Source organism: Macrotis lagotis, chromosome 4 (genome assembly GCF_037893015.1).
Source record: "Macrotis lagotis isolate mMagLag1 chromosome 4, bilby.v1.9.chrom.fasta, whole genome shotgun sequence".
NCBI lineage: Eukaryota > Metazoa > Chordata > Mammalia > Peramelemorphia > Peramelidae > Macrotis > Macrotis lagotis.
Window position 1 is genome coordinate 145,098,111 of NC_133661.1, and position 144,179 is coordinate 145,242,289.

The window sequence follows — 144,179 nt, forward strand, 5'->3', positions numbered from 1 at the left end:
AAATTTAATTTAAAAAAATTTTTAAATGCTACAAATATCTGATTTGATGGTATAGAAGAAAATAATAAAAGATTATTTTAAAAAGCAATTTTATCTCATATGGATTTATAAAATCCTCATAAACTATAGTACAGACATAAATTCCAAATCACACTATATGAAATATTTTATTTACAATTTATATCCCAAATTACTGGAAAACCAAAAAAAGAGAAATTCAACTCCTACTCACTGGCAGTATTTCAATAATTAGAAGCAAAAATGTTGGCTTTATACTAGGGGGCAGCATAGCTACCTCCTCATGTGACATTGATTTAAACAAATCCAGAAAGATCTCCCTTGTTCCAAGCATCTTCCCTAGTGGCCTGACAGTGCCAGAAATTTTGCCACTGAGGATTATTCCTTTGGATCTTGAAAACATAAAGATAAAATGAAATTATCCTAGGAGCTGAAATAGCTGAAGCCCTTATTAGCTAACACCTTTGCTAATTAGTTGTAGGCATTGGATTGTAGGCATAGGATAAATGTTTGAGGACAAATCTAGTGGAATTATGACCAAAAATATCCAGGACTTACATTATCATCTTCACTTTTTCCCAAGGACTATCCTGACTTCACTTTTTTGCTCACACATAACTGACTCCATCCAGTCCAGTGATCCTTATACATAAACCTTCATCTGAAGAAGGGGAATGGTGAAAAAAAAAAAAGGTTTTTGGTGGCTAAAGGGAGAGATTTATGATTTTTTTTAAAGAGTCCAAATTTTGTAGCTGTGAATCTACAATTACAAATGTGTAGGTATAATTAGAGGCTAATGGTAATCCTATTAGAACAGTCAGTAAGAATTGATTAAGGGCCAACTAAGTTTGGGGTTGGGGAAGGTTTGGGGTTACAAAAAAGGCTTGACAGTTTCTACCCTCAAGAAGCTCAAAATCTAAATGGGGAGACAACAAACAAGCAAAAATGTACAAACAAGCTTTATACAGGATTGTATGAAGAAAACAATACTTTATTATTAGATCTTTTATTTACATTAACAAAAATCCTGATTGTTATAAAATAAATCTTTTTTTGCTGGCATTTTATACAATTTTAAAATACTCTTAGTGGTTTCTCTATGGAACTTAAAACTTTCTCTAAATCGTGAATAGGCAACCTCAGTCACCAGTGCTTTGAATGGCACCTAGGGGCAAATTTTAGATGCTTTCTACACTCCCCATATTACAATAAAGTTTACTTTTACATAGAGCTTTACAATTCACAAAGCATTCTCCTCACAGCCCCAGGTGCTAGGTAGTGAAAGTTTTATTTCCCAGATTTAATTAATTTAATTAATAATTCCTGGAAACTAAGTGACTTTCTGTTAGAATAGGGACTCAAATCTATATCTTCTGACACTGGGTTTCCCAAGCTTTAAGCACCTATATTTTCCTCCTTCCATATCCTATCTCCTTTTCGGCTATGATTTACTTTGTTCTATAACTGTCTAAGGAGCATTATGGCAGCAATGTTCACATTTTTACTCTTTAGCGCTATTAGTAGCTCACAGAAATAAGAACTTTGTTCTCTCCTGCATGTTTATTAGCTAATTTTTCTTGATTTATTGCTGTAATCTCTAATATGCTTCCCAGCATTCACATTGTGTTTTTTTTTATTTTTAGCTTAATTTAGTTCTGTTCTCCCTGAACAACATTAAGTTCATTAAGATGCATCCTAAACTGAACTCTTTGTGTTTATAATGACCTAGCCTACTCTTAAAATATGTGACAACACATCTTTATCTCTTTGCTGGAGTGGAGGTAGTTAATTTAGAGTGAAGGAACACCCTGATCTGAATCACTGGATTCAGTTGATGCTAGTTGTATTGAATGCTTTTTCTTTTTTTTTTTTTATTATTTGTTAATATTGATGATTTTCTGGGTGAGTGAATATATTAGAGATTGAAGGTGATATAAAAACAAAGCATGTCGGTAAGTTTTATTGAAGTATTACACCCCTGATTCAATAGAATATTGCTTTTAAGCTTGGATTAGTATTTTATTTAAAAGTAAATGAAAAATTAGGGGGAAGCTAGGTAGCACAATGGATAGAGCACTGGCCCTGGAGTCAGGAGAACCTGAATTCATATCTGCTCTCAGATTCTTACTAATTACCTAGTTATATGAGCTTGGGCAAGTCACTTAACCCCCATTGCCTTACAAAAAGAAAAAAAAAATGAAAAATTAGCCCTAAAAATTATGAACAAGTTTTCTTCAGAAAGTTATACTACATCACTTAACTAATCAAAATAGCACCTGCCATCTTTTTTTTTTTAATGTTTTTAACACTCAGTTTCTGTGGAGGCCTTCTCTTCTTTAGCCTTCTGTGCTTCTACTGTACTTCTAAACCCAACTACTAGGTTAGTTACACTGCTAGCATGCCCAGGTCTGTCCAGTTTTTCCTGAATGGTCTTGACAGTCCGAGAATGAGTATGTAAACTTTTTGACCGTACAGAAGGAAATCCACAAATTCTGTCTGGTTTCACAGACAATAAGTTTTCTGTTGTAGTCAAAGTTCTGCCAATGACGGCCAAAGAAGTATGAGAGACTTTGGGAACTGCTTCTTTAACATAACTTTCATCTTCTGTGTCCGTTAAGTGTTCTTTTTGTTCTGCTTGCATTGCAGCTTCAGATACAGTTAAAGGGAAATCTGTACTACGAGATCGAGAAATTTTCTTTTCAACTTGATATTTCCATCCTGTAGTCCACTGTTCAGTTGTAATAGGGCACACTTGATCCATTATTGAATTATAGTCTGTACTCCAGTTATTAATTCCACCAAATAGCTTTCTTTCATGAGAAAACACAAAACTTCTAGACTTCATAGTTGCCTTTAAAGTTTCATCAGGATAGTAACGTGTTACTTTTGTTTTTTCTAATGGGTAAGAAATAGCTCCTTCTAACTTTGTCCTTTCTACTTTTAACTGAATATTCTGAATATCTGATCTGGCCTGTCCATCCATAGCACCTGTTTGATTTAAGTCTTGGGAGACAGTTTGATCATTTTTTGAATTTCCCTGCTTGTCATCTTCTTCTGTGGAAACACCAATATTTGGACCAGAGTTTGGCAAAACATCTTGTATGTTATCTAATGTGATTTTACAGCAATCTTGTGTTGCTGATGTATTGTTGGATATCATCCGAAGGCTTCCCTGACGTTCTGGCACCAGATGAATCCTTGATTCTTGACCATCCTTCTCTTCCTTTAGTCGAAATGAACAGGTTTTTTTACGCAATCCAGGCCCAGGTGACAGAGGAATGACACTATCTTCATATACTAACTCTTCTCCATTAAAATGGTATCGAAACATGCCATATCCATCAGAACTGTTGACACTACTTTGTCTCAGGAGAAAAGTTACATCACATTCTGAAGATGCCCTGGAGCGTGTTGGAACCAATTCAGACTTATCAATTCCTGCAAGTTTTTCAAGAGCATTCACCATTCTACTTGATAGTTCTTCCAGTTGAGAGAGTCGGAGGTCCACAGTTTGTAGTGAAGCTTTCATAAAATGTTCTCTTTCATTTACTTCTTCTAATCTCATTGACATATTTTCAACTCTGTTGAGTAGAAAATAATGGATTGAACATATTAAAAGTCTAAAGAAGAAGTAACAATGAAATTTTTAGACTTTAAAAAATCATGAAACATTATTTAGTCTCCAAAGAAAAAAGTGTATGTTGTATGTGTGTGTGTGTGTGTGTGTGTGTGTATTGCATAGATACATGTATAAAACTAGGCAGTAATTATTCTAAGGTACAAATGTCAAATTAAAAAACAAAAAAGCCTATTTACAAAGTAAATTATTAAGTACCTACTGTGCTAAGTAAGCATTGATATTCAGATATTGATATTCAGATATTCAGATATTGATATTCAGAAAATAAAAAGCCAAAAGAAAGCCCCTGCCTTCAAGGAGTTTATAATCTAACAGACTGTTTCAGCAGTTAGGATTTTGATAACAAAATAAAATATAATAAAATCTTAATACTTTGAAATTCAGAGGACTTGGGAAATGTACTTTGAATTAATCAAATTTAGAGGATTATATTTTCTAATAAAAAATGAAATATTTAGTTAGCTGGGAAATTAAATCATTCACTATTGTGAATATATCAATAGTGACTTAATGAAGTTATATTCTATAACAAAAAGGGATCATAGTGTTTTATTGTTGTTTTCCCTTTATAACCACTGGTGATCACCTATAGAATTCTAATATCCTATAGTACATAGTTTAAACACCCACAGATATAAATCATAATGAGATATATTTAACTTCTTAATGAGCAAAGAAAATGTGCAGTACAAATTGTTTCTGTTCTGTTCCTGTAAAATCCAGGGACCACCAAGGCTGGAATTGACTTTTTTCAGTGGTCCAGAGTTGAAACCTCCTGAACAGGTAGGAGAATGACATCAAGAAGGAAGCCAAAGTGAAGGTTTAGGAGGACTGGGAATCAGTTTGGAAAGCAGAACTGAATATTCAGGTTGAAGTAAGGAGTGGGGGGAAAAGACATTAATTAGGTAGACATATTCATTAATAGGTTAACATTTACACAACATTTATTGTCTTATTCTACTTAAGCATTTTTATGTCTAATTACCTGAAACTGGATTCACCTTCCATCTATCTTTTTATTAGTTGAATGTAAAGATTCTTTGTAGGTAGTTAGACATGCTGATTTATAAGAGAGACCAGGACTGCAAATATATTCATATAAATATATGTGTGTATATATATATATATATATATATACACACACACACACACACACACACACACACATATGTCAAGAAGAGGATAATATAGCAAAGGAGATATGGAAAGAATAGTTTTAAAGGAAAGAGGGGAACCAGGGTAGCATAATATCTGTGAAGCCAAGAAAACACAAATTATTCCATGAGGAGGAGGTGTTCAGCATTTTCAAGAGCAGCAGAAATGTCAAGAAGAATGAGTAATGGGAAAAGACCACAAGATTTGATGATTAAAAGGTCACTGGCAATCTCATAGAAAGTAGTTTATCTAGACTAGTTGAGGCAGAAGCCAGATTGTATAGAGTTGAGAAGAAAGTGGGTGAAGTAATGGAGGAATCATTTCTAGACATTTCATCCATGAGGGTGATGGAACACTACCTTTGGACCCTAAAATTACAGTTTAGCACATGCTCATAGAGGCAATAGAAATGCCACTAACAAGAACAAAGATAAGTGAAGCAGATGGATTGGATCAAGTAATATTGAGAGAGAGAGAGAACACGAGAACTGTGCTGGAGGTAATACAATTATGAAAACATGGAGGGACCTATTTACAAAGTATCTATAGGGAGAGAAGACAGCAAAGGCATGGGGAAAAAATTGAGGACTTTATTATTCTCAAAAGGAATCAGAAACCATAAAATAAATATCAACCTATATTCCACTTACTCATCTATATAAAATCTTTATAAAATGCTAACAACAGAAATAATGTTGTTGAATGACATTTTGATAAGAAATATCAAATATGGCATTAATCAGCATGATATATGTCAAAGGTATTTGCCTTGTAATGAAGGAGATTCAATGAGGGTTTATCAAGTCCTTCAGATACTCCGTTTTTGAATGACATGATGATTGTAACAAGTCCCATAACATTACACAACATCCTGGAAAAGATCTGCAGTCATTGAAAGGAGTTTGGGCAGTCTATCCACATGAGAAAGATTAAGTGGATAAAGAATGTCTGTTGCACAGATTTTAACTTACATTTGGATGAGGACCCTATGGAACTTGTCAAACCATATATCTATTTAGAATAGACAATATAGAGAGACTTGAGTTGGGCTCTGAGTGCTAAAGGAAAATGATATGAGTCTAGATTGCTACTAGGAAATTATAGAATTCTTCCCATGAAAGTAAAAGCCCATCTTTTGAATGCTAATATTATATATCTATATAATTGCAAGACATAGAATACTACTAACTCCAACAAACTAAAAATGAGCTATCATAGAAGAGGTGTGATAAGTGTGAGCAAGCTATAACACATGATGAACTAGTGTCATCAAAGAATTATGACAGGAAAAGAAAATGAACTGGTAATGTAACAAAAATTGAGAGCTAGATGGAGAGTCAGAGTTCTTCATTGGTATCCTTAGGTATTGGGAAAATGTAAGAAACAAACCATATTGTATTCAACATGCCCCCTTACCCCTGCCCACCAGTAACAAACTTTTTGTTTCTTTTAGGTTTTTGCAAGGCAAACAGGGTTAAGTGGCTTGCCCAAGGCCACATAGCTAGGTAATTATTAAGTGTCTGAGGTCAGATTTGAACCCAGGTACTCCTGACTCCAGGGCCAGTGCTTTATCCACTACACCACCTAGCCACCCCCCCACCAGTAACAAACTTTTGAGAGAAAATAGGTGAGTCTTTTGAGGTGAGTAAGGATACTTAATGACAAACTATACCTTTGGAAAAAATGTAGACTCAGGGCAGCTGGGTGGTGCAGTGAATAGAGCACCACCCCTGGAGTTAGGAGGATGTGAGTTCAAAGTTGACCTCAGATATGTAATAATTACCTACCTGTGTACCCTTGGGCAAGTCACATAACTCCATTGTCTTGCCAACCCCCCTTCTCCCCCCAAATGAGAACACAGGTTCAGTTGAAAAGGTATTGAGTTCTTATTAAAATTAACCTGGATGATTAATTTCTGACCTTATATTAATAAGGACAGAAGTTTGCTTTTGTAGTAGATTGTTCAACTGAAATAATCTTCTCTCAGCTCTTCAGTCACTTAGTTCCTTCTAAGAAATGTAAAACTTCATGTCTATTTCCTCAATAAGAAGGAAAATCACAGTCTCCCTTTTTTTTCCTTAGACAGAGATATTTGTTTGACTTAATATTCTCTCCTGTCACTCAAGTTATTTCTTTTACTGTCTTTTCCAGGTTACCCTGAAAATAGCTTTAGATTGTATTTCAACTCTACTTGCATCCTATTTCAGGGCTACCCCATGGAGATACTTTTCTGGTTCTTGTGCTTGAGGGGCACCATTTCTGGCATGATCCACAGATTGGGACAATAGCAAAGGACCTGTGATGAACTGGCTCTAGCCCTAACTCAGTTAAGAGAGACCTATCACAAGAATGATGACAAGTAGTTGGATACAGGTGCTCAGGATACCATCTACTATAAGGTTTGTGGTCCGATAAATGACCAGTGGGAGGAAATATCCCCAGTGTGCAACAATGAAGAGAGAACTAATTCAGTTTGGAGTGAGAAGCTCTGCTACTCTCTATCTGTGTGACCTTGAGCAAGTTACCCTCAGCTACAAATGAAGTTATCTTTTGATTGTAGCTGTTTACATAATAATTTAATGATTGTTTTGTGTTAATATCAATGAGTCAGTCAATAAGCATTAATTAGGCACTTACTATGAATTAGGAACTAAAACAGTAATACAAAGAAAGGCAAAACAGTTTCATAGTGTTTTTATCCTCCTTTAATTTGATTTTACCTTAATGAGTGCTGGCTTTGGCAGTACATAAACTAAAATTGGAACAATATAGAGATTAGCCCCAATCAAGGATGACCTGCAATTCATGAACATTTTATTGTAGTGAAATGAGCCTTTATCAAAGCCATAGCTATCCAATTCTTAAATATTTGAAGAGAGAGATACACCAATCATTGTGACTGTAAGTGGTCTTTCCTCTGAACTACTAAAGTGTTTTGAGTAGGATTTTCTATCCCTTGTACTTTCTTTCCCTTCCCTTATAGTTACATTGACTTCATACCCTAAACTTCCTTCATCTAAACTAAGAGTCTTTTTTGAGAAAAGTATTAGGGAAATGTTTTTTTCCTAACCACAAAACACATGATTTCCCATGTGGCAGTCCTTTAGAACAATTCCTGAGGTCTAGTCTTCCCTGTTCTTTTAGATCAAAGAAAACCAGAAACAAATTAAAATTATGCACTTAACAATGCACAATTTCTCTTTTGAATTTAACTTTAAACTGTACTTTTTATTTATAAGTCAGTTTCCACTCTCTACTCTTTGTGTAATCTTCTACTGAAATCCTTAGACAGAATACTTCATAGTTGAATTTTGCAGAATATGTTTAAGTATTATTTACACAATCTACTTCAAAGTAATAACCATTGCTTTTACTTTCTGACTTCCTAAAGTGATTCAATGATTAACAGGTTGAGCTTTGGATTTTTTTCCATTTGAAAAAGGATATACCAACCTTTCTGGTGACCAATTTGGAACTATTCCCAAAGGGCTATAAAAAACCATGTATTCTTTGACCCAGCAATACCAAAGGCATTCCCCCCCAAAATGGAAAAGGACATATTTATACAAAAATATTTATAGCAGCTCTTTTTTGTAGTGGCTAAGAATTGGAAATCAAAGAGATGCTCATCAATTGGAGAATAGTTAAACACACTATGGTGTATGATTGTAATGGAATATTATTATGCTATAAAAATTATAAGCAAGATGATTTCAGCAAAACATGGAAATACTTAGAGGAACTGATGCTGAGTGAAGTGATCAGAATCAGCTGTACACAGAATCAGCAATCTTGTTCTAGTAAGAATTGTGAATGACTTAGCTATTCTCATCAATACAATAATCTAAGACAATTCCAAAGGACCAATGAAACACAGTATCTACATCCAGAGAAAGAACTGATTTTGATTGAATTCAGAATGAGGCACACTATTTTCCACTTATTTTTTTTATTGGAGTTGTCTTGTACAAAATGATTAATATGGATTACACATGAATAACCTATATCTTATTATTTACTGTCCCAGGGAGGGAGGAGGGGAAGGAGGGAGCAAGGAATAGAATTTGAAACTCAAAACTTTAAAAATGTTAAGAAAAAAATTTAAAAGAATATAGTCTTATATCTTGAGTCTGATAATATATAGTCATCACTTAATTTGACTTTTCTTTCTTTTTAATTCAAGGAGCTGAGAGATATTGCCTGACCTTGCCAACTAAAACAAGCTATCATATCTTCAGAATCAATTTAACATTTTATATCTGATTTTTTCAAAAGAACCTAAAGAATAATTTTCTATATTGAATTCTATCCCCTTAAGCATTATATTTTTGATGACTCCCCATAGGTTAAGAACTAAGTAGAACTACCACCTCACTTTTATATAAATCATTTATGATCTATCACTGTTCAATAATTTTTTATAACAACCAAGTAAGATGTGAAATTATCTTTTACCTATAGCCTGATCCACTTTTCTTCTGGTACTGAGTTTAAAAGTTTTAACTTTTATAATGTCTTTAGTAGAGAATTTCAGTAAGCCCTTCCATTTGAGTTAAATTCAGGTATATTGGTATGTAAAATCATGACAACATTTTCAGTAATTTCCAAGACTATATATAAACTAATTCAGTATTTTGATTTATATTTGCACTGTATCAGATCCAAATTCTATTCTCATGGTAGTAATTACTGCATGGATTTTCTAAGAGTATGAAGCTAAGAACTCTAGAGTCCTAAAGTAAACCTATTATTAAAACTTGTTTCATGTACAATCACCTTTTCATGTATCTTAATTCACCTGTGAGGCATTCTATAAATTATATGGAAACATTTCCTTAATGACAGGGTCAAATGTCAATATAAAATACCATACTATATTAGTAGACCTAGATGATACCTGAAGAAATCCATGCTTTTAGATCTCATGGCACTGTCTACTTGAGGTCTAAGACTATTTCCACCCTGCAATTATGTACCAGATTTGTAGACAGTGATGTCTCATCCACTCTAAAATACACAACCTGACTATTTTTGTTTCTTTCCATTTCCGGTTGTAGGGAATTGTCTCTCCAATTCTGTAATTGTAGTTTTCATTTCTTCAAAACTAAAAGAAGACTAATAGTAATGAAAAAAAGAATATAAGGTGAAGTCTGACCCATTGTGTTCTATTCAAGCTTGAATAGGGATAGATCCTTTTAACTACATTGCCCAAGACTGGGGGTGAGCTTGAAGTCAATGATATAATTTAAGTCATATCTCTCAACCCCCATTAGAATAGTCCTACCTTTCAGTGAAACATTGATTCTTCTCATTATTAACCAATGAGAGTTGATTGCTACCCTTAGGACACTCACTCTTCAAAGAGTATATTGACTTTGAGCAGGTTCCATCCTCTTTCTGTGTAAAAGCCACTTTGCTAATTAGTAGTTAATGGACAGAAGGAACAGAAGACCACCTCCTACATTTAGCAGGCCACTACGGTGGGAACTAGAGCCAATTGCAAAGAGTCTAGATACCTTCGAACCTCTTTAAGGGAACTAGAGAATCCTGGTAGGATGAAAAGGTGAAATCTGATTTACCTAGCCTTCTAGGCAGTGGAGTTCAGGGTCATCCATGTTGTATACATTCTCCTGCTTTTCAGACCTTTTCTCTCTTTCCAGCCATTGGCTTGGCCTCTTTAAGGATACGAAACATGAATTCTCTCTCCTTTCTAAAAATCTGTCTCTTCACAACGTTTCATCTTATCCTTTTTCAGAGGAAGAGATATTTTCCCCAAGGTTAACTATGCCCTAATGCCATTATTTTCTCCAAGTCCTTGCTCCTTAAGTTATAGCTTTTCTCCAGTGACTTTAATTTTTCACTCTTCACTAGATCCAGTGGTGTATCATATACCTACATATTTTACATATATAAGCACTATATATAAACATATAAAAACTATATATATATAGATGATATACATTTATTTTCATATATAATTTTCTATATATGTATATATAAAAATATAAAGACCCATCATACATATATACTATATGACAAATCCCTCTAATGAGGTATAGGAGTGTTTTCATAGCATTACCCTTAAAAATTATGACTCAAGCGATCCCCAAAGAATTACAACTCACAAACTGTCTCCAAGCCAAGCAAAGGGCATTTGTTTGGGGGTTGAGAGGTGTCATCCTCCTTAGGAGACTGCTCCCTAGGAGAGGGCAAGCTGAAAACTGGGGTGGAAAATAGGGGCTTCTATAAGACAAGAAGTGCTGTGTTTCTAACAGGATATGTTAATTTTGCCTTATAAGAGAAGTTTGTTGTGATGAGGGGGCCATGTAGACCCCTCAGGGTTACCCAGAATGCATATAGAAAAGTCCACTTAGGGGAGTATTAATGTATGATAATGATACTACAATTAGCTTGACTTCAACATAAGTTCAGCCAAAGGTCAGCAAAGAAAAGCAGTGCCCATGTGTTGCTCTAGGGAAAGTCCTTTTTTGTGATTTGTGGTCCAGGATTCCACATCCACATGCTGTAGTACTATTTTCTTATTAATTAGCCTAAGTAGGAGTTAGTTCAAGTGTATTTGCTATTCTATTCTAATGTGTACTGTGAGGGGGTGTTAGGGGGATGGTATATTCTTTTTAGCTGATCTCTGTGATATGTCTATGTCTTACCAGGTTGGTGTGGTAGGTGGTGTAGTTAGGTCAAGGTATACTTTTCTATTCTAGTGAGACTATGAATTAGTCAGGAAATTAAGTCTGGAGTATCAGCTAGGGTCTCATTACTTCATGGGACTTTATTTCTCCCTCTAAATAACATCCTATATTTCTTTTCCGTGTCAGGGTTTAATCTGCCAGTTTCCTTCCCTTTGTTCTAAATCAGAGAGCTAGAATTTAGAGGAAAAACTCCAGTGAAAAAGAATACAAGATCCCTGAGCAATCAGTTCACACCAAGCTTCCCAGAGTCAAAAGCCTTGCCATCAGAAATAGGCATCAAGAATTTGGAATAGATACGGACACAGTCTTCTTGTGGATTGGAAACTGATGTTGACCTTTTTCAGGTCTAGAGGGACCTGCTTTGATGAAAAGATGTTGAGGAGGAAACTGGAGATCTATGGCTTCAGATCTTCCTTAGACAAGTGGACTATGAGTTTTCCCTATTGATGATAGTTCTGGAAAGAAAAATAGTCTTCCTTTGAAGTTCTACATAAATCTTATTTATACTGTTCATTTGATAATTAATCATGTACTTCTCATGTTAACAAAATGTTAAGATTTTTTGTTGTTAGTTTCTTACACACTTACATTTTATCTCCTCAGTAAGACTTTAAACATCTTTTGAGTGGGGACCAGAGTTTATACTTCTTTGTGTCATCTTAAGAATACAAGAAACACTCAAGTGTGTTTTGGTTTAATTGGATTCTTCTCCTCTTCTTTTCTCCATCTTTACTCTCTCTTTTGTCTTCTATTCCCTCCCCTCCTGCTCCTCCTAATATCCTGAATTGCTCTTTCTTTTTCTTCAAAGTCAAAATTGTTTTTAGGGCAGAAGAGGTAGTCTCATTTGGTACATGAAAACCACTTCTGTCCTTTTTTTTGTCTCCCTCATCTCAAGATGATGATTTAGGAGAACCATTGACTTTATCCTTTCTGTCTGATAAGAGAGTTATTTTAAGCTGCAACAAATGCCAAGTGATTGATTGTTAATTGCACATTTTAGGGATTTATCTTGTAACTATACTAACTAGGTTTTTAGGTGAAACTACACTGGATAAGTTTAAATCCAGAAGTATAAAACAGTGATGCTCATTTAAAATGATTTAGTTTTAGTTCTCCTGCTTGAAGAAAAATAAAGACAATTTGCCACTGAGATTCTTATGCCTAAAGTTCTTTTGAATTTAAAGCTTCCATTTAAATATGAAACAGAAATTATGATTAATATTAATTTATTCCATTTTTTGATGAACACTAAATTTGTGCCATTTATAGATTTAACACCAAAATGTCTAGAACAATGTTTTTTACATGGTAGATGCTCAGGAAATACTTTTTGATTATTGTACTCTGTTCTTTGGAAGTTCCAAAAGTCAGAATGGTTTATATTCAAGAAGAAAAAGCCTTGAAGAAGAATACTTAAAAGTTTCTAAAGGCACAATGCAGTTTTGTCTTTGCTTATTTGGTTCAAGATTTCTTTGTTAAATCTTATTGAACTTCAGTGGAATGATAACCTAAAATTAAATTGCATTTTAATCTGATTTTGAGATGCTATTTTTGTTCTTTCATTCTAAGATTTCCTTCCAGCAGGTAAAACTTTAATATGTAAATAATTAGAATTTATGTGCTAGCTACCAAAATATTATTGTTGTTCAGTTGTGACCATTTCTTTATCCTTCCTTTGACGTTTTCTTGGCAAGAGATACTGGAGTGGTTTGCCTTTCCTTCTTCAGCTCTTTCTAGAGATGATAAACCAAAGCAAATAGAGTAAGTGATTTTCCTAGGGTTGTATATTTTACTAAATGTCTGAGACTGAATCATCTTGATTCCAGGTTCAGCATTCTATCCACTATACTACCTACCTGCCCCATTGAAACCTGAGCTGAAAACCAGTAATTTTGTTGGGGCAGCTAGATGGCACAATAGATAGAATACTGGGCTTGGAATCAGGAAGACTTGATTTCATGAATTCAAATCCAGACTCTGACACTATTAGTATGACCCTGAGCAAGTCATTTATCTTTGCCTCAGTTCCTCATCTACAAAATGAGCTAGAGAAGGCAATGGCAAACCACTCCAGTTTCTTTGCCAAGAAACCCCTAAAAAGTATCATAAAGAGTCAAACATGATTAACAAATGACTGAATAAGAATTTGGTTCCCACATAGAAGCAATCAGAGAATCCAGAGTGGAAAAATTTAACAAATATGTAAACTTCCTATATGACTATATGGGTAAGAGTGAATCATATGAATCACTGGAACTGTTAAATAACTTTTATGGGTTTGATAAATTGTTGCAAACAATGAGGCGACAAAAGGAAGGAACTAATGTATCACAGAGCAAATTTCATAAATCCCACTCACAGCCCACACCCATCACAGTTTCAAAAGTGTTAATTAATTACCAGAAGAAAATAGATAGAAATGAAAGTCAGCAGAATGAGCAAGTGATAAGTGGTACCATTTATAGGATCCAAAGACCTAAATGTAAATTAGCAATATGGACTGAGGAAGGTAAGCTAACTCTTTAAATGTCAAAGAAGTGTCTCTGAAAATGGATAGAAATCCAGAGAAAGAATTGTGGAGTTTGAACAAAGACCAGACTTACCTTTAATTAAAAAAAATATTATTATGTAATTTTGCTATCTCTTATTTATTTTCCTTAAGGATTTGATTTCTCTCTCAACACATTCTACTTAGATCAATGTATAGCATGGAAACAATGTAAAGACTAACAGACTGTCTTCTGTGGTGGCTGGGGGGGGGAAGTGAGATTAGGGGAAAAAATTGTAAAATTCAAACAGAAATAAATAAACTTAACCCCCCCCCCAAAATTGATAGAAAAGTTATACATGCAAAAGTTAGATAAAAATGGCTAGTTTTAACTCCTTCCTTGGAAATGTTTGTTCTTTAATTTTAACTCCTTTTCCCTTATAGCCACCTTAACATGAAGTTGGTATAAAATCTAAGGAGGATGTCCTTTGCCTCCAAGCCCTCAGAACAGTCACTGTTTTTTTTTCTCTTTAACACTAGAATTCATTTTTGAAAAAAAGACAAGAAAAAGCAACAAATGCACTGGAATTGCTCTCATCTTTCTTAGAGATCTTAGTCAAGAAAAACTAGAAGAAAAATGCTTTCTTACAGACAAGTACACTCTCATTTACTCATTGAGGAGATAGAAGGACCTCCATAGCCAGGCCTGGGTACCCACCTCTTCCTCTCCCTGCTGGGAAGTTGTTCTGGGCCCTCCTGCAGGCAAGAATTGTGGTATATAAACATATGTCCCAGCTCTATGCTACTCAGACTTATTTTTAACACACAACCTTTCCACTCCCATTACTGTACCCCACCCCCACTTATATACTGGGAGTCATCTGCAAATACAAAAACCTCTTTTCTTGTACCTGGATTCACATTCTCAGCCCTAAACAGTCCAGATCTATCTTCCTTCATTTCTCTCCTCCATTGTCCTCCCATTCTACATTGTCTTATGGAAGCCCCATCCCATAGTTCACAACCTGTTTTTCATCCTAGATCTCTCTTTTTTCCCTCAAACACTTTACTATTCTGGTACCTATAGAAATCTGGCCTTCTCCTGAAGATGTCTCAATGATATAATGGAAAGTCCTGGATTTGGAGCCATAAGATCTTGGGTCAAATCCCAGCTCTGTTTCTAATTATCTTTGTGATTTTGGGGGAAGCTTCTGGGCCTCAGTTTTCTCATCAGTAAAATAAGGAAGTTGACCCAGATGGCTTTTAAGGTTCCTTCTAGTTATAAATCTATAGTCTTATGACTCTAGTATTCTTGCAATATTCTGCAGTGCTGGCTGCAGATATAGTGGATCAAGTTTAGTATTCAACCTGATATTTGCTCCCCAGGGTCTCTTTTGTACTACCCCTTCTTCTCCTTTAAGGTTAGTTACATCAATCTGTATCCCCATGACAACTCACTGCTATCACTCTCCTTCCTTTCTCAATCATTTCAATATCTGTCTCATAGCTTTTCTTTCAAGTCCATCCTCTACCTTCATCTTTGGTGACTTTAACATTCAAATATTCAGTACTGTAATATTCAGACACACTGGCTTCCCAATCATAAAACCTCAACTCTCTTGGCCTCCCTCCATTGTAAGCTCAGCTATTAACAAGAATATCAAGAAGCATTTATATGTAAAGCACTGTGAGGTGCTGAGAAGACCAAGAAAAATGAAAATAATGCTTGCCTTTAGGAAGCTATCACTTATCACTGTTTCACCTTCAAAATTCATTAATCTTTTTGAGCATAATCTCTTTTCTCCTCTTTGCTTTTCCTAAACCTATATTTGACTTCATCCTCTATATTCTTTCTATTCCCTTCTTGTTCTCCAAAGTCTGACTCCCCTTTTTGGCTTCATATTCCTTCCTTGTCTTGATCCTAGGTAATCAGTTCCACAAGGTACTATTTTTCTCCTTTTTTCTTGTCTCTTAATGCAATAAGCCATTCGTGCCTTACCATACCTTATCTCAGAGTTACCCCTCATTCCTCACCTTCTTCATCTCTATTCCTGAGCTGAACACTTTTGGAGAAAGTAATATAATAATGACTGAGCCTACTACAAATTGATATTATCTAACCTAAAGTGGGCCCTTCTTAATACATGCTAAATCTTTTATTCATCTCCAATTTACTTTCATGCATTGTTGTTATGCCAGATAGTCTCCTCTCTACCCAAGTCTCCCTCTCTATTTTATCTTACCTCCTTCTCACTTAACTGGTGAACTACCTTTGCTGAGAAAATCAGCTCATCTCTCCTATTGCATACTTAAAAACTTAGCTTCAATTTTCTTGTCCTCAGTTGCTCCATCTCAAGAAAAAAAGAAAAAAGCTCTTTTCCTTGTAAAGTTAACCCCCTATTCATGTTCTTTATCCTATAGTCACTCGTCTCCTGCCTCATCAGTCACTCATCTTCTATCTCCCTTGCTTATCTTCTATCATTTCCTCATCTAAAAACTATCTCTCCACTATATATAAATATGACCATGTATTCCCATATTCTTAAATAGGCAGACAGATAAATAGATGAATGAATGAACAAATGATTGAATGGACAAGAAGATGACTAAGTAAATAAATTAAACAAAAACATTTACATGATTCTACCATCTATCCCATAACTATGGCCTTATATTTCTTCTCCCTTCATTGCTAATCTTCCAGGAAGTATGATCTATTCTTTGTCCTACTTAGTATCGGTTCTCTCTTCAAACTACCAATCTATTGAACTTCCCACATCTGAATATCTCCTAGTAGATGCTCCACCACCACCTTAAACTCATCATACCTAAAAATGAACTCAATATCTCTTCCCTAACCTCAGCTCCTATCAAACTCATCCAATTTCCATGGTTCCATGATTTTTGGTACATTGGCACCATCAATTACCAAGATTCTATGCAATATTGTGTATTATCACTCACTATCCACTAAAATTTGATTCTTAATTTAGAGTTAAATGCATTTTAAATATACTTTGAATTCTTAAATGATAGATATTCACTATTTTCTTTGGGAAAAAGAATCAGGTCATGATGTTATTAATTCTGATTTGTTTTACAGACCAAGGTTCAATCTGAAGTTGTGTCCCATGAATTGAGAACTGCAAACAAATTATGCCCCCAAATTTGAATAAACATTATTTCAGAGTACTATTAAATAATGCTTTGTGATTCACTCATAAATATATTTAAGAAACAAATACAAAAGAAAGAAAAATGTAAATAGGAATCCTTTCATTCCATACCTTTCAGATGTAACTCGGATCCTCTCATCACTGGATGACTGCTGCTCATCTTCTTTTTCTTGAAAATATTCCTCCATACATTGTTCCTCAAATTCATGCAGCTTCTTAAGTTCTTCATCATTTAGAAATAATTCTATTTTTTGAAAATTTTTTAAAAATTTGATAATAGTGAATATAGATTGACCTTGATTTGTATGAAAGAATCAGAATCATTTTAGAGTCAATTCAGATTTGCTAAAGAGTATTACTATCTACTTTCTGAACCATTTTTATTTAATTCCTTTTCTTGCTTAGTTTGTTTTTGCATGGATGCTTCCAATTTCTTCCACTTTCCATTTCCATCTAATAAAAGACTTTATTACAGTAATCTGCACCCACAAACAAATAGGTCATTTGAAAGAACTCATAAAATTACATCAGTAAGGAAAATAAAATTCAAAGAAGAAAACAAATATGCATTTTACAGATGTTATCAATTGTGTAAGCATCTTCTACTATGTAAAACACAGATACTAAATTCTTAAAAAAAACCTTCTAGGGGAGTATTAGATTTATAGAGAGGACATTAGTTTTAAATTATCTCTCTTCAGTGACTTCCCCTCTTTATTTTCATTAGGTAGCTTGAGATATGTATTTTAATAGCCTAAACCTAGATATTCATAAAAGGAATAGTATTGTGAAAAAAATGGCATCAGGACTGGAAAGCCTAAAGACTGCTATTTCTTTATTTTTATGGCTTTAAATAATTTAACAACATTTCTTTGAGTATCTTGAATTCAAACATTCTTTGCCTATAGCCAAAGAGTATAAATTTGTTTCATGGGAAAAACTGCAACGAAATCTGGATTTGGATAGAATCTTTTACATACTCAATCCCCGATCCCGTTCATCTTGGTCCCCTTCTCTCTTTTTTCTACATCTACCACTGAAGCGCATGATAATTATGTAAAGGTGGCTCAAGATGATCATAGGTGGAGGTAAGACTGGTCTATCGTGAAATGTCATGATGAGCTGGTATCTCTGAAATTTCCAAACTTGATTGGATATTGACTTGACTTCAAAGAAGGTATTGCTAAGGAAAGAGAAAGAAATGAGAGACAAAAAGTATATTTATTGTTATTACATTCCTCTTTGTTATTGTTGGTCTCTATTACAAGAACAACATAAAAATCTTTTAAATAAAAGACTTCAGAAAGCAGTTGTACACTATTTTATGCAAAATAGAGAAATTACAGTATCTTTGAAGGATTTTTTTATATATGGTATATACACTTTATATGTGATATATATATATATATATATATATATATATATATATCACCAAAATCCTTAAGTTGATGCTTATTTAGCAGTACTGCAAACCTGAAGACAATTGTGAATTTTTTTACATAATTACATTTAATTGCATAATTAGCACATGAATGATTCTTGTTAGACCTTTGCATTACTATTGTTTATCTTTCTAGCTCAGTGGACTAAAATGACATCACAATGTTCAGGTCAATGTGTAGTGTGTCTGACTATGGCTAATCAGACCAATATGAGCTTGGAAGTCTCTATCACAAGTCAGATACATAGTCATTTCATAGTCATATCACAATCAGATACAGATACATTTGGGATGGAAGTATCTCCAAATTTGTGCATCTTATCTTTCTTTTGAGCTAATACAATTTTACTTTGCTCATAGAGCACACAGCCTCTTTGATGTGGATATGCCATGCTAGATGATCTATGCCAGCATCTCCCATGCCTCGTAACTAATACCAGAATTCTTCAGAGCAACCTTGAAATTGTTCTTGTATCACTTCTCCTGATCTCCATGTGAGTGTCTGTCTTCTTATATTCTCCATAAAATAATCTTTTAGGCAAATGTGCATTTGGCATTCAGACAATGTGACCAGCCTTCAGAGTTATGCTCTCTGCAGTAGCATTTGAATGCTTGACGGTTTAGTTTGAGAAAGGACTTGTTATCTGGTATCTTATTCTGCCAGAGGATCTTCAGAATCTTCCTAAGACAATTCAGATGAAAGAAATTCAATTTTCTGTTTTTCACAATTGTCCAGGTTTCACAAGTATTTAAAAATGAGGTCAGCCCAATGACTCTGTAGACCTTCAATTTTGGTGGGCAGCCAAACACCTTTTCTCTCTCCCTCACTTTCCTTGAGAGCCTCCCAACAATGAACTATCTGGTAATGCTTGTATCAACCTCATCATCTAGGCGTACCCCACCCCCCCGAGAGTGTACTGCCAAGATAAATGAGCTTATACACAGCATTCACAATTTCTCCACTAGTTCCATATATGGATGGTTCAGTCCTGGTTGGTGGAGAACCTCTGTTTTCTTTGTGTTAATTATGCCATTATTAGCACAAGTGGCAGAGAATTGCTCCATACTTGGTTGCAGACTCAGAAGCTTCATTGAGTGTATAATGATCTGGGAAGAAAAAGTCAAGCATCAACTTTCCCTTAACTTTAATCTTGACTTGTCACCTATTCAAGTTAAACAATTTACTACTGTTGAATTTGATATTGTTTTCATCCTCACTGAAGATATCTGACAATATCTCAGAAAACATGATAAAAAGCATGAGAGTAAGCACCTACGCTAATTCATTTCATTGGTGACTAGACATTCCACCTGAAAGTGACATACAATTGTAATGAATTTCCCTGGATGCCCAAATTTTCTCATGATTTTCCCACAGGTCCCAATGACTGACATCAAAGGTCTTGGTCAGATCAACAAATGTATTGTACAGACCTCAGTTCTACTCCTGGCATTTCTCCTGGAATTGTCAGGTAGTAAATAGCATGATGACCATTCCTTGACCCTTTCTGAAGCCACACTGACCCTTGGGTAGGTGAGTATCTTCTAGGGGGAAGATTAACCTACTAAGGAAGCTGTTGGCAAAAATCTTGCTGGTAATGTCTAAGAGGAGAAATCTCCCATCCTGTGGGGGTCTCAGGACAGTTTATTCCCCTTTCTTTTATAGAGATGGACAATGGAAGTATTGCTTTATTTCCTGGGAGAAATCTCCTCTTGCCATATAACCCAGAAGTTTTTTGTTATGAGAAATGTAAATCTCTGTTGGAATGGAATCAACCCCAGGCACTTTTCCACATGAGAGGAAACTAATGGCATCAAAACCTCTTCTTCAAGTGGAGGTTCAGCTAAAGAGGTTTAACCTGAGGTTTAACAGTCAATAGTTTCATCATTCATTGATGGTATTTGTTGAGAACATTATGGAAGAGTTTAACTCATCTATTTAGGATCATGTCATTTTTACTGATCAGTTTGGATCCATCAGTGTAGTTGAGATGCACCAAAGGTCTTTGACTTACTAAATAGCCTTTAGAGCAGGGGTGTCCAATCTTTTAGCTCTTCTGGGTCCTCAAAGCCCATATTTCTGAAAGCTGATCTTCTTTTCTGTTCCACTATTAACCATGCATTGACTCAGTTTTCCTTCCAGGTCAGCAACAAACTCTTCAATCTCTATACATCTTTTGGTTTTTTGATTATACTATTGTTGAGTCTTCTGGTAGTCATCTTTTCATGGGGACACTGCTTTTGTTAAATGTGGATGTTTAGTTTGGAGAGAATAAGTGTATGATGAATCCAGCACTCTGTTACACATCAGCTTTATCACTCGCATTCTATTTGTTTCTCCTTCCTACAATGATGCAGTCTAATTAAAAACCAATGTTTGCTGGGAGGATGCTGTGAGGATCCACAGTTTTGTTGCATTTATGTAAATGGAAGATAGTGTTGGTGATGAGGTCAAGAGAGGCATAAGTCTTTGGTGATAAGTGACCATTTCTTTTGCTGTTTACAACTCCATTCCTCCCAAGGACTCCCTGCCACATGTGATAGTCTATGTTTACTTTAGTGTTAAAGTCACCCAGAATTTTAAACTTATCTTTTTTTGGCACATTGATAAGGAGTGTCTCATATTCCATATACCAACAGTGAGTGGAATCATTTTTATCTTCACATAAGCATTGGTACATTATTTTTCTGTTGTGACCACAGGCAGGATCCCTGCTTCTATGAAAAGCAGGCCAGATGAGGTGAATCAGACAGTTTTTAGGGCACCTTTTCTAGTCCCTTCCTCATGGCAGGAGGTGAGTAATGGTAAAATGATGTGTGTTATATTTTGATTCATGAATAAATTGGATTTAAGTGAAGCAGAACTGATTGAAGTCATTGGTTTCACTCTTTCTTCCAGAGTCATCAATCAGAGTCCAGTATTGAGACAAAAATTAAGATGACTAGTAATGGCTCAGGATGCAGTAGTTGATAACCTTGGTGCCTTCAATATCTAACCAAGCCTAAGTGGTCTATAGTACCTGCTTCCACCATCTTTATGGAAATTGGGTCAAATTATTCACATTCACCTATTCTACTGGGAAAGTCTTCACATGTTTGGGATAGACAGTCCCTTAACTAACCAGTGGTTCTGAGGCCCAACAGTTACTCTCAATCTGGTTTATTTTGCCAAAACGGTTTTTACCAGGGTTTGTCCACTGGACTTGCTACAGTTTCTAAGAGTTACAGATGAGATGGGTGGCAGGTGGAGACTTAAGGTGGATTAGTAGTCCTCAAAGGGGCTCAGCAAACTCTCACACCTGAAGTACTAGTCTTTCTTGAATTACTGTTGTTATTAACAATAATATTCACTATGATTTTTATTAGCTTCATAAGTATATTAAATAATTAGGATAGTCATTTTATTTTCCTATTATTTGTGTGTATCTTGCATATCACTTCATAGACAATTTTACCATTTAAATCTTATCATTTCTACTTAAGAGAGACATTTCTTGATTTTTTCTTTCTTCTTTGTTCTTTGATGTCGATTCAGAACAATATATAAGAAAATGCTGAACTAGAAGTAGAGTAAAATGGAAGGAAAAAGTCAATTAGAAACAGATGCTGGGGCTCAGAACTATCAGTTGGAATTGTTTCAGCTGAGGAAAAGTCATGTAGGGATGGGAGAGACTCAACTGTTAGGTGTCTACTATGGGTAGGAAGTAAGTTCCAGAATACCACAAATATTCTTAAGTAGCTAAAGAGGGAGAAGGTCCCCTGGAATGACATGAGGCTGGTCAAATAACAAGTTCATACAATTTATATATATTTTTAAAACCTCAGTTGACTAATTTTAACAGAATAAACTGAATTAATCAGTTGTTTTTATGTTTGTATAGTCACCAACTTACCTCCATTTTACCTTGAGTTGGAAGGCAGCTTGCTGTAAAAGAAAATACTGGCCTGGACTCTATAGCTAGACCACTAGCTACAGTTTCTTACTTGGATACATAACCTTAACTTTCTAGCCCTCAGTTTTCTCGTCTGTAACATAAGGAGGTTGGAACAGATGCTCTTGAAGATTCCCAGCACTAAGATTTTGTGATAGGTTCTTGGCCCCTACTCCATGAGTTTTCATCCTCAAAATTTAGATAATTTTTCCTATACTTTATAACTTTTTATAATAACTATTCCAGGAATATTGTGAAGAAAGTGTTTTGTAAACCTCAAAGCTTTATGTTTGTTGTTATTGTTGCTGTTATTTCCTGTACATTTTATTAAGTATTTTTCTGCATAATATATTAATTCAACTTTGAAGTCTTTTAAATGACCCAGTTTTTTAAAATGACCATTTACAAAAATAATTTAAGCCCATCTCTTTTCTTGAATATTTATGTTGCATTTAACAGATAAAGGTGACACATATCCTAATGAAAGCTCACAGAAACATACGCTCATAAAATTAATATTGACTTCTACACATGAGAATAAAAAATACTTCTGTTAATTAATTTGAAAGCACAACTTAATCAAACTTTCTCTCGTTAAGAGGACTTCATCTCAGAAAGCATTTCGGATTAAAATGTGTATATGTCTCAAAACACTAACCAAAAATTAAATTTCAATTTATTTAAGTGCTCAGTCCTGATCTGTGAATTCATTAAGTTTGATTAATGCCAGAAATGCCATCCAGTTCCAAAATCACAATGTAATTATCATTCTGCTGCCGACATCATATAAGATCCCCAAGGTTACACTGAAGAATGCTTCCAAAAATAAATTATATATGAATGATCACACAGACACTTACTTGAAAACAGCTATCAACAGATTGACCAACAGAATATTAGCTACCAAGAGATAACAGGCCATGATAGCAGGGGTGAGCCAGGCCCCTGGAATGCAGGGAGGTAGTCTTTTGCCATCTTCATCGAACAGGTTTTCTCCACAAGGAGCTAAAGAATTCAGAAAAAAAGAATTCAGGGATGGGACTTGTATAAAATGTTCTACTCCATAAAAAAACTAAAACATTATTGTATATTTGCTGGGTCTGCTTTTCTAAGAATGGAGAAAGATTTGGAGAGAAGCATTTCTAAGGTCTATCACTTTGAGTGTAAGCAAATAAAATTTTTAGAGTTTGCATTCAATATGTGGACTATGTAACTATCTAAATGTGCAGAAAGGGTATGCTCCTCTTAGTCTTGTAGATCAAAATCTGATCAGGATCTTTGAGATTTAAAAAAAATAACTAATACAATTCAGTTGAACAATCTTTTATTAAGTACCTTTTGGAAGCAAGTCATTATGGGATAGGGACTGGACCAGTGATTTCACTGTTACAAGGAACTCCACAGATGAAGTTCCTCTACCAGTGTGGGTCAGTACTTTCTCTATGACTTACAATTTTAGAAATATCCTTAGAGTGCTGAGAAAGCAAGTGACTTGTCCAGGGACATAAAGTCAGTAGATATCACAGGCAGGATTTGAGCCCAAGTCTTTCTGATTTGAAAGCCAGCCTGCTATTATATCACTTCTAATGCACGGAAGTAGCATACTTCATAAACATGACTGCTATGTGGTTAGATGAAATCCATGAAAGAAATGAGTCCAGAAGGGTACACCTTATTTTAAACAATAAGAATGGTAAAGGTGGTTTGGGCTTGGCAGAGCAGTAACATGAATAATATAGATTCACAATGAATTTTTATTCTTTTGAAAAAATTCAGTAACAAGAGAAGGGAAGTTTGGTAGAGATCACTAGAGTAAAAAATCAATAGAGAAAGGATGATCAGTTTTGTTATTGAGGTATGATGCAGATCTTCTGAAAAGGAAGATTTAATAGAAGAGTTGAGGAAACATGTCACAGAACTTCTAGTAACTTCTTTATCCACCTTCATGTTAATTTCATTTCTTTTTTTTTTTAGGCTTTTTTTGCAAGGCAAATGGGGTTAAGTGGCTTGCCCAAGGCCACACAGCTAGGTAATTATTAAGTGTTTGAGATTGGATTTGAACCCAGGTACTCCTGACTCCAGGGCCGGTGCTCTATCCACTATGCCACCTAGCTGCCCCTTAATTACATTTCTCAAAAATGAGGGAGTCAATGAGGAGATTCTAATCTGATTCTGATTCTCCCCAACAAAGGAACTAGTTGTTGGAGAGGAAATGATGAGATCCTTGGGAAAAAGTGAATAACTCTTAAATTGGGAATAGAAAAGGAGAAGAAAGTCATTCATAATCTGATAGACACTCTTAATTTTTGGAAGACAAATTTCAAACAACTGGGAGAAAGGCAAGATGCCATGGACTAAGAGGATAAGGGAAGTCATCTCATGGGGAAGGGAATCTTTTAAAAGAATGAATTAAAGGAAGAATTGTTTAAAGTAATTAATGTGGATGCACAGGGAACTTACTAGTCACCTTAGATTTTATTTTTTTTAAATTTATAAACTTAATAAATAATAAAATGGATATTTACATACATATTATAGAATAGAAAAAAGAGGATCATACAAGAAACTAGATCCCTGTTATATACAGAAATATTCAAGAGGATTAGAGAAGAGCAAATGACACTTTTTTAAAAAAATCTGTCTGACCACAGACTTAAATTTCTGGAAAAATTCTACTAATTCTAATACTATTAAAGAGATGTTAGTGAACACTCAGAAAAGAAAGTAGTGATACCAAGATCAACATGATTTTGTCAAAAACAGGGAAAGCATGATCAATTTTATTTTCTATTGAAACTAGAGTATTAGATTTGGAGAATATAAGAGGGATAATTTCCCTAGATTTTGGCAAAACATTTAACATATGTTTTCATATGACAGGGAAAAACATCATGTAATAGACATGTCTTGTAATGTGTCCTTGGTGCTTGGCAAGGTCATATTTAAAGTATTGATTTTTTAAGACTGTTATCAGCGTACCCTAACCATTTAGTCCAGGGCAACAAGAAACAGCTTAGTGTGGTGGATAGAGTACTAGAATGAGATCAAGGTTCAAATTCTACCCCGTTCACTTAGCTTTGTAATGGACAAGCAACTTAAACTCAGTTTCCTCATCCGTAAAAGGAGAAGAGTTAGACTTGATAGCCTCCAAGATTTCTTCCATTTCTAATTTAAGAACTGACTCATTTATTATTATTTTTTTTGTGTAGAATAGTCTGGCATGGGGTGGTATCATGGTAAAGTAGAGGGTATATGGAGTCAGAAATTCAGAGGCCCAAGTTTTAGGACCAATTTTGCCCTTACTTTGCTCTGTTACAGTGGGCAATTCACTTCTTCATGTATAAAGTGAGGAGGTTATACTAGATGATCTTTAAGTTTCAAAAGTTCCATGCTACTATATAATTAAAGAAGACTTCTTTGTTAATGAAAAAATTAATGTGTTCAATGATATTATTTCACATTATTTCCTTTATTCCAGAATTCAAAAGGGAAATAAAAATGATATTTGATTTCTGTGTAAGGACTATAGTTTTAAAGTCAATGCTTAGCAAAGAAAAAAAAGGTTAATAGAGTTCAATTTATTAAATCCAAATCATCTCTTCCCTTCAAACTTACGATTAATTTCCATGGCATAGACTACACAGCGATCCGAAAGCAAAAATGTTTTTAAAGGAGGAAAGAAGAGAAAATAATGTATCAATTTAAAATAAATTAAAACAGAAGATTGACAATATAGAAACTATTTTGTTGCCAAGAAATGCATGAAGGATTTGCAATGTTAGTACTGTACATGGGTTCTTTGAAATAGTAATTTGAGAACTATTCTAAATAATTCAATGTAAAATGTTAAATTATCAATTACCCTTAAAGTATTTATCAATCTTTCCAATATTCATGTATTCTGAATATTAGAAATAAAAGCAATATTACAAGTAAAAGTATTTTGAAATGCACAGTACCTTTGGCAGATGATCACTTCAAAATGAAAGTAAACTTTTTCTACACAAACATAAATACATCAATTTTTAAAATAAAAATTTTGCCAATCTAAAACCAAAATCAATGCAATTTTTTGAAATTATGAGACACTAAATTGACCTGTTCCCTCCTTTTTTTTTTAAACAATTGTTATTGTATTTTTAAAAAAAAGAAAAGTACCATTCAATACACCTGTAATAAAGGAACTAATAGGTGTATCTCAACCTAAACTAGTATTTTCATGAAACATTTGATTTCCATTTCCTGGGCTTCTAAACATGTTCCTGAGATCACATTTTAAAAACTAAAAAGAATAAATTAGTTCAGCCACAGATAATGACAACTGGTGTGTGGTATTGCTTACATGAAATAGTTTTTAGGAAAATTCTAACTTCACAGATATGTGGAATAATTTCCTCCTATACCATAATAAGGTATTGATGCTAACAGAAGGAAGTGGGAATTAGCATTGGAAATAGGAAGGATAATGGAACTGTTTGCTTGTTTTCCCTGAGCACTCAGGGAGTGGAGAAACCACAACTGTAGAACTGAAAGCAAACTGAATAGGATGAGGAACATTAACAACTGGGGGTGAGTCAATTGGATTATTTTCCAAAACCAGGATCTAGGATTTAGGAAATCTTTCAGAATTATGAGAAACTTTTAGAGGAGAGGAAAAAGAATGGTGTTCAGAAATTGAAAGTCTTGAAAACAACTTTTCTCTCCTTAAAATAACTCAATTTCCTACAATACAGTGGGGAAAACATGATTTCCAAATTAACATGGATATTTTTGTTAATTTGGATATGATCATCTGCTCTGAAACAGAAAAGAGAATCTTACTATGAATTCTACTCTTACGGTCTATCTGGTCTGCAAACACCTCTCCATAGATCATCCAGTAGGGCATATAGAATATGTTACGGGCTAGTCTCCAAGAGGGTTCCTCATCTGGGTGTAAAATGGCTTGTCGGGCTACTCCAAAGCTCATCAGGACAACCAGCATGATGACCACAAAATAAAGCATGTCAATCATCTGCATAGATAAAATAGGTATTAATATTTTTTGCCTAGGACAAGGACCACATGTAATCTATTTTCACTCAGCCCCAGAGCAATTATAGGTTATTCAATAATAAAATTAAGGTAGTTGACTCTTCTTTCTAGGCACCTCATTCAGTGTACTGTTTATTTCCTTATTGTGTCCCCATTTTCTTGTCCTCAAACCCCTTAGGTTCCAGAAATTTACTTTATAACCTTATCCCTTACCATCAGTTCCTCTAGAATCAACAATAGGTACTCAAGGAAAAGGTTAAGGGATAAAATGGGAATATAGAAGGTAAAATCACGAATAGCATGAACAGACAATTGATATATAAGAAAAGGAAAGTAAGACTGTTGATTGGTATGTGATGATCATTCTCAAAGTATTTAGGCAAATCTATAGTGATATGGGAATTCTTGATTGTGGATAGCTCAAGAATGTTGATTCTATTCGAGTAAGTTGAGGGTACCCCCTCTAGTTCAGCATAGTTTATTTCATATAAAGTTGTAAATTTGATGTTTTGGTTTTCTTCTTTCAGGAGCCATGCTGATGGCTTTGGCTTTTTTTTTCTTTTTTCAGGATGGCCTTACAGTAGATTTGATTGGAATTGGACCAAAGTAGATTTCCTGAATTCACTATAGTTCAGGATCCAATAGGGAGGAAATCCTGCCTGTAATTCAGGTAAGAAGCAGGAAACCAGATACCTTTTGATTTGATCTTTACTTGATTTTTTTTAACCAAACCTGTGTTTTCTGTGTGCAAAACTCTTGAGGAACTTCCTCTTTTTTCATCTTAAAAGGGTTACCTGGAGGATCTGAGAGATTTATGTACAAGAGGATCTCATGCTCGTATCACAGACAAAAGACATGACCTAGATCTACCAGGCTTTCTATCACATGGTTTTGACTTGATTATGGCAACAATTTTCATTAAACTCTCTTAGCATATTTTTTTAGTTTTTTTTTTTTTTTTTTTTTTTTGCAGGGCAATGGGGTTAAGTGGCTTGCCCAAGGCCACACGGCTAGGTAATAAGTGTCTGAGGTCAGATTTGAACTCAGGTACTCCTGATTCCAGGGCTGGTGCTCTGTCCATTATACCACCTAGTCACCCCCTTCAGAATACTTTTTAAAAGACTAAAAAGGAATAGATTATCATGAAAGGGAGTGGCATATCAACAAATACTGAACCTGATAAGAATTAGAAAATGTACTCTCATTTAGAATGAAGTGGAAAAATATTTAAAAATTTCACATTACCTGTTAATTCTGGTTTTTAAGTCTAGAATACAGAAATCTCTCTGCTTCTACCATGAAAAGGTGAAATTGGAGCACATGCTGATCTTTATGAAAATGATATATTCCTCCCTTCAGGTATCAACCCCAAACAATTCACTCTATAGTCTAACAGGTATATATTAAGCTCCTACTATGTGCAAAAACATCAGGGATGTGGGATAAAGGGACAGCAGGTGAGGCAGAGCTGAACCTGCCAGGTGTAGGAGCTCAACCCTTTGCAACTCAGCTCTGCCTCACCCACCACTGCCTCACCATACTTTCTGCCAAAAGTAAATACTAGGCCAGGCTCTGAGGATAGGAAAAAATGAATAAAGCTCCTTCAAGGGACATACATTTTACTCAGGGGAGTGTAATATGTAAAGAGATAGGTGATCATTTTATGAGGGAGGGACTACTTACTATTAATGGAACCAAGGAAAGGCTTCCTATAGGATATGGCATATGAGCTAGATCTCTAAGGAAGTTAGGGATTCTAAGAGATAGAATGGAGTTGGGAGTATAATTTCAGGGTTGGGATATTGTCTGCAAAGATGTGGAGGTTAAAAAAATACATGACTAAGTTTGGGGAACAGTAATTAGGCTTATCTGGCTAGAAAGTAGCATGCATGGTTAAGAATATGTAATAAATTTGGAAAAGTAGATTAGCAACAGAATTTATAGGATTTTAAATAGCAAGCTCTAGAGTTTGTCTTTTATCCAAGAAGTAGTATGGAATGACTAGAAGTTCTTAAATAGTGGAATGGTATAGTTATACTTGAGTTTTAAGAATATTATTTTGGCAGCTGCATTGGGGCTGGAATGGAGAGGGGAGAAGAATGGAAGCTGGAACTTCAATTAGGAAACTGTTCCAAGCAAGAAGTAGTAAGGACTTGAATCAACATGGTGGTTATGTGAGTGGAGGAAAGATATTTTGTCAAGGTCCTCATTGGGACTTGACAACAACAAATCTGAGGTAAGAATAATGAAGTTGTGAAAAAGTGTTTATGTGAGTGGAGGAAAGATATTTTGTCAAGGTCCTCATTGGGACTTGACAACAACAAATTTGAGGTAAGAAAAATGAAATTGTGAAAAAATAATCAGTCACCTTGCAATTGCTATAATTCTGTATAAATAGTGTATGATTTTTAATTACCAAGAATTATCATGTGAATCATAAATACCATATAATCTATGCCCTCTAGTTTTAAACTGGATTATTATCATGCAATGGTGGCACCTACTGGTGAAGAGTGGCATTGCATCCCAGTTCTACTATAAATCAAAAACTATCCACAAAGAAAAGGAGAAAAATAAAGCTACAGAATACAGGAATCTCTAGGCATCGTGCATATCACATGGAAGTCAAAACATGTTTGGTTGGGAAGCTAATGACTGAGGGAAAATGCCAGAGTTGGAAAGTGTTGCAAAATGTTGAAAGTGTGTGGAAAGACAATAGAAACAAGACTTGAAGAAACCTCTGAGGTAATTTAGTCTGACCTTCACATTTCATAGTTGAGGAAACTCCCATTGTACCCATATTGCCACCCAGAAACAGTGAATGCCTTCTTGAAGCCTACAACAAAAGTGATATTACAATTGAAGTACAATAATACTAATTCGCTTTATTATAGTGCTTCAAGATTTTGAAAGCACTTTCCTTGTAATAATCCTATTACATAGGTAGTATTGGCCCCAAACTAAGTCTCGGAGAATTTAAGTTATCTCCCGATGGTACACAGCTAGCAAATGTTTTGTAAAGGATATGAATAAAAATCTCCTAAATCTATCATTTTCAATCTTTCCATCATACCACCTTATCTCTGTTAGTATGTAATGGGAATGGCTACAATCTCAATCTCCCTACCAGACATCTCTGTCTCTATTGGGAATTTTTCCCCCTATGGAAATGTATTTATAGTTTTAAAATGGAAGTAATGGGCAAAGAGGATTTACTTTACTTAAATAAATTCCTTTTACAATCAATTTTGCTGAAACATGTTTATTCATTAAAGTGAAGACTACTATTAGGGGTGGCTAGGTGGCGTAGTGGATAAAGCACCAGCCCTGGAATCAGGAGTAACTGGGTTCAAATCCAGTCTCAGACACTTAATAATCATCTAGCTGTGTGGCCTTGGGCAAGCCATTTAACCCCATTTGCCTTTCAAAAACCTTAAAAAAAAGAATACTGTCTATTGGTCATATATTGATTTTATGTCATCTATCACTATCTTGAACTATTATTTAAAAATCTTATTATTGTTTACCTTTTCATTATTTCCAAGCACATAGTAGGATTCTTGAGGCTAGGAGCTATGTCTTACAATTCTTTGTCTCCCCTATTTTAGATTTAGTAAAAATACTTCTTACATAATAGCTATTCAATGGCTATGTAGTTTGTATTTAATTGGATTTGGAGCATAGCTTATAGTATGAAAATAATATAAACCAAAGGCCAAAATCTATAAAAAACACCAGCTTCCTAATCTATTCACCAAATCATAATACACTGTCAAAATTGATTTGTCAGTCAAAGGCTACAGATACTAACCATCTTTCCAATCATCATAACATAGGGACCCAGGTACTTGTTCACACCAAAGATATCCAAGACTCTGATGTACCAGAAAATGATATCCACACAATAGATTACTCGGCCATAGCCCATGTATGGCTGATTCTGAAGGCGAAGAACTGCTCCAATCATGAACACTGAGATGGCCACGAGATCGGTGATATTCCAGTATTCCTGAAGCCAGACTTTCACTTTCTGACTGAGCTTGCCTGGTTCTGACATCAGTATCTGAAAGCAGAAAGCCAAAGGCATGACAATTTAATCCAAATCAATAGGAACAATAAAAATGATCCCAAAAGGACATCAGAGGGCCTCATTTATTTTTCTTTCATTTAATTCTAAGTCTGGAAGAACCTCCAGCAGTTCATGAGATAGATCTTCTCACTCACACAGTAATCAAGTATTTATTAAGTACCTACACTCAATGCTGAGGATACAAAGACAAAAGTGACAAAGAAATATAAAGATTGGTGATATTTTAGTGTTCTTTATTCAAGGAATCTAAATAATTTTTACTTGATGTTTGTTTCAGGAAAATTTCTGTTTGTGTGGTTGAATTTGGCCACTTTTTATTCTCAGAAAAGGAAAGCTATATGTCAGGCATGTCCCTTGAGCTGTCCAAGAAATAGACCAGTTGTAAAAAGGACTCTGTTTAGGTGCCTAATAGTATCTGTTTTCTCTCCAGAGGTGGCCTTTTTTGTACTATGTACCCTTTTGGCAATCAGAATAATATTTTAAAAACTCATAGTTGAAGGAAATACTCACTTTCAGGTAGAGATGAAAGACAGTAAAATGTCAGTATTTTTCCCTTCCAACAGATTCCCTGAAATTCAAGGGGTCTATGGACATCAATTTAACAACACTTGCTTTAGGTACACTCCCTTGTTTTATTTGTAAATATATTATTTTTCATTAACTTTTTAAATTTGTAAACTCAAATGTTCTTTAAAATAAGTTAATAAATGAAGATTATGGATTTTCTTTAGAAAATTATTTACTCTACAGGGAGATTTTGAACATAATGATGTGTGATGAATGTTTTTGTTCTTTGGAAAAAACAAATAAACAGAAACTTAGATATGAATTCAAGGATCCTTGCTAGTATGACTAGGGTAGCAGTTTAGTATAGTTACCTCTCTTATTTTCTCTAAAGCGAGGGTCACAATATAGGAAATAACAATCCATTCTTGGAGAGAAGGCCATCGTTCCATCCTCACCAAAATAATATAATTAAATAGCAATAGGTAGGCCAGATATGATATCTTTAAAAAATAGAAAAGAAAAACTTGTAAGACATATCTATGAACCCTTTCATTTTTAATGGAAAAGGAGATGGAGACCAAAAGAGGGTCATGAAGGTATATTAAGTGACTATAAAGTTCTTAGGACTGACTAAAATTTCCACCATTACACTAATGACTTCCATCCCCATAATTTGAAGAGTTCCATTTTCTGATTTTCCTTCTTTGCATTCTTGTATGGTTATGACTTGGCAGTAGAAAAATTGAGGTAGTCAATTGTTCTGGACACCAGTCATAACTAGGAATTTTTTGTTCTCATTGCAAATATCTCAAACCACACCTGAGGCAAATAATACAAAACACACCCTTAGTCGATGTGGATCAGCATTCCAAGTAGCAGAGGGGAGACAGGGATCCCAAGATGTCATCACAAGAACATTGCTAGAGAGACTACACTGCAGTGGTCACCCAGGTAGAAGCAAAGAGTGAGAGATTTAGCCCCCCAGGTTGCTATCTAGTAGCTTGGTTTGAGGATCCACTAAAACATACTAGTTCTTTTATTTCTATGCTATTGAAGAATTTAAAATGCTGCAGTTATCTTTAAATTTGGAACTCACAGCAAAAGATTAGACGTCCAATTTTAGGTGTAGCTCTACAGAACATCTAGAATCAAACACAACTGTTCTCATATGGGAAGCTTCCACTGAGTGGCATGCAGGGATATCATAAAGAACATCTGACAAGTTCTAAGGACTTGAAAAAGGCAAAACTGAGTGGATGAGAAAGGATGAATGAAAGGAGCCTTTATGCCCAATATCAATACTTTATATATGAAGACTGGATCAGAGTATTACACAAGTAAAACACCTGAATGAAGCTAAAGCTCTAGCCTCAATCTATTCCTACTGCATATGGGGTTATATTCTAGATTAAAAAATACTTCCTTGGGGCAATGAAGTTACCTGAGGACCTGAGTTCAAATCTTGTTTTAGATACTATGTGACCCTGGGCAAGTCACTTAACCCTAAGTGCCTCCATAAAAGGAATATTGTTCCTTTTTGAAAAGTTGTGCAGTTATGCCTGCTCAGTTACATCACTGGTGATATTATAAATAAAAACCTGAGTAGTCTTTTGTTCATGAGAGTGCCATAGAGTCATGTTCTTTTAATTTGTCTTTTTTTTAATGAAAAACTACATATGTTCCCACTCTCCTTCCCCAAATTTCATGAATATGTAGTAATAATAACTTTGAGGTATTCAACTGAAGTGAATAGGATCTGAAATCTGCCTTTCTAAAGATCTTCCAGTACTAGATATAATACTCTGAAAGTAACATTCTTCCTTAATTTTTTGTATTCCAGATATGATTTTTAATTCTAAAATAAATTAAAATTTTAAAATTAAAAATCTATTTCATCTTCTACCCATCTTCCTCCTCCCATTGAGAAAAAGAAAAAACATGACAAACATGATATGACTTTTAATACATATGCAACCCATGATCTAGATCTGAAGGCTTTGGGTTTAATCTGTATTGAGTTCAGTCTTGGGAACTTCTCATAAATCACTGACTCATGCTTCCATTCAGGAATATAAATATGTGTTCATGCATTTATATTTAGTACACAACCCACATTTCCTCTGGGAACCTTGGATTTTGGCTTGTGCCTTATCTTCTACAAAAGATTAAAGAACCCTCAGATCCTATGCAAGCCTTCTGGCTTACAAAAAACATTAAATAGAAGATAGACTTTATTGAATCTGACAAAATACCAAGTACTTTGTTGGGAATACTTAATTTTAGGATGGATCCTGGGTAGTTGAGATCCTTCATAAAGAAACTATGAATTGTCTTGCTCATGGTCTCAAATGTGAATATTATATACTTTGCTTTCTGGTGAAATAAAATCTTTGTATATTTATAAATTGTCTTCCAGGAAGGAGGTTTCTATGAGAGATAGGATCTAATTATTTTGAAGACCTAAATATGAACTAAATGCTTTATTCCCATGGAAACGCTTGGTGAAGACACAAGTCAAAAAGCATATGGTTATTGAGAAACCTCTCAAAGTTGAATGCAATAGAAACCCAGAGTTTTGATTCTAAACCAATAGTTACATGTCATAATTTTAATGTGGATAAATGAAATATTTGATGCAGTTATGCCAAGTTCTTGTAATAACAAAAAATCTGGATTCTAATTTAATCAAATATACTAAATGCTCAAATTTATAACTCAGTTTAATTGAATTTCTAATTATATCCTTCAATTTGACTCATTGTCTTAATGTCAATTTTCTTGATTCTAATACATATGACTAATCACTACTCAAAACCTTTGAGTTGACATAGGCACTTAATACATGTTGAATTGAATTAAATTGAAATAAGATTCCCTTACTGTATAAAACCAGAATTTGACAATGGGGGCATTATAGAATTCACAAATCTTGGTTCCAATGGGAATACTCCTTTGCTTTTTGTTTCCATTCTCCTCATCCCCTTTTCTTGAGCTAGCATCGGCATTTGCATCCTAAAAACAAAACAAAACAAAACAGGCAAAATATAATGGATATAATTATACTGTCAAGAGGGAATCCACCTATCAGTTCACAAAATTTGTTTTCATAAACAGCAACCATAATATTTTCCTTGTCAAGATAAATCAATACTCTGAAGTTTTGACACTATTTGAACATATTCTCTATAAAAGAATAAAAAGTACTTCTAGAATCACATATATTTGCAGGTTCACTGTAATAAGCACCAAGAAAAAAATAAAAATGAGAGTACAATGTTATAGTCTCCAAAACATGTATATTATATATATATGCATATATATGATAAAGAAAATGGATAGTTACTATACCATATGACTCACTAACCATATTCTCTTCTTCTTTTTCTTTGCCATCTTCATTTTCCTTGGATGTTTGATAGGAAAAGTCATCATAGGTGCGAAATTCCAAGAACAAAATTGTGGGGGGGAAAAGAATCCCCATTATAACCTATATAAGATGAAAAAGGCATATCTGTGTACATTCCCTGAATTTGTCCATTTGTTTGTTCTTAAAATGACAATTTTACACAGAATAATGACAATCTTTTAATACAACTTTCAAAAAATCACAACCTCTGAAACAGTGTAGCATATCGAGCTGACCTCCAGCTTCCTTTTGCCAGATTTAATTATTTAAAGTTAATAATTCTTGAAATAGAAATTTTATTTATTGATGAATGGCAAACAGTGCTACTTTCTTAGCACTGCTGCTAATCAAAGATTTTCAGTGAAATAAAAATATTGGTAAGTATCCCAAATGAAATTCTAAAAATTGATATTCCTTAGTAAGATTGTCAGGAATGTTATATAGAGTTGAATTACAGGTAAAATGTGAGCATATGAATAGAGATCCATTTACTCAACTTAAAATGACTTATTTAATGTTGTTCAATAAGGGAATGATCTTAATTAGCCACAAGGTAGAAGACATGGTCCTGAGAGCCAATCTCATTGACATAATAGTGAGGTTCCCTGCTTTCCCTTCCTCGAACACTCATTCAGGCAAGTTCCTTGAATTCAGTTTTGTTCCCAGTTTTGAAAACTGACTTTTTATTCCTATTCTCTAAACTAGAATTAACAGACAAGAAAAGCCCATTTTAAATTAGAATCAAACCTGTTGTACTGAAATTACCAGTTCTTATAGGAATCAAAGGGAAATTCAATACTTTTCTTTAATTTTTTTGTCTTTTGCATAATAGGAGAAACTACACTTATCTACATATGTCAACATACATGCTATATATATATATATGTACATATATATATATACATATAAGCATTCTGTGGAGCCTTGGAGTCATTACTTCTTCATTTTCAATTATTTATAAAATCAGTACTTTACAAGAAGAATTACATGGGATTGTAGGTTTATAGCTAGAAGAGACCTCAGAAGCCATCTAGTGTATTTCCTGTTTTACAGATGAGGAAATCAAGTAACTCTTCAAGATTACCCAGGTAGTAAGGTGACAGAGGTGAGATTTCTAACCCTGCCTTTGGACTCCAGAATCTGTGTACTTTTCAAGGTGACATGCTATTTCTATGCTGGTACATGCTCAGATCTCTTGAAAGTTCTCTTCTAGTAGTTACCCAATTAAAATCATATGATTTTAGAATTTGAGGAGATATTAGTGATGTCCTTTTTCTAGTTCCTGCCTTTCCCAGATAATGAAATTGTGGCAGAGAGAAAGGAAGTGACTTACTCGAGATCATGCAGCTAGTAAACTGTGGCAACAAGCCATGAAAGCAGGAACACTGAATGTGACTTAGAGCCCAGGGTGGGCTGGTAAATGTTTTAACAAACTGGAGAGGAGGGATATGTTCCCATGATCTACTTCTAAATTTAATCTGCATTATTGTTTTCTCTATTATTTTCTTAAGTCAGGACAATTAACAGAACAATAAATCAGACTCTTATTTTGTGGCAACTGCATATTTCCAAAGTGTAAGTGTTCACACTGAAAATTTAACAATTGACTTAGGAAAATCTGCAGGGGACTGCAGCAACCCCACTGCCTGGAGAAAAGCTGGTTGATGAGTACTGGAGGCAATCCTTCAGCATCTACATCAAGAGCATACCTTAAGACCTGGGTTTTTCCTCATCCGGAGCCGTCCCATCCACATATCTGTTAATAGCATTTGGCTGCAGGTGTGGGCAATGAAGTCTCTGTGTTTGGCTGCCACAGCCAATTTCAGACAGGTGGAATTGCTCCAGTTTTTTAGCTCATAGGTCAGGAGTTTCATGGCAATCTGTTCATCATGTTTATAGGACTGGTCCAACAGCTCAACAGCCAGCTGGCCAAAGTCTCTGAAGAAATAGAAATCAAGTTTTGCTTGAGGCTTTGATCTTTTAAAAATTATAACTTTTTAAGATGTCTGTGCTTATAGATAATGAAATTAGAGTAAAAGAATCTTGGTATGCCAAGGATACTTAGAGGTGATCTCTGCCAAGCTGCACTCAATTTATGGAGCTGCTTCTTGAGGATTCACAGATGATCCTTCATCTGCTTGAAGACCATCATTAATGTGGGACTCACAACCTTATGGGGCAGCTAAGATTATTGTTGGACAGTTACAGATGTTACAAAGTTCTTGATATAAAATGTGTTTATCTCTGACTTCATGTGTTGGTTTTAATTCTGTTTTGTAGAGAAATACTGGACAATCTACTCCTATATGTCTGCTCTATATACATTTAATTCTGTCTCAGATTTCCCATGTTCCTTTAACTTTTTATTGTATACATGGCTTCTAGACCCCTCACCATTCTGGTTATTTTCATGTGCCCCCTTTTCAGTTTAGTTTTCTTACTTGTATTTCAGGAGCCAGACTGATGCAAGCCTATAAAATGATTTGCACAGGCAGAGAAAAACCTTGTGCACAAAAGTAGAAAGATTCTGCATAGATTATATATTGTATATAACTCTGAGAATTCTTTAGAGTGATAGATACTATTTAGGTCTTCTCTATGTCATTTTCCCCATGATGTTCAAAATTCCCAAGTGTTCAAAAATAGTATTTTTAAAATTATCAGCAAACTAGTTAAACCAAATTTGAACTGTAAAAAAGGACTTCTCCCTCTTCACAGCCACAAACCACAAAGTATAAAACTGGAATGAATCTTTAAGATCATTCTGATTTTTTAAAACACAATTATCTTCAGAAAATTTTGTTGTTACTACTAGAAATTTTGCCCATTTCTTTTTATTCTTGTCACAATAAAGTCTGACTTCACTACTTCATTTTTCTTCATGCACATAGCTACTTTCCCCATGTTTTTGTGTTCTTTATTTTATTCCTCCTTTTCAACATTGCTTTCTTTTTTTTTTTTGTAAGGCAAATGGGGTTAAGTGGCTTGCCCAAGGCCACACAGCTAGGTAATTATTAAGTGTCTGAGACCGGATTTGAACCCAGGTACTCCTGACTCCAGGGCCGGTGCTTTATCCATTGGGCCACCTAGCCGCCCCTCAACATTGCTTTCTAATAGCTTTCTGTCAGCCCAGAACCCTTACCTGAAAAGATCTGTTTAAAAAATCAGTTAGAAAAATATTAGACCCTTGTCCTTAGAATTCAGTTGACATTTATTCAGCATCTTCAGTTGTGCATGGCACTGTTATTTATTTTTACAAATCTGTGATATTATTTGTATAAAGAACTCCAAGTGAGGAAGCTATCCCATTTGCAGAGACATCTAGTTTTCAACTGATAGTCATAGAAAAGGACTTGTGGAATGAGAGATGGGAAGTGACTTTTGTAGGGTTACATAATCAGTATGTTTCAGAGTCTATGTTTGACTTCAGGTCTTCCTGACATAGAGGTCAGAGTCCTATCCACTACTGCTCTCATGTAGTCATTGATCTATCAAAGAACATTTCTTAAAAGCCATGGAGATACAAAGAAAACAAATAAAACAGTCCCTTCCCTAAAGGAATTTACATACTATTGATATAACTCATATGTCATATTAAAACAAAGTTATTAAGCTTTAACCTTTCTGAGAAATATACTTTGTCCTAAATGAAAAAAAAATCGAAGGGATGAAAAACCAATTTAAATTGTCTTGAAAACATCACCAAAGCACAACCACAGTATAAGGTTAAGAAATTTAAACTGGGGGCAGCTAGGTGGCGCAGTGGATAAAGCACCGGCCCTGGAGTCAGGAGTACCTGGGTTCAAATCCGATCTCAGACACTTAATAATTGCCTAGCTGTGTGGCCTTGGGCAAGCCACTTAACCCCATTGCCTTGCAAAAACCTAAAAAAAAAAATTTTATACTGGATCTGAATCTCAGTTCTTATGTGATCCTGTGATTTATGAATTACGACTTCAGGGTTGATGACCTTGGTCAAATCACTTTGTCTTTGTAGTATTTAGAAAATGGGACTGGCTGAGATTTAGGACTCTTCCAGATCTTAATCTAATAATCTGTATAAATAGATTATATTAGAGGATGTTTATATAGTACATTTAACCACAAAGTGCTTTCTTTTTTAGAACATCTCATTTGGCCACTAACTTTGAATTGTTGTCCAAATCCTGGGAAATATCATCGACCAGCTCACTCTCTGATGATTCATGGGCCATGGATTTATAGAGTTTACATGCCACTAGGGCCTTGGCCATGGACTCTTCCCCTCGCTGCCACAAGAATATTGCCATCTTTTGCCGCTTCATCAATACAGCCCACACCATTAGCTCATGGAAGGGGTATTGGAAACGGCTGACTGCAGGATCATCCACATCAATGTCTATCTCCTCTTCCTTTTTCTTTTTTTTCTTCTTTTTACCTTTGGTAGGTGGTTCATCATCCTGAGAAAAGAAAAACATTTCTCATTGAGAATCAAATTTTCAGCATATTACTCTTATTTAGATATACTGGGATAGGATTGTGAACTACTAGGGGAAAAATGGAAACTTTCTACTGGAGGAATAAAAGAGCTCAGCAGTATTTGTAAATTTAAATTTTGCTTGTTTGAAGATTTTTTTGGTTTGAAAAATAAAGGATATGTATAATAATTGTTTATTATGACAACAAATTAAAGTTGCATCAGATATTAGAAAAAAGAGATGCTGTCTTATAATTTTATTTATTTACCATATTTGACAGGAGCTAAATTCTAATGTCCCTAGGAGAAACCCTTAGTAGGGACATGAGCTAGAGAGGGATTTTAGTGAGAAGCATTAAAAATTGAGGGCTTCAGTTCTTGGCCAAGGATTACATATATAATTTGAACAGGGCCCTTACTGCTAAACATCAGTCCTTTTTTCTTGCTCCTTAATTTTTTCCCTTTGATCTTCTTGTATTCCAAACCACTCACTAGCTATACCAGACCTTCTCTTAAACTCATAATGCCAAGGTGACTTCTATTATCTCCCTTATTTCACATCTTTATCTTGATTCATTTTTTCTTCCTTTGTTCTAGTTAGTTGTCAACATTATCATAATTATCATTTACTGTCTTCTTTGCTAACTTCACCGACCCCCTGTGGGTTTAATTATCCATCTTTATAACAGTGACATACATACACATACATATGCACATGTCAGATGTAAGACACAGAGGTGTAAAGTACAGGACATTCAGTTTGAAATATCTAATTGGCAATAGGGTATGGTCACCCATGTATATGACCAAGGTAAAATGGAATACTAGATCATGAAATTTGAGATTATTAATTGGGAGTTAGGGTATTTGAAGGGTCATCAATGTATATGTTGAAGTTCACTAAATCACTGAGCCAGATATTGAATTCTTTGAAAAAAGGAGGAAGAATGAATAACCAATTGACTTCTAGATAGTAACTGTTATTATCTGAATTGGTTAATAAATTTTTAAAACAGTATTTTAATTTTTCCCAATTATATGTCAAGATAAAATTTTTACAATATTTTGAGTTCCAAATTTTTCTTCCTCTATTCCTCCCATTCCTTCCTCCTTAAATGGTAGGCAGTTTGATATAGATTATATGTGTGCTAAGATGTAAAACATATTTCCATATTAGTCACAGTTGTGAAAGAAGAAATTCAAGAGGAAAAAAAAACATGAAAAGAATAAAATAAGTAAAAAAGGAAGCTTCTTTTTGCAGAGTCCATCAGTGCTTCATCTGGATGTGGATAGTATTTCCCTTTGTGAGTCCTTTGTACTTTTCTTGCAGCACTGCTTGTTGAGAAGAGCTGGGTTATTCATAGCTGATCATTACACAATGTTGCTGATACTGTGTACAATCGTTTCTAGTTTCTCCTCATTTCACAAGTCTTTCCAGGTCTTTCTGAAATCTTCTTGTTCATCATTTCTTATTGGATAGTAGTATTCCATTATAATCATATAGCGCAATTTGTTCAGTCACTCCCCAGTTGATTGGCATCCCCTCAATTTCCACTATTTTGCCATCACAGAAAGGAGTGCTATAAATATTTTTACCATATAGGTCCTTTCCCCTGTTTTATGATCTCTTTGGAATAAGATTTAGTAGTGGTATTATTGGATCAAAGGGTAAGAAGAGTTTGCTTGTTCTTTAGGCATGTCCCAAAATACTCTCCAGAATGGTTAGATCAGTTCTCAACACCATCAACAATGCGTTTAGTGTTCCAATTTCTCCATATCCTCTCCAACATTTATCATTTTCCTTTTTTTGACATATTAGCCAATCTGATATATATGAGATAGTCCCTTAAAGTTTTTTAAATTTGCATATCTTTAATCAAACGTTATTTAGAACACTTTTCCATGTCTATAGATAACTTTTATTTTTTTTTCATCTGAAAACTACCTGTTCATATCCTTTGACATTTATCAATAGGGAAATGGCTCATAGTCTCATAAATTTGACCCAGTTCTCTATATATCTGAAAAATGATACCTTTATCAGAGATACTTGCTATAAAAATTGATTGCCAGTTTTCTGCTTTCCTTCTAATCATGGTTACACCTATTTTATTTGTGCAAAAACCTTTTGATTTAATATAATCAAAGTTATCTTTTTTATATATTTTGTAATGCTCTTTATCTCTTGTTTATTCATGAATTCTTCCCTTCTCCATGGATCTAACAGGAGAACTATTTCTTGTACTAATTTGCTTATGGTATCACCTTTTATGTCCAAATCAGGGCTGTCCAACCATACTTTTAAAAGTTTTTACTGAAGCTATAGACAATATATTTTGATTTGCCATTTTAGTGAGAGCTCTGCAGTAGCACAGCTTTTGCTAAAGAATTTAGTAAACCCACAAGGGGTCACATTAAATTGCATTGCAGGCCGCATGCACATTTTGGACAACCCTGGTCTAAGTTATGCACCTCTCTTGATCTTATCTTGAATATGTTGTGAAATGTTCCTCCATATCTATCCATACTGTTTTCTTTTTTTTTTCTAGTTTTTATCAATTAGTGAGTTTTTATTCTAAAAACTGGGGTCTTTGGGCTTATCAAATACCAAGTTATTTCCCACAGTTATCTGTATCCAATCTATTCCATTGATTCTCTTCTCTTTCATAGTCAGTACCATCTAGTTTTGATAATTACTGCTTTATAATATAGTTTGAAATCTGTTATTACTGGGATACCCTCCTTTATACTTTTTCCCATTAATTCTCTTAATAATCTTGAACTTTTGTTCTTCTCTATGAATTTTGTTATTTTTTTCTAACTTTTAAAAATAATTGTTGATAGTTTCATTGGCGTGGCACAGAATAAGTAAATTAGCTTAGATAGAATTGTCATTTTTGTTTTTTGGCTTGGTCTGCCATCCATCAACAACTGATATTTTCCACTTAGTTAGATCTGACTTTATTTGTGTGAAAAGTGTTTTATAATTGTATTCATATCATTCACAAATTTATCTTGGCAGATAGACTCTCAAGTATTTTCTACTGCTTACAGTTATTTTAAATGGAATTCTTGGAGCAGCTAGGTGGCGCAGTGGATAGAGCACTGGCCCTGGAATCAGCAGTACCTGAGTTCAAATCCGACCTCAGACACTTAATAATTACCTAGCTGTGTGGCCTTGGGCAAACCACTTAACCCCGTTGCCTTGCAAAAAAAGAATTGAAGTCATTTAAATGGAATTCTCTATCTCTTGCTGTTGGACTTTGTTGGTCATATGAAGAAATGTTAATGATTTAGGTGGGTTTATCTTATATCCTGCAACTTTGCTAAAGTTGTAAATTATTTCAAGAAGTTTTTTTTTTGCAAGGCAAATGGGGTTAAGTGGCTTGCCCAAGGCCACACAGCTAGGTAATTATTAAGTGTCTGAGACTGGATTTGAACCCAGGTACTCCTGACTCCACATCTGGTGCTTTATCCACTGTGCCACCTAGCCACCCCCTTTCAAGAAGTATTTTAGTTGATACTCTAGGGATCTCTGAGTATACCATCATAAATAGTAATAGTTTAATTTCTTTGTTGTCTATCTAATTTCTTTGATTTCTTTTTATTATTATTATTATAATTAACATTTCTAGTTTTATATTAAAAAATAATGGGGATAATGGGTATCTTTGCCTCACCCCTGTTCTTATTGGGAAGGTTTCTAGCTTATCCCCATTACATAATGCTTGCTGATGGTTCTAGATAGATACTGCTTTTAATTTTAAGGAATGTCGCCTTTATTCCTATGCTCTTTTTTTTAATAGGAATGTATGCTTTTCAGCAACTATTGAGATAATCATATGTTTTCTGTTGGTTTTGTTATTGATATGAACAATTGTGTTGAGTTTCCCTTATACTGAACCCATCCTGCATTCCTGGTTTAAATCCCACCTGGTCATAATATTTAATTCTTGTAATATGCTATTGTAATTGCCTTCATAGTATTTTGTTCAAAATTTTTGCATCAATATTCGTTAGAGAAATTGGTCTATAATTTTCTTTCTCTGATTTAGCTCTTCTTGGTTTAGCTATCAGAACAATGCTTGTGTCATAAAGGACTCCTTCAAGGTAGGACTCATTTTTAACTTGTTTTTCCAAATTATTTATATAGTGTTGGACCTAATTGTCCTTTAAATATTTGTTAGAATTCACTTGTGAGCCCATATGACCCCAGGGATTTTTTTCACTAAGGAGTTCATCAATGACTTGTTTTTTCTAAAATGGGGTTATTTAGGCATCCCATTTCCTAATCTATTAATTTAGGTAATTCATATTTTTTGTAAATATTAGTCAATATATGTTGACATATAACTGGGAAAATATTTCTCTATTATTTATTTAATTTTTTCTTCAGTGGTAGTGATTTCACCCTTTTCATTTTTCATACTGGATATTTGGTTTTCTTCTTTCTTTTTTTAAAATGAAATTAAGCAATGGCTTATCTATATTATTTTTTGTTTGTTTTTCTATAAAACCAGTTCTCAGTTTCATTTATTAGCTAAATAGTTTTTTTTACTTTGAATTTTATTTTATTAATATCACCTTTGATTTTCAGGATTTTCAATTTGGCTTTCAATTGGGGATTTACATTTTTTCCCCTAGGTTATTTATTTATTTATTTATTTTTTGCAAGGCAGTGGGGTTTAGTGACTTGCTCAAGGTCCCACAGCTAGGTAATGTCTGAAGTCCCATTTGAGCTCAAGTCCTCCTGACTCCAGGGTCGGTGCTCTGTCCACTGCACCATCTAGTTGCCCCCTAGGTTATTTTTTGTTGTTGTTGCATCTTAATTCATTGATCTGCTCTTTCTCTAATTTTTTTTTAATGTAAGAATTTAAAGAAATAAATTTTCCCCTAAACATTGCTTTGGCTACATCTCATAAATTTTGGAATGATGTCTCATTGATGTCATTTACTTTAATGAAATTATTATTTCTATGATGTGTTCTTTGTTTCAGCATTAAATTAATTAGTCTCCAATTAAATTTTAATCTTTCTACTGCCCTGTATTGAATGTAATTTTTATTGCATTATGATCTAAAAAGAATACATTTAATAGTTCTGCCTTTCTTCATTTGTTTTTGAGGCTTTTATGCCACTAATACATGATCATTTTTTGTATAGGTACCATGTGCTACTGAGAAAAAGTTATATTTCTTTCTAATCTTATTCATTTTCTCTAGAGAGCTATCATATCTAACTTTTTTATTTTATTCCCCTTTAAATATTCAACTGAGTGTGCATATTATTTCTTCTTTGAGCCAATACTGATGAAAGTAACTTTCAAGCAGTTCCCATCATCCACCCTTCTATCTTTCTCTTCACTATAAGTTTTTTGTGCCACTTCATGTGAAATAATCCATCATATGCTACCTCTTCCTTTCATTTGCACACAGTGTATTCCTTTTTTTTCACTCCTTAATTATTCTTTTGTCATTCTCTCAAATTCACCTTATACCCCTACTCTTTGTTTAAGTATATTCATTCCAGCTATACTATTAGTGGTACAATTTTTAAGAATTACAAGTATCATCTTCCTATGTAGGGATGTGAACATTTTGTTAGGTTTTCTTTCCATTTTTAGTTTTCTCTTGGGTCTTGATAGTAGAGATTAAGTTTTTTTGGTTCAGTTCTGATCTTCTCCTATTTCATTGAAGAACCATTTTTTTTCCCTTTGAAGTACTATGCTTAATTTCACTGGGTAGGTGATTATTAGTTGTAGTCCTAATTTCTTTGCCTTCCAGAAAATCATGTTCTGATCCTTTAAAGTGGAAAATACTAAGTTCTATATTATCCTAATTTCAGCTCCCTGATATTTAAATTGTTTCTCTTGGGCCACTTGCAATATTTTTTCCTTGTAATTTGGCTATAATGTTTCTTGGAGTTTTTATTTTGGGATCTCTTTGATGAAATGTGAATTCTTTCAATGCCTATTTTTTCCCTCTGGTTCCAGGGTATCAAGACAGTTTTCCTAGATATTGTCCAAGTCCTTCTTTTGATTATGGCTTTCAAATAGTGCAATAATTCGGATGTTGTCTCTCCTGGATGTATTTTCCATATCAGTTTGTTTTTCCAATGAGGTAGTTTGCATTTTCTTCCATTCTTTTGAATTTCTTTGATTGGATTTTGATTTCTCATAGAGTAATATAGGCTAATATAATTTCTAATGATATAATTATAATATAATAATATAATTAGATAACATGTTACTATGTTGACAATTACAATGGAAATAAAGCCTAGATCATATTTCTTTCATGAAATTTTCTGTTTAAGGGTAGGCAATAAAATGAACCAGTTTCCCACAATGTATTTTCATATAGAACTGCTTCTTAGACCTAACTTATAACAGGAAATAATTATAAATAATCAGCTAGGTGGTATAGTAGATAGAACACAAGTCTTATAGTCAGGAAGACCTGAGTTCAAATCCAGACTGAGATATGATTTGTGTGACCTTGGGTGAGTCACTTAACCCCACCTTAATTTCTTCAACAATAAAATGGGGATAATAGTACCTACCTCTCAGAGTTGTTGTGAGGATAAAAAGAGATAAATATTTGTACACTATTTAACAAAGTGCCTAGCATAGAATGGGCTCTGTGTAAATGCTTATTCACTAATTAACAAATTAATTATAAATAAAGTGGTTTTGTTTAAGTGATATCAAGAATGATTGAAAATATTTATTTTTTAAATATTGTAGTGAAGGCCATCTCATGGAGCATACCAGCAATAGATATATTCCCTGGACTTGTACTTTGTCTTTGGTTTGACAAATTCTGTATGTCAGAAAGTTTCCAACTGAGGTACCCATTCTGTGAGAACAAGGAGAAATAGCTTCCAGGCTGTCTTTTAGGGCAGTCGCTTTGTTGATATACAACCAATGCTAGCTCTTGCTTGGACTGCTTCTAGGAGGAAATTCTCCTGTCTCCACCCTAGCAATAGCTAGGACAGCTACACACCTGGCAGAAAGAACATGGACTTGCCTAAGTAAGTCCGAGATGCTTAAAAAGTCTTGGCAGCCTCTTTTGCTTTGTGTTTCTTTCCATGAATATGTCATTGAATAGCAACCTTGAGAGATGAAAGTTTCCATCTTTACTACTTCAGGAGTTCAGGAGTCTGGGAGTTCTCACTTACCCAGCAGCTCTGGTGAATCAAGGGTAGTAGGAGCAACAATGAAGGAACACCTACTCTGTAGGGAATTTAAAAACAATAGTAAAACCAACTACAAGTTGGTGTTTTTTTTTAAATTTTATTGTCACTATATGCTAGCAATTTGAAAAAAAATCTGTTTCTTGGTCTAAGTTCAACACAATTGCTACATGACTACAACAGGACCTAACACATGCAGACTCAGCTAAAGGTTCTGAGTAAACTCAATTTGATTCAGAATTATTTAAGTTCACAGTTCAGGTCTCCAGCCTCCTTCCTGCCCCCTACCATGGCACTACCTATCCCTGGATTTAAGTAGTAGACTTGAAATGAACACTAAGAGATGGTATTTGTAAGGAATAAGAAACAGAGCTTGAGTTATTTTTATTCTGTAATTCTGTGGCACTTGGGATTTTATTTATGTTTAAAATTTTAAAGACTGAAACAAAGTATAAGATGTGAGCTGTGATGTTTTTGGGAAGTGCAAATTTTAGTTTATATATAACATTTTACTGAATTAGAATAATACTTTTAACAATGAAATTTATTCTTTTTTAAACATGGTTTTAGAGTTAATGAATTGAGAAAATAAATCATTACATCAGGGTTATGACTTAGTAGTTGTCTAAATTGTTACCTATTGCAGACATTTCAATTTCATTAAAACTTGTCAAATTTGATTTTTTATGATTCTCAAACTTGTGTAACCCACCAAAGCATGTTTACATGGGATTCTCAATGCTCTATGACTGTAAGAGGGGTAGAATTGGTGAGGACTTGGGAAAAGTGATCCTGGTCTTTTGATTTGGAGGTTCAAGAAGGAAGACACTTGGTTCCAGCTTCTCACTCCAGGGTAAATTCACTTAAGTTTCCATTGTAATAATCTGTGGATAAGGACTTGATGACCAATGCATTGCCTCCTTTATAACTTGGCTTTTCCCCACAGTCTTTCTATTCCCTTCAGGTATCTTAAAAGAATCTGCAACTATTAGTCTTCTTCCTTGAAGATTGCGACAGAAGAAAAGGTTCTCTTTTTTCTACCAATTCATCCCTCATAGACACGAAACATTAAGTAATCCATTTCTCCTAATAAAGATGCAAATGGGTTTTGAGGCCTGGGTTACACTTAATCTTATTTTAAAAACTTTTTTCTACCTATCTGATTATCTGTTACTTCATGTGAAAGAAATATTTTGAATTTAAAATTAATAAAAATTGTTCTTTGATCAACTCTTGAGTGAAGCTGCATCAATAAATCTGGCTGTACTGCCTACTGAACATGAACACATAATGAAGAACAATTGTGATAAAGTCATTAAGAAAATTATAGACATTAAGGCTGGAAAAGAGAAATTATTATTCATTACTGTATGTGGTTATATTTTTTCAAAAAGTACATTAATGTAATTAAAAGTATAAATCCATGGCTTTCTTTTTATTATTTTTATTTTTTACTAGAATGATTATATATACAAAGTTCAATAAAAATAAGTTTTAATTATCTATATTTTTTCATGGCCATTATCATTTCCTTTATTTCATGATTACTATTAAAAATAATTTTGTCAGATAGAGGAGATTGTTAAAAAAATAATCTGTTCCAGTTGTCAAATGCACTATTATGTGCAGTATACCACACTACCCATCAGGAAGTGATTCCTGCAACTCCACAGCTTTAATTATCACAAGGTATTCCAACAGCTAAAAAGTCCTAGGAAAGATGTTCCTCTCCAGAAGTTCTAGCTCTCAAGTTGCCCATATAGTGCAACCTGATAGGAAAATAAAATCTATTCAATAGAATTATAAGTCTCCCAAGAGTTTTTTCTACTTTCAGAGGGAGTACAATAGGGTGATGGGGTTACAGTTTATATTTATTCTCTGTCTCTGTCTCTCTCTGTCTCTATCTCTATCTCTCTCTGTCTCTGTCTGTCTGTCTGTCTCTCTCTCTCTCTCTCTCTGAGTCTTTTATATTTTAAGTGCTTCTCTTAAAGAAGAAATAGTGTCCTAAATTTACTATTTACTTTGTAAACTTTACTATTCATCTAAAAATATTATTAATAACCCATATCTAAGCTTTATTTAAGATTTATCCTGGCACTTGGAGGACAAATGAATGAATAAATGTATGAAAATTTGGAGGGATGGATAGATAGATGCTATGATGGATAGATAAATACTATGCATTTATTTATGGAATATAAATGCAAGCCTGCAGGATAATATCTATTTTCAAGGAGCTTCCATTCTAATTGGGGGATATAAAAGGAGAGCTAAAAATTGGGATAGGAGTGCACAGTGAAGCAAATGACCATGCTGAAACAATAAGTCTCAGGGATAGCTTCTGGGGAGGGAGGTTTAGGAGAATGCACATTATAGAGGAGATTTGATTTGACAATGTTAGGGCAGCATAACCTAGAAAGTATGAGGGGAAAAAATATGACCCTCTTCTTTTAGAGTTCAGACTCTGTTAGGACTAAATCTGGTTCCACTGGAGCTCAGAACTAGTGCCTTATATAATAAAAGAAGAACCCGCTTGGGCAACAGCAGACACATGTTTGCAAAGGGATTTTCCTTTAGCACAGACATGACCTATGTCCCTTTCTAACTCCATCATCTTCTGTAGTTTCCTGATTATTGATTTTACAGCCTTATTGTCCAATTATTCTTCTTTCTCCATTCTATCATACAGTAATAATGGCCTCTTTTCTGTTCATAATATTTGTGTCTTTATACTGGTGGTGTCTCATGTCTGGAATCCCCTCCCTCCTCACCTCTGCCTCAGAGGATCCCTTTCTTCTTCCAAGACTCAACCCAGTCATTTACCCTTTTTTTTAGGTTTTTGCAAGGCAAATGGGGTTAAGTGGCTTGCCCAAGGCCACACAACTAGGTAATTATTAAGTGTCTGAGGCAGGATTTGAACTCAGGTCCTCCTGACTCCAGGGCCATCATTTAGCTTTTAAATAAAATCCTTCCTGATTCCTCAGTTGCTATTGCCTTTCCTCCCAATTCCCAATCAGGAATTTAACACTTTGTATTTGTTTTACTGTCTTTATGCTTCTCTTGTTTGTGCTTTGATATTTTGTTGTTTTCTCTGTTAGATCATAAGCTCTATTGAAGAAAGACTTATTTCATTCACTGTGCTTGCATCTCTTAACACCCAAATACAGTTTCTGGCACATGTCATTGTGAAGTCATTTCAGGCCTGTCTAACTTTTCCATCTGGGGTTTTGAAACTGCATTGGTTTGTCAGTTCCTTCTCCAGCTCCTTTTATTGATGAGGAAACTGAGGCAAACAGTGTGAAATGACTTGCCCAGACATTTCATCTAAGGCTGGATTTGGATTCTGGAAGATAAGACTTCATAATTTCAAGCCCAATACTGTTCACTGCTCCCACCTCACTGCCCTTCCTGGCAACAGAGGAAACAATAATAATACTTGTTGACTGATCCCTCCCTCTCCCTCAGCCTTGTTTACATTATTATTTTGTTTAATAATACTTTATTTTTAAATATGTGGAACAAAAGTAAAAAGGAATACAGAAACATCCTCATGATCAGTGATTCCAAACCTGTAGGCTCTGAATAAGGCATATGCTGGAGTTAGCTCCAGCAGACTCAGAATGATCAACTGTTTACTTTTCAGGGTAAACATTTATACCTTAGAACTGGCAAATGCTACAAGTCAGGGCTTGTTTTACTTTTTATTGCTGTTATCTTTGCTTAAGAATAAGTGATAGAGACATGTTAATAATGCAGATTAAATACCTACCCCCCCCAAATCTGATTGTTAAATATTTACCAGCATATCCTTATAGTCTATTTTGTTTTTCATTTACCCCTTCAGAACTCTCTTCCACTTCCTATTTCTAATAATGACAATATTCTTTTAGTGATACAATTCTTCATAGAATCACAAAAATTTAAGGAATTAGCTAACAATTTTTTTTTTTGCATTTTACTTGGTTGGTAGTACAATGCTCAGAAATTTCAACAGTAACAATATAAACCACATTGCTATTAGGGCAGTGTTTTAGTCACTTTATTTGGTAAACACAATTTCATTTCAATTCAGACCCAAATCAGAATTTGGCACTTTTTTGTGTTAAATGGCAGTCTTATACAAGCAAAAATACATTTTGGGTATATGAATTGTATAAGCTGCTCTGAAATTCCATTTGCTATTTTTGTAATAATAAATGAGCAGTGTTCTGTACTTACTCTTTTGATTTGATTCATTAAGATCGTCAGGCCAAAAAATTTTATTGAGTAGATCATTAATAATTTTTTTTGATGAAAATTAAACCTACTGAAGAGTCCCTCAATAGCAATACATTCATGTTAGTAGACAAATTTATTATTAAATGAATATAAAAGCAAAAGTTCTAAGAACATTGGACAGTATTTTAATTGACCCCCTTAGTCTTGGAAAATTCAACTTACCTCCATCCCTAGGAGTTTAAGAGCCTTAGGCTGCATTAAAAGAAAGGAAAAAATCAATTAGTTGTGATTAGAATTATTTCTTAATTAAATATTTTCTTTTCATGTTCTTAATTTCTTGACTTTTCCATGACAGACCAGCTCTTGCTATAATTTAATAAATGCTTCCTTTCATCGGTATTTTATTGAAACATCAAAGGGAAAGAGAAATGCTTTAATCTCAATATGTCATTGGAAGTCCTATAAGAATTCAAGACCTCAAGTGCAGGTAGAAATAGAGAAGAAACTGATCTTAACCTAAATGACATTAAAGGCCATATGTGTATGAGAGGGTTATATTATATGATGGTATACCTATTCTCTGGTGGTAAACACTGATACTTCTTTCTAATAAAGGACATGCCAGTTAGGAAACACCACCAACACAAGAATGTAAATTTGGGTTCTTAAATGCCTAATTGTAGTTCTTACATTATCCTAGTCCAGAAAACCTCTGCCTCTATTTTGGCAGATGTCTGATTTTTCTTTACTGCCTCCTCCTATATTTCACAGCTTCTGTTCCTATTGTTTGCCAGAACATTCCTAGATGGAATATCCCATTCCTATATACATGGGAATGCTTTGAATATTTCCTACAATTTCCTTACCTATGAAAAAAGTTGGGAGATCTATCAAATTTGCCTGAATCAAAATCTATTCCCTCCCTTTAAAATCTATGGTTCTCACTATTGTTCTATTAGAAACAAGGAGGGCAGGGAATTCAGGGAAGCCTGGAGGGATTTGCATGAACTGATGCTGAGCGAGATGAGAAGAACCAGAAAAACACTGTACACTCTAACAGCAACATGGGGGTGATGATCCACCTTGATGGACTTGCTCATTCCATCAATGCAAGAATCAGGGACAATTTTGGGCTATCTGCAATGGAGAATACCATCTGTATCCAGATAAAGAACCATGGAGTTTGAAGGAAAGTTCAAAGACTATTCCCTTTAATTTAGGGGGGAAAAAACCTGATCTTATTGTCTGATCTTGTTATCTCTTATACTTTATGTTTCTTCCTTTAAGGATATGATTTCTCTCTCATCACACTCAATTTGGATCAATGTACAATATGGAAACAATGTAAAGACTGACAAATTGCTTTCTGTGGGGGGGAGGGAAGTAAGATTGGGGGAAAAACTGTAAAACTCAAAATAAATAAAATCTTTAATTAGGAAAAAAATCTGTGGTTCCCACATATGGACACAAAGCACCTTGACTGCAGCATGTACCAGAGGTGGGTCAGCATGTTGCTTTATTATATTTTTCCTTTACTACTCCAGAGCCTCTCTTCCTTGTTCTTTCCCAATCAGATATTGTCCTCTTGTTGAATTCAAATATTCACTTATTGCTTTAAGCATTTACTGCATTGTTGAGTGTTTTTTTAAATAACCCTTGAAACTGGGTTGTCATTATATATATATATATATATATGTATATATATATATATATATATATACTTAATAGGTTTCTCACTAATCTCATAGTGCATAAGCACATAATATTATTACTTTGGTATATAGACAAAATTTAGGTAAAGAAAAGTCATGGCTCAATGACTTAATGAATTTATGTATGTGTTTATAACATTATGTCAGCAAGATGCAATGTATGGACTATAATGGTCTAATTGATCCACTTTTACTTGGATACCTTAGAAACCCAATGAGTTAAAATTAACACATTCAAGGAAAAAATTTTGAGTCTAACAAACACTAATTATGATAACATTAAATTATTCCTACCCTCTTTGGTCCAAACAAGTTGTTGTACAGGGTCCGAAAACTCTTCCTTGTGTAGTTGCAGCGGTAGGCCCCACCCATAAGATATTCTAGTACAAGACCTATATCTATCAGGCTAATGTGATAGTCTGGTGGGAGGTTTCCCTGTAAAATAAGAACTTTTATTTGTATGTGTATGCAAAACAAAACAAGGCCTAAGCTGTATGGAATTCATCTCAAGTTAGAGGTGTAATGTGTCACCTACCTCTAAAATGATACTAGCTCTTTGGTAAAAGTTAGCAGATATGAGACAAATAATAAGTCAGGCTAAAGCTGACTTCCTCTTTCCTGTCACTGAAAAAAATAGCCAATTATTAAATTGTTATAAGAAGAGAGAATTATGGATTTATTAGTCACCTGCAGGTAACAGAAGAGATTAGAATATGGTCACTCCATTCTGAGATATAAAGTGAATTTTGACAGATTTGTCTGTAGTAAACATTTGTGTCATTTCATTAATACCTCCTAGGATGTACACTTGATTCCTCCTCACTTTCTCAACAATATTCCAGAAATCTCTTGACTCTTCACACATTGCCCAAGATCTCTTCCTCTGATTAGCTAGTCCATTTTGTTCTATTTATTTATTTATTTGTTTGTTTGTTTGTTTATTCATTTATTTATTTTTAGGCTTTTGCAAGGCAAATGGAGTTAAGTGGCTTGCCCAAGGCCACACAGCTAGATAATTATCAAATGGTGGAGGCCCATTTTGAACTCCAGGGCCAGTGCTCTATCCACTGCACCACCTAGCTGCCTCTGCTAGTCCATTTTAAAGAGTTCACCCAGGCCACCCCCTGTCTTCACTCTTCCCAAGGCTGCACTCTAGACCTTTCTCCTGGACTTTTTCTCATCTGAATACTTTTATTTCCTCCAGCCCAGAAGCACCTTGAATCCTGACTCTAAGTTTTCTTTCTGCTTATATTTGTATTACCAGCTCTTAGTATATTAATAAATATTTGTTGATTTGATTTTCTTTCACCTGAAGGAATTGTTGAATACTAAAATCATATTCTTTTTAGCTATTTTCCAAAATATCATATTGTAATAAATCACCTTGGTTTTCCTTTTAGTAATTTTCTATGACTAAAAAATGTGTAGAAATGTAAATTCTTAAAGGGCAGGGACTTTTTCAAAGTTGACTATGTCCTTGGGGCCTAGGATAGCATCTACCTAAGAAATGCTTGTTAAATTGTTGAACTGTGAATGACCATATAGAGATTATACATACAAACTCTTCTTCATTTAAAATATGATGGAGGGGTGGCTAGTTGGTGCAGTGGATAGAGCACCAGCCCTGGAGTCAGGAGTACCTGAGTTCAAATCTGTCCTCAGACACTTAATAATTACCTAGCTGTGTGGCCTTGGGCAAGCCACTTAACCCCATTGCCTTGCAAAAAAAAAAATTCACTAAAATATGACCAGAAAGAATATATTGGGAGTAGTAGATACAAATGTGGTCTGGTGGGGGGAAAATGCTGGAATTAAAACCAGAAAACCTAGGTTTAATATCTATTGACAATACATATTAGCTGTGAAACCACAAGCAAGTCATCACTCTGAGCCCTAGCTTCTTCATCTATAACATGGAATTAATACTACCTATACAGGGTTTTTTTAGTGAGAAAGGTGATTTGTAAACTTCAAGTATTCTATAAATGTGAGCAACATGAGTAAATCAATGCATTCTCCATCTTTTAACTTTGGGCAATCATGTCATGTCTTTGGCCCTCAGTTTTCCTCATTTATAAATAAGTGCCAAAATAGAAAACATATAAGGTACCTAACACCTCTCAAATGCTATCATTCTTTATGGATTTATGATTGAATTCTTATATTGTAGCTGGATTAGATCCAATAAAATCATAGGTTCATAATTCTATGAGATCTCCTAGTTCAACTCTATCTTTTTTTCAAATGAGGAAACTGGGGCTAAGAGAATTAAAGAGCTTCTTATAACATCACCTGGATAGTAGTAGTACCAGGATTAAAACTCAAGTCTTCTAGCTCCAAAATGCAGTGAACTTTTTTCATTATACTGGGCTGGTAGAAAAACTTCATTGTATGATTGTAATTATTCTGTTCCCCAGAATATTAAGGGAAACTATATAGTTTTTAATCAGTTGCCCTCCTACTAGAGACTTCATCATAATAGAAAGAGTCATCTTTGTGTTAACCCAGCCAAATCCTCTGACCTTTAGCTGCATGAGAACATGCCAGAATAGAGTAATAGAAAAGAGATAAAGGAACTCCAAATAAAAAATAAAACATAAATAGATGAGACATATTACTGATGCAAAATGAGAATAATGTCAAAGTATTTAAAGACAAGCAAATGAGGTTAAATATCATTTCTAATCATATTTTCAGAGAAGCCAAACATGACAAAAACTGTGAAAGGTTGCACCTTTGTTAGGAATAAGAGAATTAAAGTGAATGAGTGTAATGGATGCAAAATAAACAGTAACTTTAGGAAAGAGGTTTCTAATATGAAGAAATGTTGAATGATTGAAGAGATTCAGGTCACTGATATTCAAGAATTTTAGATAATTAAATCTGTCATTAGTAACAATGCATAGTATCTGGCCAAAAACATACAATCAATCAATCAAAAATTTCAGTTCATTCTTTCAGGCAGCAAGTATTCAATATGTGTGCTGATGCCAAGTAACATTTTCCTTTGTCCTTTGTAGTTTTCTGTAGGTTCTTTTTTTTTTTTAGGTTTTTGTAAGGCAAATGGGGTTAAGTGGCTTGCCCAAGGCCACACAGCTAGGTAATTACTAAATGTCTGAGACCGGATTTGAACCCAGGTCCTCCTGACTCCAAGGCCGGTGCTTTATCCACTACGCCACCTAGCCACCCCCCCGTAGGTTCTTTTTAATGTGGAAAAAGTTACTTAAGATATTGACTTCCAGGGGTGGCTAGGTGGTACAGTGGATAGAGCACCGGCCCTGGAGTCAGGAGGACCTGAGTTCAAATTCGGCCTCAGACACTTAATAATTACCTAGCTGTGTGGCCTTGGGCAAACCACTTAATCCCATTTGCCTTTCAAAACAAACAAACAAACAAACAAACAAAAAAGATATTGACTTCCTATCTAATTGTTTCTATTTGTCTTCTTTACCTTAAATTCTGAGATTTGAATTTATTATTGAAATAAAAATGTCTATTTTTGTAGTATTGTATGAAGGAGCATAAAGTAGTAAGAAGTATAAATAATAGACTGACCTTTTTCACATCCCTCACAAGCAAATGAAGTGTGTTTGGTGGTCCCAGCCTCTGAAAGAGAACCATCCAGCCACTTTTAGTGTATTTTTTCTTAAACCTTTAAATAAAAAACCTAAACTACTGGACTTTGAATCATTCTAATCTTTAAATATCACATTATTAGATCATTGTCTATTTACATATTTTATGTTGCTACCTTTATGGTACAATGATAAACAAGTACTAAGTGCATAGGAAATTATGTTAAATAAATATCAAAATCATCTAAAAGGGCAAGTTATCATGTAGTATCCTGATGAGTTGCAGAGAAAATGCACACATCATTGCCTTCTTCACCTATGTACTGCTACAATCAACTGTGACAATGGTTAGAATAAAAAAAAATGAATTAACAAAATGAAAGATTAAAAACTTCCCTACTAGTTCCATGGTGCTTGACTTAAGAGTTCTATGGTTTCCTTATAGCAAATTGGAAAAAATGAGTGCCCTGTGGAACATATTTCCTACTACCTGGTATTTGGGAGAGAGTCGTGAAAGGGAGAAAATATGGAAAGTAAAATAAAATAACACAACCTTAAAATAATATAGTGAGCCAGATTCTCTTGGCCCAGATGGATGATTCATTGTATGTGCCATGCAAATGCTCATAATCATTAACAGAGATTCTAGAACTTCTGAAATGGTGGCCACAGAGAACTTGATTCAGTAAGTTGGTTTTTAAATGGCAAGAATATAATGAAAAATTGAACCATTTCTCTGATGAGTGCCACAAAAGAACAATGCCATTTCAGTCCTCCTTAAATGGTAGAACTCCAGACTAAAACTGGGGCATTAAACCCAAATCCATTATATGGTCAAACTTATGATACCTAAGCCTAGAATGCACTAATGATAACCTAAAAAAAGACAATCTAGCTTTTTAGCTGCCTATCTCTAAATTGAAATAGACTTTCTCACACATTTTTCCATGTCTATTTAGATCCAGGTCCTCACTGGCCTCCATATTCTTTTCATACTTACTGTATTATAAAGTTCTTCTAGCCTTGGAATAGTGAGAAAGTGTTGCATGTTGACTCCATTTTCAATAAGAAGTTTCACAAAATCAACCCGATCTAAGACCAAAGCATCTAACATGGCTTGTTCTAAAGAATTCACCTATTAAAAAAAAAAGCAACTAAACAAAGAATTCATTGTATATTTATTCATCTATGTAAAGTTCTGTGCTGAGCACTGGAAATATGAGGACAAATAGTGTCTGACCTCAAAGATTTTACATTTTAAACAAAAAAACAAAAAAAATACTGAAACCACAGAACCTACAATTTTAGGGGCGGCTAGGTGGCATAGTGGATAAAGCACTGGCCTTGGAGTCAGGAGTACCTGGGTTCAAATCCGGTCTCAGACACTTAATAATTACCTAGCTGAGTGGCCTTGGGCAAGCCACTTAACCCCATTTGCCTTGCAAAAAAACAAAAAACCAAAAAAAATACTAAAACCACAGAAAAAGATTTTACATTTTGCTGGGTGGATATAATACAAACACAAGTAAGTCAGTGCAAACTTCACAAAGTAATACAATACTATTTCATGAGGTAGAGAATGCTAGTACCTGGGCAAACAGGAAATATGGACATCTTATAGGAGGTATCAGTCAACCAGTCAACAAGCCTTAATACTCCATTAAGCAAGGCACCAAGGAAAACAAACAACTATGGGCTTTGAGGTGGCATAGTGAATAGAGCACTGGACCCTGAATCAGAAAGACCTGAGCTCAACTCTGGCCTCAGACACTAATTAACCATATGACTATGATGTTAATAGCTAACCTTCATCTAGTGCTTACTAAGTACTAGGCACTTTACAAATATCCCATTTGATCCTCATGGTGACCCTGGGAAGTAGGTGATACCATTTTTCCCATTTTAAAGATGAGGGAATTTAGAGAGTAGGAGGTTAGGTGACTTGCCAAGAATTACACAGCTAGTATACATCAGAGGTTCAATTTGAACTCAGGTCTTCCTGATACCAGGCCCATCTTCCTTCTCCAAATCATTTAATATCTGTCTACCTCAGTTGCTTCATCTGTAAAATGAGGATAATAATAGCACCTATCTCCAAGAGTTGTTGAGAGGATAAAACAAGGTAATATTTATAAAGGGTTTGCATATATATATATAAAATATCATTTAATGTCAACAAATAATAAATGCAATAAATGAAATAACCTCTATTAACAAGAAGCTGGTCTGTGTCTTAAAAAAAAACTAGGTATAGAATGAGGTAAAGAGGGAATGAATTCCAGACATGGAGGACCTAATGAAAGGGGGAACCAAAGGTAATCAGGAAAAAATTGGGAAACTAGTAGCTTTATGAATTGTTATTCTTTTGCCTAGATTCTTAAATTATTCTCAATTTTTTTCTAATTTTGTACATTTGGGTAATAAAATACATTGTCTCAATAACCCTTGTCAAGAGAATACATTTTTGCTAAAATTTACACTGAGTTCTTGGTTTAGAAACCTATGAAGGACCCCTTGGATCTTCCTTGTGCTGCTGGTATTGTAATATAAAGATTAGTGGTTAAAATCCATTGGTTCTTTCGGTTGCTAAACTTAAGCCACAGACAGTACAGCATATCCCCAAAGCCTTAATGCAGTCCTAATCTTTCATAGTCTAAAATTGTATTAAGACTTTTGGGATGAGAAGGTAGAGTTTTCCTCCCTCCAAAAAATTGTACTTCCTTTCCTGACTTCCAAAAATATATTAAAGCTAAAATTAAAGATAAAACAGTTTGCTTCTCAGGTGTTAGAACTCCTATTTTACCTTGAATGATGAATGATCTTCATTTTCAAGAAAACTTACTCAATAAATTGTTTTCATATATATATATATATATATATATATATATATATATATATATATGCAGAACTTAAACTCAGCTGTTTCTGGTTCTAAGGCCAGATATCTATTTATGATGTCGCATTCATGATGTCTGCATATAGTAATACATATACATATATACATAAACATACATACATATGTATGTAAGAACACACACATATATATATATATATATATGTATGATGCATATGTGTATATCTCTTATTCCATACTCTTTAGTCCTGTAACATTGGCTTCCTGACTCTTCCACAAACACTCAATTTTTTGGTTTCAGTATTCTCCTGAGATATCCTCCATTACCCAGAAAGTTCTCTGTCTTCCACACTGACTACTGATCTTTCTGGCTTGGAAGCCTTCCCCAATCCCTCTTAATTCTAGTGTCTTCTCCCCACATTGTCATTTTCATTATATCCTATATTTATATTTTATTTGTACATAGTTGTTTGCATGTTGAATTCCCTGAGAGCAGGGCCCATCTTTTGCCCCTTTTTGTTAATCCACAGTAGCATACATAGATACATCTGGCCTCATATAGAAATTATTTGGAAAAGGGAGTATTTTAAATGGCAAGTAATGTCACCATTAGTATGAAAATAGTTTTACCTTCATGGACCCCCTGAAAGCTGGATGATCCTCAGACAACACTTTGAGAACTACTGCTCTAAGCAAATTATAGAGAAAATATTCATAGTATATAAAAACACATTTAGTAGCTCTCTATATCAATCTGGTTTCTGTCTTTATCCTACCATGTACAAAGCACACATATGCTGTTGAGATTGAAAATCTTGTCTGAGTAAGAAAATGTAAAATCATGAAGTTAAAAATATTAAAGAACAAGAAAACAAGGCATCATCATCAACCCTTCAATAAGCTTCTACTTCCTCATCTAGGATAGCTAGATGTTGCAGTGGATAGAACACTGGCCTTGGAGTCAAGAGGATGGGAGTTTGAATCTGGCCTCAGACACTTGACTCTCACTAGCTCTGTGACCTTGGGCAAATCACCTAACTGATTCCCTCACATTCAGGGTCATCTCTAGTCGTCCTGATTCATATCTGGACACTAGATCCAGATGGTTCTGGAGGAGAAAGTGAGATTGGTGACATAGAACAGCACTCCCTCACTCAAATCCAAATTCATGTGCTTGTAATGGCATCTACCCTGATGTGGTCTTCTTCGAAAATGAAGGATACACATTATTATTACTTCCTCATCTATTAAATATGTATTTGGGATGAGTTAAGTCCCTTAAAGTTCTCATATTCTTATTTTAACTAAAATCTGAAAGAAACTATTTGCATACCCAGTTTAGGAGTTCAATCTTTCGTGGATCAGTTTCTTCTTCTACTTCTTCTTTAACTTTCCCTTTCTTTTTGCCTTTCCCTTTTCCCCTTGCCCCTTTGGCTGGTGCAGCAGTTGGAGATTTCTTTTCCTTCTCTGGTATTTTGCTATCAGGAGGTGCCAAGCTTCCTAAAGGCTACATTAAACAACAAACATATTTGGTTAAAAACATTGAAGTTGACATTTACCCAAAGGAAATTTCCGTGACTGTCATTAATTCCACACCGTTCACACTTAACACACATAGATAGTCAGAATAGACTTGATCTGTCTGCTACCAAATGTGCTGCTAATGGGGAACCTGCCTATTAACACAGCTTATGTTTATGACATATGGCATTTTACTTTGTTTTTCCCATGGGCAGCAGTTTTATGTATTTAGATTGACATCACATTTTTATTGGCATGTGTTTACACAAAGGACTACTTTTACAAATAGGCATAATAGCTACTAATTTTCAACCAATGGGATAATGTATGTAAAGCACTTTGCAAACCTCCAAGCACTATACAGTTTGTCCCCAAAAGCTTTAAAAGCTTAAATGGCCTACTGCACTAAGACTTTTGGATTCTCTGAATATACATAAGGGACTTAGAATGGAAAAATAGTGGGTAGAATACTGGTCTCAGAATAAGGAAGACTGGGTCAAGTCCTGTCTCTGACACATATTAGCTATTTGATCCCAGGAAGGCCATATAACTTCTTGCTGCTCCAAGCACTAGGCAACTCTTTAAGTTTCAAAGAAGGAACCGATTTGTGTTGGTAGAAGAAGTTTCCTCATCTGGGAGTTCCCTCCACAGTGAAATCATAGGTCCAATCTATCATCTTCATCATCATCATTTTCTTATTACTATCACTGGTACCATCATTCATCTAGACTCTCATGTTGCAAACCTTATTGTTATCCATCCTTGTATATGCTACTTCCCTTATACCCTATGACCAATTATTTATATCAGTCCTTTTGATACTTCTATTTAATATATTTTATCTCTGTACTCTTTTTCTTCCTATTCCTGCTGCCACTTCTCTCAACATAGGTTGTCAAGGACAACTGCCTGACTATTTTAATAAGCTTCCTAAAAATGGTGCCTTCTTTCATTATCTTTTCTAATTTGTTCTTCATACTTTTGCCAAAGTAATATCCCTTAAGCTCAGATCTAATCATATCATTCCTTTCCTCAGAACTCTTCCAAAGATACCTATTAACTAGTGATTTAAGTCCAGACTCCTTAGGCAGTCAATCAAGACCCTTCACAATCTTATACCATCCTACTTCTTTCCAGTCTTATATTACTTACTGCAATATACTCTATGATACAACCACCCTAAAATTTTTGCTTGTCCAGAGCTTGTATTCTTTCCTCTTTTTTCCTTTATGTCATTAATCATGCTTCCTAATGCCTGGAATATACCTTTAGGCCAGTTTCCATGGGTTAGAAGGAACTTCCTTTCATATTGAGTTGTTACCTCCTTTATGAAGCCTCCAATTACCCTTGGTATGTCTTCTCTCTCTCTCTCTCTCTCTCTCTCTCTCTCTCTCTCTCCTCTCTTCTAGACTGACTACTTTGTGCCTTTTTATTCATTTAAAATCTTCTATTAAAATTTGTATTATTGTTGTATGAATACTTCATATATTATGGTTCTATTGTGTATTATATTTCCTACTAAACTTACATTATCATTATATATATATATACACACATGAATTATCTCTTAAATTAAATTATAAATACCTTCAGAGCAAGGACTCTGTTATCTATCTGTATATCTCTTAGCACCTAGCACAGAGATTGTTGCCATTCAATAAATGCTTGTTGAATTATTTTTGAACAGATTGTGATTTTTGAACAGATTGTGATTAAATAATCACCTACTGAAGGAATATTTCAGAAATGATTTAGACCCTCTTTCTTCAGCCTAGAGCATATAATTTACCCTAAAGAGGTAGAGAATTATATGACTTTTCATAATCATTGAAAGTAGAGATAATGGAGTTTTCATGTGCCATCCATTCAGTGTTTTTCAACCTGCCAGGGTTTTCTTTGTTATTAGTAACCTAAAACAGTCCATTAGCAATTTCTCTTGTTATCTCCTAATTTCCCAAGAGGTTAAGAACTAGAGGAAACAGAAGAGTTGAATGGATTAGACAACTGGGCTTAATTTTAGGAAATTTAATTAACACGCTGCACATATCACCCTCTTCCTTTGAAAATAATCACCTTATTATTTAAAGTTTTTGCATTAATTTTTTCTTGATGAGTAATACAAAAAAGTAAAATAGATACATAAAAATACTAAAATTGGACTATTTGTTTCAGGAAATATATTAATTTTACTTAAAAAAAAACCCTTGAGATGAATTGTATTTGATTTTTCAATGGGCCACTTTTTAAAATCTATGTCATACTTTAAAAAGATAAGTTTACAAAAATGACAAATATAATATTTAAGGACCAATTTTTTCTATTTACTTCTTTAAGAAGGTTGTTTGGGCCTGAAATTAACACATTACTTTTTGGTTTTCACATTCAAAATCCATTTCCCTGTAGGGAAAGTAAAATGTTTCTGTTTAATCCTAATGTAATAACAAATTTGAACATGAAACATGACTAAAAACATTGGTAAGACTGATGTGACAATGAAATCAACATTGATCTATCATTCACATAAAATAATATGAAATGTTCTGAATGGGGGAGGAAAAGTAGTCTCACCGGCCAGTGGGGTCCAAATACAAAGATTTGACTTCGTGCAATGTCAACACGGTTCCAGGCAAGGGCCAAACTCAGCTGATCAGGAGCTGATGCATTTGTACCTGAAGAAGCAAAAGTACTTACTTTTTCTTTCCAAATTAATGACCAGCAGGATGTTCAATATTGAAGAAACAATTTGGGTCAATTACAATATAAAAGTGAGAGACTTCTCTATGGCTCCTATAGAGAAAGAATGATCAATAGTTAAATTGGCTCATTTAGTTAAATATGGGAGACAGAATAATGCCTGCTCCAGAGAAGGCTGAGAATGCTGAATTGTTTGAGTTCAGGCATCAGAGTTAATGTTGAATGGATGTCTGCAGTATGTCTGGTACTAATGTAGTATGCCCCTAAGAAAAGAAGACCATTAGACTGCCTAAGGAGGGTCACACTATTTCAAGTGGAAAAAAAGAAAACAAGTTAGAACTTTTATGTCTATTAGTGTTGGGACTGAGGTCATGAGGGTCCATTGCACTTCAAGTCTAGGTGAGATAAGAAGATCTGATCTCAAATATATGTTTATATGCACACACATATGCATTTACACACATGCACATATGCATTTGTGTCCATGTACATATATGTATTCTTTCTTACAGTTCAAATAAATGTTCTACATATATAAACACACATATAGAGACAGTGAGACAGTGAGACAGAGCACATTTGAAGAAAGAAGACTAGGTTTAGAAAAAACTGAATTACTTTAATTTTCTTGTGCTTATAACTACTGACCAACCAAAGATAAAGTGAACATTTATCTCTTTCAAGCAGTCCTTACTTTAAAGGATAATTGCATAATTAACAAGGATAACTTGCCCATGATCCATTACTTTGCATCAGTTGTAAGGTCCCTAAACTGTTTAAGTCAGATGATAGTAATTCCTTCTTTTGGCCCCCAAATGAGCAAGATTATTAAAATGAAATGGTTGTGCCCTACTTACTTCTATAAGAGTTTATTTTCAGAGAAAAGTATGTGTATATTAAAAAAAATTTTATATTAAAATAACTACATTTTTTAAACCAACTATGTATATAAATGTATCAGATAAAGGCAAATTGTTTTCATTTGAGATGATTGTTCCTTACAATCTTTTATATCAGTTTTACTAATTTATATTTCATCATATGGGATCTTTAGCTTATTCCTTCCACTAAATTAAAAGTTATTTTATTTTTTATTATTTTTAATTTTTAATTTATTTAAGGCAATGGGGGTTAAGTGACTTGCCCACGTTCACACAGCTAGGTAATTATTAAGTATCTGAAGCCAGATTTGAACTTAGGTACTCCTGACTCCAGGGCCAGTGCTCTATCCACTGTGCCACCCAGCTGCCCCGAAAGGTTATTTTAGGTATTGAATTTGCTGACATAGATCCACATATAAGTGGAAGAAATTTTAATAACAGAGAAGTATTTATATTGAATAATTTAAAAAAGAATGTAAGGTCTTTATGAGAGATGCTTTTCTTTTTTTATATCTAGCATAGTACTATACTATGCTCACACATAGTAAACATTTAATAAATGCTCACTAATTAATTTCTGGATTTGACAAAGAATAGTCTGGAATAACAGCTAATTAATTAATTAGTAACACATAAAAACTGATTCCAGTTTTAGGATGAAGTAAATGTTCACTTTTGCTTGAATGTTAAATCCATAAGAAAGCATATTATCATGAAGTTTCTCTTACAACTTTGTAGACCAAACAGATAAAGGAAGGATGAGGTGGTATGCTGGTTAAAAAACCCTGAATGGATGAACTGAATGGGTTTGAATTCTTAACTTACCTGTTTACTTAACCTTAGGCACCTAAAATTACATCTCTGAGAATCTCTCTTCATTGAAAATGAGGATATTGGAATAAATGAGGTGAATTTTAAAATTGAAATTAAAATTTCCAACTTAAAAGTCTGAAATTCATGTTAATTTTGATTAAACTGGTTAGTTCAGGATGTACCTCAATATATAAATTTTTTAATGAAAGGAGGCCTCTTCTCTTACAATCTAGGACCAAATATTAAGCACAGAGAAAGTATTTCCTACTTGTTGAACTGAATTGAAGTAAATCATGATTTTCTTAAGAACTCACCCTTTAGCAGAGCGGTTAAAATGGCCATTTCGACATCCTGTTGGCCTTCTGAACCCATTCGGAACACAGTGACCTGAAAACAGATTAAAAAATATAAATATTGCGTTAAAGCAAAGTTGAAAATGAGAAGAGATTATATGTTTTCAAAAGCATGAACATACTGCCACCATTCAATTCTTCTAAAGTGTTTATGAGTGATGCAGATTTCTTAAAGTCTAGGCCAGGGCATCTAGTACAGACTTTGTTAGGTCCTATCAAATAAAACAAAACAAAACAAAACAAAACAAAACAAAAACTTCACTTTATAAGCCCAGCAATGAGCCATATGTGTCTGTAATTCCAGGACCAGTCCAGCTGAATACAGAGAGCCTTGTTAATGACTCTTGGTCATGGTAGTTGTGGAAGACCATATCTATCAAGATGATTGGGAGAAGGAAGTAATGTAGAGGGGGCTCAGTCTGTCTTGAAGTATAACCATACTTGAAGTGAAGTGAAGTGGAATAAGCTAATCAGTACTGAAATAATTATGCAGGCTAAATAATCTACTTTATTTTTAAAGCTGCAACATAATCTTTATGATAGTTTTACTCTTTGCCTTGAATTTTGCACATTTATACATACTTCACCTAATGTCATCAAATGGCTTCATGAAAAATATGATTCAGGCAAAACATAATGGGGTACTCTGAGTTCACCAGATACTCATACATGAACTCAAAGGGGTCATAGATAATCATCTAATCCAATCCCCTCATTTCACAGATGAGTAAGCAGAGATCTCAGAGACTGTAAATAATTTGCTAAAGGTCTCAACAGAAATAAGGTTTCCAGCAAGGAATTGAACTAAGGCTCCCAGGCTCTAAACTCAGTGCTCTTACTTGGACCCCTAGCACAGATACCATAAATGGAAGATATATTTTTGGGAAGTCAAAATGAGGAGCTCAAATACCACCATTTTTTTGGTCTGAGGCTGGGGCGGGGTTGTAGGAAATGGGTTATTGAAGAATGTTTGGATACACTAATAGTGATCTGGAAACCTGTTATCAAGGAATCTCTGAGGTTGTCAACTACCTATCAGTCTTTTTCCTCCACCAATTGGATTTGTCTTAATTTTATTTTTAGGTTTTTGCAAGGCAAACGGGGTTAAGTGGCTTGCCCAAGTCACACAGCTAGGTCATTATTAAGTGTCTGAGACCGGATTTGAACCCAGGTACTCCTGACTCCAGGGCCGGTGCTTTATCCACTATGCCAACTAGCCACCCTGTCTTAATTTTTTTAAAGATGAGGTCTTCATTCCAGTTTTTTAAAGTTTTCTGAAGCTTATCTTGCTAGTTCTGGGGAAACCAGTTGAATGAGGACTTTGAACTAACAAGAACTGAATTAAAAATACAGAAAGAAAACAACATTTTTTCTTTATTCTTTCTGTATCTCAGAATCATCTAGATGAAACAATTAACTTGATTTTTTTGTTATGAAACTGTGAAATGTCCATATAAAGTACTTAATGTCTATATAAAGTGCTTGAGTATTAGATTATATTGGACTCAGAGCTGAAGAATGAAATAATAGGGAGTCTCAGTATTAGTATGAGGATGAAATCTGAATCTATGATTTCATTAATACCTTCTCTGCAAGTTAGAATCATGGAGATAATACTGGGCCCAGAGTTATGTGTTTCCATAACAGAGGTGGTCTTTTTGTTTTGAGACAAGCTTGTTATCTATTATATCTCACTGGCTCATATTTGAATGGGCTTAGTTATATATAATGTGTTGATGGTGTTGCTGCTGCTGCAATGTAGACTATGTCTGGGCATTTATTTGTCCAATCTGCTACTTCAACATATGTGGGAAGAATTATTCTTACCTAATGCTTACCTTTTGATTACCAAGGCATATTAGATTCTATTAACAGATTTAATACTTGGGCTTGTAATCAAAGCACTTTCACTCAGTTCAGGAGTTCTTATACTCATTTTTTTTTATTTGAGGAAATGAAAGCTCAGAGAAGTTAAGAGAATTTAGCTATCCCATAGTTGGTTGAAGGTGAGATTAAAATTCAGATCTCTTGATTCTCTCTCTCTCAATTAACAAAGTATTTTTAAAAAATTAGTTCAATGATTCTAGGATATAAATCCTGGTCCTAAACCATACTCTCCCTCTTATAAATGCTTACATAATAAATATGCTATATTTGTAATTATTTGTAAGCTTAGAATGTTTTTTAAATATTTTGTCTGTTTTCCAATTACATACAATGGCAGTTTCTACCTATCATTTATTGTAAGGTTTTGAATTTTACAATTCCCCCCCCAACCCTCCCTTCCCTCCCCCCACCCCCTACAGAAAGCAGTCTGATAATCTTTACATTGTTTCCATGCTATACGTTGATAGAAATTGAACATGTTGGGAGAGAAATCATATCCTTAAGGAGAAATAAATCATTAGAGATAGCAAAATTATGTAGTACATAAGACACTTTTTAAGAAGAAAATTGAAGGTAATAGACTTTGGTCTTTGTTTAAACTCCACAGTTCTTTCTCTGGATATAGATGGTATTCCCTGTTGCAGGTGCTCTAAAATTGTCCCTGATTATTGCACTGATAAAATGAACAAGTCCATTAAGGGTGATCATCACCCCCCATGCTGCTGTTAGGGTGTACAATGTTCTTCTTGCTCTGTAAGCTTAGAATGTTGACAGGAATACTTCACATTAGGGTTATAGAACTGGAGGAGACCAAAGAGATTATCTACATAGCCATTTCATTTTACAGATGAGAAAACTGGGACCCAGAGAGATGAGACTTGCTCAAGGCAACACAGCTAATTAGTGTCAGAACTAGGACTGTGACTCAAGTCCCTTGATTACTATTAATCTATTACTCTTGGCAATATATTAAGTCGCAGTGTTATTGGCATGGTTAATGGCTCTGTCCTATCAACATACTTAATAGGAAGGAAGGTTGGGGAAATGATTTTTTGTATTTTCAATAGAAATAATAAAACATTGTAATTACATTGTTTAAAGGCTATAAGTCATTTTTCTTTCATAATTCTTCTAATCCCTTTGAGGCCCATTAAGGGGATCTGGTAAAGTTCTATAGAAATATCAAGAAAACATGTAGCTCATCTTCTACAATTTATCTCAGACACAGTGATTAAACTGAAATTAATTTACTCCTTCCATGGCCAATGAAATTTGATATTTATTGTCCCTTCACTTTTACTAGGCATTGGTGTGCTTTTCTATTTGACGGTCTGGAAATAAAGGCTGTGAAACTGAATAGAACCTCAGTGCCTTCCTGAAAATCAAGAAAGTTGGAATTCTCATAAAATTACTGATTTAATGTATAATGCCAAGTACTTCTTGGGAGCAGAAAAATAAAAACATGACAAACTGTAACTCAAAGTTGCCTGAGCAGAATTAGAAAGAGAAGATAGCACTTCATTGAAAGAGTTTTGAGACACTTACAAGTTCTTTCTTTTTCATGCACTCCATGATAATTACAAACAGCTGATGGGATTGAATCTTGTTGTAGTTAAATGTTTTCTGAATGGTAACTAGAAGTTGATCCTTGAGGGAGTCACTTATTATGCTATTCAAGAAAGGACATGAAAAGAAAAAAAGGAAAACATTTCAGAAGATTTTGATCATTTGAAAAAATATATAAACTATCCTTCTAGGATCCCTATTTATTGCTGTATTGGCTTGCCAGGATTTTCCTCTTTCTATAATTGCAAGTCTATAAACAAAAACTAGTTGAAAACATTGTCTACAACTATACTAATTCCAGCTTTCTGGAAGGAGGATAAAGTTGGAAGGGACTGTATTGTCATTTCAGATAGAATTCTTTTGGAATTACATTACCCTGATCCTAAGGAATCAAAGAAACTCATGAAATAACTTTTCATTATATTGAAATGTTAAATTGAAATGTTAAATTAAAAGTAAAATTTCTAGTGTCTCAACTCAGGTAACTTACTAACTTCTCAGGTAAAATATCAAAAGAAATGCATCCCTCCTTGGTAATATGTCAGAAATCCTACCCTCCTTCTTCACAATATTTGTGCGCAAAAGACAAAATATCTGATGCTCGCCCGCTGCCATCACAAATCACAACAGGAATGGGAGGATCTTCTCGAAGGCATTCCAGGACAATGGAGATCACATTGGGACCCCCTTCAACAATAAGGCCAACGACAGGAACACCTTGTCCTAGTCCTATAGCACAAAAGATATCTTCAATCAGGACCAAAGTTAATCTGATCTATCAGAAAGGTTTTGACAAGTGAAGAGGAACAGCACAAAATTTTTATCATTCCACTCCCCCCCCCCCCACCAAAGGTAGGGGATCCAGACATATTGATTTTACTTATTTTTATTCAGATACACACTCTGATCATATAGAAAAGACCACAAATTAGAAATAGAAAACTTCCTAAACTGTTTGCAGATCAAATAACATGTAAGTCTCACCTGGCATATGATACCTGATATGATGTCTGTAGAATATAATTTGAGGATTACCAAAACAATGTCTCCCATTGGTATTGTTATGATCCCTGAAATTTCATCAATTTTTTTAAAGAAAATGTTCATTTTACCTGGGATGAGTCATTATATCATCTGGTGGAGGAGTGGATAAGACATTAGCTAATATACTAACAAAGGTTATATTCATATTCATAAAAACACTTTAAAGCCTATAAAATAACTTTCCTTGAGTCAACTGATGTGACATCATCCTAGTATTATTATCTCCACTCTTCAAAAGAGGTTTAGAGAAGTTAAATGATTTGTACATGCTCATAAAACTAAAATGTCTATTAAATATTCTATTATTACTCATTGTCATTCACATAGGATACCAAAGAAACAGGTGATATGGGAGAATGAAGATGGGTTCTAGTCCTAGCTCCACTAATAACTTTCTAAGTGATATTGGGCAAGTGTACTTATTTTATGGACTCAAATTCCTCATCTGTAAAATAGGGATAATCGATTAAATTATCTCTAAATTATAAAATTCTATGAACTTGTAATCAAGTCATTGTATTAAGTACATTTTGACAGTGGATAAAGCTTTGGGGAACATAAAGACTGTTGAGACCATTGAAATAGTATAGTACAAGGGCAGGAGCAATTTGAGGGAGATCATTAGATATAGAGCTGAAACTGACCCCACAACCATCTAACCAGCTTTTTTATGAAAGAAGAAAGTGAGGGAAGAGAAATCCGTGACTTGCAATTCCAGTACTTCCAGTACTAATAATCAAGGAGTACCAAAGATAACTTTGATGACCAGAGTTTTACACTTACAAATTGTAATAAAATATCTGCATTCAAATAATGAACAAATGCTTATTAGTCTGACTCATAATATTCAATTGTCCCGGGAGTAGCTAGGTTGTACTGGGCTTAAGAGTCAAAAAAAAAAACCAACCCACCTTATGAGTTGAAATCCGGCCTCAGAAACTTAGCTGTGAGATCCTGAGCAAATCATGCAACCCTATTTATCTCAATTTCCTCCTCTGTAAAATGAGTTGGAGAAGGAAATGGCAAACCAGTCTAGGATCTTTGATATGAAAACCTCAAATGGGTCACAAAGAATCAGACACAACTGAAAATGACTCAACAACAATGACAACAACAAAGTAAGACAAGGATCTCTACCCCAATACTTCCAAGGAACTTCATGTAATTCCCACAGGGCTTTACAGTAACAAAAATACTAATTAAGAGATCACTAAGGAAGTTTGTCAGTTCTACATTAGTGCAGCAATGGCCCTATATTATTAGAGTAGCAGAGATTGTATGAGAAGTGTGAGAAATAGGCTCTTTGAAAATTCTCACTTTGGATTTTGTACTTTAAAGACCAATCGTGGTGGTTAACATTTATTTCTCAAAACCAAATGGTTTCTCCTTCCAAATAGTCTTTAATTAAGCTACTACAGGAACAAAAAAGTGACATATGTCACATAAAGGACATGTTGATCACATGTGACAAGTAAACTTGTATCTTTCAGCTATAGATCCCTTTACACTCTTAAAAATTATTGAAGACCCCCAGAGAGCCTTTATGTGGATTATGTCTATAGATATTTGCCATATTAGGAATTAAAACAAATTTTTAAAAATATTTTATTCCACTTAAAATTACACTTTCAAACCAATTACTAGTTAGTGTATTTTATGAAAAAAACTATTTTCTGAGGTAAAAATATGGCATTATTTTGCACATTTTTGCAAATCTCATTAATGACTGACTGAATAAAAGTCAGTTGGATTCTCATATCTGATTCTGTATTCAACATGTGAAATGTCCTTTTGTTTGAAGTATATGAAGGAAATCCAGGTCCAGAAATATAGTTGGAAAAGGGAAGAGTATTTTAACAGGCAAATAATGTTTTAGTATTATTATGTAAATGGTTTTGATCTCACAGGTTCTCTGAGAACTCTTTGAAGACTACTGATCTAAGTGATGATAGAAAATACCAAATTCTTACAATAGTCAAAATCCTTTTTTAAGCCAATAAAAACAAGGAACCTTTATTAAAAATTATCATTTTCTACTCTTCCAAATTATGTGATAATGCAAAAATTGTAGTCATATAAAAATCTAATTTGGACATAAATCTGAATGGTAACATTTCTAGAATATATCTGGAAAGAATCTGAATTGATTTTGCCCTGTTCACTTCCAGAATGAAACAGTACCACTCTGAATTTCAGATCTTCAGTAATACAGTGACCAACTAGGTTTTGTCCAGGATAGTAGCATAATAGCATGGAATCTCTAATGCTGAAATAGGTCAATGCTGTAGAAGACGACAGCTGAGCATCCCTTTGCTGTCCCTGCCCCACTCTAATTTCCAGGCATAGGATGACAAAGGGAAGCCCACAGGTCACATGGTCAGTTGAAGTTTTGGTGGTAAGACGACTTACAACTCGAAACAGAATAAAAATACAATAACAAAAACCAAGTCAACTAATGTTTCAATTCAAGATATGAATCCAGGATTTTTAAAATAGTAGACTGCTCTCCCAGTTCCAAAACATTGCTTGATAGGTTTAGTCTTTCAATTTTCTTCTTTTCCGATCTAATTTATATTCTAACAACTCACACTGCTTGAAGTGAAAGCTTATTAAAATACTTCTTTAAAATTTCATAAGTTTAAAGTTAAAATTTTAAATGTTACCAAGCAATTCCCACTACCTGTCAGCTAATTTCATAAACTGTAAAAAACATAATTTATAATCACTAATTACTAAGATGCAGAAGTATGACCACAACAAAATGAAACTGTGTTTTAAAAGAAAAATTAGAATTAATTCATTCAAATGGTTTTTATCCACTTCAAACTAGTTACCTTTGGAAGCTAATATGTTTATTAACAATGAAACTTCCTTTTAATTAAGTAACTCTGGGGATTCCTATTTTAGTAATGTCTTCAGAGACAGTTTATAAGCCATGGGAGAGAATCATACAACCAGTCTCACTATTTTATAGCCATGTTTATTGTTGATGCAACATAGACTCGTAAAGAATTACCCAGCTCAATCAGTTAGGTAGCTTTTAGTTTCAAGTAAATTTTTGGCTGTTTTTCCAAAATCAAACTGACCTCCCCCAAGGATCAAGATTTGTCATTATTGAAGATGCTTAACAGAATTTGCTATGACTTCTGAAGGCAATTCCAAAAGAGGAATTCCAAAAATATTTTGAACAATGTTATCATTGGAATAAATGTGTAATCTTCCAAAGTTACTGCTAAAAGGTCAAGACCCATTTGTTTATGTAAGTTCTGACATGATGGTTATGAATTCAGCCATAACTTTTGTATAATTATACCAGATATAACTAATATATATATACATATATATTCTCTATTGCCATTGATTACTATTAAAGCTTTTGCTTTACTTACGTGTATTGATCTTTTGTAAAGAGATATGTTTTTCCAATTGCCGTCGGAGCTTCACTTCTGCTCCATATTTACCAAGTGTACCATTATCCGCCAAGATGAAGTGAGTATGAGAGTTGTTGAGCACAGAAAGTTTACTTAAGGGGTTTGACATGGTTTGATAAACCCTTGACACCTAATCAAAATATACAGGTATTAAAAAAGTTTCAATTATTATTGTAAAATACAGTTTAGAGGAACAATACCCATAAATTATTTTTGAAATAAATTGATAAGACAAGAATGCTATTCTAATCTAATCTAATAATTTGAAGATGGTTTTTTTTGAAGAGCTCACTGGTGGAATTGTCAAATTCATAAACCCCTGATTATATGGAAGGCAGCTCATGAGTTGTTATTCCTAATTTACATTCATTTCTTAACTTACATTTCACAATAAGTCAATGAGTGAAACATTCATCACCCTAGGACAATGACAATTCATAAACTTGCAAGTTACTAAAACAAAAGACTTACATCCTTTCCAATGAGGTCTTCCTTGTTTTCCACAATGCCCCATGGAGCAATTCCTATAGCACAAATCCTGCCCCTGGACTTTGAAGAATGGTCTTTCAAAGCATCACCTACATGGCTAATGACACCTACAAATCAACATTAATTTGTTGGAATAGTTATTTTTTAAGGTCCCTTCCAGCTCTACAGCCTATGATTTTATGATCTTTTCAAGTCTTTTGGACCACAGGTTATATATCTCTATTAATGAGGGAAGCCCCCTGAATTTAATGGAATTAAAATAAGAACCAGCACCTCATATTTTTTTTTTTAAAAAAAGATGAAATGGGATGTTCAGTTCACAGTAAATAACAATCTTGCCTTAGTTTCTGGAAAAAAAGAAAGGAAATGAAACCCCCATAAAACTATATAGGGAGGACTTGGGCAGCACTGCAGATTTTTATAGCACTAATTCTGAAGATCCAAAGTTAGGTCCAAATGAATTCTCTTTGGAATGCTATTCTTGGTTCAGTGGTCCATAAAGATTGTACCAAAGTCAGAAATAAGCCATTGACTAAAGAAGGTTTTAGACTTGGACCTTCAATACTTTGAAGATGTATTTATATTTGGGTATTTTTGGAGGGGTCAGGGTGATGAAAGGGATTTTATTTTCACACAAGAACCAATCAAGTCTTCTTTGTATTGTTTTAATTTTAATATATCTATATCTATATCTATCTATCTATCTATCTATCTATCTATCTATCTATCTATCTATCTATATCCTATCAGCATAGGTACTTTTAAAAGGCTTCACTGAATTACTGGAAGGCACTTAGGGAAATAGAATTTCTGCCACTTGTTAATTAAATGGAAGGAAAAAAGATAGTCTACTCTTACCAGTACTGACTCCTCCTGTGAAAATCCAGGCTCCTGTTGTCATGGCAGCCTTGATTAACCCTTTTCCAAATACCTGCTTCAGCTTGGGTTGCATCTCAAAATTCTGGAGCCCCCCGTGAACAGAGATTAAAAGCTTAGGAAGTTCTAATTGCCAGTCTTTCACCATAAGATGAAGAAGTGAATCTGGTTTGGTGTCATATGATACACGGATATACTGTAAAAGAATTTGTGATACTCTCTGAGAACAAACTCTTGGTTATGGTTTTTGACTCAAAAGTAAAAAATAAAATTAGAAACATCCAATGTTAAGTGAATTTTTTTTTCACCTTGTAGGTCCTAGGGTCCCTACCAAACTATCCTCCTGTCAGTTCTGCCCTCTGCTCCCCTCTCCCCCAAAATCTGGTTCAATAACAAAGTAGAAACTTGGAGGTAGAGAAATCTAAGATCTGATCTGCTGTGAGACCCTGGGCAGGACCTGGATTTCTTCTTTCATAAACAGAAGAGCAGAATAGAATGGTAGATTGCGCAAAACAACTAGACACCAAGAGAGAAGGTCTTCAGTAGACATTCAGTTTTAAACCTGATGTTCTCAGTAGAGAAGAGATTAATATTCAGAATTTGTGTCCTCTTTGAATTACTTCTTTGTGCCCATTGGTATCATGCCAGTTGCTATTACATTTGCCAGCTATGTATAGTATAATTCTGGGAGATCACATTTTGAGAGTACTTTGAATGAAACAAAATTTTACTCAAAGAACATTCACAGTACAGAGAAATAAGTGGTATTACGAAAATGCAGTGGCTGTGATTTCATAAGTACTATAGTATATAGGCCCAGTCCATTTTACTAAATGTTTGTTGTTAACATATAAACTTGCATTGGATTATCATTCCAAATCAGTACAAGTTATAATATTGTCAGAACTTAATTGTTTCCCAAACAAGAGAGAAGCAAGTGTAGTGGTTGTAAGAACAATTTTGGAGTCAGGAAGATATGAATTCAAATACAGTCTTTGATACATACTGTGTGATACTGGGCAAGTCATTTAAATTCTCAATGTTCCCAAATAAATCTCTAAAACTAAAAAAAAAATCACATTAAATTGCAAATCTGAATTAGTAGAGTTTTCTCCCTAGGTATTCTCCATACCAATAGAATCACAGGTCTGAATAAAAACAAAATCATTTCCAAAAAGTGCTGAAAGACTGCATGGTCAGAAAGTCACTCTTAGCTATGTTAGCCAGAATACCAAAGGGTACTGCTTATAGTTTCTGACCTTGGGATCCAATGTGGACTTTGGAAATCCATGGGAATTTTTTAAGATTTCAAAGTTAATGTGTCTGTGAATGTAGGCATTTATGCATGTATTTATTTGTTTGCATGTATACCTGCATGTATATATTTATATATACATACTACTGTATAGAATAGAAATTAAACCCATGATTTCATTGATATGGGAAATACCCAGGCAAGAAAAATTCCTCTATTTTTAAGTAAACACCTTCTTTCTCATGATCACACAGATAATATGTGTGTAAAATATAGAACTTATACCTAGTTTATTTTCCTGGATGCAAAACCAATTGTCTATCCATTATTCCACTCTGTTTCTCATGTACATTCTAAGTACATAAGTTAAATATTTTTGTGTATATATATATATATATATATATATATATATATATATATACATATTTAAGTAAAGAAAAATATTTTCTGTAGCATTTTTGTATTTTTAAACCAATTAAGTTCAGGTGCCAAGTAACCACAAGAGTCCTCATAAAGTATAAACAAAGTAAACAACATAAATTTGTATTGCTCCAAAGTATTTCTATGCAAAGGGAAGCTATTTCATAGTGTCAAAGTTGGAGGAAAAATCTCAAGCTAAAAAACATTCCAGGAAACCTTAGAACATCTAAGCACATTAGTAAATCACCAGTTTGTCAGGAAAATTGAACTTCCTTTCCACATCTAAAAAAAAGGTTCTTGAAATAAAGACATTAAAAAAGGACAGAATATGGATAACTTTGACATTTAGTCCATGAAAAATATCTAAGGTCTATGGTATTAGGAAATCTAGGAAAGGGAATCTTTTTTCATGGGAATTTCTTATGTTCCCTCAAAATGATGTATAATTTCTTAATAAATAGTAAAGGAACCCATTCCACCCCCCAATGAAAAGCATGATGAAAATTTGATCTATATAGCAGGCTTCACTTTTTTGGTACCAATGGAAAATTCTTCCACATTTCTCCTTAATGTATCTCTTACCATGGCTTTGTTTGAATGTCCACCACCCTGAAATTCCAGCATCCCATAGGAATCTGTGGGATAGAGTTGGGTATGTTTACTGATGGACCATTTCTCTGGCTGTGCCTCCACTTGTCTATTTTCTTCCACGTTTTTGTTGGGTGTGCTACTTGGAAGAGGTGGTATATGCTGGGAAATAGGCAGGCCACAACAACACCTAAAAATAAAATTCAAAAGTTTCTGTTTTCGTGAAACAAGTGCATCAGCATCTTAGAAGGTGCCTTAACTGGTCTCTTTCCTGATTCCATCAGTACTATAGTATATAGGCCCAGTCCATTTTGCTAAATGTTTGTTGTTAACATATAAACTTGTATTGGATTATCATTCCAAATCAGTACAAGTTATGAGCTGCTTCATTTCTTAGTCAGTCAACACACTTTTATTAAGAACTTACTATTACAAGGCAATGTGCTAAGCACTAGGGATGTCATGAAAGGTAAAAGAAAAAACCAACAACAAAATAGTCCTTGCTATGATAAACAAGGCTGGTGGAGATACAAAGACAAAGGTCTTTGCCTGAATGAGTTTATAATCTCTATAGAATAATTGGTGAATGAGATGTTACACTTGATTGCATTTTCCAGATAAATGATATATGAAAATATAATTTTATAATTTTATAATTTTAACCAAAGAAAATTTTAAAAATCTATCTAAAATCTACTTTGTACTTTCCTCTATTTTCCTAAATAGTTTAATGATGTGATTTTGACTTTTTTAATGATAGAGGGTCATTTTTACAAAATTTAGTTATTACACTCTGCTCTCAGTAATTCATTTATCCTAATGTTAAATGGTACCATATTTCTGTGCTTTTTCATTTTTAGAACTCTTCTACACTTCATTTTATATTCTCTTCCTACCAGAGAATAACTCCCATTTTTTGAGGGCACTGATTTTAAAAGGTGTTCAAAGGAAAGTGATTTTAGTGTCAGATTGAAGTAACTCACCTAAAGAAATATTTGCATTTTAACAGAGAATTTTGTCAACCCAAATAATTCTGTAGTGAGGAGACTTAATGATGGAAATATTTTTGATCAGGCTACCTTCTCTGCTTTGGACCACTATCTTCACCCATTTTTGCTCAAACCAGGAACTTCCTTCCTGAAATGCTGTCAACCCCAAAGTGAGATTACTATATTTAGTTCACCTGTTTGGGTCTTTATTGCTGACTATTGTGTAGATACATTCTCTTTTGGAAAAGGTCTTCTCTATCCATGATTTTTGACCCTGGAAGAGGAAGAAGTAGAAATTAGACTACATATATCATCAATCCATTATCCATTTCTGGATGAAAGAAGGTCTGTATTCAAAGAAACCTAGGAAGGCTTGTATGAATTGATGCAGAATGAAGTAAACAGTACTAGGAATACAATGTGTACATGAACAACATTGTAAACACAAATTTGAAAGGCTTAAAAATTTGAAACAATTCAATGGCTAAACATAATTCTGGAGAACTAATTATAAAATATGCAAATCATCTAATGAAGAGGTAATAGTGCAAAGTGAATTCATTTCCAAAAAATGGGAGCTATACATTTTTGGACATGAACAATGTGGGAATTTGTCTTCATTGTGTATATTTGTTCCTAGAGTTTTGTTTTGTTTGGGGAGGAGAGAAAGTAAATGATTAATTGAATAAGAAAATAAAATGGAAAAATACAATTTTTAACAAAATAAGAAAATGGATATAGAACTGGAAAGAACCTTGGAGTTCTCATCTTTTTTACAATAAGGAAGAAAGAAACATAGAGAAATGAATTAGTCATACTACTAAAGGTATAATAGGATATTAATACTTTGTTAACACATTAATACCTCATTTGTGAAAATCTTATGACCATATCAAATGATTTTGGAGATAGACATAAGGCAGAGGGATAGTTTATCTCAATTTTTGTTTTTCATATCTTCTAAATCATGTTTTTCCATGACAATGACTTCTTTTGCAATAATAATTTGGAAATTTGTATATTATATACAAACATGTATAAAAGGCTCATTAATATGAATAATACTGGAATTTTATAAATTCTAAAATACAACCTGTAAGTTTTAAGAAAAAAATAACATTTGTGTATGCGTATATATATATGTATGTACATATTTATGTCTGTGTGTGTGTGTGTGTGTGTGTACACACACATACATCTCCCCTATAAGAATGTAAACTATTTGAATTCAAGGACTGTTTCATTTTTGTTTTTCTTTCTCTGAACCCAATGTTCTGCAATACATTAAGTACAATAGGCATAAGACCACTTGTAAGGTATGTTAACATAAGAATTCTTCTTTGGGAATGGATATGCCAAGCTGGCTACTAAGATCCTTCCCAATTCTGAAAATGAGTGTTCCTGTTCTGTGGCATCCCCAGTGAGATATTTAAAGGAGGCATAGGAAATTAGAATAGTTAAAATAAACAAACAAAATTAAAAAAAAAAAAACTGGAGATGACAAGACTGTAGCCAGGAGAAACCAGAGAAATTCAACAATGCATTATTGCTATAATTACTCAAACTGCTGTCTTTCAGAGGGAACAGTGAAGTTCACTTAGTGAGCTGACAGTAGAGCCTGTACAATGCTTTAAGTAGCCAGAGGCATCATTAATCATGGCAGCTGGGCCTGGTGCCTGCCTTCTCTGCCATACCAGGAAAGCACTACCCTCACAGACAGATACTGAGTCATTCCAGTATGGGAGCTACTCACAAAGACAGACTGTTGTTCCAATTATGTATTCATGCCTTTGCCTCTAATGCTAACAGTTCTCCCTAGGACTGGGTCTTTGATGAAATATCATAAGATTCGGATCATAAAGTCACAGTTCTAGAGGTAGGAAATATCTTAGAGGATATTCAGTCTAATCCTCTCATTTTAGAGATGGAGAAATTGAGGTGGAGAGAGATTGATTTGCCTATGGTCACTCAATGGTAAACCTCAGAGGCAGGATATGAGCCAGAGCACTCTGGCCATTATACTGTACTACCTCTGTTGGAAGGAACTTTTTTGATCATCTAGTTGCCAGAACTCTGACCCATAGTTCACAGATGAGGAAATCAGAGAGATGGAGTAACTCACCTAAATTCACAGAACTCATCTACTGGCAGAACCAGAAAGAGCACCCATTTCCCATAATCCCAAACAATTCTCTTTTTACTAGACCCTACTTATTTCCGCCATGAGAGTGTCAATCCCATTGAAAAAAAGAAAAGAGAATTCTAATTTTATTGTTCTTGGGTAACTACCTGGAATTCCATGGGAGTAATGGTCCCTATAGAGCTTCTATGCTCTATTCTGAATCATTAATCCTAATGAAAAGAAGGTAAATGGGCAGTGCAATCAACACAAAGGGAGCCAGGCAATCTTTGAAGTGCCCTGCTTTTGTCTGTTTAATCTCCTTACACAGAGCTTGATTGTGATTGAAGGCAAATAACTAAATAGACTATTGACTAGAGGAAAAATGTCTCCCCCCTTTTTATTAAGTTCTTAATTTTATGAATTTTACTGTGTGGAAAACCCACAAACCCTGTGATTTTGGAAATAGCATTAAAAGCCTTGGACTAGACACATTTTAGTGGATTTTAGGGCACTTTTCAGCTATATTAATAGAAAAGATAAGTAAGGAAGAGCATGGAGATAGCTGACTATTAGAATTGAGAATTCCTATGAAAAATAATAAAATGCCAGCACATACTAGAATAGCAACATTAGCTTGGATTTCTAGGTATACCAGAAATTAGTTACATCAGATAAGAAAACTGGAAGTTCATTGGAATATATATATATATATATATATATGTATTCTATATGCTCCTCTATATAAAAGGAGAAACTAAGAATAAACACCTTTGGCAGCTCCTAATTTTTTTTTTTAGATTTTTTTTTTTTTTGCAAGGCAATGGGGTTAAGTGGCTTGCCCAAGTTCACACAGTCAGGTTTATTAAGTGTCTGAGGCTGGATTTGAACTCAGGTACTCCTGACTCCAGGGCCTGTGCTCTATCCACTGCGCCACCTGGCCGCCCCTGCTCCTAATTTTCTAGATCCAAAATGACTATAACATTAATTTTTACTGTATTTATAAAAAATTTATAAAGATCCAGTTGAGAATACCTGCAATGTATCTGCCCCCTACACTGTATTTTTGGCAGCAAGCTAGGTACAATGGGTAGTGTGCTAGGTTTAGAGTCAGGAATACCTGAGTTCAGACCCAGTTCTGAACAAATCACTTGACCTATATTTGCCTCAGTTTTCTCATCTATAAAATGAAGGTAATAGCACCTTCCTCCCAGGGTTGTTATTATAAGAATCAAATGATGTAATAATTGAAAGAACTTAGTGCATAGTGAATACTATATAAATATTATTGTTATTATTATATGATGACCCTCAACTAAACTGTGGTTTAGGAAGTGTTGCCTTGACGATTTCAGGGGCCATATCTTCCTTTTTTATTGCCTTTCCTAGACATTCAGGATCCTCAGGCGGACTCCTATTTTGTTAGGGTTATCCTTTCTAGACCTGCTCTCTTGTACTATCCATGCATTTTCTGGTTTTCTTACTTCCTTCTAAAGAGAATTCTTCTACCTCCATCTCATTTCTTGAGTTCTGCTTTGTGACTATGTAGCTAATGAAATGGATTAATTCCTGCTCTGGAACATTAGCAAATGCATTCTAAAAGTAGAGTAAGAGAGTAATAGAAATAACCCTGGATTTTCAGCCAGAGAATGTTTTGTCAGTGAAATGAACCAAAAATGTTTGGGTAGACAATAATCTTTTTGCCTTTGACTATACGTGAAGTATTTCGTGAGAGAACAGTGTATCACAAATAAAAGAGGTTTAGATTTAGAGTTAGAAGACACTGGCTTGAATACAGACCTCCCACTTAACCCTGTGACCCTGGACAAGTCACATAACTTCTCTCTATCTCAGTTTTTCTCCTCTATAAAATGAGGAGATTGGACCAAATAACCTCTGATACCTGAAATTGGCAGCTAGCTGATATAGTAGAAAGCATCTTGGAATTGGAGTCAGGAAGATCTAAGATTGAATCCTAATTCTCACATTATCTATGTGGCCCTAGAAAAGTCATATAACCACTCTCACTCCTAGCTTCCTCTTTTGTTTAATGGGGAAAAATCATAGCATCTACCTCATGGAGTTATTGTAAAGACCAAGCCAATTCTTATCATCATCATCATTATTATTATTATTATTAGTGTCATTATCATTATTAGTATTACTCTTCCTACTCTAAACCTATAATCCTATGGCACTGGAAAGTCAGTTTCAAATCCTGATTCTGTTATTTACCTTCTGTGTGACTCTGGGCCAATTCAAGCATCTAGTACCAGTGTTTTTCAAGAGAGGAACTTAGTAAAGGTAGAATTGAATTAGCCATTTTCACTTCTCTCTGGGCCTCAGTTTCCTCATCTATACAATTATGGGGTTGGTCAAGACTAGAACTTCTTAACTTGGGATCTGTAACAGACCATGTAGATAGATTTTAAAAGGATAGGAAAGCTTGAGGGGGAATTGCATCTTTAATTTCTCTACCTTCTTGCTGAAATGAATCATTTCCTTCAGTTGTATAAAAACATTATTCTGAGAAGAATATAGGTTTCATCAGATTGCCATAGGGGCCTATGACTCCCCAAAAAGGTTAAGAATCCCGGTATTCACTGATTTCTATTTTAATCTGACTATAAATCTTAATTTCTTAAAGTATGAATGACTTGCAACATGTTGCCTTTCTAGATGATAGCCTTGCTTAGAGTGCTTTAAGCTTTACAAAGTACTTTTCACACAATTGAGAGGGCTAGAGTATGAGTGTTAGTTATCATTTTATAGATGAGGAAGCCCAATCTCAGAGACATAAATTCCTTTACACTTAGGAAATAATTGCTAGACCTGAGATTTGGATTTAGATCTCCTAATACTAATATTATCATGCTTCTATTTCACAAGGTTTTCACTCAAATAGTGGTTCTATTTGAAAGGGGCCTGTCATACCCAAACTCAAAGAATTTGGCAGAATAAAAACTAATAATAATTATAATGCTGATAAGAATATATGTGTATGTATATATGGCAGTTATAAATCACCTTACATATATCAGCTATTATGCGCTAACCACTGTACTAAGCATGTGACTTTAGCATAAGATGTTTTAAGCATAATACTTTATCTCAATTGATCTTCTTAATATGGAGGTAGGTGATTCCCTTTTATTATCCCCATTTAATAGATGAAACTGAGGCATAAGGATAAGTGACTTGGTTAAGGGTCACCCAGCTTTTAAGTGTCTGAAGACTGGATTTGAACTCGAGCCTTGCTGATTCTGGTTTCAGCCTGTTTGCCTCAGTTCTACTTTTGTAAAGTGATCTGGAGAAGGAAATGGCAATCCAGTCCAGAATCTCTGCCAAGAAAACCCCAAATTAGGTCACAAGTCGAACCTGACTGAAAAACGACTCAACAACTGTCTGCCTCCAATAACCTACTGCTCCCACTTCTGACAAACTAAACTTTCACCCCCACAGAAAGAAACTCTGTAGTCAAAGGCTTTTCTAAATGAAATAGCAGGGGAAAAAACCCAACCCTCTAGATAGAACATTGGCACTAATATGCCACCTTGTGTCCCTGCTTGGTTTTGCAGCTGGTCTCTAGCAAAGTCAGGATCAATGAGACATTTGCATCTTCTTTTACACCTTGTGAAATTCTCTTTTTTCTAAAAACCAAAAATAAAACAAAACACTTTTGGTTGTAACTTGTAAAGCTTACAAAACAAGCTTTATCTGGGTACTACATCTTGAGATTAAAATAATGTATTTAAACTGTCAATGCTTAGCCTTAATTCAATTTAGAAAGTATAGATTGAGTTTCTTCTGTTTGTGGCACAAAAAAATACTGCATCTGGAATAAAAAAACAAAATATATCCTGTTCTTGAATCTTGGCTCTGCTACTTATTATCTATGCTACTCTGGGCAAGTAGCTTGGTATCTCTGGGATTCACTTTCCTTATTTGCAAGATGAAGGGGTTGTAACGAGTGATATCTGAGGTCCCTTCCAGCTTTAAATCTATGAGCCTATGATCTGAGCAATGTTAATCACTATGGGATATTTAAAAGAAATGTAAGGTATGATCCTTGCCTTCATGGAGTTTAAAATCTTGTTAGTACAATGCCTGTAGCATAATAGATGCTTGTTGATTGGTGAAACAAAAGCATACATAGGAAACAGATAATTGTGTAAAATATTGCAAACCTTAAAATATTCAATTACCTATTTATAATCATAATTATCAAAATCCCTTGATGGAACAAGACTGAAGCCTGAAATAGCTCTCAGTAAGATATATAGATGAAGCATCTGCTATAGTGACCTTAAAATTGTGCATAAACATCTGCCAGCCCATCAGTTTTTACTACCTGAACCCCCCTTCCCTCTTCCACACCCTTTATCTCTATCTGGTGCTTATAGGCAGAAAAAAAGGAGAAAAAACAAAATTCTATTCTATTCAGATGGTAAAAATCATTACTTACCCAGGGCAAGTGATTTTAGTATGACTGAATTATAGGTCCAACCAACTGAGACCAGGAGCCCATATGTAGCTTATTAACAATCATTTGCAGGCTGCCTTTGGCCCCAAAACAGCAGCTGGTTTTCCAAGTCTCCTGACTGACAGATCATAGAAACTGATGCTGGTAGATGGCTATTGAATGGGCTTAGATGGTGTAGGCCTAATACTTCTGGGAATACTGGCTTACTGCATTAGACTGGCTCTTCTGGATTGTGTTGGAAAGGGTTGACTCCTAGGTGACTGTAACCTCTTGGCAAGACTCACCTCCCCCCCGTCTCGCACCCCGAAAGTGGAAGGATGCCAAAACTCGAGCAGACAAAGAGCCATGGAATATTTGAGCTAATATAGCCCATGGCTCCTTATGAATTTTTAATGTAAATTCCAAAACAACAATGGCCTAAAGGCAGGTCAGACTCAGATGCATTTCACATACTCTGACCTTGCAAAAGCATAGCATTTACACATTTGGAAAGCATGTGAAAATGGATAAGATCTTTGGGGATTCATGGAAAAACGTTTATCACATTTCATTTGTTTTAGAAAATTACAAAAGTTTCTTCAGAAGTATTTTAATCAATCACATTAATTTACACTGAGTAGCTATGTATGCAGCATGATGACCCCCCCCCCCAGCTTCCAGGAGCTAGTGAGGATAGAGATATGTAGAACCTCACATTTAACCATTAGAGACCTGGAAGAGACAATCTGGGATTGAGAATTGAATTGTGTGATTTTGACTATCAGGACTATTGGAAAACAGAGAAAGAAGAGATCAGTGTGGACTAGAATAGTTGGAGAAAGTTTTGTGAAGGAGATGGGGACTGAAATGGACCTTAACATATGAGCAGTATTTGAAATTGGGGGCAGGGGGCAGAAATCAGAATTCCAAATAAGGCAGAACAATGTAAGATGTAGTTCATACAGAGAAGGTTGGAAGTGGCATTAGAAATAATTCACTTCAACCTCTTCACTTTACAATTTAAGAAACAGAGACCCAGAGACTTGACCAAAGACACACAGATATTAAGCATAATTGGGAGTTCAGACCTGGAGTCTCAGATTCCAAATCTGGTACTTTTTTGATGCTACAAAGGAATAGGAAGAAGCAGGTATGGTTGAAGAGTTTGATTACTTCTTAAGTTATGGAATACTTAGACTCATAAGATTCTAGAAAGATTGAAAATCATAGGAGTATAGCTTTATCACTGGAGTGAGTCTTAGAGGCCATCTAGTCCAACCTTCCCATTTTACAAATGGAGAATCTGAGGCCCAGAGAGATGGCATAATTCACATAGATAGTTAAGTAGTAGAGTCAGGATTTGAACCCAGGTGTTCTGGCTACAAATCTAATGCATTTTTACTACTTCAACCCCCAATCAACAGTATTTAAGGGCCTTCTGTGGACCAGGGAATATGCAAGGTCCTGGGGACAGAAGTAATCTATATAGGGGAGAGAAAACCTCATGGTAATTTAGGGATATGGAATTGTGAATTAAGAGAGCACCAAAGAGTTGTTTGCCACTCAATTTTGTTGATGGACAATCCTGTCTCTCCATAGTGTATTAAGCTTTTGTGTGTATACAGGTGGCATATTACTTTCCTTGGAAATAGAACATATATCTGGTCTCAGACACTTAATAATTACCTAGCTGTGTGGCCTTGGGCAAGCCACTTAACCCCATTTGACTTACAAAAAAAAAAACCTAAAAAAAAGAAATAGAACATATAAGCTAGAGGAGAAGCAGTAGTTCTATGTTATTGAGCAAAGAAGGTCTGGAGTCTAGACTCAGTGGTTATTAAATGTTAGTTGGTCCCCAGTTGTGATGAAGGAAACCATCATCAAATCAATACCCTGCAGTGCAGTGACTATGCTGAAAATGTAGCAATTGTGATTGGAACAAAGGATTTGTCTGTTAAATAGGAAGGTTTTTTTCCCCCCTAAAGATCTACCACCAGAATCTGTCTATCAAATCCCAATTTATGGATAGTGTTGTGTTGAAGAAAAAACCCTGGACTTAAAGAGATCTGGGTTTATGCCCCTGTCATTAATGAATTGTTGTAACCTCTGGTAAATCACTCAATATCTTTGAGATTCATTTTGCATATCTGTAAAATGAAGACAGTGATCAATGATCTTCAAAGTACCTTCTGGTGCTTTCAGTCTATGTCCTTAAGAGTAATAAGAGATAAACTGGACAAGTTAGGGCAGAGGATTAGAAAGAAATAATTCTAACATTGGGTCAAATGATTTTCTCTCCTCTGCCCTACCTTCCACCTGAGGAAGGAAGGTTGCAGGGCATGGTACTATATCTGAGGGAGATTCAAGGTAGGACCAATGAGGAGCAGAAGGTTCAAGATAGAAGTCAGTAGGCTACATTAGAAGCCCAAGACTTTTCTTGTCAGGAAAAACAAAGGTAGCAGATGTGGTGCTGGGTTTACTGTAAACTGAAACCTTGGAGTATGTGAACCTCTAAATAAGTCTTTATTGACTAAAAGAGCCCAGCAATGTATCAAAACCAATGACACAACATCTCAGGGAAATGACTAAGGAGCACACTTTCCCAGATCAGTTTATCTTAAAGAAATCATTTGTTCTTTTGTTTAATGATTCCATTAGGAGTGGGTTGGGGAGGATATATGTGAATTGAATATATATATATATATATATATATATATATATATATATATATATATGGCCTATATATCTTACAAGAACTCTTCATTTTTCTTTAACTTTATGTTAATATTGCCATCATTCATAATGACCAGGTGGCATTTAAAAAAAATGACTCCTTTTCAGCACAGCCATTGCACTGAAGGGTATTGATTTGATGATGGTTTCCTTCATCACAACTGGGGATCAACTAACATTTAATAACAACTGAGTCTAGACCCCAGACCTTCTTTGCTCAATGCCATAGAACAACCGCTTCTCCTTTAGCTTAGATATTCTGTTTCTAAGGAAAGTAATATGCAACCTGTATGCACACAAAGGCTTAATACACTATGGAAAGACAGGATTGTCCATCAACAAAACTGAGTTACATACACCTCTTTGGTGCTCTCTCAACTCACAGTTCCATGTCCCTAGGTTACCACGAGGTTTTTCTCCCCTGGGTCAGAGGATCATGTAAGTCAGAGCTGGAAGGGATCTACAGGCTAATTAGAAGCAAGAATTGGGCACAATCTCAGTTTACATAAGTGTAAACTGAGGCACCAAGAGTTGTCTGTTGTGAGGATGAAATGAAAGAATATTTGTGAAGTGTGTGTCACATTTTAGGTATTTAATGAATTCTTGTTTCCTTCACCTCCTCCCCTAAGGTAAATAGTGTTTTCATGCAACTCCCAGGATGCACATGGCTCACTGAAATGTCCCACATGGGCTTGCTCTGTTCCAATGGCATGTCATATTCTGCATCTAAATCTTTCTCCATTCAGACTGACCTGTATTATTTCCAGTTATCTCAGGATACTATACTCTGCTTTACAAGGAGACAGATAATTATTTGATATAAAATTAATAGCTTGTAATAGGTAAATACCTTTCATCTTTTAGAGGGATTTGAGTTTCAGCAGGGTCTTAAAGATACCATTCAGGCCTATTAGACTATAAGCTGCATGGGGACATAGTATCTAGCAAAGTGCCCTATACACTATGGAATAATTATTAAATTCTATTAAATCGAATGGAATAGCAAAATGGACTCAATTGCAAATATTAAGAATTACTGGTACTACTGGGGAGATGATTTGGGTGAGGGAGGCCCTTTGTTACCCCTGTAATCATATCCTAAAGGCTTCTTCCGACTCTGACAACTATAAAGGCTAACTCTGGAAAGCAAAGTTTGTTTTCATGGACCATTGACTCCTGGGACCTAGAATATATGCAGTTGAGGTGAGAAGAATTGTTTGTTACCCTCCCCCTTCCTGGCTCAGTGGAAAGGCGAAATTGGATTTGATGTAAATGAGAAGTGAACTTCCGTTTCCCTTAGCTGTAAAATCAAGCTGAAAACCATGCCAGGTTCCATTTGGGACTAGAAATGTTGATGGTTCACAGAAGAAGGATTTTTCTTATCTAACTGAAAGCAGGGATTGCAGGCGACCTTATGCTATCTGGTGATTTCTGGCCCCATTTTGCTGATTTCAAGGTTTGGATTAAGTCTTGGTATAACCTGGTGTTTAAGAGCAACACCAACTCTATGAATTAGGCATGAGGTGGTCTCAGGGAGCATTTTAAAACTCCTCAGCCCTGAAATACTTCTTCTTTGAGTCCTCCCTGAATTTTGACATTCTCTCACTCACCATTTCTATGAATTAAAAAATTTTAGAGCCACCTAATGAAATGCAAATACTGTCAGGGAAGGAAAAAGCATTTGGACATTATTATCATTGACTTTATTAGCGATAATATGAAGCAGTGTGATGTGGGGCTGTAACTAGCAACTTTTGCTCTAGGAGTACACAAAATCTGCACTTTCTTAAAGATAAATTCAGTTTTGGGGACTGTGAGGAGAGTACCACAGGACACAAGGCCCCAGGATAGTGAGAGGAGGAAAGACTCTAGGAGGGAGCTTCTGTTGGGCAATTGAAGGCAGAGGGTATTGTGGTCCAGGGCCAAGGAATTTCTGCACACTTACAACCTTAACTAATTATTCATGCTAATTAACTGTTAAGCAAGGATGTTTCTACAAAAGGATTCCAAGTATGGTTCAGGAAAAGCCCTGATCACCCTACCCCAGTTAGCTCTGGTGAGATAAGATTCTTGAACTTAGAAGACCTGGCTTTGTATCCTGACTCTCTATCACTTGCCAGGCAGGTAGTCTTGAACAAGTAAGTCATTTTAACTTTTCAGGCCTCAATATCTTCACCTGTAAACATAGAGGATCCCTTTGTAACTTCTCAATCTAGTGCAGAATGACTGGCAACTGTTTTGACTCCCAGGGACACACAGGAGTAAAAACATCAAATTATGTCAGCTGAGGTGGAGGGGGAGACGATCTGTCCTTGACATTTACAGGGTTTCTTGCATGATCTTGGTCTACTGTTTCTGGAAAATATGGCAACTCAAAAGGTCAAGTTCAAGAGATCCCTTAACATCTTCAAACAATTAACAAGTTTTGATTTAGATTATTACTAGTAGAGAGCAGAGGTCTGGGGAAAAATAGTAACTTCTCTGGAGACTTCTAATTCCATAAAATGTATTTCCAGGCTGAAGTTAAAATAGCATTTGTTAACAGTTTCTGAATCTCTTCTACACTATACACTAAATGTCTAAGAATCATAGAAGTACCTATTTTGACTCAGCAACAAAGAAAACAGAGGAGAATGTAGTGCAATAGAGAAAGTACTGGAGAGATGTATCTCTGACTTCTGTTTTTGGTTTCTTTCTCCAACTAGTTGTCTGATTATAGGCAAGTTACTTAGGAATGTCCCCACTCTGGACTTCAGTTTCCTCTTTGTAATTTGAGAAGATTGGACTTCATGGTCTCTAACTTCCCTTCTAGCTATAACAGTTTATGATTAAACAGAGACTGATAACCACTGCCCAGAAAGTCCTGAGGAAATGAGATGTAGGACAAATAACTTATTTTGCAAGTTTGGGGTCAGTCATGAAGGATCCCAGGGGAGATAAACTAGGCTTCTCTGCTAGAATGGAAAGCTCCCAGCTACCTGTGACAGAATTAAGGTACAGGGTAGGAAAGATGACAAAAGAATGCTTGATAGCTACTTCCCACTTTTTTTTTAAACCCATTGACTGCCTCATTCATGAGGATTTATTTGACTGGGGAGCTCTGTGTATGCACACATACACAGATTATTCCATCTTTGGGGCAGTTAGGTGGTTCAATGAATAAAACATCAGGCCTGGAATCAGGAAGACTGAATTCAAGTGTGGCCACAGATACTTAATAGTTGTGTGATTCTGTACAAGTTATTTGGCCCTGTTTCCTTAATTTCCTTATCTGTAAAATGAGCTTGAGAAGAAAATGGTAAACCACTCTCATATCTTTACCAAGAAAATCTCAAGTAATATCACAAGTAGGTTGAAATAGGTGAACAACAAAATTCATATATTATCTCCAATAATGTTAGCTGCAGTTATTTATGGAGTATGGCATGAAATAACTTAATTTTTTCTATGTAGATACAAATGCTCAGTGAAGTGCTATGTGAGGACATGACCTGAATGGAATTGAAAAGTTGGAAAAACTACAGAGATCATATGGTCTAATTCATATCTAAGATGGAATCATTTCTACAAAATTTCATGAGTTTTAGAATTTGGAGTCACATAAGTGAATATTAATTCTAACTCTTCCTGGTTATTGAACAGTGAACTCTATGTGAATAAGGCAGTACAATGTCAGTGGTACAATGTACAGAATGCTAGACTTGAAGCCAGGGAAACCTGGGTTCAAATACTGCCTCAGACATTTACTAGCTATGTGACCCTGGTATATATCTGTTTTCCTCTTCTCCAAAGTTGAGATAATCATAGCACTTACCTCTCAGGATTCTTTTGAGGATAAAATGAGATAATATTTTAAAGCATTGTATAAATGCCAACCCTTGAACTCACTGTGAGATTGTGAGCATCCACCATATAGAAATCATTTCAATAAACCTGAACACTTTACACATTGGTATATTTATCTGTATGGCATAGTATCTTAGAGAAATTTGATTAATGCCTCATTTTGTGTTTGAACTATATAACATTCCATTTTGTCTTCTGATTATTTATATATGAATTATATCCTCTTTTGGATTGTAAATTCCAGGAGATCAGAAACTATGTCTTAATCTTTGTAATTCCCCCAGTGCTTAACTCAATTCTTGATGCATAATATCAAGCACATAATAAATGTAGAGAGAGCAATGATTTTTACTGCTGACCGGAATAGCTTCCAGCTTTACTTATCTCTCCAATTTTGCTAAGTTAATTCCTGAGATCATATAAATATCCCATTGATCAAAGGAATGATGGGAATGAAAAAGATTTTTTTTTACTCAAATCCAAATAATAGGTGGGCCCAGGGAGTGATTCCTGAGACAAAACCATTTTGAAAGACAAATCTGATGCAAGAACTTTTTGATGGCTGGGTGCAGCTGTGAGTCCAACTCATTAAAGAGCTTTTGTGCTAAATGCTAAAAAACCCCAAACTAATATCAGATAGCAATAATAACACTAGCAACAAAAATCTGGAACCTTTTCTCACTGCCCTGTTAGGAAGCGGTGCTAAAGTAGGTATAATTCACTAGGGAATGAGCAGATGGCAGCAGTATGGCAGAGAAGAAACTGTGGGGTTTTGTAATGGCAGTATAATGGAATCTAGTAGGTCAAGTAGAAACTTGTTCTATGATGATTAGCCCAGAAAATGATAAAACTATCTCAGAATAAAAAACTTTCGAGGAAATAGGTTCTACCTAGTATACAGTCATGGGAGTATGCCTTTCTCAAGCAACATGAATTCCTTATCCTTGCTCCCTTTTCTATCCATGGTGTGTGAAACTCTGGAAGAATTTGCCCATACAAATATGGGAGTAAGTGCTTTTTTGTTGATTATTTTGCTAACCTAAATGCTATTTACTTTGAATAATTGCATCTTAGGTTTTGGTCTAGCAAAGGGGAAACATAAGTGGAGACTAATGAGTTATGGTTTTGAATAGATGCATGAACTGATGGTAGTTTTCAATTGGGCCTGTTGATGAGGAGAGCCCAAGCTACATGCTTGCTGAATTGTTGAACTGAATCAAATCTGTTTTCAAAACAGATAGATTCATCAGTAAGGAAAATTATTGTTGACTTTTAAGGCACAAGATTATGTGCCTTAAAAGCCAACAATAATTTGAACATGTTTTGTGTGTGGGTTGCTCTCTGCCTTCCCTGAACTCATTCTACCTTTTATTGTCCCCATCCCTTTGTATATGTTGTACCCTGCTTATAATCCTCCATCTCTCCCCTTCTTTACTTGTTTGGTTCTTAGCTAAGCTCTATGACCTCGCCCCAGTAATACCCTTCCTAAGAGGCCTTTCCTAGCTCTATCTCAGATGTTAATGGCTTTTCTCTCTCACATAGCACTTTGTTCTACAGTATACTTATATAGTTATCATTTAATATTGAACATCATAGTAAATTATTTTCATGTCCTGTCCTCCCTACTAGACTACAAACTCCTCAAGGTAGGGAGTATGTCTTTGTTAACCATTGTAAATGTTCCTGGGCTTTATACTCAAAATCATTACTAAATAAACGTCTGTTGAATTGAATTCAGCTCAAAAACATTTTTTTAAAGATGTATTATAGACTGGTTAATACGCAAATAATTTTATACTTCCTTTTCATTATATATCTCAGGTATTGCACATCTAGATAAACTTTGCCTCTCACATCACATAATCTTTAAATGATTTCATGTCTCAGTGGTTTCATTTCAGGTTATTTTTCTAGCACCTCAGTAACATTTTCTTTGTTTTCCAATGACATTTCAAATATGCTTAAGTTGACACATATTTTATTAAAACCCTCTCCTCTCTCTCTCTCTCTCTCTCTCTCTCTCTCTCTCTCCATATATATATATATATATATATATATATGTATATATATATATATATATATACATATATATATATATATATATATATATATATAAACAGACCTGAATCATCTGGGCTCAGGAGTTCTTCTTTTTAATGGGCCAGTAAAACTGTACAAAATAAGCACAGTTTTAATAATAATAATAGTACTGAGATACCCTGGAACTCTTTTCATGAATAGGGAAATAAAAGCTGGGCCAACCTTACATCAGCTCATTGATTGATGACCTTTGTGGTAGAATGCTAACTTATTGCAGGTTAACATTAAACAAGTGCAAATTGCCAATTAAGAGGAAAACACCAGGACTACATCAAAAAAGATAATCAATTAGGAAGATCCAGGCAAATACAGTTCTGGCTTTGGGTAGTCTGTCAAAGTAATTTCCACTACATTCTGGTATGCTGCCATCAACAAGATCCCTGTATCATACACACTCCTGAGCATTGTACTAAGATCCAATAAACCAGATTCGGTTCCAGAGTTGTACTATCCTTCTGTGTGACTTCATGCAAATAATCTTGAGGCTCAATTTTCTTCTCTGTTCAGTGGGCATAATAATCTCTGTCCCTACCTACTTCAAAGTGTTGTGATGAGAATCAAATAAATAATGGAGATGAAAGCATTTTGAACAATATAAAATGTTCTGCAAATGTTGACATTATTCTTTAGTTCACTCACTGTATACTGAATGAGAATCCATAGTACTTTACCCCCCCAACTTAGAAATAGCCCCTTTAGTTTAAGAGAGAGGCTAAAAAGGAGCAAATGAGTGGTGATTTCCACCTGTTCTGTAAAGATGGGAGAATTTCAACTGATTCTAGTTCTAGTTTTATAATCATTATTTTATCACATTTAAAGGGGGAGGGGAAAGCATGTCCTTTTCCAGACTCTAGAAAAGTCAATATTTCAGTTACTATTCTTCTCTACTGCTTACTTATTCTCCCTACCCCACCTATTCAGATAGGTCTAAATGGTCCTGAACATTCTCTGCCCCATTCAAATAAGAGGTAGTTACTCAGACAGGTAGAATAAAAGTTAGGAGGATTTTGCTACCAAAAAGGAAGTCCACAAACTACATGCTGTGTTTGGCTAGAAGCAGTTGAGTTCAAGCCCAGGAAACTATAATTTTGTGGCATAAGAAAGACAACAAGTTGCAGAATGGATACTCAAAGGAATGCCACTGGCCAAAGTTATGATCTCTAGTCTGGAGAAGAAAATCAATGCCTACTGATTTGAAATTCAATAAAGGAAAGTCTATAAAGAAACCAGGAAAGTCTACTGTGATTTACAGTCATGGTAGCCTCCAATGTCATTATACCCTTACCATGATATTTGTGGAAGTGGTAGGCATGCTAGGCAGACTGGTCCAAGGGACCTGGCTCCCCTTGAATAATATCAAAATAAGAACAACAACAGTCTGCTCTGAATAAATCTAATCTAAGTTAATTCTGAAAAGAAAAAAATATATCCAAGCAAAATGTCCTGTAGATACCCTAAAATTCAACATATACTAAACGAATTCATTATCTTTTCCCAGAAACTGCGTTTCCTTCCAGTTTCCCTATTTTTGTTAATGGTAGTCAAATACTCCTAGTAATTCAGTTATCCTGAAACTGGAAACATTAGAATGCTCTTTTGATTCCTTCCTCTCCTTCACTTCACACATTTAGTTGCTGAATCCTATATAGATTTTCTCTCAATATTAAATTTAGCCTCTCCTCATCGTTCTTATTGACACAAATCCATTACTTCTCCCCAGACTATTGTAAGAGCCTGCAAATGACTCCTCTAATCTTTGCCCACCCCAATCCTTTCTATAGACCACTTCTTGATTAATCTTTTTAACACGCAGGTCTAGGTACTTCATTCTACTCACTGCTGAGAAAAGAGTTCAAAAGATGGGATGCCCTGGAAAGAGCAGGAGTCAAGTGATCTGAATCACTTTATATTTTTTTAATCAGAGTTTTTTTCAGTTTTTTATCTATTAAAATGATTATATTAGACTACATTATCTCAGAAATATCTTCTAACTCTAGCATTCTATAATAATGAAATTTTTATTCTGAGACCCCATTGTCTACCAAATAATATTTGAACTCATAGTTTCATATTCAAGGTTCCAGCCTAGGTTTCCAGACTCATCTCATGTGGTCCATCTAAACTAGATTATTTTCTATTCTAAGGATGTGTGGTACTTTCCTGGTTCTATTTTTGCTTGTGCTATTCCCTGTATCTGGAATACTTTGAAGATCTCTCTTCAAAAGTCTCATGGTGCTTTTTTTATTTAACTACTTCCATTCTTTTATCAACCTTAGAGTCATCCTTATCTTTTACCTTTCCCTTGCCTCTCATATTCCATCAGGAGCCAGCTCTATCTCTGCAACACTGGAAAGGGTGCTCAACCTGACTCTAGCTGAGTTTAAATCCAAGCTATCACTAATATAACCTATTTGATTTTTCTTTTCCCCTTCCCCTGACCCCACCTCTCCATTCCAAAGCATAGAAGGGGAAGTTTCTACTATGTTCAAAAACTTCTTCATTCAGGATGTTCACCTGGGTCACAAAATACAGACACAGGAAATACTCTTTGCCTCAGTAGCCTTCTGCTCAATTGAATGGCTCCTCCCAGAACCTCCATTTCAGAGAGACATCCAATTCAGCCTTGTCTCAGTTCTCTCTAGACTACCCTACAGATTTTCTCCACCAAGTTCCCCTAAGGACATTCTTACCCTCACACTTTTATGATTTCACTTTTCAACTTCTTTTTATGTCTTCCTGCATTAAAATACAAGCTTCCTTGGTGGGGAGGGCTGTCATTCCTTCCTCTTTTATTTGTACTCATTGTGCTTAGTGAAAGTGTCTGCCACTTAACCAATACTTATATTAAAATAAAGAAATTGAACAATTAACAGTCTATGTGATGTGTTTTGTACATAGTGAGCTCTAAAAGATATCTATTGAGTTGAGTTCTCTTATCTTTTTTATATTATTTTATAATAATATTATACTATATATCATATATTAATTCTATTCTATTCTATTCTATTCTATTCTATTCTATTATTATCTTATATATTGTATATATCCTATTTGTCCCTGTAAACTCTTAGCAGGCAGAGATATACATACCTTATAATATATCTTTGTTTTCTACTTCAATACCTAGCAAAGGGCTCTGCAAATAGTTACTGCTTAATAGATAAATGTTTATGGACCCCCCCAAAGAAGAAAAGTCATTACTACAATAATGCATTTTGTGTTATCTAGGCCATTTTAATTTCAACCTCAGGCTTAATTACACCCTTGTGACATTTCTGTAAGGCCAGCATTAAAGAGGACAAAGGAATAAGATTTATTCTTTAATTTCTCTTAAATAAGGACTTGCTGATATTCTGTTAAAAGGTTATATGTCACCTATCTTCCTATGCTTTTCATACTTTTGTTGTGTGGCCATGACTAGAGAGGATTGGCTAGGCAGGGTGGGAGAGAGAGGGTATGGTCCAAAATTAAAAGAGATACTGCTTCCTGATACTGAGCAGAGGACTAAAACTGCTACTAGTCTAGCATAAATGGAGTAATATGAGAGGGTGGTTCTATGTCTGCAGTAGCCACTCACCTATCATTAAATTCAGTCCTTTTCAAAATAATAACATATTTCATTGATACTTTATAGCTTGCAAACCTCTTTTTCTAGATTATGTCATTTGATCCTCCCTATAATCTTATGAAGTTGGTATGATAGTTGCCATTATTTGCAGTCCTGCCATTGACACCTAGTGCTGAGTGCCCTTGAGAAAGTCACTTAACCTCTCAATGTCCCTGGTGGCTTTTAAAGATGATATGTTTAAATTGAAATGTGCAATTTGCATTGAGAGAGGGAGTTTCCTCATTGGGGATTCCCTAGGATTGAAACAACAGTTCTGGTCTAAAATTAGATCATGGAAATGAGGTTTAGAGAGATGAAGCACTTTACTCAAGATCATACTAATCAGTAAGAGAAGTGAGATTCAAAGCCATGTAACTTATTTTCAAACCAGTGCCCTTTCTAGTACCACAAACAGTCTCAAGTAGCTGTCCAAATGGCAATGTAAACTAGGCTCCCATGACAGTTATTACCACTCACACACTTATTAGAATATCAGGTTAATCAGTTTTCTAGCCAGTCCTTGAGGGAATGGGGCAAAGGATCGGTTGGTTTTTGTATTGCTAGTGGGGATAGAAAGCACTAGGTATTCTTTAGGGGTCAGCCTGGGAGCAGCCCTATAAGTAGCACCATTTTCAAAACACTTCTATTTAGTTGTCCAAGGGCAATGAGTTGATTTTCCAGCAGTCTGTAGGAATGAGTACCTTTCAAGACAGGCAAGAGCCAAGTACCAGCTAGTCCAAGAATAGTGTGACTAGAACAAGCCCCAGGCAAAAATTTGGACACCAGTAAAGTTTGTCTTTGGCACTTTGACCTCCACTTTCTGTATCCCCCACATCATTATACACATATCTTTTTGGGTACCCTATCTTCATTTCTCATTCTCTGCTCAGACCCTTCCTTTATCATCTTCTGTACATCAAAACCCTACAGTTTTAATTGAGACTTTAGGCATAGATGCAGGCAGGTCTACTATCTTACCTTGTGGCAACAGCAGTAGAGGCATCTAGCACAGGCTCCTCTGGCATAGATTCTGACTGGTGAGGAAGCTATTGCTACTTTTCTGTTACTGCTATCTGGGGAAATCCTCTATACTGGATGTAGTATAGGCCTCACTTGGGTTTTATGCAAATCAGATCAGAGGAAGTATCAACTATGTTTTGTAGTAATAGAATATTATTAGCATTTTTATCTAATTATGTATTGAGCTTTTTAAACAATAGATTTTAGGGTTTAAATGTTATTTCACTTGATATTTAATTGAAGGCAATGCTGATGGCCATCTAATGTTGTGATTTGAAAGATGTGTAAAAACTTCTTTGACCAAAAACATTCTCTCCCAAACCTGCCATCACATCTAAAATTGCAACTTTGGAATTATGACTTGAGGGAAGCATCTTTAGAAAGTATCCCTTAAAATGTGAATGGTTACCTGCTAAGAAGTACACATCAATTTACTATATTCATAGTTCAATTTACTAATTCATAGTAATAGCAGCTCAAATTTTATTATATTTTATATCTTCTTTTCATCTACTATGAAGTAAAAAGGCCAATTACTAATTATTCTCATTTACAGATGAGGAAACTGAGTCTCAGAGAAGTTAAATGACTTGTTTATAAGCTTGGGCGAGAGCCCCAGTCTTCTAACTCTTAGGGTCAGAATTCTTTCAATTAATTTTAATACAATAGGCATCAGTCTAAATGTCATAATACTAGCTCCTGGAGAGACACAGACAAAAATGAAAAATGCCCATCTCCTAAAAGAGTTTATCATTTTCACTATTACTTGAGCATAGTTTAATGTATTGACTATTCCCTTGCAAATAAAGCCCTGTGGGGAAAGACTGCAGAACAGATAAGTTATGGTGTGGAAAGAAGGGATTTAGTGCATTATTAAAGAAGAAAATACTCAAGTACTCAATATTCGAAAAAGTCAAATGGCTATCCCAGTGAGTTATCATGTCCATCATGAATGAATGAATGAATGAATGAATGAATGAGGCATTCTTTGAGCACTTACTGTTGACCAAGCACTATGCAAAACCCTGGGGATACAAATAGAAAAAAGCAATCCTTGTTTTCAAAGAGCTCCCATTTCAAAGTGGGAAACAATACCTATGGAAGACTGAAGCCACAAGAAAGATGAAAACATTACATGGTATTCTGGATGCAATGGCAAAACAGAAGATAATGCCTCTTCTTTAATGCCATTTCTGCTGGCAAAATTATATCAGTTTCATAGAGTGAAAGTCTTGTTCATATCCTTTTATATTACAATATCTTTTATATTACAAGTAGTCCACCCAGTGTTCTGGTGGTGGCCTTCCTTGATTTTTCTTGATATAAGTATAGCACTCTTTGCTACTTATCAGCTAACCTTTGGTCTCACAACATGATTACCCCTTCTTCTTTTTCATATACATATATACATATACATATATATATATATATATATATATAGACAAAGAATCTCATCAAAGCATTGTATGGAAAATGGTTAAATATCCAAATTTTCTAAGGCAAACCCTTATTCTCAGAGTCTTTTTCCATTCTTGAAAGTTTAAGAGGTTAGGATTATGAATCAGAGACTAGGAATCAGAAAGGAGAAAAATGGAAATGAACAAAATAGTAAAAAAGGAGAAATCAGTAGAAAAAGAGATGGAGGCACTTATTTATGTATAGCAGTTTTAAGAAGACTGGACCTTTAGAAGCGATTTGCAGTTTGGAAGAAAATGGCAAGTATGGGAGGAAAATCAAAGTGAGGACCTGTGTCATCCAGGGATCAGGGATCAAGGCATCTGGAAAGCAGAGTATATTAGAACAAGTTTTCTTTTCTTCTTCATACTAGTATGTAGTTTACTTTTCTTAAATAATATTTCATTTACTCAATTATATGTTAAGAGAATTTTAAACATTTGTTTTTACAAAATTTTGAGTAGAACAATTTTTTTAAACTTTTTTTTTGTGTCAAGGTCACTTGGCCATTTGGTGAAGATAATGAGCCTCTTTTCAAAATGTTTTTAAATGCAGAAAATAAAATATATAATTTCACAAAGTAAAATAATTCTATTGAAATAGTTATCTATCTATTTATCTATCTATTTTAAAAAATTCATTGATTCTAAGTTAAGAACCCCTGCTAAAGATACATTTAGTCCATTTAGTTTGGAAAGCTGTTTTTATTAAAAATTATCAGTGGCATTACAAATTACTCTTTTCTACTTGAATAGCAAGTAAAACCAAATGAATGCCTTTTCATTCACTCCTCACTTTTGCAGTCTGAGAAAAGTGGGGCTTCTTGTGCTATACATATTTATGATAGTACCATCAATTTCCTGTAAGCCTGACTACAGGCCCAGGGATGCTAACTACCTCAGGAGGAAAGAAATTTGCCATTTGCTGTGTTGAATGATTTGACAAGTATTGATTGATCAGTGAATTTAGTATAATATGGTATAGGGTAACATAATAATACTATCACTGTGTCTGCTGCTTCCTGGGTCAGTTGAACAAAATAAAAAAAGATAGGGTTTCAAGTTCAGTTAACTTTTAGGACACTAATCTAGGAATGTTTGTGATTTTCTTTTTTTTTTTTACAACATTGTGTGGACTTATGGGGTCCTGTTTTCTTAACTCTAAAATTGAAGACAAAACAACGTCAAAACAATCTTATAAGACAATCTTTGTTAAATTTTATTAATAGAGAGCAATAAAAATGATCTGAAATAATATAATACAAGAAAAGGAAATTTATATAGACAAAGAGTTTGATTTGTTATTTTTTACTTAATTCAGAAGGAAGATTCCTTTCAGCATGAGATCTTGAAGACATCTGAATTACTTTCTATTTAAGTCTACTTTTCAGTCAAATGGCAAAACAATAAATGAGACTGTAAGAAGCAAAGTCAAACAAAACATTGCTAATTATCACTTTAGAAGACAAACAATTTAAATATAAAACAAGCATAGTAAAGGTATGAAAGAATTTCCATTTAAATTTGACTTTTTCTAAAATCCACTATGAAGGGTACCTAATTGCTTTATGCTAAAGGTTAATTACTAACTTCCTTGATAGGATACTTTGTAACTTTCTATTTAATGAATTATATTAAATAAACTCAAACCTTTCTAAAGTTCTCATGCTCCTCTTAAAGTCCACAAAGTTAAATCACCCTTTTATCCTTCAGCACATAATAGCCTCCCTTAACAAATATTCGATCTATCATTTATTTCTCTATTCCCCCTACACACACACACACACACACACACACACACACACACACACACACACACACACACACACCCATCCTTGGAAATATATAAGAACAGTACTAGCCTTTGACAAAATTTTATAGTACTTAAATTAGGCCTTTACCCAAGATTTTGGGAGTCATTCCTTTCTTTTCCTTATTTGTTGTAGTCCTGACAATTTCTGCTAAACTGTTCACTTATAACTAAGCTGTCAGTCATGTCTATGTAGGTAGGTACTGACTGGTACACTCTGGGTAGGCACTCTAAATGGTCCTGTTCTTTCTCCTCATGATGAGGGCCAATGCAAATCCTCCTTCCTCAAGGTTCTATTGGCATAACTACTTTACATACTATTCTATTAATACTCTTTCCTGATTATGGGAGATTGAGACCAAGCATGACAGGCACAATTTAGAGTGGGACATCAATTGACCATAAATTTCAACACTACAACAAGTAATCCGTGTGAGGCCTGGAGCAACATAATACTTGACTCTAGACTAGTGCCAACAATGACAATAAAGGCCTAAGACCAAACAACTGGATTCTTAAATTGCACCACAACTCCCAGAATCAATCTTCTTTTCTCTTCAATTCTTTCTAAGTTATTTTTCTCCATCACATATGAAGATACGCAACTACAAAAATAATACACTATTTTATATAGCATGAGGAATTCCTAGTATGAGAACTTCCTTCACCCATGGAGATTTCAAGTGGTTCCAGGGAGTTGCTTGAAATAGAATTTAAGTGACTTGTCTGGGACCACATAGTGGATGTCAGAGGCAGATATGAACCTAAGTTTTTAAGACCCAGTTGACTCTTCACTATAACATACTTCCGCTACCACATATGTAATGTGGTATTCTCTCTTGTTTACCTAAGATGCACCAATCCTTTCTGCTTTCTGTCTCCCACTAAATATTATGGCAGATGTGCTTAGTAAAATTAGGCATCATCTGAGGAAGCTGTTTGTTGTGATAGTCTGATCAACATCTATTGGATTTTTCAAAGTCAATATTTCCCTTGGTTTCTGGATTACCTTTATTATTATTATTATTAATTATTATTATTACTTTATTTTTGTATATAATACAATAGATCATTCTTCCTTTGCCCCATGGTATACCATTCTCCCCAAAACATTGTTGATTCAGGTTATAGCAGATGACCAGACCCCTTAAAAAGGATAATTTATATTTGAATTTATTTCAAGGTCACAGTAGCATCAGTTTTAGAACCAGAAAAATAATCTAATACAAACTTTTTATTTTTTAGTTGAAGTAAATAAGCTTCAGGAAGGTTAATGCCACATAAGTTGTAATAAAGTGAGGAAATGAGCAAAATCTTCTGATTCTAGATCCATAGCTTTTTCACCTTCATATCCCTTTTCTGCTCTCACCAAGAGAGGTGATGTTATAATGATAGAATGATCAGCAGTAAGCCAGATGGCCCTGTCTGGATCCATCCCTAATTGAAATTGGAGCTGAAGGCATCTGAGATGAGATGTGCTACATAACTGACTGATCAGTTAGAAGGAATTTTAGGTTCTTGGTCTTTGGGTACTACATATATTGTCTACTACATATATTATTGACTTTGATTTAGGAACAGTAAAATCCATGAAGAAGATGAAACTTTTATATATTAGAAAGTTAAAACTCCACAGCTAATTAATTTATTACAATTAATTGTGTAATTGTCTATGTGATCAATAAAGTGACAAAGTTAATTTGAGAGGAAAATTGGACTTTGACTTCACTTCCTTCCCTTTCTCTTTCCTTCTCCCTTTCCCTCTTTTCTCTCTCTCCCTTCTTCCTTCCTTCCTTTCATTTCTTTTTTTTCTTCCTTCCTTCCATTCTGTTATTTCATGAGTATAGGAAACTTCTTCAACTTTAAAATTTATAGTGTTGTCTGAAGGCATTGAGTTGTTTAAATTACTCATTCAGGGTCACACAGCCAGTATGTCTTAGATAGAACTTGAACCCCATCTTTACCAACTAGCCACACCTATTCTTTATTTGATATTCAGGCAAAATAGATTGATAGCAGCGACTCATTTTGAAAAATTCTTTTTGGTCCTGGAGTTTTAGTCATCCTTTGTTCACCACTCACTGTGAACAAGCCCAATTTGAGAGATTAGTCATTGTAAATCATCTTCAGTTGCATTTTTCAAAGGCTTTCTGAGATGGCTTAGTGTTACAAGTTGTCTACACAAGCTAGAGAAGTATTAGTGGGTAAAGAGATTGGCGAGAACCAGAGCAACAGTCACCAAATGTAAAGCTCTCAACAACATCAAAAATCTTACCTGGAAAGTTTGATTTTTTAAAGTTGGTGGAAACAGTTAACATACATGGGAAGGCTGTGGTGCTCTGGGCTCCCTGCCTCATCTTACATTCCCCTGCTCAGAAATTCTGTTCTCATCTTCCTCCTCCCAGCTGAGGTCGGTGAAAAATCCCTAAAGAGATGAAGTCTCTCCCCTTTTAAGAAGAGAATTTCATATGACAAGCATGTGAGCCTCTCCTTTGTTCAGCTGGACCTCATGACTCCCTTTTGAAGGTAATCCTTTAGAAGTCTTATGACCTATCTTCCAGCCCAGCAGGCATTTTCATCTCCTGGTGGAAGGAGGCACAGACAAATCCACTCTGAGGGTGCTTAAATCTCCAATTTGCTAAATCTTCCATTCCTCCTTCATCTCTTCCCCCTCCCCTCCCCTAAACTAGGACTCCAAATCACTGTAAGAACACTGGGCAACCAGGAAGACAAGGGTGGGAACTTGTTGAGCTTTTCCTTCTGAAGTGTTCACCCAACCCCTCCCCTGCAAAAGCTGTCCATGCTCTTTACATAATTGAGACAATTGGATATAATAGTCCTTTCATGGATTTTTCATTAGACTGATAGCTTCTTGACTCTGGAAAATGAAAAAAGGGTAGGGGAGAAGGTGATCACTTGGTATTAACTATTTTAAATCCTTTCTCAAATCATTTAAAGTTGAACCAAAGCTTTCTACCTGAAAGCAGTCACAAGAGAAGGCCATCCACATTTGAAGTTTATACATCTTCACTCATACATGCAAATGGTCTCATTTGGCCAAGGCTGAAACCTCAGCTGATTAAGCTAGACGCTTTGAACTGGAAGAGAACTTGGAGATCATTTATCCAATCCTCTTTTCTATAACAGAGAGCTGAGGCTAGGAAGTTACATGATTTAGTCTGAGTTTGTATCACTGATCCTTTCAACACCACCTTATTTCCTCTTCCCTAAAAACAGGCAATGAAATATTGTTACAAGTATATCAGATTAAATCTAGTCTTTCAAAATAAATCTGAATTTGATTATGGATTTAAAACTAGTACACATCATCTTGACCAGCTCCATCATTTTATGGATTAAGACATAGGAGCCCAGAGTAGGTAGATTATTGGCTAATGGTCACACAAGTAGTAAAATGCAGAGCCAGGAATTGAACTGGGGTATTATGACTCCAAACCCAGGGTTCTTTTCATTGTTTCTCACTGCTTCTACCATATTTTAGGTTCTTATATGTCTATTCAAATATGTTGCATTCTGTAATATTTGTTCAAAAACCAAACAATTCACATCTATTATTTTTTAATTTTATCCCCATGTACAATCCCCACGCAATTATTGCATCAAAATGCTCTTAAATGTTTTAGTTCCCTCACATCTCCCTAATCTACCCAACTTGTCTCCAATGTTACTGAAAAATACTCAGAAAAAAAATTTTAGGTATAAATGCTAATGCGCCATATAACAACAATTGGCCACAATGTTAATAATCAAGGTATTGTAGAACTGACTTAGAGGTTCCTTCTTTCCCTAACTCTTATTGAAAAATCTTTCTTTAAAGGCATATTTTGACTTTCCTTCCTTAGAAATGACTCTGTGTTTTACATGATTTAATTTGTCTTTGATGATTAATTTGTCTTATATCCCTTCAGGGCTGTCATTTTGTAGCTTAGTTCTTACCTCCAGACCTGTGGGTATAGATAAAGAATGTCTATGCATTTGGGTCAACTCAATAACATTCCTAAATTTTTCTAAAGAATGTGTCAGACTAGGTTGTCTGCCTTCCCCACAAGTTTTATTGGCTCCCTATTGCCTTTAGGATCAAATACAAACTCCTCTATATCGAATCTCAATTGGTAGTTAGATGACTGAGTGGATAGAGTTTTGGCCTGGAGTCAGGGAGAACTGAGTTCAAATTTAGCATGAGACACTTGCTAGCAGTGTGACCTTTTGCAAGCCACTTCCCTTTGCCTTAATCGATGGAGAAGGAAACGGCAAACTATTCCAGTATCTTTACCAAGAAAACCTCATAAATAGTATGGTCTACAGGGTCACAAAGAGTTGGATATGACTGAAAAACAACAACATGGCATCTAAAGCTCTTCATCACCTGGCCCCTTCCTACTTTTACATTCTTAGAATTGACCCCATTCTCTGTTATCCAGTGACATTAGCCCACTTGTGGCTCTTCAAATACAGTAGCACATTTTCTGCTTTTGTACTAGTTGTCCTTAAACCCAGCAAACTCTGGCTTCACCTCTGCCTCTTTAGCTTCCCTGGTATGCTCCCTCTGTCTCTCTGTCTCTGGTTCTTTCTTTCTCTCTGTCTCTGTCTCTGTCTCTGTCTCTGTCTCTCTGTCTCTCCCCACAGTGCCCTACTCCCTGTATTGCTAATGTTTTCTTCTCTGTATGATTTCCATATTAATTTACTATCCCTAATAGGAAGTACACTCTTGGAGGGCATGAGCTATTTTTCCTTTTTTTGTGTCCCCAGCACTTAGCATAGTGCTGACTTACAGAATTCACTTTTAAAAATGCTGCACTGAATGGGAATATATATATATATATATATATATATATATATATATATATATATAACCATAGATTTGTTATTTTGTTTTATTTTATTAAATCCCAAATAGTTTCTATTTCTGAATTTTTCACTTTATCTTAGGAGTAGAATGGTGGTTATATATAGTGAGGGTGGGAAGGAGGAGGACCTGGTTTGGTTTGATTGAGGCATCTGGTTAGTCAAATTCTGATTAATTAAGCTTACTGTGCTTCTCATTTACTGAGCTTTTCCTATTCTTCAATACATGATTTCAATAAAAAGCCAACAAAAAAAAATCAAACCAACCCAGCATTAAAATATAAATGTTTCATCTCCTGAGAATATGAAGGACAAGAAAATTTATTTGCAGCTAGTAGATAAAACTTGACAAACAGTATGAGACATTGTGGTTTTCGACTTTATAAAGCTCATTATGTCATCCAATTAACCTAGAAATTCAAGCAAACAAAAATGCCCCTATTAAAGAGATTATAAAGTGATTAGCCCTTCCAAGAATACTTTTGGAAAGTTAAATCATCTTTAATTTAGAGGAACTTTGCTGCAGATTTCAAAAACTTATATTTTCTTCCATTTCTGCCTCCTCCTCCTTTCACCCTAACCATGAACCCTATAATCAAACTTTTTTTTAGACAAAGCGTTACTTTAAGCATATGATTTGATATTAGTACAAAAGTATTTATGACCTTCATGCTAAGATGTTAATCAAAACTACCAAATAGATTGATTCTCAAAAATGCTCTTAGAAAATGCACTTGTAATGGTGACTAGAGAAATAGAAGATATTTATTGTAATTATAATTTCAAAATTTACATGTAAGCCATCTTTGTACAGTCAAATCACATATTAGTTAGAGCCAAGATTAAAATCAATACTAAATTAGAAGACCCAAAGATTTGAAGAAAACATTGCATGTGATTCCAGCAGCTCCAAATGTCCTTGATTAAACAAAGCATGAACTCTAAAATTTGGAAATGTCTAAAAAGTTGGCTATTAATACTATTTCCTAAAGAATTTAAAATTAATGCAAAACACTTTACAAAAAAATATGGAGGCTGAAAAAGCCCAAAATGACCTCAGACAGTTAATAAGCCCTTAGGTCTTTTTGACAAGAAAATAAAAATACTATATCAAAGATAACAGTGGGGCAGCTAGGCGAAACAGTGGATAGAGCACCAGCCCTGGAGTTAGGGTAACCTGAGTTCAAATCCAGCTTCAGACACTTAATAATTACCTAGCTGTTTGACCTTGGGCAAATCACTTAACCATTGCCTTGCAAAAGCAAAAAGGGGGGGGAGATAACACTGGTTAGAAATAATTTGGAAGAGGACTGGGGTGTCTAGGTGGTGCAATGGATAGAGCACTGGCCCTGGAGTCAGGAGTACTTGAGTTTAAATCTGACCTTAGACACTTAATAATTACCTAGCTGTGTGGCCTTGAGTAAGCCACTTAACCCCATTGCCTTGCAAAAAAAAAAAAAACCCAATATGGAAGAGGGTGACAGAAGACTATAAGTAATATCATCTTATATAATTAAAAATAAAGCAACTGAAGGGAAAACAAGCCTGTAGATAACTTACTGGTAGATTCAGCAAAATCAGATCATACTAAGAATACATAAAGGTAAAACAAGGAGAACAAGAAAAAAATGAAATACAACATATCTACAGGCATATTCTACAGTGATCTAGTTTCATCAGTGACAAGAACGAAACTATCACTTTTGGAATCTACCAAATCAGTATCTGATATAATATAAGAAGAGTTTAAAAACAACATGGTAAGGTGATAAAGTCAAGAAGAGCAGCTGCATTTAACCAAATACTTAAGAAGAAATGTTTGGGTTTTATTTTTGTGGGGGATAAAATTTACAGGCAAACAAGAATTTATTTTCAAACTATTTGAAAGAAAGGAGTCCAAAAGCATAGGAAAAATATCACCGATGGTTCTTTTACATCCAAAATAATAACTGAAAAGACACTAACAGCCATTAACCCAGGGGTTTATTTTTTTTAACCCCCTCCAAATCTTCATAAAATCTTCAATTTTTAAAAAGGTTTCTAATGTATTACATAATTTGGCTATCTCTAAATTTTCTTTCTTCCTTAAAGTTATATTTTTTCTCTCAGTCCATTCAATTTTGATTTATGCATATCATGGAGACAAATGTAAAGACTATATCAGATTGCCTTCCGTTGGTGTAGGGGGAGGGAGGGGAAAATTGAAAACTTCAAAACCTTGCCAAAAATGATTGGTAGAAACTACTATTGTATATAATTAGAAGATAAATAATATATATATATATATATATATTAAAGAAAATGGTCTTTGAGACAACAGAAGTGAACAAACAGACTTTCTCAGGTGATTTGAGGGGAGCAGATTATCTTCAAAGTCATTCTTTTGAGAAGTATAGAGAATATATTACTCTTTTAAAAATATTTAAACATAGAATAAAATATATAGCCTTAAAGGATCTCCTTAACCAAGATTCACCACATAATATGTTAAAATCTTATAGGATTCTATGACAGAACCAGTCACTGAGGTAATTTTAATGATACTTTGAGTACTAATATCAAGAAGATATTACACAGGGAGATATGTGTTCTTCATGTCCAGGAAAGAGTAGAGAATGGTTCCCCATATGGAAACATTCTCCAAATGTTCCTGTTCTTAGATAAAATACAAACTTGAAATTCCACATTGAAATCAGTTGTCCTTTGACATTGGCCAAACCATCCACAGTGAAATTGAAAAAAAAAGAAGAAATAGCTGAGAATAGGTTGCATAGGTCACAACATAAAGAAAATGACAGTTCATCCAATCTTTTGCCTCTCACCTCATGACTGGCCCACCTCTTGCTTTCATATTACATGTCCTTGATGATGTCTTTTCTTCCATTTTTCATATGCAAATCATATGATTACTTCCCCTATTCACCACTTCTGGAATAATGGTGTTCCATGATTCATATTCATTTATCATCACATATACATAGTCAAGCAAAACAAACCCTCACAGTGGCTATATCAAAAAATCATATGACTTGTACATTTTCATTTTAAATCCATTCTGTGTTTTAAGTCTATCACTATTCCATCAGAAGGTGGAGAATGTACTTTATTTTCAAGTCTTTGGAATCAAGGGTTATTATTATTATTTTAACAAGAGTTATAAAGTCTTTCAAATTTGTTTTATAAATTATTCTCATATAAATTGTTCATCTGGTTTTACTCACTTCACTGTGTATTGGTCATCGAGGTCTTTCTCAGTTTCCACTGAACCTGTCTGTTTTGTGATTTCTTATGGAGCATGCATTATAATTCTATGCCATTATTTGGTGAGCCATTCTCTAATAGGTCCCTTGGTTTCTAGTTTTTTGCTACTATAAAAAGAACTGCCATAAATATTTTTATAGATATGGGCCTCCTTTCAATATTTTTTTCATACTTGTGTGGGCATAAAAACTTGGTAGTATTGTTATTTTTAAGAAGCCATTATGGGTTATGTCTTTGACCCTTATGAACTGAATTTAAGTGAAGTAGTACAAAATCTCCAACCTCACTCTCTCTTCCTAAGTAATCAATGTCCAGACTGTTAGGTCAAAGGTCAGAGACAAAGTTTAGTGATGTTTGTTTTATGGACATATTTCTAGATTGTTTTCCAGAATGGCTGTACCAGTTCATAGCTCTGCCAACAGTGCACTGATGTGTGTCTTCCCCAACTTGGGTTATTGAATTTAAAAGGAGCTAAAGGAGGAAGGGAAAGCAAAGAGAACAAGGATTCATTAAGTGTCTTCTTTGTGTTAGCACTGTGCTAAGTGCTTTACAAATATCTCATATAACCTTCACTATGACCCTGGAAGGCAGGTGCTATCATTATCTCCATTTTACAATTGAGGAAACTGAGGCAGAGGTTTTAATGAATTGCCCAGAGTTACATAGCTGGTGAGTCTGAGGCTAGATTTGAACTCAAGTTTTCCTGATTCCATGCTCATAATCTATCCATCCTGCTACCTGGAAAGGTCTAGTTGATGAAGACTGTTTCAGGAGTCAAAGGATCATTCAATTTGTGTCCAGAAGGTACTTTAGGGAACTCCCTCCTTTTATAATTGAGTAAAATGAACGCTAGCTAGGAGTGGTGGCTGTGATTCACTTCTGCTGTCACACATTTTACTCTTGATACAATATGACTACGGCTTGGGATTCCAAGGGTCTGTACAGGGAAACATGGAGCACACAACACAACAAGGCAGAGGCAGCAGAGAGAAGGTAAGGTAGACTAAGTTTATTAAGGGGAAAATACTGACAATAAGAAGAATAGTTGGGAAGGTTGAAAACAAAACCAGTGGGGGCCCCAAGTAGAATTGGATACATGGCTCAAATTCCCCAATGGTGGGAAAATGCTATTCCTGGACCCCCTATTTTTGACTCTGGAGGTGATTGGAGATTTGAGCTTTCCTCACTGAAGAGGCTGGGGAGGCTGCTGAAGTCCTTTATAGGCAGATCATCTGCTCAGGGTCACACTAAGAGCAAGCAGATTTCAAATCAGGTTAATCTTTGAACTCCAGCTGGCTCCATTCTACCTCTCTTGCCATTCTTTCATAATCTCAAATCCTCATTTCTAACCCTTAGGTAGAATAACCTTCTCTCATTTTGTGTCCATTTCCTGTTTTTATTCATTCAACAAAGATTGATTAAGTCCTCAGTGAATGTAGATAGCTTTTGCTAAGCATAGAAGAAAATCAGAAAGATAAAATCAGAGTGGAGCATACAATCTGGGGGTGAAGGGGATGGGAGTCATACTCAGATAATTATAGGAACAGGGATTGAACCCATGATTTTCCTTGTTAGATAACTTCTACCTCATTGAGGAAATTTGTTCTGTGAACACAAATCAGCAATTTTTTGACAACTTCTTAGGAAGTTGCTTAGTGCACAGAAAAATTAGTGATTTGTCCACTATCACAGAACTAAAATGTTAGAGGCAAGACCTGAATCCAAATTTGTGACCTCAAAGCTTAGTTTTCTAAGTCAATAGACCAAAATGATAGCGATAATAATAATAATAATAATAATAATAATAATAAATGATAGATAAGGACACCAGAAGGTAGAAAGTGCTATGTGAAGTTCAAGGGGAGGATGTAGAGAGTAGAGACTTGTCATTACCATCTTGGGAGAAAGAAAAGGATCCTTGAAGAAGTAGGCAATTTGAGAATGGCTTTATTTCTTTGATTTAAAATGCCATCCTGTTTCTTCCATAGTCTCATAAAAGTCTGAGGGGGGTGACATTAGAAGTAACAAAATATAAACTGGTTGCCATTTATAATTGTGTAAAAACCAAACTATCACCAAGGGTCAGTATTAAAGTTAGTCTCCAATTTATGTTCTACCAGGTTTTTCCTTTTTTGTGCTTGAAAAATATGTCATAGAGTTCACCTAAGAAGACACTATAATGCAATTATAATTAAATATAATATAATTGCCATTTAATGTTCAATTATATAGTCTGGTATTGTTCTTTACTTGTTTACTGTATATGTTATGTCTCCTAGCAAGCCCAAATATTGTTAGAGTTGCTAAAATGATGTGAATTTTAAAAGTTGTATCTTTAGAACCTGGAAACATTCTTCCATAGAAGTGACATTATAAATAATGGTTGAGTCCCCAAGCCAGCCCACAAAAGCCTATTTAACTCATTATGTCAGCATGCTTAACCACCACTAATAACTCTGCATCCATGGGAAATTGCATTCTTCCTAATGGCTTAAGAAGAAAATGGAATCATATTGCTGTCGAATATCTAGGGTGGAAAAGAATTTGAGATCATTGAGTCTAATCCCCTTTTTTCTTGACTATTTTGTATTTTTTTCCCATTACTATGTATTTCCTCCAACACACATATGTATATGCCACACATGCAAAAGCCAATACAAATATGATCCTAATAAAGTATAGTAGTCATAGGATTAGGCAGCTAGGTGGTAAAGTGGATAGAGCACTGGACCTGGAGTCAGGATGACATGAGTTAAAATGGCCCCTCAGATACTTACTAGCTATATGACCCTGGGAAAGTCAATTAATCTTGATTGCCTCAGTTCCACATCTGTTAAATGAGGATAATAAAGGTACCTCCCTCTCAAGGTTATTCTGAGGATCAAATGAGATGATAATTATAAAGAATTTAGCACAGTGCTATAAAAATGATAGCTATTATTAATATTATTATTATATATTCTACCTATGCACAGCTGGAAGATTCAGTGCTCCACCTAGAGTGGAAGATGATAGCTATTATTAATATTATTATATATTCTACCTATGCGCTGCTGGAAGATGCAGTGCTCCACCTCCACCTAGAAGGCTCTTCTTCCTGTGTTCAAATATGCTTTCAGACATTTCCTAGCTTGTATGGCCCTGGAAAAGTCACTTAACCCTATTTGTCTCAGTTTCCTCACTCATAAAATAAGCTAGAGTAGGAGATAGCAAACCATTCTAGCATTTTTGACAAAAAAAATCTCAAATGGGGATACTAAGAATCAGACATGACTAAAATGATTGAACAACATAGATCGCTACATTTTCAAAAAATAAAAATATAATAAAATACACTTGACCCTAACATTAGCAGGAACATAATTTAGTTGTTGACTTGTATTTGGATAATAATTTCCATTCATAGACTACTTGAAGTTTTGCAAAAAAAGTTTATATATATATATATATATATGTATATATATATATATATATATATATATATATAATCCTACCTGATCTTCACAACAACCTCATGCTATCTGTTGGCATTATTTTCTCTATTTGTTAGATAAGGAAACTGAGGCTTAAAAATATTAATAAATACCACTGATATTTTCTAGGTCTGTAACCATGGGCAGGATTTAAATTGAGATATTCCCATTTTCCAGGGCAGCACTCTATTCATTAATACCATTCTGCTTCTCTAGGGTTAATAGATACATACCAGCTTTTTTGGAATAATAATGTAGCAAGCTTTTTTGCTTTATAGAATTATAGCTATAAAATATTATATAGCTATATAATATTTTATAGCTATAATAAGCATTATAATTTTCTTCTTGTTTGGTTTATGCATAAACGGGAATGATTTGTTCATTTTCATAAATTTTTGAAAGACAGGTATCTTTCCTTCTCTCTGTTGGTCAACTTCATGGAATCTCTCTCTTAAGAAATGATTCTGAAATCCAAATAAATTTTTATCCACTTTAATATTCCATCTTTAATCCATAGGTAGTTCCAAACATCCCATCAGGATTAGCAGGGATGATAAGCTTTGTTCACAAATTGCCACCCCTTCTCTTTTCACCAGGTTGTTACAAATGAAGTAGTATTCAAATCAAATGTGACCACACAGAGAAAGTTCAGCTTGCAAGTCTGCACACCTTCATGGATTTTGCTTTGATCTCATCTTCAACATGAAAGAGGATCTGAAGGACTCATCCTTGTACTTTTTCATAGCTTTCTATGCCCTTGGGGAACACTCAAAATCTTTGTCCCTTTCCTTTGCTTTTTCCACATTAATGGTTGAGTGAAGCCACAGCTAGGCAAAAGTTGATATTGTCACTTTTAATGAATTGCAGCTGTTCCTTGATTGTTTACCATTATTGGCCCCAGGCACTTCTCTAGAACTTGTCTCTTGTTTATTTTAAGCAATTTTGTGTTCATATCATGAAAAATTTCAACAACAATTTCAGATGTCAAAAAGGAATTTTTTCTTTTCACATTTTATACTTCATCTTTCCAAGAGCATGATATGCTTTTAGAGGGGGAACATTATTAAATTATCTTTCAATTCAACAAACACTTATCAAACAACTACTAAATACAAAACTTTGTATTAAAGTCTGGATTCAATGTCCAGAAGTCAAAAATAAAATGGTTCCAGTTTTTAAGGACCATTTATTCTATTTATATGAATGTCATATACAAGTATCGCAGAATCACAGACTTTTGGAGTTAGAAGAGCCCCCCCCCCAGTAGTTGTTTAGTTCAGTTCAAATCCCCCCCAAAAAAATCCTTTCCTAAATGTACTGGATGGTTAGAGACCATAGAGAGAAACGTACTCAGCATAGAATCTTTGGTGATGTCAGCCCTTAGTGAGCTGAAGGAAGATAATTAAGCAAAAGAGACCAAGATGGAAAAGTCAGACAGGAGGAGAAACAAGAGAGAGTGGTACCAAGGGAAGAAATGAAGTCAGGGAAGGAAGCATCTAGGAAGAGAATGTAATTGATGTAAAAAAAAGTGCAGAGCAGTTGAAAAGGATGACAAAGAAAGGAGAAAGTACCTCACCTGAGGGAGGGACAAGGTGGTATTGTTGTGAGTAGGAGAGAAGAGAGATTTGGGCTATTCACTCTCTTTGGGCTTCTAGGTTCCAGGTTCAAGAGAGAAAAATGGGTAATGCTAACCTGTCTTTGGGTTACTGAAGGGAGAGAAAGACTTTGGGAAGCAACTAACCGGTAGAACTTCAATGATGTCCTTTTCCTTAATGTGCAACACTGGTGATTAGGGAATTTTCTCCCTTGGATAAGATCTAGAATTCTCTTAGTTGATATTTCACTCCTAGTGGGAGAGCTTTTTCAGTTTGATGTGTGTGTGTGTGTGTGTGTGTGTGTGTGTGTGTTTACACATTTTCTCTGATTTCTGTTTTGCTATTGACTTCAATAAATGTGGTTTATTTGTTGCTTTTCATGTGGAACCAGAAATGTAGCTTGAACCTAAAAATTATATCCCTTAGACCAGTGCTGTCAAACTGAAATAGAAACAGGGGATATCAGTGGGTTGACTAAGAAGACCACATGTTAACATTATCTATGTTGTGTTATATATTTATTTATTTTGTTAAACAATTTCCAATGAATTACAGTTTAATCTAATTAAGACTTTACTTGAGAATCTTATTGGTTTCACAAAATCTGTAGGTCATGTCTTTGACATCTCTGACCTAAACTGATAATATTGGGAGCATTTAGATAAAATCCTCTCCTGGTACTCCTCTCTGAGGAAAATAGTGGTCAATCTCTGACTCCAATCTATTTTTTCTTTTCCTGGAAGAAATCAGTCTCCCTTAGAGAGGGGTTTTGCTGTTGTTTATTTGTTTTCAATTGGGTCAAATTCTTCTTAATGGTTGGTTTGCCATTTCCTTCTGTAGTTCATTTTACAGATGAGGAAACTGAGACAAACAGGGTTAAGTAACTTGCCTAGAGTTCATAGTTATAAGTATCTGAGGCTGAATTTGAACTAACCAAAATGAGTTTCCCTGACTCCAGGCTTGGAGTCTTGCTCCCTGAAGAAGGGTGGGAGGAAAAAGTGCTAGAGAAATCTATCTTTTCTGGCCTGTCTATGAGACAGACATGATAGATACTACCTATGGGGACAGCCATACTACATGCTGAAGTCCCTTTACCTTTAAATTTGATTTAAAACTGTGCATCCAGTCAGGATTATTGTCTGGCTTACTACTTGCTTTGTCATTCCTTTGGTTCTCCACTGAGACCACCATCACTTCTCTCTCCAACATCCTAGAATTCTTCCCTCAGATTTCTGCCTTCTTGAAGGGACCTGCTCAGTTTAGTCCTATTAGAATTTGGGAAAGATGTTTAGGTTCAAAGATAATGAGTTTTGATTTTGACATAAGCCAGCGGCAAGGACAGAATTTAATTCTTGAAGTTCACATCATAAAATAGTCCTGTTGCTTATGCCGTGCCTTACACTGATGTTCTAGTGTGATGAGTTTTAAATGGTGGTGGGTTGTCTCAAGAGAGGGGTCCTGAAGATTTGAACATGATGGTAATTGAAACCAGCTGACCGTAACAATAATAGCTTACATTTGATGAGATGAGCTCATGAAATGTAGGCGAAAAATTTAACATGTTTAATTTTTGTTAGCTCCTTTGGCATGACTCCTAAGGAGCAATGAAATTCACACCCAAGCCAAAGAACAGCTTTTGAAAAACTATTTTATGAAAACCAAATGAAAGCTTTAATGTTAAAAACCTTTAACATCTGCCCTGCACCCTTATTCTTTTGTCTTCTCTTAGTTCAGTGCAGAAACCAATGTTAGGAGTCGGTAACAGATTTTTTTTAAAACCTTTTTTTTTAATAGCAGAAAATAGCATCTCTTCTGATTACAATGGATTGCTTTTCTATTTCTAGTTGGGTCATAAAAATAACCTTCTTGCAGGAAAGAAAACTAACTGCTAAAGGAAGAAAGATCAAATTGTTCAAAGACTTTTTCTAAGCAGAGCAGAATGACTTTCTAAGTTGAAGGGGAAAAACCACAGGGTTTCTCCAATGCCTTTACCTGAGTGGATGAGCTAGAATGTCATGGGAGAGATTAGCTGCGGTGCCCAATTTCTCTTTTAGGGGAGGTTTAGGTTTAGCTGAAAAATCACAAGACCCATTTTTAGACTGCCTTGAGCAGAGCCTAGGATGCCACAGCTGTTACAGGTGTTGCCTAATGAACAGTTTTTGCCAAGTCTGCCAAAGAATGTGGAGATGAAATTGTAGGGAGGCCAGCAGGACTTTTGCTGTAGAGGAATTGTAGTTTGGGGCAAGGGAAATGAATTATAATTTCTTTCTATTTTTTTAAGGTTTTTTTGGCAAGGCAATGGGAGGTTAAGTGACTTGCCCAAGGTCACACAGCTAGGCAATTATTAAGTGTTGGAGGCTGAATTTGAACTCAGGCCTTCCTGACTCCAGGGCTCACTGCTCCACCTAGCTGCCCCCCCCAACTTCTTAATTGTTCTGGAAGTGTATTGCAGCTAATATGTGATCTTCAAGATGTAATAATCCAGTTTAGGGGTTATTCAGATTCTAGTCTTTCCCTTTGCTTTTTCCTCTGCCTATCTTTCCTCTCCATTTCTACATTTGTCAGCACAAGGAGGAAGATGGGGTGACATTCAAAACAATCAATCTGAAGAATCTGTAGTATGATACTAGTCACAGAATGCTTCCCAAACAGTATGACTTAAAGTACAGGGATTGGTTCACAGGATTGATGACTAGAGGAGACCTTAGAGATCATTCAATCTAGCTCCCTCATTTTGCTGAGTAGGAAACTGAGACCTGGAGAGGTAAGGTGACATTCCCTAGGTCATGAAGTTAGTAGCAGAGAAGAGATTCAATCCCCAGGTCTGGGAGACGGTATTGCAGATATAAGCATCTCTTCATGCCTTTATATGAGCTATCTCCCCAAACTGGAAAGCACTCCCTCCTAACTCTCACTTCTTAGAATTCTGCAGCTTCTTTCAAAGCTTAGTTCAAAAGCCACTTCTATGAGAAATCTTTCCTGATCCCTCAGGCTTTTAGCAATCAGCCCTAAAAATTATATATATATATATATATATATATATATATATATATATATATATATATATATATATATATATAATATATGTAAACATGTACTAGATACATAGGGATTGGAGTGGAGGGATACAATATATACACATATATATGTGTATACTTAGGTCTATATAGATGAGTATGTGTGCATACTCTATACTGCAGTCCATATATATGTATCTGGTGTAAATGTATGTGTATTAGGTACTTTATAAATGTATATAAATATTTGTTGAATGACAGATACATGTTTCTTCTCCAATAGAATATAAATTACCTGAGGGCTGGAACTGTTTCATCTTTATATCTAGTAGGTCATTGCTCTATAATAAATGCTTTTGGATTGATTGATGATCTACAAGACTTGGAGACAGGGATGAAGAACATGCACACACACACACACACACACACACACACTATCTTTGATAGTAACACATAAAATTCTTTGGTCAGAGTCAAGCCATTAGTTTGGAGAATAACAATAAATGAGGCTAGTGTCAAATTAGGAATGGTGTCAGGTGGAATTAGAAAGCAAATGATGGAAAGCACATGCAGCCAATAACACTCACCAGTATGACCCAAACCAGATTAAAATTTAATTGGAAAATATTTAACAAAATAAAGAACAATACAATAAACATGGATAATATTAATATATGTTTTTCTATGTCAATATCCATCCACACAGATCCTTATTTAGAGTTCAGTGGTCCCCATCCCTGTTTGAGTTTAACACAGATCAAGAACATGCCAATATAGGGGGCAGCTAGATGGTGCAGTGGATAGAGTACCAGCCCTGGAATCAGGAGGACCTGAGTTCAAATCAGGCCTCAGACACTGAATAATTCTTAGCTGTGTGACCTTGGGCAAGTCACTCTTAACTCCATTGCCTTATATAAATAAAATTAAAAAAAACATGCTAGTAGTGCTGATGATACAGTACCAAAGTACTGTATCAAAACCTCATCTATAAAACCACCCTAGGATCAGTTCCGCAAAAATAACTTCTACAAACACTAATGTACACCTAGTTATCTGCTGTTTTAACTTTGTAGATGATGATAAGTGGCTAATAAAGTGGTTAAGAAAGGTAACACAAATCAGAATATTAAATAGGTTGATTCTCTTTCCAAGCTTAACATACAATTATTTTTCCCTTATAAATCATTCTTTTTGTCTTCTGATGTATGTGAAATATTCCTTTCTTAGCAAGTTTCTTAAAACTTTGATCAAGTTCCCAATTGGAATCTAGGATCATGTGGATTTTCAAAGAACCAGGATAATAACAACATATTTCCCCAATCTAAGGAATGATAATAACTTACATTTATAAAGATTTTTTAGTTCACAAAGAATTTTCATCACAAGAGTATGAGAAAAATAGTATGAGAATTATTATCCCTATTTTGCAGATGAATAAATAGGCTCAGAGAGTTTAAGTGACTGGCCCAGTCAGTAGTAGAGTGACTTCCAAGTTTAATCAGTGTATTTTCATATTAATAATGCTGTGTCAAAGAAATCCATTTGTTTCAGTTTTTAGCTGTTTATCTAAATTTCTTCACAAATTTCTTCACAAAGATGTTACATTTATCTTGAGGGTCTCTGAAAAAAAGATTACATATAAACGTTTGGATTGTAAGCAGCCTAATGTAGACTGGTGAGCTGGAATTAGGAAACTGTCTCTGAAAAGCATTTGACAGTCTCTTGGGGTGATGGACTATTTGTTAAGTTTAGCTAGGTGAATACAGAACAAGATGAATGACCAAAACCAAGAGGAATTAGTTATTGGTAATGGTTTTATATCAATGTGGAAGAAAGTCTCTAATAAAGTTTGACCCTAGGGCAGCCAGGTGGTGCAGTGGAGAGAGCACCAGCCCTGGAGTCAGGAGGACCTGAGTTCAAATGTGACCTCAGACACATAATACTTGCCTAGCTGTGTGACTTTGGGCTAGTCACTTAATCCCATTGCCTTAAAAAAATTTTAAAAAGAAAGTTTAAAAAAAAAGTTTGGCCCTGTATTCTAATTATTTTGTAGATTACACAAAGATAAAAAGGATGGCTAATAGTTTTGATGACAGATTTATTATGCAAAAAAAGATCTTTAGAGAATATTAGTTTAAATCTTAAAAAGAAATTTAATGTAGATAAATACAAAGTGCTATTTTTTTTTGTTTTTAGTTTTTGCAAGGCAGTGGGATTAAGTGGCTTGCCCAAGGCCACACAGCTAGGTAATTATTAAGTGTCTGAGGTCGGATTTGAACTCAGGTCCTCCTGACTCCAGGGCTGGTGCTCTATCCACTGCGCCACCTAGCTGCCCCTATGCTTTTGTTTTAAAAAATCAACTTCAGAAATATTTTTGGTATAGCTAGATACCACTTCAACTGAAAAAGATCTGGGACTTTGAGTTGAAAACTCAATATGAATCAATAACATGTAGTAGCAAATAAAGAACTAACATAATGTTACATGAAGCTCAGAGAGATATAGTCTCCAGGATGAAGAAAACTGGGCTATAGCCTGTTCTTGTCATCCTTGCCAGGAATGTTGTGTTCTAGAACATTGATAAAATTGAGAATGTACATGCAATTAATATTCTGATAGGCCTTAGGATCAATTTGAGGACTGTTTGAAGAAAGTCTTGAATGTCACCCCCATTAGATTTCTGCTTGGCCCCAGAAAAAACAGAATAGAAGTGAAAGGGGGAAATTGAGCTGTACAGAAAGGAAATAGGTTGCCTCAGGAAGTAGTGATTTTATCCTTACTACAGATCTTTAGGCAGAGGTTCATCCACTTGTCATAGAATGGTTTCCTGTTTAGATATGGGTTAGACTCATACTTAAATGAGCTTTGGGCAATTTTTAAATGTAAATTTTTTTGTGTTTTTTACAAGGCAGTGGGTTAAGCGACTTGTCCAAGATCTCACAGCTAAGTAGTTAGTAAGTGTCTGAGACTGGATTTGAACTCAGTTCCTCCTGACTACAGGCAGGTGCTCTATCTACTGTGCCACCTGGCTGCTACCTAAATGTAAATTTTTTAATGTAACTTTTTAAAAATTTCTTTTAGTTTTATTTTACTTTTTAAAAATGAACAAGCATTTATTTTCTTTCCCTTCCACACACACTCCAAACTGGAAAAAGAGAGAGAAAAAAAAAAAACCTGGTGACAAATACATATAGTCAACCAAAACAAATTTCCATATCGTCCCCTTATGTTCTTCATCTGTCTGTTAGGAGATGAGGAGCATACTTCCTGAAATCACGAATGGTTATTGCATTGATCAGAATTCTTAAATCTTTCCAACACTGAGATTCTTTGGTTTTTATTATTGTCAGGGCAGCATCCTAAGGGCTTCCAGGAAGCAAGTTCTAGGAAAGTCCAAGAAGTTCCCAGGGATAGCATGGCCATGACAGACAAATCAGGCAACCCTACATATCAGGAATCAGCAATAATTTCCATTCAAATCCATTTTTAAATTCAAGAAGTCCTTACTAAACAGCTACTTAATATCAAAGTAGAAAAGTGGACAGAAGGGGGATCATGGAATAAAAAAATAACAACACTGTAACATGACAGAATTGCATATATGAGGGAAAATAATGTGGAAAGAACTGAGTTTGGCCTAATATGATCTGAATTTGAGTCCTGGGGTGTGTTACTTAGAAGCTTTGTGCACTTTATTTTTGTTCAATTGTATTTGATTGACTCTTTTTTCTTGGCAGAGATATAGAGTGGTTTTCCATTTTCATCTCCAGCTCATTTTATGGATAAGAAAGCTGAGACAAACAGGGCAAGACAAACTTACCCAGGGTCACCCAGATAGCAAATATCTGAGGCCAGATTTGAACTCAAGAAGATGGGTCTTGGGGCAGCTAGGTGGCACAGTGGATAAAGCACCGGCCCTGGAGTCAGGAGTACCTGGGTTCAAATCCGTTCTCAAACACTTAATAATTACCTAGCTGTGTGGCCTTGGGCAAGACACTTAACCCCATTTGCCTTGCAAAAACCTAAAAAAAAAGAAGATGGGTCTTCCTGACTTCAAGCCAGGCACTCCATCCACTGTGTCATCTAGTTGTCCCCTGTGTTGCTGGGAAGGTCACAACATATCATCCTCAGAGTTCCCCTCTCTGAGATGGGAATACTCAGGGGAAATCCGGGTAATAGTGGAAGACCTGGACTTAGGTTACCAGAGCCCTAATACTCTTCCTACTATTTCCCAGGAAGCTGGCAAATTCCTCAACCTCTCTGAGTCCATTTCTTCATCTGCAAAATAAGACTTGGAGTGGATGATCTCTAAGATCCCTTCTAGAACTAAGGTCTATTTATGTTGATATGACCCAGTTCAGCCAGTCCATTTTAGGATATAAATGAAACTACAGAAGTATGGAGTTAGAATCAGAAACCCTGGGTGTGAATCCTTGTGCTGTAAGTTACTAGCTGTGTGACTATGGGCAACTCACTTGATTCAAGTTCAACTTTTCTCATTTTTAAAATGGAAGATAATGCTTAAATCACTTACATCATAGTGCAAAAGAGATGTTGTGAATGATAATGCTTTATGTAAATGTAAGTGTTTATTTAACATTTTATAATGAATTGATAGAACTGGATTTAGAATCAGGAAGAAATGGGTTCAAGTCCTTCCTCAGAAATAGGATAGATATAAAATATGTGACCATAGTCTATCAGATAACCTTTCCGGAGCCTAGGAATCTCTCTAAGATGGTAAGTTTCAGAGTGGGTACAAATCTTCCCTCATGTGAATCATATGTATTGAAGGTCTGGTTAAAAAAAAATTATGTTATCTGAAGTTCAAAGCAATTGGTCAGAGACCCAGGCATGGATACAAAAGACCAGAGCTACAATGAACTAAGCAGAAGCGAGGGTCAAAGATACTTGGTCACTGAGGCAGTTGAATCTGCCCAGATTCTGGGTTTTTCTGTAATTCTTCTAAAGGTGAGGTAGAAGCCCATCTATATTCTAAGTTCTGCAGGTGGAACCAGGGCATTAGCAGCACTGCTAATTAAATAGTCTATATATAAGAATGACTCTGCTGGTCAATAGCTTACCCTCTAAATAGCAATAATGGCCTCAGATACCTAGGTGTGGCACAATCTGGTCAAATATCACTATTTGCAAGTCTGACCAGAATCTGGCAAAATTTCAGAGCAAAGTTTGCCTTTGGTGCCCTCCTATGGTTACTTTGGTTAAAATACTCCTTTCCCAGAGATGCTTTAGCTCTCATTGATTAGCCAACTCTTGGCTCTAGGCCAACCCCACTTGGTAATTTGGCCCTGACTGACTCAGAGTAAATGTAAAGAGCAATTGTTTCTGTATTGGTCAGAAATCTTGAGGCTCTTCCCCTCACAGATAGATTTTTTTTGGCTACCAAAAGTGTCCATTCTTTGTTTCATTTCTTTCTTATCTTGCCTGAATGGACTTTGCCTCAGTCAAAATGAGACATTTAAAGACTTTAACTTAAAGAGTTCAAGGTCTCCCACCACATCCAGAACTATCTCCATCATCCTGATTCATATCTGGTCACTGGATCCAGATGGCTCCAGAGGAGAAAGTGAGAAAAGGCAGCTCTCCCTCACTAAAACCTAATTCACTTGTATGTCATGCCATCATCTCCCTGATGTCATGGTTCTCTTTGAGAATGAAGGACAAACAACAATAAATGAATACAACATAAGTGAATGGCAGCTAAGGCTTTAGCTTCACACACACACACACACACACACACACAAAAACACACATAATTATTTATGTTCCAGATGAGTTCTTCAACCAGAACTAGACTAGTCTGGAACCAAAGAAATTTTCAAATAAATAAAACTTTTTAAACTAGACCTCTCTGTATTTATGTATCCCTAAAACCTTCAGAAAATAAATCTATGCAATAGAGATGGCAAATATGAATGTGAAGAAAATGAAACTAAGAAGATAAGGTGAATTGCTTAAGGTCTTGGGGCTGGAAAGTGATAAAATGGGGAATAATATCATCACTGTGGGGAAAATATTTAAACATATGTTTGCTTTTAAAAATCATTAAACTAGTCATCAAATAAGAAATTGACAATTTAGAGGGGGTGTAAAAGACCAGTTATATAAGATAAACATCAATGTTAAGTTCGCCATATGAGTAAGCAAAATTTAGCAAATCTATGTAGCAATTTGCCCAAATTCAAAAGATTCCATGATTTGGACAATTTAGAATAAGCTCAAAGAAAAATGAGATTATCTGAAGGCTGTGTAGTGACTTAGTTTTAGAAGTAATATTATCTATGTTTTATTTTTTTCTTAATTTATTTTGTTCATTATTGCCAATTACATTTGAATCTGATTCAGGCATTTTTTGTGTAGAATATTCCCTCTGATGTAAAACATTCCCTCCACAAATGTAGCTATGGAACAGAATTGGCTTGTATTAGTAGGCACTGCCTGAACTACTCACAGATTAAACTGATTTGCTCATGGTCATAGCATCAGAGGCAGGGATTTGAATTCAGATCTTTCAAGGTGCTTAATATTCAATTTTCTAATAATCATTTGCTTCCTTTTTATTTAATATATTCTCTAAAATCTTGAGTTGATATTTAAAAACAAGGAGGGAATCAATTTGCTGAAATTTGTCCCATAATTTCCCGTACTCATCTAGTCACTACACTTTAGGTCAAAGACCATATGGAACCACTGAATCCAGGAAATATAATTAGCCTGTTACTGATATTCACGATATAACATTACATATGTAATTAAGTATTTAATATCCTGCAAGATAACTTTTAACTTCATAGTTTTTACCTGATTATGTGACTATGGGCAAATGATTTAACCTCTCTGGATCCCTGGAAACTCCCTGCGACTCTAAATTTCAAAGCAGGTACAGATCTTGCATTGGGAGAGAGAATTGCCTCATGCCTCATGCCAATGAAATCACAAGTCTGGTTAAATAACAACTATGATGACAATAACAACAGTAATATTATCTGAGGTTCAAATCAAATGGTCAGAGGACCTGGCTCCTAGTCAAAAGATTGATTAATTCTCATACTATTCTTATGATGGAGGGCTGCCATTTCTCAATGCTTACCCTTTTTCATACTTGGAGAAACTAGTAAACTCTTACCAGCCTACTAATGTAATTTAATAAATATTAAATTCTCTATTCAGCCCTCTATAAAGTTGGACCCCCTGATCAAGAATTAATTTAAAAAATAGTAGTTACATGAGTGGAGATAAGGCTGTTAGAGAGGCTGTAGAAATAAAATTAATAAGACTTGGCAAATGATTGTATATAGGGGGTCAAAGAGAGAGAAGAGTTAAGGATGATATCAAGGTTATGAATTGGGCTGACTAAATTGATGGTGGTATCCTCAATAGAAATAGGGAAATTTGGAGACAGAATGAAATTGGGAAGAAGATAATGAATTTTATTTTGGATATATGTGTTTGAAATACCTAGAGATGCCTGAATTATCTTTTTTTTAAAAAAGATCTTATTTGAGTTTTACAATTTTTCTCCCAATCTTACCTCCCCCCCCCCACCACGAAAAGCAATCTGTCAGTCTTTATTTTGTTTCCATGTTGTACATTGATCCAAATTGAGTGTGTTGAGAGAGAGAAATCATATTGTAGGGTTCTGGTTTTTAATCCACTCTGCTATTCGTTTACATTTTAACCATCCCATTCACATTCAAAGTTATGATAACTTATTCTTTATTGCCCTCCATGCTATCTTCCCTCTGTTTGTATTTTCCCCCCTTTCCCCTCCCTTTATCCATATTCACCAGTATTTTGTTTCTGAATATCACCCCCTTCAGTGTGCTTGCCCTCCTATATCACTCCCTCCCCTTTCTTTCCCCTTTCCCTTTTCCCTTCCTTTTATTAGTTCCCCTTTCCCCCCTCCCCTCCCTTTCTCTGTTCCCCACTCCCCTTTTCCCCTTTTAATACTTGAAAGGTTAGATTTTTTTTTAAAGTTAACTAAGTATGTGTAAGTTGACTTTAAGCCAAGTCTGATGAGAAGATTCAGGTGTTTCTCATCTCCTCCCTTCTTCCCCTCTATTACCGTAGGTATTTTGTACCTCTTAATGTAATGAGATTTACCCCATTCAATCCCCTCCTTCTTCCCGTCTCCTTCCTGTCCCCCTTTTTAAGGAGGTAGTGTTTTTAAAAATCATTCTATCTGAGTCATAGAAAATTCTGAGTATCCATCACTTCTAGCTAAGTACATTCTATCTAATAGAGTTAAAATTCTTGAGAGTTATTAGGGTCTTTCTCCCAAGTGGGGTTAAAGCCAGTTACATCCCATTGGATAGCAGTCTCATGGATAGGTCATGAATGTCCATCACTTCTGGCTAGGTATATTCTCTCTGTTAGAGTTACAATTCTCAAGGATTTAAGAGAATCTTTTCCCCCATGCTGGGATATAGCTGATTTCAACTTGTTGGATAGCAGTTTTTTCCTTTTACTTTTACTGCCCCCCCTTTTTACCTTTTCATGTGTCTCTTGAATCTCCTGTTTGATGTCTATATAGCTCTGGTCTTTTCATCAGGAATTTTTCAAATTATTCCATTTCATTAAATGTCCATCTTTTTCCCTGGAAGAGAAGGCTCAGCTTTTTGGGATAGTGGATTCTTGGCTTCATTCCAAGTTCCCTTGCTCTTCGAAATATATCATTCCAGGCCCTTTAGATCCTTTAATGTTGATACAACCAGGTCCTGAGTAATCCTTACTGTGGCTCCTTGATATTTAAATTGTTTCTTTCTAGCTGCTTGCAGGTTTTTCTCTTTTATCTGATAATTCTGGAATTTGGCCACAGCATTCCTTGGTGTTTTCATTTTAGGATCTTTTTTCTGGAGAGGATCGATGTATTCTTTCAATAACTACTTTGCTCTCTGGTTCCATGATATCAGGGCAATTTTCCATCACTAGATCCTGTAATATTAAATCCAGGCTTTTTTTTTTCTCTTCAATGTTTTCAGGAAGTCCAATAATTTTCAGGTTGCCCCTTTTTGACCTATTCTCCAGGTCAGTGGTTTTGCTGATGAGGTATTTTACATTTTCTTCTATTTTTTTTATTTTGTTTGACAGGCTCTTGCTGTCTCATGAAGTCATTTGTTTCTGCAGACTCCATTCTTTTTTTTTTTTAGGGAGGAATTTTCTATATTAAACTTTTGCAAATCCTTTTCCAATTGGTCAATTCTACTTTTGAAAGAGCTTTTCATTTGGCCAATTGAGGTCTTGAGAGAATTATTTTCTTTTTGCATTTGCCCAATTGAGGATCTGAGAGATTTATTCTCATTTTGTATTTGTCCAATTGTATTTTCTAAGGATTTGTTTTCTTGTTGCAAGGTATTAATCTTATCTTGGGTTTCTTTTGCCAAATTTTCCAATTGATTTTTAAACTCCTTCCTTAATTCTTCAAGGGAGTATTTCTGTGCTGGAGACTATATCATATTCTCCTCAAAGGTTCTAGGTCTCTCTGAGTTAGGGCCTTTTCCTTCCAAGAATTTTTCTATAGATCCACCTTTCCACTGACCCTTCATTTTACTAAGATCTTGAGTTGGGGAGGGGCTCGTTCACAGGGGTTTGGTGTTGGGATCGCTAGAGGCTTTACTCACTGAGTGCAATTTCTCTGGATGGCCAATAGGAGGTGCTGGTTGCTTTCTCTGCCATGTCTGTGACCTTGATTGAGGCCTTCTCCCTTAGCTTGAAGGGAGGGGTTGGAGCTATTGAATTCTTTTGCCTTCAATCAATGGTGGGCTTACCCTGGGGTGAGGTCATCCTTCTTCCTATTGTCAGCTGGGCTGGTGCTTCTGCTCACACACCTGTGCCTGAGGCAGAAGTAGTCTGTAATTGCTTGTTTTGGGAAGGGGCCTCACCTGCAATGGAGGCATGGACTCAGAGTTCTTCAGACCAGAGGAGCCCAGGGATGGTGTCTGCAGCAATCCTGCACTGGAACTCTCCCCCCAGCCCTATTGGCAAGCTCCAGAGGGTCAGTGCATCTCTGCTCCCTAGTTGACTCAAGCCCCCAGGTCCAGCCCCACCGCTGATCCAGCAGGTCCATCTCTCGGGCCCTCAGACTCTCTGGCTCTAATTCAGCAGCTAATCTGGCTGATGGGGCTGATCCACCTGTACTCTCCCACCTGAACTCACCCAAAGCTGCAGAAGACAAATCCTGAGGTAGATGTTCTTTCTCCTGGCTTTTCTTTCTGGGTTTTGTGGGTCAGATTTCTGTTAAGAGGTTTGTTTCATATGATAGATGGGGAAAGATCAGGAGACTTTAGAACTGTGCCTGGGTTGTCTCCACCATCTTGGCTGCAAGTCTGAATTATCTCACAGACAGTTGGAGATGTGATACTGGAATTTAGGGAGAAAGCAGGATGGGATTTATAGATTTGAGAGTTAACTACTGTAGGCATTCTAGTTGAGTCCAAGGGAGAAGATGATATCACCAAGAGAGGAAATATGAACAGAAAATACAGAGTCCTAGGGCACACCCATGTTCAAGGATCAGGAGATGATTGATGATTTAACAAAGAATTTTTTTTTCTTTTTTTTTTTGCAAGGCAATGAGTTAAGTGACTTGCTCAAGGTCACACAACAAGGCAATTAAAATCTGAGGCTGGATTTGAAGTCAGGTACTCCTGACTCCAGGGCCCATGCTCTATCCACTGTGTCACCTAGCCACCCCAGCTTTTTTTTTCTTTTAAAAATTTTTCTTGATATATTTTTGGTTTTATATCACCTTCATTTTGAAATATATCTGCTTCCTAAACAATGAATCATCCTTATAACAAAAAGTTTTAGAAAGAGAAGGGGGAAAAAGTAGTTTGGTGATACTAATCAATACATTAATGGAGACTGACAGTGTATGAAACATCCCAATTTCATAGCCCATACCTCTGAAAAGAAGGGAAGGAAATACAATAAGAGCTTTTGAAGGAGTGGTCAGAGGAGGAGGAGGAGGAGAACCAGGAGAAAGCAATAAAAGAACTGCACAATTGTTTGAATTAGTCAATAATTGTTCAATTCCAAGAAAACCCCCCAAAATAGTTGTTATATGAAAGTGAACTGTTCAGTCCTACCAAAATACTCTAACCTATAGAGTTAAGTAGAAAAGTGTCCCTAGTAGATGGTAAATAGAAGCCAGTGCTTTGCTAGGTTTAAATCAACAGTAACTGAAAGAAGTGGTGATGGAGAAAAAGTAGTTTCTAGATAGACCACTTGACCTGGATTCAGGACAATCTGGGTTGAACTGTGGACCCAGGTACCTACCATACCTACCAGTGGATAAATTATTTAAGCTCTGTTTGCCTCAGTTTCCTTGATAATTGATGATGATGACAATGCCTACTCCACATACCAGCTGAGATATAGTATTTAGCACATGTTGCAGGTGCTTAATACAGACTTGATAATAAGGGCTTTCAAGAAACTTGTACTACAAAAGACTTGAGGATTATGAACACTCACACCTGAATTAACACTGCTCACTCCCACCCCCAATCTCCACCTGACCCTCTTATCAATTTGGCAGAAGGTGGGAACATTATGTCTTGGAAGAGAATATTTGGGGTAAGTCATTAAAATGATTTCTAGAAGATCATAGGATTACCAGTTGTAAGCTCCTTGATAAGAAAGACTGTTTTTTTGCCTCTTTTTTTGTATTCCTGCCACATGGTAGATATTTAATAAATGCTTATTGATTGATTTAGGACTAGAAAGGATCTTAGAAGCTATCAAGCCCGACCTTGTTATTTTATAGATGAGGACCATCACTTGGTCCTCGTCTATAAAACTAATAATTTCCATTTATAATGAAATGAATTCCTTTTTCTATCTCTTGCTGCTGGGCTTTGCTGGTAATATATAGAGATGCTGATGATTTAGGTGAATTTTCTTTTATATCCTGCAACTTTGCTAAAGTTGCTACTTGATTCAAGTAGGTTTTAATGGATTCTCTAGGATTTTTTAAGTATTCTATCATATCATCTTCAAGGAGTGATAGCTTTGTCTCATTGCCTAGTCTAATTCCTTCAATTTCTTTTTCTTCTCTTATTACAAAAGTTAACATTTCTAGTACAATATTGAATCATAGTGAGGATAATGGGCATCCTTGTTTCATCCCTGTTCTTATTGGAAAGGCTTCTACCTTATCCTCATTGTCTATGATGCCTGCTGATGATTTCTGTTTTTGGCAAGGCTATTGGGTTAAGTGACTCGCTCAAGGTCACACAGCTAGGTAATTGTTAAGTGTCTGAGTTTGGATTTGAACTCAGGTACTCCTGACTCCAGGGCTGGTGCTCTATCTACTGTGCCACCTAGCTGCCCCTTGTTGGTGATTTTAGATAGATATCATTTTAAGGAAAAGTCCAATTATTCCTATGCGTTCTAATGTTTTTCACAGGGATGGGTGCTGTATTTCGTCAAAAACAAAGCTAGTAAGTTCTAAGGATAAATATGAATTTAAGTTTGGTCTATCCACAAGTGTAGGGCCCCATCCTCTACATCATTGTAACTTTACCCTTTATAAAGAGCTGTCATCTGAAAGAGGGCATAGGTTGATTCTGGGGAGTTCGAGAGAGCAGAGAGAAGAGATAAATTAGGGAAAGTGAAAGGGAGCAGAATTTGACCTAATATAAGAAAGACTTTTCAATAAATAGAAATGTCCAACAATGGAATGAACTTCCTTGTGAGTTAATGAGCTCCCCATCATGAGGAAAGTCTAAGCAAGATCTGCATTATCACTGGTCAGGGATATTAAGTGTTTTAGAGAGCATTTTTTCTTCCATTTTCAAGTGTCCCTTTTGACAACATGGCTCTATGACAGCCCTTTTTATTGCTTTCTTGGTGTTTATTTCACCCTTTAAGTTTTCATATGTAAGAAATGTTAGTCAAGAATAAGGTATATTGTGATTCTTCTCAGCTCACCCTTACCCCCTTTCAAGGACAGTCCTACAATTGAATATATTGCCTAGTTCACTTCAAATCCATCACAAAACTCATTCCATCAAATTAATGTTTTGCAGTCACAAATATATCCCCTCTGTCCGAAGAAACCATTTCTATAAACTCATGTAGAAATCTTTTCCTACTTCCATTCCTCTCTCCTTTTTTACTTTTATTTTCTTGAAAATCACTGAGGGTAGAATAGACTTTGGTATTCACTCAATCAAAATACAGGGTGAAATTCAATCTCCCTAGGATGCCTCTCTCATTTCCAAAAACTACCTCATTATAGAGCACTTTAAAGTCCTAAAGATGGCTGGGAAAAGATAGGAAAACAAAGGTCAGATGATGTTGGCTTTTCTTCTTTTCACAGTAAATGGTGAAAATAATATTCCCCCTCTTTCAATTGTAGGTATGAAAAGCAGAGCCAGACCAATTTAGTCATAACAAGACCATCCCTTGTCTGCAAAGAGGCCCTTAGTCACCAGCCATCTGCAGGGCATGTGCTTTGGGAGTGTACAGTGTGGTGTTCATCTGTCCCCACCTCTTTGGATCCCTTTGCACTGCTGTGTGAGGCTCAGCATTTGTGTCTGAGCCAGCCAAGCTCAGGGACTGTAAACTGTGACCTTGGCATCAACAGCAAAGGCTCTGACCCAACTGAGCTAAACAGCTCTGGACAGCCCCAGACAAAGAGGATATTCCATCAGGCTCTTGTCAAGAGACTCTATTGTCCCTTTCCAGGGATCAACACTTGTGTCACCAGTCTTTCATCTTTGGCAGGAACCAGCCCAGTTAGAATTATTTAGAGTGAAGGAAAGCATTTAAAAGGGAGCAAAGGGAAAGGATAAAGGAAAATTGCAAAATTGCTTAAGCTAAACTAAGCTGTAGAATTGTTTAAGTTGTTTAAAGGAATAGTAAGCTTTTAATATTGTCTGAGATCTCCATTCCTTTGTTTCTTCTTCTTTTGTGCCTTTCTAGCTATCTTTCTCTGTCTCCTCCTCCTCCTCCTCTTCCATCTTTCTCTTTCTCACTCTTTCCTTCCCTCTCCTCCTCTCTTTGCCTCCCTTACTCTGTCTCTGTTTCTCTTTCACTGTAGTGATATTTCACAGAAAATGGTTCTAATTGACTGAAGAAATTTAGTTAGGGGGTTAATCTATAAGATGTCAAGGCAGTTTAACCAGGAAGATTGGATCTCTGACCCCCCAAATCCAGTCCTCTTTCCACTGTACTATTCTCTCTTTTACTTGCATGGAAAACCATAAGAACTCATGGTGAGATTTGGGATTTAAGAAAAAATGTGAGTTCCAACACCTTCATAGATAGCCCTGGTGGATTTGTTGAAAGATGGGATCTAAAAATGATTTTGAAGGATTGTAGATTAGCAATCAGTAATTCATGAAAGTTAAAGATTTTCTAAACCAAAGTCAGATAGAATCCTGGAACAGAAAGATGCTGCTTCTGATGAGTAGGAGAAAATAGGTTCAAAAACAAAGTAAATGACTGCAGGCTCTATTTAACTGGCTGATTGTTAGATATCTCATAAGTGCTTGCCCCTGGAGGAAACAAAAGCTACTTAGAGCTAAGACTATGATGTCTGACTGATTCCTCCCCTCTGAGAGGAAAAGTAGCTGAAGATTTTTGTTTTGCTTTTCTTGATGAATTAGTATGCGAGGACCTGAAGCTGAAGCCTCTGAGCTCTTCAGAGCCTATGAGAAAGAGGTAACACTTCAGCTGAGAACTCCACCTGAAGTCCCAGAGCTGTCAGGAGGGAGAAGCTCTGCACTCTGTGCCTCATGGACCAATGTCTGGAAGCAATTAGAGGCCTGCAGAGTAATAATGCTTAGCAGTGACTATAAGACTAACAGAGCATCAAACAGCATTAACCACAAGGTCACCAGAGTATTGCCTGGCAAAGACTAACGCCATCAAAGAACAGCAGGAAGCAGAATTAGTGGGAATGGAACAATCTTATTACCAGAAGATGCTGGCTGTTCACTGGGGTCATAGGTGGGAGTTGCTTTTCCAAACATTTCATTCCTACTAGGGTAGACTCCATCCCTGTACCTTAGCTACTCATATCTTATGTGTGTTTCCTAGTCATGTTGTCAGTTTTCCCACTAATAACTTATTTATTATTTGTGTGAGAGTTAATCCAGGTTTCTGGAGGAAAATGTTCTATTACTACTCTTAGGTATTCAATTAAATGCCTTTCATTTGAGCTACTTTTAATCTTCTAGTGACTGGTAAAAGTAAACACATTGGTAGAGCTTGTGAAACTATGTTTTTCAGAGACTGCAGATTCATAGAGCACCCCAAAACTGGGATAGTGTTGGAGTTCTCATATTCTAGGCAGACTCATAGAGCACCCCAAAACTGGGATAGTTTTAGAGGTCTCATGTTCTAGGCAGATTCATAGAGCACTTCAAAATTGGGATAGTTTTGGAGGTCTCATATTCTAGGCTAAGGGAGGTGGACCCTAGGTGCAGGAGCATGCGGTGAGGGGGCAGCTCTGCTTCACCTGCTGCCCTCTCATCCATGTCCCTGCCTAAATGCTATGTAGTATTTGATTTTGCTCTCACTTCTATTTGAGTCAGATGTGATTTTTGGTTAAGGAAGGAGATCAGTTCCAGCAAAATGGGTGGTGTAGGTAACCTCCTAAAGTTCAGGTTTTTTTTCCCATTGGTCTGACAGAATTGACAGACTAATTGGTTGTAAGGTATATATTCTGTTTGCTATACTGTATCTGAAGTGAGGCAACATGAACTAGGGGAACATGCCTTGACCCTAAAGTCTTTAGAGTGATTGAAGCTTTGGTTCTACCACTTTCCAACTATGTGACTTTGGGTGTATCCCTCTATTTTGTCTAGTCTCAGGCAAGATGACCTCTAAGTTTCCTTTCAAATCCAACATTCCATGAGCATCTGGTATCTTATCCTAATGCATTAGAAAGTTTTATCTTTTATAGTGAAGTTTCATGATTGCTTCATATGCATACCCTCAATATTGGCATTTTGGCATATTTAGAGTATGATGTACCAATCTCACTCTTCCAGATAGGATAATATATTTTGATAAGATTATTGCATCTGAGCTAGAAAGTATTTTGGAGGTTATCTAGGAGAAACTCTAGTTGACAATGATAGAGTCAAAGGTAAGATTTGAACCCAGGAAGCTACTTTGTATTCAGAACTAAGGTGCCTTCACTTCCCATATGAAGTAATCCCCTCTTCAGCCTTCCTGACAGGTGACTATTCAGCTGACCTCCGCTGGCTGTAGAAAACATGGTAATTTTCTTTAAATATCAGAAGGGTTGTTATGTGTCACAGGGAAGAACAATTAGGTTTATTTGGCTTACTGCCAGAGGATAAAACTTAGAAAAATGGATAGACTTTACAAAGAAGTAGCTTTTGGCTGGATGTTAAGAAAAACTTCCTAAGAATTATAGCTAGCCAAAAGTCAAATGGGCTGTATTGATGGGTAACAAATTTCCCCTTACTAGAAGTCTTCAAGTCAAAGCCTGGTGACCACTTACTGGGTATGTTCTATGTGGGATTCTTATTTCCACGTGGCTTGAAGTAGATAGCCTCTGAGGTCCCCAAGATTCTGCACCCACTGCCTCCAGAAATAGCTTATTCTTCTAGTGACTCAGATCATTATTTTCCCTTCTATTCATTCTTACAGTAGTATAATAATAGCTATATGCATATGAACTTGCAACACTATAATAATAATAATATCATATAAAGCTCTAATGTTTGCAAAACACATCATAAATCATCTAATTTGATTCTTATAGCAACCCTGGTGGGTTGATGTTATAATTATCCCCATTTGATAGATGAGAAAACTGAGGCAGAGGTTAAATTTCTGAGGCAGGATTTGAACTCAGACTTTCTGACTAACAAGTCCAATTTTACCATCTAACTACTTATTCTTTATACTAAGCATAGGTCAGTGTTTCTGTAAGCACCTATTCCATAAGAAGAAAACAAGTATTACTATGGAGAATGAGAACAAAAAAGGGGAAAGTCTTTGTTCTTGGAACCTGTGTATTCTTTGTGAATATCTCTATTTCTGAGAAGTTCCAAAATAAATCCCCAGTGACAGTGAGTGTCTCTTGTTTAAAAAAAAAAGAGTAATCATTTGAAATTAAAGAATTTGGAACTGGAAGAGAGTTTAGAACTCATTTAGTCTAACCCTCCTCTACCCCCACTCCCATTCTACAGCTGAAGAGCCTGAGACCCATAGAAGTCAAACAACCCACCTAATATAACAAATATTAGACTCTGGAGATGAAATTAGACAGCTGTGTGTGGAAGTCAAAAGGGTATGACAGCTGTCATCATTTGTAATTATTTCCCAGGTTATAAAGCAGATCAAGATTTTCTTTTAACACTGGTGATTATTGTTTGGTGAGGCAATAAGAGTTTGACTTGTGAGGAGGAAATCAGAGTAATAAAGTTCCTGTGGTGGAGGGATGGTTTGGAGTGTGTGACACTAAAAAGTGTCTGCTCCATGGGAAGTGTTTCCATTTCCCTACTCCATACTCTAATCCACCCCTGCTACCCCATTGTGATAGGAGATGAACCAAGGCAGAGAGGGAATGGTAGCAGTGAGTGAGGGCTCAGGATGCATGTGCCAGCCCTGGCTGCTGATAATTTTAGGTGAACTTTGATTTCTATAGAACCATGGTGAGAATAGATGCTGGGGTCAGAGTGGAGACTGGGACACCCCAATGAGGCTAGTGCTCAGAACCCTCCCACCGAGGGGCATCAGTATTGAAAGCAATGATGAACCTAGATCTCAAAATACCAACTTTCCAAGAAGCATACTTACTTCGTTGCTCTTGGACAGTAATCATAATGCCACATCTGAGGAAGCTGTTTTAAGAGCAGATGTTCCAGATAGCACAGGGGATCGACCAGGACTTCAAGCAAGTCCTTCAAATGGAAAGTCTGGATGGGGTGGTGTCTCACAGAAATCACCTCTTCATGGTGGAGAAAGTAGAAAAAGAAGATGACCCCAATGAAGATTGGTGTGCAGTGTGTCAGAATGGAGGGGAACTCCTTTGTTGTGAGAAATGCCCTAAAGTGTTTCATCTTACTTGTCATGTGCCTACATTGGTGAATTTCCCAAGTGGAGAGTGGATTTGTACCTTTTGTTGAGATTTATCTAAACCAGAAGTTGAATATGATTGTGATGATCCCAATTACAATTCAGAAAAACGAAAGACTGAAGGTCATGTGCGATTAACACCTATAGATCAGAGAAAGTGTGAACGACTACTTTTGTTCCTTTACTGCCATGAAATGAGCTTGGCTTTTCAAGATCTGGTTCCTTCTACAGTGCCTGATTATTACAAAATAATTAAAAATCCTATGGACTTGTCTACCATCAAGAGGAAACTCCAAGTGGATTCCCCAGTATATACAAAACCTGAAGATTTTGTGGCTGATTTCCGCCTGATTTTTGAAAATTGTGCTGAATTCAATGAGCCTGATTCTGAAGTTGCAAGTGCTGGTATAAAACTTGAAAGCTATTTTGAAGACCTTCTGAAAAACCTTTATCCAGAGAAAAAATTTCCAAAGCAGAAATTCAAGAATGAAACAGAGAATACCATATTTAGTGATGATTCAGATGATGACTTTGTACAACCCCAGAAAAAAGTGTCTCAAAAGCATTGATGGCCGCCAACTATTTAAATAAGTGGCACAGTCCAAGGATTGGTTTGAACTTTTTCTTTAAAACCTTTTTATTAGTGATTAAATATAATTGCAAAGAAAAATCCATGACCACTCTGACTTTTAGGTTTGTGGTTGTTTAATAGCTGTTGATTTCTTTAATATCCCATTTCTCTCTCTCTCTCTCTCTCTCTCTCTCTCTCTCTCTCTCTCTCTCTCTCACACACACACACACACACACACACACACACACACACACACACACACACATCCACTCCTATTAAGGATAGGGGGAGGAAGCATCATTTGACTATTGAAATAGACCTCCTTTCCCCTTCTAGAATCATAAAACAGCATCTGAACGGATAGCTGCATGATTGTATTCTAAGGAAGGGAGAAAGGCTTTATTTAGACTTAAAGTTGAAAACTTAAATGTGGTTTCAATGTGTGTGAATTAATCCATTTTCAAAAAATGTGATTACCACTACCCATTATTCTTACCAAAGGCACGTGGCTGGCCATTATAAGATTATTCTACTGTACTTAACAGTATGCCACGTATATGATATTAAATGTCCTAGAATACTGATTGATTCAATTGAAGTGTAGGTAGATGCCACTAAGGAAGTAATCTGCTGGTCTGTCATGTAATATGGAGAGTGTATTAAAGAAAAATCAGGAAAAAAAAATAAAGCAATGATGAAAGAACCTATCAAATACCGGATATGGATGGCACAATTCTGAGACCCCATAAGTGAACCTAAAGTATAGAAAGATATTAATCACTAATAAACATATGTATGTAGATTCATAAGACCATATATAGTATTAAGACAAAGGTTTGCACCTTGGGTCCTCAGGTTTCAAATCCAATACCCTTTTCTGCTATAAAAATCCCCTAGAAAGTTCCTAAAGATATTGTGAGGTTGCCTAGCCTAGCAAACTTGAACACTTCAGACAAAGGGCAGGCTATGAACGCTGCCTAATATAACTAATTGAAGTATCTCTACTGAAAAAGTCTTTCTTCTGATATTTAGCTTTTCAAGACCCTGGCGGAAACCCTAGACAGAAGGGCAAATGGGCCATGGAACAATAAAACATAATGGAGAAATAAATTAACCAATTTCTTTGAGCCTCAGGAGTTCTACTAGATTCTTACTTTAGCTATAACAGTGCTCCTAGCCCTAATGAATGCAGAATATGGCTCAGGGTAACAATTATACCTCCAAAGCCAGGGAATGTCTACATTTTGAAAAAAAACTGGTACAGACTTATCTAAGTAAATTAGCATTTTTGCAAAAGGCAATCTCCTTCTTCTTGGACCCAAATTTCTCACTTGGAATAGACCCTGGTCTGAAGATGAAAGATTTGCTACTTCACAAAAACAAAGGACCACCAGCACTGGACTCTAGTCCATTCCATCTGAGCAGTGATAATGACCTCCATGTGACTATCACTAGAATTTAAAAGAACCCATGCCGGTTGCAATCCTGTGTAAGACTTAAGCCTGCGACTGAAGTGCTTTAATCAGACAATAAAAAGTTGAGTAGTGTTTTTATTTCAGATTGAGAAAATTGTATTTTGATGTAACTTATTTCCCAGGCTCTCCATTAGATAACTTTATGTGTTAGCTGTCTGATTGGCAAATTTGGCAAGTTGGTACTGATACCACCTGCTGTGTTTTGGTAGTTCTTTAAAAAAATTTTTTTTAATGCAGAATAAGGATAAGAATTAAAGAATGCAAGAACATACATTTGTATTCTGTGTGTACGTTTATTCCATCTATCATCATTATTATCATCATAACCAGAGCTTTTCCTAAAAATTGTGACTCCAAGAGACCAATGTAGTTTGTAGGGGATTCTCTGCTTAGGTACAGTTATAGGATCAGGGACTCCAAGAACTAGAGACCATCTAGTCCAGTGCTTCCATTTTTAATTTATTATTTATTTTTTTAAGTTTTTTGCAAGGCAATGGAGTTAAGTGACTTGCGCAAGGTCACACAGCTAGGTAATTAGTAAGTGTCTGAGGTCACATTTGAACTCAGGACCTCCTGACTCCAGGGCCAGTGCTCTATTTAATGTGCCACCTAGCTGCCCCCAATGTTTTTCCCAATGCTTTTATTCTACAGATCAGGAAACTGAGTACACACAGGTAATATATGACAGAGCAGGGATTTAATTAAATCTTGTGCAAAGTCAATGTACTTTCTACCATTCCAGGAGTGGCTCAGGTCTTAGAACACCCTCCAGGCATACTTGTTAGCCTCACTACTACTCACTACTTCCTTGGGAGGAAACATGGAAGAGGATGCCAGTAAGTGAAGTGGAAGGGACTGAAGGGAGGTGATAGGGCCATATAATAAGGGATCAACATATGCACCAGATTCAGAGATATATACCCCAGGTACCCTGGGACAAAACCCTAGGTATTCCACCATAGATATGGCTTAGAACATAACCAAACCCCACAGAAAAGCTGCCTGTCCTTCTATGACTTAGTTCACTCAAGGTTGTATTCACAAATAATTACACTGCCCCACAGTAGCATAGTTTATATAAGCATCATTTTTTCCCTGACAAAACATTTAACAGTGCTATGGGGAAAATATATACATATATATATATATATATATATATATATATATATATATATATATATATATATATATATATATATTTGACCTGCAGGAACCTCAACTGAAAAATAAAGGTTTAATTTTTCCTGAGGATAAAAAATCATCAAATTTCCAGGTCAGACTTATGATAGCTAAAGGAATGAACTGGTTGAACTGTGGTGAATGAGGTCTAGGTTCATGGGTCCAACTCTGAGGACCATTCTACATATTGGGGCAGATGATGAAAAAAACTCCTTTGGAACCAGATAATGTGAGGAAGACATCAGCTCTGAATCTATTGCCTAATCAAGGAAACTAGAACAGCAGAACCTAGAAATGAATCCAAGGATGAAGAGCAGATTTGTAACTGGGGATTCTCTCACCAAGAGCAAAGAGAATTGTGGAGATGGAGGGCAATGGCACAGAGGATAGTTCTATTTGTTGGGGGTTGGGGATAGTATTGACACTGCAGAGAGCAATCTGATCATGGAAGGGAATGCACAATAATAGAGGAACTCAAGTTGAGGACAAGGACAGCAGCTACATAGTGTAGGAAGTATGCTTTCTCTAATGAAGTGACCTTCCTTGTTTTCAACATCCAGGGTGAAATCCCATTCTCCCCACACTAGTCATTGTGAGGATGAAAGAGGTTACATAGAACCAAGGAAATTCAGTGTTTATTAAGCACCTACTCTGTGCTGGTAGGGTGATGACATGAATGGTAATAGCATAATAACTGTTTTTTTAAGAACAAACAATGGCAAAGTTGGTCCTTCTAGGACCCAAGAGAATGAAACAGGGTACAATGATGTCTCTGTATGTTAGGAAAGGATAGTAAAGTTTAAGAATTATATCAATAGGAAAAAATAGTCTCATTATATATCCCTAGTGAACACTTTCCCCATGGATTTTACTCAAAACTATGGATAGACTACTGTACCTGCAGTCAGGAAGACCTGAATTCAAATCCAGCCTCAGACACTTACTAACTATATAACCTTGGGCAAATCACTTTACCTTGTTTGCCTCAGTTTCTGCATGTAGAAAATGAGCTGGAGAAGGAAATGGCAAATCACTCTACTATCTTTGCCAAGAAAATCCAAAAGGAGTAATAAGAGTTAGACATGATTGAAAACAACTAAAAAAATTGCAGACAATAAAATGCTTATCCAGGCATACTACTCTGTAGTTTTTGGTCAGGATGAAAGAGACTGTGACTGATATTTTTAGTACTGATTCTAGACAGAGCTAATTAAATGGTATACTTTGAAAAATATTCCAGGGGTGGCTAGGTGGTGCAGTGGATAGAGCACTGGCCCTGGAGTCAGGAGGACCTCGGTTCAAATCCAGTCTCAGACACTTAATAATTACCATCTGTGTGACCTTGGGCAAGCCACTTAACCCCATTTACCTTGCAAAAAAAAAAAAAAGAAAAGTATTCCAGATCTTCTCTTCCTATAAGCCACTCCTCTGCTATAGGATAAGGATATCAGTAGACAGAGCATCCCAAAAGACTTAGTGTAGTTCTTACTTAAAACTTTAAACTGTACTGTCTTTTGGAACACTGTCATTTTTATGGTACCTCACTGTTGCAGAGTACTTTCCATGTTTTCACCTGGGATCCTCACAGCAATCTTGAGAGGAAGGTAGCATAAGTATTATTGTTCCCATTTCGGTAAATAAAATTCCACCATGGTGGGATTCGGGCCTATTCATCCAAAATATATTGGATTTGTATTTTTAACTCACTTACCTTGTCTATTAACTGTGTGATACAATGGATTGAGAACCAATTTCAAGTCAGAAAAGTAAAACTGGCTGTGTGACCTGGGCAAGTTGCTTATCTACTTCCACCATACTCTAACCCCCGCCCCCCCAGCATACACACACACACACACACACACACACACACACACACACACACAAACACACACATACCCTGATTGCTAAGATTTTAAGATGCAGAGCTGTTCTGCATTAAGACTTCTTTACACCATTGAAATCTCGTTTACACCAGATTCATCCCCCCCTTCCTCACTCCCCACCATGTTTTCATTTTATAGATGAGCAGACTTATATGACATGCCCAAGATATGAACATTTAGAAATCAAATACAGATCTTCCAACTCCAAAATTTCAAATTCCTTCTCTGTTGCCATATTGTCACTAATCAAAATTCCTATTCCTCCTCATACTTCTGGTTTAAGACATATATTTTAAAATGTATCTTTTCTCTGGCAGAGAATGTATCTTTTCTCTGGTTTAACTTTAATATACAGGATTATCAAACTAACTATCCAGAAGGACACTGAGGAAATAATCATAGAAGTATAATAAATGATTGAGCGTTAGAACAGGGAAAAATGAGGAAAAGACTCAGATCTTGGACCCTATTAGGAAGGGAAAAGTCCAAGGCATTGTTATAGAATCAATGAATACAAGGGTCAATGAAAATATCCAGTTCAACCATCCTATGCAATGAATAGCAGCTTTTATGAATAGACATTTGGGCTTTTCTTGAATTCCTCCAGGGATGGGAAAGTCATTATTTTCAAAGGAAACTCTTTCTATCCTTCTTGTTGCTATTGTTTAGTCATGTACAATTTCTCATGACCCCATTTGAGTTTTCCTTGGCAAAGATACTAGAGTGGTTTGCTATTCCTTCTCCAGCTCATTTTATGGATTAAAAAACTGAGGCAGATAGTGTTAAATGACTTGCCCAGGGCCCTACAACTAGTAAGAGTCTGAGGCCAGAATTGAACTCAGGAAGATGAATCTTCCTGACTCGAGGCTCAACACTCTCCACTATCTCCTTTAAAGAAATCTCTTCATGGCTAGGCATGAAGCATAATGAAGCTATTGGATACCTGAGGAGGGGGCACAGAAAGGGAGGTACAGCTATCCTGTGGATAAATATCTTCCTATGCAACCCTGACCTTGAATTTCTTCACTGAGCACAATCAATAAATTAATCAATCAAGAAGTATTTACTAAGGGATTATCATATATCTTAAATCTCCTTGTGGGTATCCCTGAGATGAAGAAGACTGTCTCTCCTTTTGCTGAACTGACATTTCATTGGAAGAGGAAAGAGACGCAGAGGTAGCAATGACTACTACACTTGTAAGCTCATAGAGTGCAGGAAAGACCATTTGTCTTGAGTCAGAGAAAATGGATTTTAATCTTGCCTTAGATAAGTCCCTTAAACTTTCTCTGTTTACTCACAGAAAAATAACAGGATTGAACTAGAAGGTCCTTTTTAGATCTGATGCTATGAACAATTAGTTATGAAACTGTATTTAATCATGAAATTCAAAGCAAAAGTTCAGAGAAGAGGAAGATCTCTGGAGTAGCTCTGAAAGGTTTCATGGAGGAGGTAGATTAGGAACTGTATTTCAAGGATAGGTAAAAATCTAGATCAGAAATCCTTGAACATTCATTTTCGCTAAGACTTTGAGTTCCATATTTTTCTACCTTCCTCCCTTTCCTCCTCCCTCTTTATGACAGTGAGTAATGTCATACATTATACATGTGTAATCATAATTCCACATTAGTCATATTATAAAAGAAGAATTGGAACAAAAGGGAAAAATTTGTGAGAAAAAACAAAAACTGAAAAGGGAAAATAGTATGGTCTGCACTCAAACTTCAAAAATAGCTTTTTTCTCTGAATGTGGATGGCATTTTCCATCACAAGTCTTTTAGAATTGTCTTTGATCATTGTACTACTTAGGAGAACTGAGCCTATCACAGTCATAGATCAGAAATTCTTGAATTGTGCTTCTATGACATGGATCATTTTGGCATTCTGCTAAAGTGTATAGACCCGCTCTCAGAATAATTTTTAAATTCATAACGTAAAATATACAGGATTACAAAGGAAGCCAATTATATTGAAAATAAGATGGAATTTTTTCCATCCAATTTCCTGGACCCTCTAAAATCTGGCCACAGACCACTTGGCAACCTATGACCTTAGACATAGTATCAATACAAAGGCACAGAAGCAGGAAGGACCTGGCCTATGTGAGGGACAGCACTAACATGGGTCTAATGGTGACAGAACTCTAAATGAGAGGCAATTGAGCATTGTGGTGAGAGTCCAGATTTGGAGTGAGAAGAGCTGAGTTCTATTGATACTAATATCTATTAGCTCCAATTATCTATTAATTCTGGGCAAAACATTTAAACTTTCTGAGCCTTAGAGCCCTCATATGTCAAAAGGGGACAATAATAATTCCATCCTGGGTCTCCAGGAGTTATTACACTTTAGAAATCACAAAATTATAAATATGAGATAAAAAAGATAGCTAACACTTATAGAGCACTTATCTTATGTCAAGTGCTTTACAATTATTATCTCATTGAATCCTCACAACAACCTAGTAGGAATGCTGTTATTATCTCCATTGCAGAGATTAAGTGACTTGCCCAGGTCACATAATGAGTAAAGTATCTAAAGCCAAATTTGAACTCCAGACCCAACACTATCCACTGTGCCACCTAAATAATTTATTATGAACAATAATCATAAATCTACCATCTAACTTCCCATTAGGATTTTGGATATTACAAATTTAGCTCCCAGTATTCTCTTACTTCTATGAACTTAATGGATTTCATTTTTAAGTCTTAAAAAAAACCCTAAAGGTTCTGAAATGTTGATTTGACTACTTCTCTCAAAAAATAAGACTAAGGGAAGAAATGATAGCTACCTGCCTTCAAATACTTGAAAAGTTGTCATTTGGAAAAATGACTAGAGTTGTTCCATTTGACTCCTATAAGGCAGAATCAGGAGCAATACAAGGAAAGGAGAAGTGGGCAAATTTAGGCCTATTGAAAGAAAAAATTTCCTGACTATGGGGATTGTCCAAAAGGGGAATAAACTTCCTGTGGATATAGTGGGTTCCCCCTCCAATAAAAGTCTTCTGGTAGAAGCTGGATGACCACTTGTCAGGGATTTTTTTTAATGGCTGCTAGAGTTCTTTTCAAACTGAAATTTTGTGCTTCTATGATTCTGGAAAGATGAATTAAAGATATATATATATATATATATATATATATATATATATATATCTTATATTTGATAGGAAAAAAATGAATTGCTGAAATAGCTCACTGCTCAAAAC

The 144,179-nt window shown here is 35.4% G+C and overlaps 2 protein-coding genes, 1 long non-coding RNA gene and 1 pseudogene across 5 annotated transcripts; 2 read left to right on the forward strand and 2 right to left on the reverse strand.

Annotated features, from left to right (window-relative positions):
* Nucleotides 1-1,051: 1,051 nt before the first annotated feature.
* Nucleotides 1,052-23,862, reverse strand: LOC141521570 (transient receptor potential cation channel subfamily M member 1-like). The gene is made up of 4 exons (XM_074234270.1): nt 23,421-23,862; nt 18,168-18,370; nt 17,299-17,431; nt 1,052-3,599 (listed from the first exon to the last, which is right to left on the reverse strand). The coding sequence occupies exons 1-4, from the start codon at nt 23,480-23,482 to the stop codon at nt 2,321-2,323; spliced, it is 1,677 nt and encodes a 558-aa protein (XP_074090371.1). The 5' UTR covers nt 23,483-23,862; the 3' UTR covers nt 1,052-2,320.
* Nucleotides 21,299-31,745, forward strand: LOC141521571 (uncharacterized). The gene is made up of 3 exons (XR_012478003.1): nt 21,299-21,423; nt 28,163-28,264; nt 31,431-31,745. It is a non-coding gene; the product is annotated as an uncharacterized LOC141521571 (long non-coding RNA).
* Nucleotides 30,036-77,538, reverse strand: LOC141521569 (transient receptor potential cation channel subfamily M member 1). 3 transcript variants are annotated; one of them, XM_074234266.1, is made up of 18 exons: nt 77,419-77,538; nt 75,144-75,357; nt 74,268-74,392; nt 73,755-73,926; nt 69,876-70,050; nt 69,301-69,424; nt 65,830-65,902; nt 63,696-63,796; nt 60,940-61,113; nt 57,753-57,887; nt 56,733-56,783; nt 53,472-53,612; nt 51,688-51,717; nt 39,744-40,036; nt 37,307-37,535; nt 35,556-35,678; nt 35,072-35,203; nt 30,036-31,657 (listed from the first exon to the last, which is right to left on the reverse strand). In XM_074234266.1, the coding sequence occupies exons 1-18, from the start codon at nt 77,458-77,460 to the stop codon at nt 31,385-31,387; spliced, it is 2,607 nt and encodes an 868-aa protein (XP_074090367.1). In that variant the 5' UTR covers nt 77,461-77,538; the 3' UTR covers nt 30,036-31,384. The 3 variants fall into 3 exon arrangements, with proteins under 3 accessions (XP_074090367.1, XP_074090368.1, XP_074090369.1); XM_074234267.1 differs by lacking the exon at nt 57,753-57,887; XM_074234268.1 differs by lacking the exons at nt 30,036-31,657; nt 35,072-35,203; nt 35,556-35,678; ... (8 more) ...; nt 65,830-65,902; nt 69,301-69,424 and having other exon boundaries at nt 69,870-70,050.
* A 57,948-nt stretch (nt 77,539-135,486) lies between these two features.
* Nucleotides 135,487-136,457, forward strand: LOC141522736 (transcription intermediary factor 1-alpha pseudogene; annotated as a pseudogene).
* The last annotated feature ends 7,722 nt before the right edge of the window (nt 136,458-144,179 follow it).

Coding starts and splice junctions, on each gene's coding strand:
- LOC141521569 (XM_074234266.1), bottom strand. CDS start 77,460: ATGCTGGAATTTCAGGGTGGTGGACATTCAAACAAAGCCATG. Junction 75,358..77,418: donor GACATTCAAACAAAGCCATG/GTAAGAGATACA, acceptor ATTCTTTTACAG/TATATCCGTGTATCATATGA. Junction 31,658..35,071: donor TCAAATTCTGGTTTTATACA/GTAAGGGAATCT, acceptor TTCTGCTTTCAG/ATACTGATGTCAGAACCAGG.
- LOC141521570 (XM_074234270.1), bottom strand. CDS start 23,482: ATGGCCTGTTATCTCTTGGTAGCTAATATTCTGTTGGTCAATCTGTTG. Junction 18,371..23,420: donor CTGTTGATAGCTGTTTTCAA/GTAAGTGTCTGT, acceptor CTCTTTCCTTAG/CAATACCTTCTTTGAAGTCA. Junction 3,600..17,298: donor ATCCGAGTTACATCTGAAAG/GTATGGAATGAA, acceptor TCTACTCAACAG/AGTTGAAAATATGTCAATGA.